General features: G+C 42.0%; 3 protein-coding genes and 1 long non-coding RNA gene across 12 annotated transcripts; 2 read left to right on the plus strand and 2 right to left on the minus strand.

Annotated features, from left to right (window-relative positions):
- Window positions 1-551: 551 nt before the first annotated feature.
- IDE (insulin degrading enzyme) lies at window positions 552-50,349 on the minus strand. 7 transcript variants are annotated; one of them, XM_081911624.1, is made up of 25 exons: window positions 49,955-50,349; window positions 37,009-37,193; window positions 35,808-36,015; window positions 34,505-34,674; window positions 30,466-30,588; window positions 29,632-29,744; window positions 29,102-29,264; window positions 28,103-28,195; window positions 26,611-26,702; window positions 25,952-26,032; window positions 24,818-24,921; window positions 22,485-22,587; window positions 21,232-21,354; window positions 20,473-20,555; window positions 16,990-17,134; window positions 14,333-14,443; window positions 13,479-13,599; window positions 10,503-10,594; window positions 8,410-8,521; window positions 7,520-7,687; window positions 6,753-7,025; window positions 6,037-6,098; window positions 2,411-2,483; window positions 2,034-2,101; window positions 552-1,432 (listed from the first exon to the last, which is right to left on the minus strand). In XM_081911624.1, exons 2-25 carry the CDS (start codon window positions 37,166-37,168, stop codon window positions 1,337-1,339), a joined length of 2,937 nt encoding a protein of 978 aa, XP_081767750.1. In that variant the 5' UTR covers window positions 37,169-37,193; window positions 49,955-50,349; the 3' UTR covers window positions 552-1,336. The 7 variants fall into 7 exon arrangements, with proteins under 7 accessions (XP_081767750.1, XP_081767751.1, XP_081767747.1 ...); XM_081911625.1 differs by lacking the exon at window positions 49,955-50,349 and adding an exon at window positions 49,795-49,897; XM_081911621.1 differs by lacking the exons at window positions 16,990-17,134; window positions 49,955-50,349 and adding exons at window positions 16,362-16,506; window positions 49,617-49,788.
- Window positions 50,350-59,803: 9,454 nt separating this feature from the next.
- On the plus strand, window positions 59,804-81,482 carry KIF11 (kinesin family member 11). Of its 3 annotated transcripts, none has more exons than XM_081913409.1 (22): window positions 59,804-59,947; window positions 62,786-62,918; window positions 64,478-64,575; window positions 64,656-64,734; window positions 65,398-65,583; window positions 65,671-65,795; window positions 67,259-67,349; window positions 68,160-68,402; window positions 69,227-69,322; window positions 69,489-69,577; window positions 70,582-70,669; window positions 71,228-71,416; window positions 72,218-72,425; window positions 72,586-72,758; window positions 73,469-73,591; window positions 73,872-74,030; window positions 74,991-75,118; window positions 76,523-76,802; window positions 78,286-78,508; window positions 78,627-78,757; window positions 79,134-79,250; window positions 81,161-81,482. In XM_081913409.1, the coding sequence occupies exons 2-22, from the start codon at window positions 62,916-62,918 to the stop codon at window positions 81,284-81,286; spliced, it is 2,955 nt and encodes a 984-aa protein (XP_081769535.1). In that variant the 5' UTR covers window positions 59,804-59,947; window positions 62,786-62,915; the 3' UTR covers window positions 81,287-81,482. The 3 variants fall into 3 exon arrangements, with proteins under 3 accessions (XP_081769535.1, XP_081769534.1, XP_081769533.1); XM_081913408.1 differs by lacking the exon at window positions 59,804-59,947 and adding an exon at window positions 60,068-60,432 and having other exon boundaries at window positions 78,627-78,769; window positions 79,149-79,250; XM_081913407.1 differs by lacking the exon at window positions 59,804-59,947 and adding an exon at window positions 60,068-60,432.
- A 14,649-nt stretch (window positions 81,483-96,131) lies between these two features.
- On the plus strand, window positions 96,132-111,035 carry HHEX (hematopoietically expressed homeobox). Its single transcript, XM_081913282.1, has 4 exons — window positions 96,132-96,555; window positions 106,231-106,409; window positions 107,290-107,340; window positions 110,016-111,035. Exons 1-4 carry the CDS (start codon window positions 96,180-96,182, stop codon window positions 110,247-110,249), a joined length of 840 nt encoding a protein of 279 aa, XP_081769408.1. The 5' UTR covers window positions 96,132-96,179; the 3' UTR covers window positions 110,250-111,035.
- LOC309370316 lies at window positions 101,947-104,140 on the minus strand. Its single transcript, XR_014168514.1, has 2 exons — window positions 103,444-104,140; window positions 101,947-103,154 (listed from the first exon to the last, which is right to left on the minus strand). It is a non-coding gene; the product is annotated as an uncharacterized lncRNA (long non-coding RNA).
- Window positions 111,036-135,926: the final 24,891 nt, after the last annotated feature.

Here is a 135,926-nt window from a genome sequence, read left to right on the forward strand (position 1 = left end):
TGCTATTATTGCATTGCAAATGCCTCAAGTGTCAAATAAAAATGATCCAGGATAAGCATTTAAACTGTGTTTAAAATACTGGCTGCAAGCTTTTAAGCACAGGGAAGTTTGCCTTGGTCAGGCTCAATGTGATGTTGCCCTATTGAGCTGACGTTTAATTGCTGGCATGCCTAAGCAAATGCTAACCTTTCATTTGTTCTGGGATTTCTTCTTCCCTGTCACTTTAAAATATCTAAGCCTGATAAAAGCCTGCATCAAGAGCTGCAAAAACAGTGGTAGGTCAGATTAAGGTATTGTTGTATCAGTGCCTTGAAGGGCCACCCTGTTCCGGACATTCAAATGGTGAATTTGTGGAATCAGGCACACGCTGTGCTGTGTCTTTGTGACAAAGACTAAGATTTCCATTCTATGCCTTTTCACAGAAGTCTGCCCCATGTCCACTGCTTAAACACCTATTAAGGGTCACTGATAGCCTTTTCGACAAGTCACATACCCAACAAGAGAGGGCAAGTTTGATGAGATATCTAAAAACAATACATGAACAACTGGAAGAAAAAGCGCCAAAACAATTTTATTTATGCAAATGAAACATTTTCCAAGTAACCCTGAGAAAACACAGGGGTTACAAGCAGAAGGTAACACTCTGGGCAAGAAAAGGGTGGCTACCCAGGTGTTTCCAGCATTTTACTAGTCTGAATATTAAAAAAATGTCTTCAAATGTGTATAAAGATTAAAACTATGTCAATATGCCTGGTAACTCATCTGAAATATATCTGTTGACGTTTCCCCCTCATTTCCACTGATTTATATAGTACCTAAATGGTTGGCTGCTCTGAGGATCAATATGCTTAAGGTGTAATTCCATAGTCTTTTCTTTAAAAATATCAGTATGTGCATTTTAATAATGTTTCGTTCCTCCACATCCAATAAATTGCTTAATCTTAATGACTTTTAATAAGAAAAGGAAGGGCCTTTAAAATAACACCAGTTTGTTCAGTAAGCTTCTTCATATTCCATTATGCAAACAAAACCTTTAAAGGGGCCTCACTATTGTAAAATATACCATTACCTACACAGACCTTTGAATATACCACTTGATTTTGGTTTCCAAGAGTGGCTCTACAATAAACATGACGCATGACTACAGCCTATTTGCCTAATTTGCTGTAACCCTATCACACCAGAAATGCCGAATGAACCTAGAAGGAATCAGGAACCCTCATAATGGACAGGATTGTTTGTCCTAACAACAGCTTAAGATGTTGGTTCATTATGAAAATCCACTGAAGTCATACAAGACTCTTCCACTTCCAGTTCTTCACCCAACAAAGGGTCTTCACAGTTTTGCAGCCATGAAATTGATATGTGGCTTCACCAGAGGAAAGAGTGGCAGGCTGCGTTTGAACTCTGTCATATTCTGAATCACGTCTGGCTGCAAAGAAACATTTTAGAAAAAGAAACTTTGAGAATCAAGCACATAGCCTATATGTATTCACTGAAGCAAAATTCATTTTTTAAATCATCAGCCAAAGGGTGACCAAGTCCTTAAGTCTCTGTTAAAAAGCCAATAGCAAAAAATATATAACTAAGATCCAAACCTTGTTTACATAAGAACTTCCTTCAGTCGCAAAATTTACAAGATAAGATTGCCTAAAAAGTGGATTCTTACAAAACTATATATCCAATATGTTATGATGACAATCTTAAGACAGGAACATCTCTTTGTGCTTGACAGGTAGGTATGGTTTGCTTCAAATGGCCAAATACAGAAGCCTAATTGGGCCTAATTAGCTCCATGTACCAGAAGTGCCACACCCCAAATCTATACTATTCACGACACTCACAATTTTTCTAAAGGCTTGTTCACACAGTGGTTAAGCTGTCCCAAGCATAGCAGCCAGATAGGTTCCATGAGTAATGCATTTCCTGGTGGTGGTTACTTCTAAACATGATAAGGCTGAGCGAGTAATAACAGTGTTGGAGCGTATATTGGGAACTCTCATTTTTTCATAAATGATTAAAAAACATCTTACCTGTGGCAGTGGTGGAGCTGGTGCCAGGTTTACATCATTTTGAGATGGAAATTCTCCCACAACAGGGCCTGTTTAAAGCAACAACAACAACAGTTCATAAACCTCTAGGAAAACATCTACTTTTATAGACAGATATTAAGCAGACCATTAAAAGCAAAGGGTTGTACTGCTTTTTGTACTGCTTGAAAATCTGCACACTTGCAAACTTTTCTCACATTTGTTATTCTCCAGGACTCCCGAGAGTGAATATACTCCCACCAATCCACTAGAGGTCATAACCATCCTTTGCAAAAGATTCTGTTTGTTCTACCAAGTGTTTTTCTGTGCAAACTTGAGCGAAGATTATTTGGAAACAAAGAAAGGCACTCAGTACTTACAGGAATCCATTTCCCGTGCTAGTACATGCACGGATACTTTGTGCCTTCTTTGAGCATCAACTGACAACATCTCCTACAGAAAGACAGAGGAAAGAGAGATGACAATCAGTTATTCCAACAAAAGCACAGGAACATCTGCACTGCAGACCAAAGTGTGCAAGAAAGTCTGCCAGCCCGGAGCAGACGTGCCTGACCCAAGCAGGACACTTTATCCAACTAGGGTGGAATGTCCAAAAAGGAAGAGAAATATGTAGCCTATGCACACTGTGATATGCAGCCAACTGCTGCTTCTTATGCTGTCTTATACAATCTCAAGTCACTCTTTTGCAAACATGAAAACACCTGTTCAGTGTTAAACAAAACTGACCTACTGGGCCCCTCCCTGATTCTGAGCAGGGCTGGCTTGTCAATATTTCAGTTATGCCAGTGAGTCCACCCCATTAACTCACCCTGGCTGTTACATAGTGCTTGCGGCCTGCCCAAGAAAACCTCAAATTCTGCTGAAATCTCTTCCACATACTGTGGAAGGCAAATAAAATTAATGATGAAATAGGTGCACTTACTAGAGATGAGAGCCATTTTTGAATAATCTAGAAACGCCAGCAATGCTTAAGAGCAATATTAAAATGTATGGCAAGAGTAAGCAATTCAAAGTTGATCTAGCTGTCAGTTGCTCAAATCTTTTAAAAGCTTCATTAACAGAATTAGCTGGGGAGTAAATCAATTGCCTTCCACAACTGTAATCAAATAATTTAACTACAATGCACTTATATCAATAATTAACATTTTCTTAATTGGCCATAATGACAAGTCTACTGAAAACCATGATGCAATGCACAGTCAAGCTCTATTAGCACTGACTTGAACACAATGAGCATTCATAATTAAAAGTAACTAAAGTGGTTCTAGAAAAAGCATCTCCATTCCAAAGTTGCGGGGGGGGGGCAGTTAATGGCAAGCTCCTTACACAATTATTTTTTAAAGAGAGGCTTCAGTTCCAAAATATTTTTTAATTTCCTTTTTGGCAGAAAGAAGTTTGCCTCACTTCAAAGAAGCTGCCTTATAATCTGTTCAACAGAAATGCTGCACAGTATTTCATTCCCTTTCTTGCATCCCTTCTTGCAGTGTGCGTGTGTATGCATGCAAAAGCTGGACAGATGCAGTGATGGGGGGAATGAATGGACTGGGGGTGTGGATGGAGGAATATGGTGTTGGGGGTGTGTGCATAAGGGGTAGATTGATAGGAGGAGCATGGCTATCATCTTGGATATCCTCATGACTGCTCCTGGTGTGGAGACACTGAAAGCACATCTTCTACCTCTTGATTACATAGTCTGCAACTATGCATTTTAACTGCACACCAAGCAGCTGTGTTTGACATACAGGGCATGCAGGATAGGGATTCAGAGCTCTCTCCTAATCCACTCTGCTGTTTGAAAACAGGGACCCAAAGGGATGTGCACTGCCCTTATATGCTGCCTCTTTCAGCTGCATGCGCATTTGGCTTCCCCCAGTGCTTCATGCTCTGCAACCATTGGGGCACAAAAGGAAATACCATTTTGTATGGTTTCTAGCCTGGGGTGGGGGGGGGGGAGGGTTAATTAGTGGGGCTTCTACTGCTGAAGAGTCATGTGCTTCCTTGTCCACCTCCACCATGTTCTGTTGTACTACTCCCAAAACCAATACTGGCATATATGTTGCATGTATTCTGTTTAGGATATTCAAACCAAAGATCCAAAAAGCATGCATGAATTTATCTGAGTCACTTCAAAACTGTAATGACCATGCCCTTTTTAATAAGCATCAGCTATTAAAGGGGGGAAATTAGTTCGTCTGAACTTGAACCAACAGCCCTGGAATATGTTTAACATGTTCATTTTTACCTGCCTTGCAAGCTGCACACATTGCACCCTTGCTTGTTACTGCCACCTGGTCGTATTGCTTTCTTCCACTGGCAGTTTGGAGGAGATAAGCAAAATGTTTTGCATGTGCGCTACTGCTTTAGCGCTGTGCCTTTTGGCATTGTTTAGCTTTCTGTGTTTCTTGCAAGTTGTGGGCATTGTGACCTGATGGTTGCACACCTCTCTTAGCATGCACAGATTGCCTCTCTCTGTGTCCATGCAGCATGTGAGTGTTGTTACAGTCTTGCCCCTGATTTGGGGTGGTTATTCCAGGGACATTGGGAGCATGACTGCTGTTAATATTGTAAGAGCGGCCCTATTGGATCAGACCAAAGGCCTAGCTTGTGTAGCATTCTGCTCTCACAATGGCCAAGCCAATGGATATGGGAAGCCCACAAGGAGGACAGGAAAACAATAACACTATTATCTTTTGTATTGTTCCTGCTGGTTTTTTTCTCCTCGTCTCTTCCAAGCTGGGCTTGAGTTAGACCAGAGGTTTTCAACCTTTTTGGGTCCATGGCTCCCATGACCAACAATATTTTTTCTGTGGCACTCCATGGGCCTCTTGAGCCCAGCTATGTCACCCCCTGCCTGCAGAGCTAGCAGCCCCTCACCCCTTTTCAAACACCCTCCCTTGTGGAGTGTTCCGTTAGCCTCCTCTTTTCTCCCCTCTCTTTGGGAATCCTCTGGGTAGCTGCTGCCCCTGGTCTCTGAGCTGCCCTTCCCCCCCCCCCCAAAGAGAGGTGCCTCCTCCCACTGCCCCACAGGGGCCTGGGAAGCATCCCCTGGCCAACCCCAGGGCTTGGGGAGCTCATTGCCAGGGCTGCTGCAACAAACAGCTGTGCAAGCCTTTGGGAGGCAGAGATGCAAGAGGATATCAGAGGAGAGAGGGAAGGAAAGAAGGAGAGACAGAGGCCAGTGTTGTCCATGACACCCGTGACCATCATTCAAGCCACCCCAGGGTGCCACGGCCCACTGGTTGAGAACCACCAAGTTGGACTATAGGACTCCTCTGCTACGTACTTGTATTGCAATAAGCAGCTAATCAATAAGGCAATATTATTAATTTTGCAAAATCACCAATTACTGTTATACATACAGAGCTGATTGCAAGGTTCAAACAACCCTATAACTTCCTTAAATACAGCATACAAACAGTTCAGGTGCTATACGTAACAATGACAATAGTAGCTGCAGAGATGTCCCCAAGGACAACGTGTGCTTTGTAGAATCTGGCTAAAGAACAACAACAAAAATAGTTGTTCTTCCCCACCCCCCATCTACTTTAAAAAGCTTTTAGAACATAGTGTCACAATTTTAACCCACACCAGATATATATAATTGTTCCTGTAAAGAGCTTTGGCTTGTCCAGGCAATAAAGAGAGAAAAACTATCATTTACATGTTTGAATTATGCTGACAGTATGCACAGAATTAAGTTAGCAAGCATTCTGATGAGTGACTAGGGAATAATTGGGGAGCAACATTTTTACTTTGGTAAAAAGAATCTGGAATAAAATAAAAAAACAGAAGAATGTACTCACAGGCCCTATTGTCATGTTCATAGCACACAGCAACATTTTAACATCTGGTATATGTAGACTCCATTTAGATAAAAGTTGTGATGCTTATCAAGTTCTCAAACTGTTATTAATATATTCCCTTAAATTTTACACAATTTTACAATCAGAAGCTAAACTAATCAGAAATATTATGATCAGCTTACCTTATAAAAGTGCATAATATCATCCTTAGTAAGAGTTTTGAGATATGCCACTTCAATGTTATCTGGACGACAAAGTTTATAATTAATACAATTATGCAATTTACACTTCCTTCAAATCACAACACATCAACATATTGTAATTATAATTATTATTTATTGAATTTATATACCACCCTATACCCGGGATATGCCTGTCACTGAAAATATTGCTATCCTGAAGAATCAGGACATTTTCTGAAGCCTGTGCACATGTGACATTCCATGTCCTTAGCTATGATTAATGGATCAGGAGTATCTGCATCAAGCATCATATGTTCTTAGACTGATGCAAAGGAAGGGATAAGGCAGCACTGGAATTCCTAGAATGCAAATCCCTCATCACATAATCGGTTATAAGAATACATGCCAGGCAGGTTTCAAAAATGGAATGTGATCTAGATGGGGCAAAGAAATAGGTAATACCACAGAAATAGCTAATAATAATTAAATTTTAAAAAATTATTATTTGTACCCCACCCATCTGACCAGGTCGCCCCGGCTATGTGCAGCATCACAGCATTGTGACTTTGATACTAATTAATCTTCTAAGTGTATTCCAGAACTAAATATTATTATTTTATCATGCATGGTGGGTACACTTTAGATGCTCTGAATTGTTACTTTTGTTAAGCTTTCATAAAAAAAAATTACATTTCCAGCTTGGGAGTGCTTCTTACCTCTGTCAAAGTTATATTGCTGGGAAATAATTTCGCCCCAGTATTTTGCACACTCAGCAGACAGTTTCTTTGGTTTGTCAAGGCGACGAATTGCTAAAGCCTGGATGTGCTTCTGGAAGGCTTCATCGGACATGTCCTCTATACTCTTCTCCATGGTTTTTAAAAAAGCTTCAACCCTGCTCTCCAAGTAGTGTGGAGGTTTTTCTGACTGGATGATAAATCGTAGTCCTTGGATACCATTTGCCCGCCGTGGACCACTGAACACAATGTAACCTTGAAAAAACCAAATAATTCATTCTATTAGACTCACTAAATAAATAATTAAAAAAGACAGAAGGGGTTTGTATTTCTGCCCTTGAATTCTGGCCAAATTCTAACATGACCATTAGTGCCTTAAATGGCCTTACATCAAGTGAATAGATGTTATAACTATCGTAACTAATCTCAGGTTTTAGCTTTCGTGCAAGCTAATGGAGGGATCTCACTTTATGCATTTTGACCATGAAGAAAACAGCATATATATTAAAATTGTATAAATCACTTTCATGATTCCCCTATATCTCTTTGAAACAGTGATTTCATTGATTTGTCACTGAGCATAAAGGGCCCCAAACCAGCAATAAGATTCCATAGCCAACACATGGACAGCACATTACATTGAACTATAGTGATTGTATATAGATTGTATTGTAGAAGAATACAATCCAAATTCTACTCACTGAAACAATATTTAGGTGATCTATGGAGAGAGGCAATCTATTATTTACCTAACTGTTCTTTAGTGCGCAGGGTATTGAAGCAAGGCTCTGAGATGATTTGACAGAAGAGCTCCAAAAACATATTCTCTGAGGTGCTTTGCATATCTGTTTGATAATATATTTCAATGCCACAATTGTTATGAACCTCGTTCCTCTGTTGATAGACGAACCAACCTCCTAAAAAAACATGAAAATGATGCAAAGGGTCATTTTGAAAGATGGTCAAGCAGGGAACCATCCATCGTCAACAGAATTTGAATGGAAGGGGAAATACTCTCTATGCGATGTACACTAATTTAGAGAAGAAAATATAAGTACTCTATATAAATGCAATCTGGAGGCCCAGGACTGAATTACTTTTTCTAGTCATGGTTTCTTTGTTCCATGAGCAAAGAACTTCAGCTTATATTATAATCAGATGCATAATTACCCCAAACAATGCCAGTGAGTGGTTTGGTAAACAGTAGTTCCCGTTTCCACATTAGCAACTAGCCCCAAAATGGTGTATGATCTGCCCATGATGAACCTCTACACATTGCTATCCATTTTACTACTCTGCAGTGCTTAATTCTTTGCACACTGTGAATAAATTCAGGATATATATTTGAAAGTCAAATACTGGGACTTGAGTGATTTCATTTGTATAGTAATTCTGCACTCTATTCGGTGAGGAAGACCTTTTCCTCCAAAACTAAGACAGAGATTCACAACACAGACCTAGATTATTGTTGCCAAAAAAATTATCATTTTGGCATTGATTCTGAAATATTTGCCATGCAGTACTGAAAGCAAGTCACTTTCTAAAAACAAATCAAGAAATTTCATCCTTATTGCAAATGTAAGCACCATGAACCTCAGCTTTATATGTTTTATAGCTTATGTCCAAATGGACAACTTACTGTCAGGCAGTTGTACTTCTCTATACCTTACAAGCTGGCTCGGAAGCAGAGGTTTTGTATGAGCATGTTCAATGAGAGTGTCTTCAATCATTTGCATAATTCCTAATGCAGCCTGGAAGAGAAGAAATTCATTGGAGATTTTATTCATCTCCTGGCAATTGTCCATGTGGTAGCACACAGAAGGATAACAGGTATTACAGAAAATGGCGAAATTAGAAAGGAAAAGGAGATGACTAATTGCAGCAGATGCAAGCATTAGGAATGCAAAGTCGAGTTAGTACATGTGACAGCTATGAAGCACACAAAACTGAAAGGCCGAATCTCTGTTTCTACATTATGTTTTAAACACTTTTAGAAAACAAGATCAACTTTTTCAAAAATAAGTAAATACACATTTTATATGCAATGCCTGTGCCCTACATCTTAGCACACAAGGCTGAATTGTTTTTCCCTCCCTGCCACCCCTCTTCATTTACAGAAAATATGCCAACTCATTGCTACTTTGATGAGCAATACAGCTGCACAAACAGCAAAAACGCCTTTGACAAGCCAATGTTATAAAACCCTTTGACCATCTCCAGAGAGGAGTCTTACTTTGTGGAGTTATATCAAAATCACTATACATTAAAGTACCAAAGAAAACCTTACGATAATGAGTAAGAAATCTACAAAAAAGCCTGAAGTCACTCTAGGGAAAGCCTTTATAGAGGAAGCTAACTCATCAAGATGTACTGAAATTAAATCCAAAATAATAAAGGCTGTTAAAAGCTAACTGTGCTTATAGAGATGCAAAACTCCAAAGCCTTTTTGAAAGATACAGTCATATTCAGATATGCAACTTCAAAATGAAAACTACAAGGCTGGGTCAACTGATCTGAACTCAAGAAAATCTCATTTAAAATGTGCTTTAAAATTAAAATTCAGTAAGCCAAAACCTATTGGATTCTAACATCGCAGAAAGTAACCTTGCATAGAAAAGCCAACATTTAAAAATGCTAAACCAGGGTGTGGTTTGATTAAACAAATAGGAAAGCCACTTCCTCTTCCATGAAACCAAATATCCAGGTATGGTAGATGTCATTGTTCACTGCGCAGTTCACTATCTGGGGAGACTCAAATAGTTTTTACTAGTCCTTAATGGCTCATGCATGAGGACTTTGAGACCTTAACCTTTTGGTTTGCCTTAAGTCAAATTATTTTACCATTACTATGGCATTAAGGGTTATTTTAAGATGCTCAGAAATAAGTGAGCTGGACATGCTCATTCACTGTTGCCTCTTATCATAAAATATATACAGTTTCTACAGATACAGTATCTTAAAGTTTTTTCTACAATCATGGCTGTTGGTACCTTCCTTTTACTTATTTTATCCAACCAATATACGCAATACAGAGCTGTCATACTTAGCGCAAATATGTAAGACCCTAGTTTCATTTTACAGGTAGGTATGGAAGCAAACTAGCTCTATAATTTCATCAAAAGTACCATTAACATTGCTGCATTGAACTCCTTTGCTAAGATAATATTCAAACATCTCACAAAGCTGTACCAGGCAATCTTATACTATAACATTAAAGTCACAATGTCTATTATTTCCAGCTCACAGACTGCCATTTAACATTAGCTACTGACTTCATTCTCAGCTATTTTAAATACATGCTCTTGGTTCAAATTATATGCCTGTTCGAGAACTTAAGTGTGTGGATCTAGCATTCAATTTTACAGCCTTATTTCATCACTGAAGCAGACTGCACAGATACCATGAAGTATAAACTGCCTGAAAGCTCATTCCAATACATGTTGGAATGCAAGTCCCACAGAACCTAAGTCTGGGATACAGCATTGTGCAGATTTCATTTCAAATAGATTTAATAGCCTTTCTGTGTTATTTTATACTCTTTTCTCTAGTTAAAGACACCCACAGAACAATATTGGACAAGCAAACCTGTAAGAGAGATTCAGTGACAGAAAAGCTTATGAAGATTTAAAAAGCAAGCATGGATCAAAAGATAGAGAAACTTAAGTAAACCCTTGATTTTATGTACAATTATCAGTATAAATCTGCTGCTGGTGAAAAACGTATCAAACCAACCTGTTTTGTTATATTGCCATGGAGAAGTGCTTCAATGTGTAACCGTGACAACAGCTGAGAAATAAAGGCCTTGAGACGGGGAAGGGTGACATCTACAATAGATATTTAGATGTTTAAAATCAATCACATTTTCCATTTCGAAAAACAAGGCCTATATCATCCTAAAATGCAATACATGTCTTAGAAGATGACAAAGAAAATTATAATAATCAACAAAAGTCAGTGGGAGTTTTCTTCACAGATATTCAGGTTTGGGAAAGTTTCCAGGACAAAATTGCAGTGCTCACTGTGTAGTTTGCCTTGCTTAGAATTCACATGTTATTTGACCCAGATTCCAACACAGAAAAGAAAAGAGAAAGGCAGACAGACAGACTATGCTGCACTGCAGTTAGGCTAAACAGACATCCAGCCTCAAAAATAGTAACAGTCATTCAGGTGGTGGCTGAAGATAAAGCTTAAGCTGTTAACTACATAAAAGAACATGTAGTTTATCATTCCCCATCATCTTGACGCAATTATTTCTGAATGGCAGTTTCAGAGATTGGTGGTTATTTTGAAATTAATTAAACTTTTAATAGATATGTATGGTAGGATTAATGCCTTTAGCTACAGCCACATCCAAACACCCACTGAAACACATGTTTAAGTGCCACCAGAGTGGATTATGGCAATCAATCTTAGAAACTAAACAATCAGCATAACCTAGATTTCACACCTCCACTCCCTTGTAGAAGTGTATGATGGGAAAGATGGGAAACTTACATAGGGGTCAGGGGGTGAGGAGAGAATGTTGGAAAGAAATTTCTTCCTCCTGCCTGTCTACAGCCAGGCATATGGATCACTAGTAAATAGATGCTATGTAAATAAGATCTCTGATATCACTGATGGTAAGGTAGAGAACATAGGAATGCTGTATTTGGGGTTGTTCTTGAGGCTGCAGCTACCGCAGAATGATTATGCTAGCTGTTACACAGGGAGGCAAGAAGGGATCATATTGCAACAAATTCTGCATTGACTGATGGTTATCTGCCTAGCCCAATTCAACGTATTAGTACTGGTGTACGAGACCTCTTCAACCTGGGATCCAAGTATTTAAAGGAGCACCTCCCCTGATAACTCCCAGCCCAGTCTATGCTCCAAGACCTGTGGAGGAAGTCCTGCTTGGGTGCTGCTGGAGGGTGAGGCCCATGGGGTGGTGAAGTGGAGCAGGGCCTTCTCAGTGATGGACTTCCACTTATGGAACCCCCTCTCAACTGAGATTATATTGACCAGACGGTGCTGTTTCAGTGTCGCTTAAAGACAGTGCTGCATGCAATGAAGTTGTCCCATTACTGCAAGGACAACAGAGGGGGACAGCAGAGGAGGGCTCTTGTCTTCATGTCCTGCTTGGAAGCATCTCCAATAGCATATAGATGGCCACTGCTGCAAACAGAATGCTAAACTAGAAAGATGTTTGATTTCATCCATAAGACCATTTAGTCTACATCTGGCCCTGAAGATGGGAATGGGGACTAGGTTGGATTGGATAGTGATTTTCCCTTTGCTTCATTCTCTGTTGCTGTCATTAGAATCACTCATGAGTTTGTGTTGGCCCAGTTCATTTGTCTGATAACAGACATAGGCTTCTAAGTGGAGCAGCGTGAGCCCTGAGTGACCTATGTGGCTGCAAACTGGAGTGAGTGAATTGAATATCTGCTGCTTTCTTCCCGAGACCTATATCCTGCCCTGCCCCATGCAATGTTCCTGAACAAAGTAGAGCAAATTGTACGAGTCTGGCTGAGAGCATAAAACAAATATTACTGTGCTTGCCTTTGTCTTGAAAGAGACTGAGTGTTTACAGAGTTCACAGACTTAATATGATGGAGGTTGAGCTTGCCAACCTGGAAAAGCACTCATCTGGTGATCAGATGTGTGGCAGTGCCTGTACCTTTCTCCAATGTTCTGATTTTCCCTAGACTCAAAGAAAATTGATGAGCTAGAACAGCTGCATCTCTGGACTTTTAAAAGGTAATAGGGAAACAGGACTTGAAAGTGGAAGAAAGGAATGGCATTCAGCATGCTGGGGTTCTGAAAAGTATTTGGAAATCTCATCTGAAAACAGAAATATTTAATGTACTGACCTCTAGGTGTTTTGTACTACAATTCACACCACTCCTGAACACTGACTATATTGGCTGGGGCTAATAGGACTATCAAACAGAATTTTAGAATTGCACAACTGCAACTGTAAAAAATAAGAGGCAAATTATATATCCATGGGTCATACTGCATAACCACTTCTTCCACAGGAATATGGATTTAATTTCTTAAAGTGTTTTTATGCTGTCGAGATCCCAGAATTTAAAAGGCACTCTTTAAGGGCAGATTGTTTGAACTAAATGAAGCCCCAGTAAGGGGGATTAAGCTCTTGAAATCTGTCTGCACCAAAACTGTGGGACTTTTCTGTGAGGAACTTCAAACTTCACGTCTGAGCATGCTTTTGGAAGCTTACGATCTTCTTGGATTGACTAGTTATTGCTGGTGGATAATTTTAAACTAGATATATTTTAGAGAAAGATATTTTGATGATTATGCTAAGCTTCTTCACAATGGACCTATTTTAAATGCTTAAAGCTTTGTTATTTTAATATTCCCTCTGTAACAAATATGGTTTTGGTTATCATTAAGGATTATTTAAATTCTAAATTTAGATCTTAAAAACCTAGAACATGACAATAAGGTTTTAAACGGTTTTCTCACCACCACTAAGTCAATCTAAATTACTAAAAATCTCCATATCCTCCATAGAACAGTAGTATGAATGCAGATACTATTTAAGACTGAGATGAAATTAAAATACTTTGCTCAAAGTTCAGTTGAGATAAAAAATGCTTGACTAATAAACAACAATTTTAAAATCAAAACAAGTAAAAATACACATTAGATAGAAAATATGTAATTAAAATGCGCAAAATATATAAACTGGCAGCAGCTCACCGTCTAAAGCTTCTTTTAATTCATCTTTGGTCCAGGCAACTTCTGTCATCAGTAGTCGGAGGTAATACATGGCATGCTGGTGTGGTTGTTCAGCTCGGAAGTTATTAAGCGATCGCATGTACTAACAAGGTTAAAATAAAATAATGGTTAAGAAATGAAGATTTGCGATGAACGTTGCCTGATTTTTTGGTGTTCTATATTCAAATTATATGGTCAGATACAATAAATAAATGCCCTTCAAGATGGACAGGGCTCCCTCTTAACTGAGATCTCATATCATAGTTTGAAGCTGGATGGCAAATCATTATTCATCCATGATTAAAAGGTTACCCTGAGTAGCATTCGTCAACCAATACTGGGGCCAATAAAACACATCAGGAATTTGCCTGTAATTGATGAGCAGCTGGCAGGTGGAGGAGAAGAAGCATGGGATCCTGTGGTCTGTTCCTAATCTCTGAACCAGCACTAAGGAATGGGAAATAGTATATATGTGCTGGCTAGAGGAAGAGAACTACAGAAAGACAGAGTCATAGCTGAAAAAGCCCTCACTAAATTTAATTGACTTAAATCTTATGGATGACTACTCTGAAGCCACATTATTTTCAAATGGAGCTTACTCTCAGGCAAGTGTGCAAATGACGACAGTCCAAGTGTGTCCAATCATTGCCCCCAGCAGTCTTATACCTTTCTGCAGGCATATGTACATTCCCTACACATTGTTCATAACTTGTTTGAACTTTTAGGCTCCTGTATACCCCCTCCTGCCTTCAAGGAATGAAATATTGCATGTATGGGGTCTTCCCCTGCTAGATATCTGATTTATAAGGATCAAAGTCAAGTTCAAGATGGCTTACCGCCTCCTTGATAATTTCAAATCTTTTTTCATCAATCTCAAAAGTAGCCATTTTCTCAACAATCTTCTTGAGCAGGATATGCTGCTTGTCATTGTAACCTTTTACGGAAAGCTATAGGAAAAGGATATATAAGCTGTTATGTGTTTGAAATATTCTGTTTTCTAGAATTCTAGATTGTCCATCAAAGCAGCAAACAGCAACTTCTTAACACTGGGAAGCATTCTCCCTTATTTCACCGGAAATACTAAGGTTTGCATGGAAGTCTATGTGTGATATTATTACTGCTTTACTTTTTCCAAGGGCTTAACATCTTCTATTACAATTACAAAGCAAAATTATAGTGGAAAACAAATATTGTTCCATGCTGCAAAGCAATGCTTCAAACGTCAGGTAATAGAAAACGGAATGAAATGTTGTTGCTCTTTCCCAGGATTAAAATCAGAAAAGCAATATGCTAATTGGAATGAAAAGAGTAGTTTATCATTCTTCTTCCAAATGAAGAATAAAAGTATCCTAGGAACCCAAATCTAGAAAAGAATATAGGAAAGAAAAACTTCTGTTCCACAGTTAATAAAGCAGAAGAGTCCATTATATACTGATTTTTAAGAAGTAGGGAGTTACAAATGTTTAAGACATCAAGATGACAGGTTCATAAAATCATTGCATAACTCGGTTGACCACCATACACACAAGGCTGTATCGAATGCAGTGCCAACTGGGTGCTGCTTGTGCAATGTGACTTCAGTTTCCTCTCCCTTTCCTGCCCTCCCCCCAAACATGCTGCACAGGCTTCTCCACCCTTCTGGAGCTTACTCTGAAGGTGTATAGGGAGCTAGAGGGACAGGAGAAGAAGAAAAAAGAGGATTTGCAGGTACTGATAACTAGCAGCATCTGCAAAGCTCCTTGCGCATATAAAGGATAAAACCTTTGTTTTAGCAACACATTGCTGCCTGCAAGATGCACCTACTCACCTGTCATTTGTGATGTCTGGTGACTGGTATGTGGGAGGCTCTGCCAACCTTGCAAACTAAGCCATTGAGGCAGATCCTAATAAGGATCTGGCCTATGAAGTCAAAAGGGCTCCCCAACCCCTGTGCTACATGGTGAAAGAAATTAGAATGGACTTGACTCATATTGACTAGATCCCAGGTTGCAGTCTGAAAACATAACACCTTGGCAACCTTGCTGATGCTAAATAGGTCTGATCAGATGAGAGGCTGCTGAACAACACTTTGTAAACCACACCGAGTTCCATGATGGAAAAAATGGCAAGCTACAAATGTAAATAAGCAAAAATACTATAAAACTGTGCTGTTTTCCCCCAGCCAATTTTAGCACCGAAACCAGTACATTAAAAAGCATGCTTTTTAGCAGCCCCATGTTTCGTCAGATAAAGAAAATATATGACCTACACAGAGATTACTGGAGTCTTAAAGGTAAGTGCAAAGTTTTGGGAAAGTTTAGGAAGGAAATAGTCATGTACTAGAGATCACTTTTTAATGTACTCATTTGTTATATAAGGACCCTGTTTCACAAGTCATCTTGATTCTGAAATGCAGTCTTCTCATACCAATAATGCAGTTAGTAATATTTTGTAAATTGCATGTCTGATGAAGGTGGTTCTGGCACACAAAAGCTCATGCTGCAATAAATGTATTAGTCTTCAAGATGCCCTGCAGTACTTTGGTGGTGGCTGGGTTTTTTATTTTTTAAGTATATATTAGGATCTAAATGACTGAAAGCCAGCAGAACTCCATGTTTAACTAAAAACATAGCAACTCTTTCAAGGTTACTAGACTATACAAATGAGTAAGAAATGCAGATCAGTAATGCATCAGCACACTTCTCAGTCATAAAAAAACCATTCCAATCATGGCCACACCATTCAATAAATGGTTATAAAACTGCACAAGTCTCACACCCTTATGATAGGGATGCAAATGAGGTCAAAACCAGTAGCCATTTTTTCAAGCAGCACTCAACTCTCACGCCATCTAATTTTTGCTTGTCCCCCCCCCATCTTACTTACAAGTATTGCATTCATTCCTGATGCAATGGCATAGACCAAACCTGAGAGGCGTGCTGCATATGTATACTCTTTTAAATCATCCTTCAATAACCTGATTAACAGGTATGTCATGTTGCAATGGAGAGGATCAGCATAAAGGTAGCGACTAACAAAAAAGAAAAACAAAACAAAAGGATGCTTTGATACTTCAAGGAGTGATACGGTAATGGATGAAGAAACATGACTGAAGAGTATGTATATGCAGCCTCATAACTAATATTCTCGGGAATGAAACACTGGGAATTTGATTTCTCATTCAGAACTCTAGTGGAATGGAGCAGTATCTCAACTCCAATTCGGACTGTAAATTTGAGTTTTAAGTCAAAAAAAAAATCTTGCAAATATTCTGGTGAATGACGTAAAATGAAGTGCAAAAATTGCTGAATGCGAATGGAAATGTTGAAGACTCCAGAAATTTCAAATTATGAGAAAGTATAGCTAGAAATCAAGGTTGAAAAAGAAACTGAAAAAAACAGGTTCTCAATTGGAAAAGCCATTGAAAAATTGCTTCCAGCAAATCAATTTTTTTCCTTCTGATTAGTGGAAGTAAATTTAAGGCTTTTAAGATTCTCCTTGATTTGGTACTTACATACATCCCATAGATGGTATTTTGGAGATCATAGTTCAAGCCAGCTAGCTCTGCTGCATATGCATACTCGTTGAGGGAGTCTTTGAGTAGCTCAAGGTACAAATAGGCCATGTTACAATGCAAGGGATCCACGTAAGCAAATGGGCTGGAAGAAAATGTTGAAAGTAAAATATCTGCTGCAATTACTTCCCAGTTCTCCTAGATCCTCCATACTGGATCTCAAGGACACAGTAAAAAAGAAAATCCTGCTTCCTGTTATGAGAATATTAAGACAGTATGTGAACACAAACACACAGCTAAAGGGGGAAAGATTGATTAAACAATTCCATACTGAGACACACACACACACACACACACACACACACACACATATTATATCTATGTTAAATCTACTGCGTAAGATTACACAAAACCGTTTTTAGCTCACATTATTCTGAATTTGCTACAAAGACAAATGCTTACAAACAAGTACTAAACATATGTAAAACACTTAAAATATACAATGAGTTAAAAATCGCCACAGTGGATAAATCTAAAAGCTTGCCAAGTAGGACAGTCTCACACTTAACTTGCTTGTCATCAGGATTAAACCTCACTGAACACAGCTGCTGGTTTCACAAAATCAGGAAATAGCGCAGTTATAGGTTTGCTACCAAACCACTGGCATTTTCTATATTAGGCACAAAAATATCAAAGTTTTGTATTTAGCTATAGCACATAACACTACCCTGATATATTTTTGCAATATCCCAAGGAGGAAGAGTACGCTGCACAGACTTCCAAAGGTAAAGACAACTCAAAGACTCAAGTCATGTTTCAACAATACTGCTTCGCACCAACATATTAAGAGTGACAAACCAGATTAAGAGCAGAAGTAATTTGTGTACAGTATGGTCTAATATCTATTATGGATATATACATATAGCAGTTAAAAATATGAAATCATCAACATCGCCCAAGTAAATTGTTCACAAAGCAACATTTCTTACTGAAGAATGCTATCATAAGTAAAATAAAAAGTACAACAATATTCAGCATGTTAAAGCAAAATAATAATTATGGGGCAGAATAATGATTCAAAGAACAAAACATTTAATTAAAACCATGCATCTCTTTTTGAAGAAAAATCAGAATGTTCTTTTAATAATGTGAAACAAGTGACCCTTTGCACGATGATTTCTGCCATGCAAACCAACACTATTTATTCAGAAGTTAAGTTTCACTGGGCTCAATCAGACTTCCTCCTAGAAATGTATGCGGCCTCAATATATGTTAAAACTCACTGGACAATGTTGCATTTTCATATACATCTTATCTCAAGGCCATTATTGTAGACACCCATCACAAGCAGAAACAACATAATCAGAAAAGGCTGAGACCTCATTTTTAAAACCTTTTCAATACAAAACTCATCAGAAGATAAAGAAGTTTGGGGGGGATGACTGCATTTTACTTAATATAGGAATTATCATTTCAAGATACATAACCACCCAAGTTTCTATCTATAAACTCCCCTACCAAACTAAGCAGTACTGCAGTTCACATGCTTCCTCAAAAATCAAAATGGGACCATGAAATTAGCTAACAATTATATTAAGTGTAAGAACCTAACTTACTTGGTTTTATCTTAAATTTCATTTTCAGTGCTGTAAAATGTTAAGTATGCTTCAACTTTAACAGGAAATTTGACTTCAGAACCAAGCAATTTCACCAAAGTAAGTTTTTAACTGGTCTATACAAATATCCCCAGCTCATAATGCTCAGCCTTCCTTATGAATTGAGCAGCATTACACTGAGAAATTATCAGGCTTATGAGCATATTTAGCTCATAAGAAGCTCTGGAACATATATTTTCTGTTTGAACGTTCAGCTGCTTTGGGAAAGCTACACACCACATTCCAGACACGACAGAAAACGGAGGTTTTGTAGAAAGGCACCCTGGTTGTTGCTAACATTACAAGTAAGTTTATACTATAGGGATGGTGAGTTGAGGCTCACACATTAGAAAGGTGTGCTTGGGCCCTCTTGAGATCCCAGTGACATTGAATCAAGAGTGCAACAGAGTTTCCAAATTGGGGTATGTGAGAGCTATTATCTGATGGGGGGAATATTATCAGCAATATTAGCAAATCCCAATTTCAAATTGAGTAATTCATAATCACTAGATACAAAGGGAGACCTCTGCGGGTGATCAGTTGTACTGCACTGGAAATGATTTAATGATTCAAGCACAGCCAATGCAGAGATGCAACAGTATTATCTGGCCCAGAGGTCTGGTGGGAAGGAGGCAAGACCTGAAGCGTAGTTTATGCAGAACCACAATGGTGATTATGGGTTCACAGGAATGCTAAATATATTTATTTTATTACTTGTTGCATATTAACTGTTCTCAAAGCTCCCAAGATGAGACAGACCAAAACAAAGAGGAATTATTTTGTGTGCTAAAGAATGTTTTTAAAATCAAAAGCATTAAAGTGCAGTTCTAAAATTGTTCTGGACATTTGAAGGGAGAGGAGAATGAAGCCCTGTTCATTTATTTCTCTCCATATGACTGTACTGGCCTCATTGATATTCCCCAACACGCGGAGACAGCAGGGGATAAAACAATGGTGGAAGGCTAGAGCAGGGTGTCCCAAACTTGGGTCTCCAGCTGTTTTTGGACTACAATTCCCACTTTTGCTTTTTTAGGATGCAGCTTGAAGTGATGCAAAGGCTCAAGAAGTGATTCTTCCACAGAATATGGTAGGACACAAAATGCATGTGTACAGTAAGGGAATTATGGCTCTACAATACTAATTCCTGCTATCATACCAGTTTCTGATAAATACAACAGTCCTACATTCTACTTCTTGGACAAATCGTACTTTTAAAAAAACCTTCCTCCAAAATCAGATGCTCCTAGCACACACAAAAATAACTTTAGGGGTAAAATAAGGATAGTAGAATGGTACCAAAGTTGTATAAAAGTGGACTTGTCCAGATCAAACAAGGCACTCATCGGGATCATAAAGCTGAGGAATGAATTAAACAAACAAACAAACACCCATGGCTTGGATATAGCCATACATGTGTGGAAGCATGTTTCTGTGCATATATTCTCTGTGCTGTGAAGCTCTATCACCAGAGGTATGTTTGGTGTAGGAGTGTGGTGAAGGAGGAGAGTCATTAACAGCTCTTGGATTATGTTTAAAACACTCTTGTGGCACTTTAACAGTAACAAATTAAGATGCTAAAAGACTTTGTTGCTTGTGCTGCAACAGATTAACATGGTTGCTCCTCTGGAACGTGGACAATACTTTTCAGCTAGCACAAAACCTGTGCACACTGTTGCACATCCATAATGCTGGATTGCAGCAATAAGTGGGAACCGACAAGCTCAGTTATTCCACTGTAGCAGCCCCAAGCATGTCTAGAATGATAAAATGTTTTCTTGAATGACTCTGCTTAGAATGATAAATTTTAAAGAAAAGAATGTGTGCATACCTGAAAAATTCAAAGTTGAGACAAGCTTTGGGTAGGAAAAATTTGTCATCTTGCTTGAACCATAGCTTGCACATAGCAGTGTCCTGAGTTTAAGAAAACATACATTTTCTATTATTATTATTAAATTACAAACTGTATTTTTATCATTTTTATCTATTTATATTCTTTAAACATACAGAGCCAGGCCATCTGAGTTTGGGTGAAGTCCCACAGGGTTTAACAGAGCCCAAATTTCTCAACCCCACCCCAATTAAGCACACAGTGATGCAGACCTATTCCCTACGATGTTCCCTTGTGCTGTCTAAACACATGCTTATATGCTAACATTTCTGAGATGGAAGGAGGACCTCTAAGCCCTGTGGGACTTTTGCCGGTATGAACACTAAATCCATACGCCGTTTGATTGCACCACTGCCAGGTATGTCTGGAAAGAAGAGACAGCTATGGCAGGGTCTGGGCTTACCTGATATTGGGATGACCCATTAGGAGTTCATCTTCTAACTCCGCAATTTGAACTCACTTCCACCACTATGTGAAGGTTTATATACTTTGAATATGGGGCAAAAAGCCAACTGGATAGGAGCTAGTCACCTCTTAAAATAAAGATCCAATTTTCATTCATTTTTACAATCTATTCTTACAATACTGTTCATATTATAAGCAGCCTACTCAATGACCTTAATCTTTCAAAAGCAATTCAGGAAAGAATGGTACATATTCCCGAAATTCCACCCACAACTATTAAATACATATGCTTACCTTGATAAGAGTAGGGTACTGTGGTGCATCCTTCTCTAAAGGTACAATTTCAAAGTTAGTAGGGATAAATTCATTCTTCATTGGCAGCTTGAATTTCCCATTGAGGTCAGCATTTTGCCATTTCTACATTCAATGTGCAAACAAGAGGATAGTTTTGTTATTATCCAGTGGGTGGGTTAAAACAAATTGTGCTGCAATTCTGCTGCTCTATGAAGGATTATCGACCTCTGATGAATCATGCTTCTTCAAAATTCATGACACAATTAATTATTACTAATGTTTCAAATTATTTAATCTGTATGATTCCTTGCAGTTCACATAATACCATTTAAGTTTGCTTTTAACTATGTTCCATAAGCACTTAGAACATAGCGCTGACTGAGGGCTAGAGTGCATGCTCTAACCACTGTGTAGAACTACTAAGAAATGCTTTCTGCAATATGTATCACCATGTGAGCAGCTGGTTTTCACTCTTAGCAATATGTGAAAATATTACACAAATCCTCCAAACACAGCTGCGTGTGTGATCATAGCTGTATGTTCAGCTAGGTGCTCTGCACACAGTTTCTCTCTCGCTAAAGCTTATTAATCAGGAATTTTTTTTGGGGGGGGGGAGAAGGTGTTTTAAGGGTCCAACATGTACAGTATTGGCTGCACCACAAAGAGATGTTCAAGGATTTGGTTCACATTTTGAAGTGAAATCTATTTCCCCCCATAACACCAGTTGAAATTAACTGACACCAATGTGACACACTTATACAAGCAACAGTATTAGTTGCTTTTGTAAACAACACAAAATAAACTTTATTGTAAGCAGTGGCAGAGCAAGCCGATCGGGCGCCTGGAGCAGCACACGTGCCCTGTGCCCAGGAACGAGGCCAGCCGCCCGTGGGGGCGGGCGAGCCACCCACAGGGGTGGGGCGACCCAGGGCAGGACGCTCCGCGGGGCCTCCGAGGAGTCTGCCTGCTTTCTCCCACTCAGCCGCCCTACAGCTGAGGGGAAGGTGGCGGGCGGACCATTTGGGGCAGTGCGGAGCCTGCGGGCACTCAAGCCACCGCATCACTCCCAGGAGAGACGCCTGCCTTGGGTGTGCTGCAGGCCCCGCAGTGAGTGCCGCCCAGCATTTTGTCACCCCCTTCAATGGCGACACCCTGGGTGGACCGCCCCCCCGCCCCCCTTCCTCCACCCTGATTGTAAGAAGTGTGAAAATACTGGTTACGTATTCAGTTTACCACCAACTTTCTCACCACACCTTAATGACTTCATCAGAAATTGCCTCTTGCTTGTACTGGGTTCCATACCATTTTTCTGTTCTATCAGTTTTTCCTTCAAAAGACTTAGAAACTATTGCAACCCTAAAAAATAAAACCAAAACATAGTACGTAAGCAAGCATATTACCTTCCCCTCCCCCCAAAATACTATTCAAATAATTCTGCTTGGTCACTAAGTTCAAAGATTCTGTTATTAATACTGTAAATTCTATATGTCCTATTCTATTTTTCCATGTAATCGTCCTGTCAGTAAAACAAAAAGCAACATTTATCCATATCAAAATGGCTATGTTAAACGACCCCTTGTCATAAAAGAGATTATATATATATATATATATATATATACACACACACACACACACACACACACACACACACACACAGAGAGAGAGAGAGAGAGAGAGAGAGAGATATTATACACTGAACTTGCGTATAAGAGGATGTATTTTACAGGATTTAATATATTAAGCTCAGTTTGCTTTTTGCAGCTATGCAAAATTTCACTAAAATAAAAGATTTCTAGCTCTCATGACAAGTATTTTTAAAAAGACGTTAACAGAATATTTGAAAAAATTCCCAGCAATTAAGAGCATATATAACACACCCAAGGTGCTCCTAAATTCATTTTCTACCATTTCTAAACAGAAATTTGAAGCAAAGGAAAAGACCATGCAAATGTCATCAATGGGTAAAACTACAACATACTTTTGTGATCATGCTCTCTGCAACATTTTAACAACTGTTTCCAATTAGTTTTAACAGTTTTCCAGGCTTCAAATGGTCTAGAATTTTAAAGAAATGCTTTTGGGGGGGGGTAAGTAAGGAGAAATAATGCAGAATAGCAAGAGTAATTATCATCTCTCTGGCCAATTATATGTGAGAGAAAACATTTACTATCAATCCTGTTCTAGCACCTAAGAGCCAACTTGAGACTATAGGACAGTTGGATATATGGAACACTTGATCAGTCTGAACATTTAGTACAAACATAACCTTAAAAACAAAGGATAGGGCTGAATCAGAGACAGAAATAACTAGCAATTTTTCATTTTAACCTTGTCCTTGGCTGCCAAATAATATCTCAAGATGGAAGATTCTGTGCTGTAAATGAAGCACCCCACTCAGCCTCCTTTCACACTATGTATGACTACAAGGCACAATACAATAGTATGAGGGAAGCTTTATTTCCCTTTGAAATTAGTTACTATGGTAACAATTCTGTCACTGGCAATGAGAGAACACTGCTTATCTCAGTGTTTCTAGCATACACTGGCAGAGAACCATGGCTTCAGCAAAAAAATAAGTCAATTACGTACACCAAGTATGAAAGTCTATCGTATTGAAAACAGCAGGAAGAGGTTACCTGCCACTAATAAAAACCACTCTGTTGCCAGTGGACAACTGTGTTTCCACTCCACTGCAACAATCTTGTTTTACAAATCATATGACAAATACAGAGCAAGTCAATACATTACTATGAATTAAGCAGCAGTCAGGGGTGTCTGCTGACATGGACCCTGTATGTGGGCCAAGTGCAAATTTGGGGTGAGCATACAATCACAGGTAAAAACCACGATGAACCACTGTGATTCTCAAGAAGAGCTGCACAAAGAAGAGTGTGTTTTCCTTAAGTAGAAGCATTGGGCTCAGTCCAGTTAATCCTACAAGCACAAGTTCCCTCTCAGTCCCTATTCTGCAGCAACTATCATCTTTACAGTTTCCCAAATAATCAATTTGTGTCATCTATGCCCCTCAACCTGCCACAACTAGAATCAGATACCTAATTCGAATCTCATTTTCAGATTCTGATTTCAAGGGCAAGCACTGACCAGTTTGCCAATGTGGCAAACTATAGTTACAATAAATATAAAACAGAAAGAAAAGCATCACGCTAGAGGGGAAGAGCATGCCTGCTGTTCCTTTCATTTCTTCACCTATGGGTTGGAGGATTGTTTCAATTGAGCCCTAGTGTGAAAGCATCCAGAAGAGTCAGTGACATGGGTGTGAAGTTTCAATGAAGTCTATCAACATCGTATGTTAATTCAAAAGAACTACACATTAGTTACGTAAATATGACAAAGGGTTCTATCAGTTCTTAAAATTATTATGCAGTGTTCTTCCCTCCTTCCATGCTATGCTAAATATTTTTCTTTGTATAGATTAGGAAAACTTAAATATTTAATTCAAGGAGTTTTGCACGTGTAAAGCTCTTTTGGATTTAAAAGTATGATCTACAATCCATTAGCAGTTTTAACCTGCAAAATATTTCCATCTCAATCTGTACAAAATATTGGATGTGGCAATATAGCTTACCGGACATTTTCAGGTCTTAATTTATCCAATACCATTTCTATTAAATCAGGCCTAAATTCTTCAAGTAAATATTCTGCAGCAAGAACTTCTTCTATAGGATAGTACTACAATAAAAATGTGATATTTTTAGTTTAAACCGAAGACATTATGCATAATACTAAAGTGATAAAATATAGTTACTAAGATAGTTGGCTATCACTCTAAGTAACACTTAGAGTAGACTCACTGAAATCAATAGATCTTCTCAGAGTTATGACTAATGTTAGATGTCACCCATAGTACAGAAAGAATCACTGTCATTTAGGTACACAGCTAATAAAAAAAAAGCTACCTGTACTAAATTGTTGATATTATAAGGGATAAAAAGAAGCAAATGCTGACCCCTGGAGGATGTTTTCAAAGTGAATGGAAGCAACATAAACATGTTCATGTAGCAGTATCTAAAAAAAACCCTACTTTCAGAAATTCTAACAGAAAGCTATCTTCTCCCCCCCCCCCAGCAAAAAGCAAATAATTCAGTACTTATGAATTCATTCTGGAAATAAAAAAGAGTGTAGAAGCAAAGATGTCTCCAAGGTTGTTTTGCAAACTGGAACCTTTGGTGAGTCTGCCTTCAATCTAAGTCACCAAGGCTCTTTAGATGTGAAGACACTAAAACCTAACAGGTCTACAGATAAATAAGACAATACCATATGTTTAGGACCAGGCCCTAAGAATGCCTGGAACAGGAAAGGTCATTTAACCAGTAAGCATGCTTGTGCATTGTAAAAGTCATACTGATTAATCAATATACAGATAATCAGTTCAGTTATGCTTGGAAGGAAACAGTGCAAATTATTCAGCTATATCCAGCACCAGTCAGGGTCCCAGTCCACACTTGGTAACTAGTCTTTCCATGGAGTTATTAAGTGAGGAGACAATTAGCTGTCACTACCACTTTATAGTGTAATTGTGTACCATATCAACATCTTTTGGCCTGCAATACTCATCTTGGACAAAGTAATTTATCACTATACATGCATAATTTTTTTGTGCTTTACCCCAACCTAATGACATTGATGCCCAACTTTTGACACATTTCAGAAATGTTGAGAAATATTTCAGCATTAAATTCAGTCCAATTTCGCAACTTACGTGAAGAATCCCTGCAACTTTTGATGTATAACCCCGGGGTCTTTCCTTATCTTTAAACCTGAAGGCTACAGCATTTAAATCCTAAAACAAGAAATAAAATTAAGCTATTCTGCAATGCCACTCTTCATATTGTAAACGATGGGTAAGAATGGTATTTTTAAACGATAATGGGAAATGAAGCTTGGACATAAATTTTATTTGTTTTTTGAAGTTAGCAATCAATTGAATAAATGCACTGTGGTTTAATGAATGCAGGCAAACATAAGAGAATAAGTGAAAACCGTTTTAAGTTGTTACAAAGCATTTAGGGCAAAGTAAACAATGTATGTAATAAACTGCATTCAAAAGCATTAGAAACTAATTGATTGCATTCAAGAACATTAGGAACTTAACTAAGCAGATTTAAAGAAAATGGAAGTTATAATGATTTTAATCTTCTATAAGATGAATTTATGTTTATAAAGTTATGGATTATTAAATATAGCATCATTTTAGGTAGGTCATGTGTTTGTTCATAAGTTCATAAATTAATTTTAACAACAAGAAAATTTAACAGATGCAATCTATTTCTAATTAAGGTATCTAAAATAAGAGAAGATCCGGTGTGAATCTCTAAAACTACTTGAAAGAAAACCTCAAATATGTTGCAATTATCATACCTTACATTCTTGGAAAACCCACTCTTGAGGTCCTTCTGTACGTAGTTTTTGTATATACTGAAACATGTGCAAGATAATATCCTCCACGTGTACTTTCAAGAAAAAGATAAAATATTGCATTCATAAGCAATTTCTCAGGGAAACACAAAGTGAACATTTTTAGTTTTCTTAGGGCCAAGACTAGACATGACACAAGAGATCTGCAATTAGAATCTCCTGTGTGCATGTACAAGGCTTTTAAAAAACGAATCAGCAGCCCCATGCATGCACTTTGAAGACAGGGATGTTTGAAACCCTTTTCTCCGATGCCCTTCCCTGATCTATTTGCTCCAGTGGGTGAGCCATTTAGGGCTGCTATTCTATCCCCACGTAACTAAGAGTAAGCCCCATTGAATTCAGCAGGACTTACTGCTGAGCAGATATGGTTGGGACTGCATTGCCAACCATCAATCTTCCAGTTCAGCCCTTATACTTAAAACTAGCAGCTCAGTCTGACAGAGGCTAAACTAATACAAAGTTGTACAAACCGAATGTATGCAGTATTCACACATCTATTTGACTAATGTAAAAGTATATAGAGTATCAAGCAAACAACATGCATATGATACCTTTAGATATACAAATAATTTCCAGAGAGATAAACTTGCTGATCAGTTATGATCTTAACAGAGGCCCAATTTGCACGTAACACAAAACCAAACCATGGCTCATTGTGAGCAACCAAAGATAGAAGAGTGTGGCCACTTTGCTCCTCCTCTGATCCTGCTGCTGCTATGCTGCTGTGACCTTAGCATTATGTCCAAACATAATGGCTGAGCTTTATGTCTGAATCCAGGTTCATGTTTTATTTTCCCTGCACAAACTACGAGTGGCAAAACCATAGAACAAACCTTGCCCCCAGCTCATGGATTGTTTTGAGCAAAATAAAGCATAAGCCCAGGATCAGATGTAATGCTAAGGCAAACCATGTAGTAGGAGTAGCACTAGAGGTAAAGAAAACAGCCACTATCTTATCTCTGAGAACCCACATTTGCTTCCTTGTGGTAAGCCATAATTTGGCTTAGTTTTATATACAATTAGGAATCCTCCAACTAGCTTCCTGATAATTTCAACAGAATTAGATGGGCTAAGAACTTTCCTCATATTTGGGCGAACACTAGCAGTATTCAGATGCAGGAAAACAATTTTCAAATCTGTAGAATTAAGAATGAGCACATAGATCATTTGTTCAACCCTCTAAAAAAACCCACCTACAATCTTAAAATTACAAATGTTTGGCAGTGAGGTTGTTCTTATCTCTACATTTTTGCATGTGATGGGGAAGTTAGTTTGAAGCCAATTCATTTGTCCCTGACCTAGCTATTATAGTATGGATTTCCATCAGATTATTTCTCACTCTGGGAGAAGTAAAAAAAGTCTACTTAGAGTAGCCCACTTAGATCAATGTGCTCCAAATCCAAACTCCACAAAATAAAAGAAGGGATCCACTTACAAAGTCCTTCTTCGGTGAGGTCAACATTTATGATGAAAAACATGAAACCTCTAGCACCTTCTTTTTGTCCTCCAACCAGGGTATTTACCCAGCCTGTGAAATAGAATATATTTAAAACTCACACACAATAGTTTATTTTTTCTTAGTTATGTTGTTCATGTACACAAACAAAATTAGAAGGTACAGTGGTACCTTGGGTTAAGAACTTAACTCGTTTCGGAGGTCCGTTCTTAACCTGAAATCATTCTTAACCTAATGTACCACTTTAGCTAATGGGACCTCCTGCTGCCGCTGCACTGCCACCGTGCGATTTCTGTTCACATCCTGAAGCAAAGGTACTATTTCTGGGTTAGCGGAGTCTGTAACCTGAAGCATATGTAACCCGAGGTACCACTGTATATGTCTTTGGTTAACATCTATGAAATTAAATACTATGAAAGAAATACTATGAAAGAACCAAATGACAGAAAGACATTGCATGGCAGACAAAATCTAAGTGCATTGGGGGCAATCCTTTGTAAAGATCTTCTGCAATGAGCAGTTTAGAATTCAGCAGATTCCCAATGCAGCTAGGCTATGTCAGTCCAAGTCTCCATCCCCAGCTCAGTTGGCAATATGCCTGTGCCCCCTTGCCACTCCTGGTGGAGCTGGAGTTGAAGCTGGTGCAGGCCCCCAAACGGGGCATTTTGAGAGCAAGGGGGACATATGCTACACATTGGTAAACATGTCCTGAGCATCACAAACAGTCATCCTGTTGATGGAATACTGGCGAGAGGGAATATACTGCATACAAATGAGATCCCTTATTATCTTTCATATAAGAAGTATTGAGCCATTGATAGGAAAAACCAAAAAGAGCATCAGTAATATAATGCGGGATTGTTTGAAATATTACAACTGCAACTTGGATTTTGTTTACTTCGCTCCTACTTTTCAGGGGCTGAGCTGTAGGGAAGCAATTTCCCCAAGGTTTCAATATCAACTCACTGCACACCTTACCTTTAGCTTTGAGTTCTGATAGAAGACTTCCTGGACCTTCATGACCAATAAGATGGCCAAGATAATGGCCAGGGTTTGATTTATAGTACTTCTGAAGATCTGGTATTGGAAACGTGACGTAAAGATTTCTAATGTCTTTGATAGGTACCACTTGGTAAAGTTGCTGTGAAACAAAAAAGCAAAATAAATCAGATTTAAACTGAACCCAGTATTTTGCCTTTACAAGGCTACTTTTCTTCTCAAATCCACCACCCACAGTTCATTACACATATGCCCATTTCATGCTTAGGCCATAACATAAAATTAATATTGCTCAACTGCATTTTCTAGCAGAACAATTAGTGAAGTTTCAGGAAGGGACCGATTACACCTACACCCACACCTTTTCCAGCCAACATACATTTGTCTTGCTGTACAAGTAATTCTGATGTGCTATGGCACTACTCAACTTATCACAGTAGTTTTCTGGACTTGCTTAAAAACACAACATAAAACTTATTTTAAAAGAAGTCACAATGCAATAAACCCACCCTGAGATGTTCTTCCTGGAAAGGATGTTCAGGGAATTCTGGTAATGGAACGTTTTTGTTCTCTACTTCAGAGAATAGCTTCACTACCAGACCTGTTAGCTCATCTAAAGATTCTGTATGCATATATTTGGGAGGAAAAGAAAGTTACACATGGTCAAAAGTTTCACAGATGTTATCCTTGATTGCTCCTTTTAGAGAAAGCCTTGATAAGCACAGTCTTAAGAAAAGTCAGTATCTAAAATCTGAATGCATTTTACACATTCTTCAATATAAAAATTCTGTGCCCAGAATAAAACCTGTCTATGTACTGTTGATGCAGCACAATGCATTCTGTGTACAGTAAGTATCTTCCTAAGGAATTAAAACTATGGAGTCTAGACTGGGAGGCAGAAAGCAGTGAGACTAAGAAAGATACGGAGATTGGAGCATGCTAGGAAATGCATGTCACTGAAGCCTGCCCTCCATGTTCTGAGTTCTGGAACATCACTGCATGTTTATATTTTAAGATTCATCTATAAGAAAATACTAGGGCTAGAAACATATACATTATATAAAAACAGACATTTTCATTGCAGCAGACACACAATCTTTTACTTCTACTACAAATCTGTAGAGTACATACATCCCTTCCTATATTTTTTTTAAGTCATCCTACAAATTAATAAGTGTAGATATTAGAAATGCTACAGATTTAAGGTAGACCTGTGGTTTAGGATTTGGAGAGTAGTTGCATTCTTTACACACCCACACCCACAAAGAGTTAAGTTCCAGTGCTAATCCATTGTAAATTGATTATATATTAAAAGTAGCTCCCAAAAAGTTTGGCATTCTTACCTCGTCCTAGAACACAAACAGCCATTAAATTTGATGAATAATAAGTGGAGTGAAACTTCAATAACTCTTGTCTTACATCTATTCCTTCTTGGTTTGGTCTAGTTTCCAAAGTGAATTTGCTTCCTACAGTACATAAATAAAAAGAAGGATGTGTTACAATAAGAGCCATGACTGGGTAAATGTGCTCAGTTCTGTAAAAACTGTTAATCCCTGCAATCACAAGAGGCGATACTGCACATATCCCTCAAACAGATTACAGCATCTGGATTGTTTTATATTACTACTACATTTATACTCTTCATTTCCTCCAATGAGCTCTGGTGGCATACATGGTTCTCCGCACCCCCTCACTTTATTCTCATAACAACAAATGATGGGCATTGTGCATGCAGATTTATATTTCTATCACATGATGGTACTTCTATTGAGTGCAAGATGTTTATCGGATTTCCTGCTTTCATGATTTCAGCAAGACCATTTGTGGCTCAGCTTGAATAGCTTGGAGTTAGGAGAATTGAAATCTGGAATTGTGTTCTCAAGGGATTGCTTCTACAAATCCTTTTTCTAAACTTTTATTTACGCAATTTTAACAGCTTTTATACACACATTGTACAGTATCCATCACTTATCTCTTTTCCTAAAACTTCCCAATCCATCTCTCTGTGACATTGTAGGGAAATCTTGATCTACTGCATATCCTGATATTTCACCATTATCATTTCAAGTCTTCCTGTTTTGATGTTATCTGCTGCTCATATGTCAACTCCTACTTGTAGATTAAATTGTATATTTTACCCTCTAAAATAATCTCCAAAACACCTCCACTCTTATCTTTATCTCATCCTTATTCCTTAGTTTCACAGTCATGGTTACTAATGCTATGTATTCTATCAATCTATTTTGCCAAATTTCCATCGTGGGTATCTCTTCTTCTTTCCGTTTTTTCGCATATACTGTTCTAGCTGCAGCGGTTGTGTACAGAAAAATACTGAGTGCCTTTTTTGGAATTGGAATATCATCACCTATTATCCCTAATAGAAAGGCCCCTGGCCTTTTGAGAAACGTGAGTTTTAGAATCTTATTTAATTCTGTGTGGATCATTTCCCAATACTCTCCAGCATATTTACATGACCACCACATATGGATCAGGGTTCCCTCCATCTTGGGGCACCTCCAGAATAAATTAGACCCATTTTTATACATTTTCACTAATTTGCTGGGTTTTGCTTAATAAGATAACAGGCAAAACCTATTCTGATATCCATAATATAAAGGTTGTGTAGAGCAGAAATACAGGTATGTTAATCATACAATTAGTGTTGTGCCTAACAACAAATGCAGTGTATATCCTCATAGTTCATGGACGTGTTCAGGCCAGCGTCAGATAGAGTGTTCTTGAGTCAACAAAGCATGGTTTGTTGGAGTAGAAATGAGCAGTTAGCTCAAGCGCTTCCTCCTCCCACCCTTGGCCTTAGATAAGACTTTCGGGATAATTAAAATAGTTTCCCCATGATACCCGACTTAGGAAACTGTGGTTAAAGTCAGGGTGGATGTCAGTCACTTGACATCATGTGACAACTTCAAATGGGCTGCCTGCCAGTGTCTATCTCCCAGTTTTTATTAATCAATAATTATTTTCTAAATTACTTCACTTTTTTCAGGCAGTGAAAAAGGAAAATCAAAAGTAGAGTTTCTAATTTCCAGTTAGCTGACTCTAACTTTGCTGCTATGCAAAATAAAGCTAAAACACAGCATTCTGGGTTGACAAAATGTAGTTATGAAAACAAGCTTAATGCAAGAAATCGTAAAATAAGTGAGGTGAAGATAATGTTCTAAAAATAACGAGAACAGGGATTTAAAGAATGATCAGCTCAATTCACAAATAGTAGTAATGAATATAGACAAGCACAAATAAGAAAAACCATTCAAGATACATAAACAAATGGTCTTATTCAATTTATGATGAATGCACAGTAGTTCAGGTCTCCGCACACTTTCATTGTGAATTACCACCCTTACAGAATAATTCAACATTGCACTTTCCTGTTTGCTTGCCAGACAGAATGATCCCCCCTCTCTTCTCCTCCCCATGCCCTGTTATCCTGACCGTCCAGAGCAGATTTGGGGGTTGTGGAGGGGGAGGAAAGCCCTGTTGCACTAATTGGAGTCCTTGCACTGGCTTCCGCTAGCACACTAGGTTAGTGGAATCTGACTTAACATCTGCACTTCACATAGCAGAGTATCTGGTGCTGCTATACTTCTTTAGGCTTCTGTTTTCTTTCTTTTTATTTTAAAGACTGCAACTACATTTGAAAATAAGAGTTTTTGAAATCATGTTTAAGACAAAAAGTGACCATTATCAGAAAGGGATCTTGCTGCCACCATTTTAAACCTAATACGTTCACCAGAGGTAATACCGATGTAATAAAAACGGACGGAATAAAACCTTAGGAGTGAGAGCTTGCATGCTGCTCTCACTTAACCAGACTTAAACCTTCTGCTATCACAGATTCAAAGCACATTTCAATCAGAAGGGTGGATGATCTATGCTGAAAAAGAGACAAGGGAAGTGAAACACACTGATTCATCTGAACTTTACTGTGGCATCAACCACAATATCTTTCTAGAAAATTTCTCAGGAATTGCTTTGTTTTCTGGTTTAGGAAGCAGTGCTGAGAGAGGTTTCTTCCACCGGTACAGCTATATAATACTTTTTCCACACTTATAAAGAAGTATTTATTCTAGTGTGGCAGCACTCACACTTTGAAACTCTCTACCCAAGTACTCTTTTATGATCTGCTTAAAACATTTTTGTTTACGCAAGCCCATCCATGTAGATGTTGACATGCTTTAATCTCTCTTCAGTCTACTGTTAATTTTAATTATCTTTTAAATGTTTTTAATTGCAGTATTTATTCTTAAACTGCTTTTTATTGGTAATTTTAATACTTCTTGTAAACCACTTATAGGCTTTGTAATTATCAACTGGTATATAAATTCTGTTAAATAAATGTGACACATTCTCAGTTGCTTTTAAAGGTGAATCAAATGCAGTAAACCACCATGTGTAAAGGCTACATCATCAAATAATTTCCATACAACATATTTTTATTTTAACACATTCTTAAAAAAAATAAATTAGATTTTCCATCATACAATTTAAGAGAAAAAGAGAAAAAAATACATAACAGAAAAGAAACATTAAATCATTATACATTAAATCATTATACAATATCCAAAAAAGAAGAAAAAGAACAAACAAAATAAAATGAACCCACCACCCTGTTTAACTTCCCTCCACCACTACTCGTCTTCTCTAGAATCAATTTTACCCTTATCATTGCATTCTGGTTGTTTTTATTTTCTCTATATACATACATATGTCACTGATAATTTATTGTTTTGATGCATTTACATTCTTAGTCTAAGCATATTAGCATGTCTTTTCTGGAGCAGTATTTTGCCATATAGTCATCAAAGCATTGCCATTCATTTTTCAGTTTTTGATTTGACTGCTGTCGTATGGATGCTGTTAGTTTAGCCAATTTTAAATATTCATTTAATTTGAAAATCCATTCCTCCTTGGTAGGTAATTCTTTAGCTTTCCATTTAGGTGCTATTACTATTCTAGCTGTGGTGGTTGCGTATAAGAAAATTATTTTTTTCGATTTCAGTATTTCTTTCCCTAATAGGCCCAGTAGGTAAGCCTCTGGTTTTTTCATTAGTGGGATTTTAAGCATTTTTTTCAACTCCTCATGTATTTCTCCCCAGAAGTACTTAATTGGGGTGCAGCTCTGACTTTAATCTTCTCATATGCAAGGTAGGCGTGCTATCTATACCTGTTGTTAAAGCCCTCCAGGTCTAATAAATCTGCTTTTTCCAAAGTGATCCATTCTTCCAGCCATACAAGGCATTCTGCTTCATAATATATTTTTTTCCAATATAAAATAATGCCTTGGAGCCTCACAGCACAGCACAGTTTAAAGGGACTCCCCAATCAAAAGCAGATCATGTGCAAATGTAATGGAAGATTAAATACCTGTTCCAAATTTACTGAAGGGGTGATTGGGATTTCCAGTAGCCTTTTCCAGCTGAAATAGTCTCCAAGCATCATTCATTAAATTCTTCTCATGCTCAGAATCAACAGCATTCACTTCTCTGTCTTTGCAGCTTTCATCAAACAGAGGGCACAAGAAAAACTGAGCAAACCTGCAAGAAAAAAAGTCAGATTTCCCAAATCAATGTTTCGACAATTACATTGTTGATAGTTTAACATATGAAATTCATGTTCAGTGTGGAGAAGCACACAATTTATTATCAGTACAGGATAGGATTTGCCCACAATTTAATTAAAACTTTTGTTCACCTGGAGCCACTCTGTTGCTAAGTAGTCTCATCACCAAGTGGGTGTTCTAATCTAGTGCAATTTACTATAATGACCTTTTTAGCAGACAGGACACAATCTATGAGCAAGACACCATCAGCTGCCTTTTTGCTACCTCAGATCTGCTTCTTCTTGCTGTTGTCTTATGAACTAGCCACTGAAAGTTTCCTTAGCAGAGGTCTGCTGTGTGTCTATGAAAATAGAGCTTTGGGACCTGATCTACACAGATCCAAAATCACCAAAGCGAACGTTACTATGCCTCTCCTTGGCCCTCAACATGAACCAAATAACTTTTTTAAAAAAAAAAAAAGTAAAAGGACACAGACCATGACATGAGTGAGGGCTGTGCAACTTGTTAATTATTTTGTCTTTGGGAAAAAAACATGCTAAATTACCTGGGAGTAAGCCCCACCAAATTCAACTTACTTCTGAGTAGACATACCTGTGAAGTAAAATCAAATATACAGCGTGCAGCAGTAGCTTGAATATCCCTATTTTCACCAAATATAAAATTCCACAAAGAGCCTTTGAGAGTCAGCTGATAAATATGCAACATATGCTGAGAGTGTAAGCAGAATATATTTATAGAACAAACATATGTGAGGTTCCTATGCAACACTTTCATGGCTATGTAAAGTAACAGCAAAATGCTAAACCATATGAAGTTTTTAAGACACTCGCCATACTGTTGATGAGTCTCTCCTCACTAAAAACCTATTTTGATATACTACCGCAAGGGCTCATTCCATATGTTTTCTTTTATCGCTGTTATTCCCAAGATGTTTAAAGTATTTCAGTAATTTAGTCTTTACAATTGTATTAAAGTCATTATTATGAAAAAGTAGAAGTAATAAATACACTAAATAATGTTATCATCTGGTAGGACTCCCATGTTAATTGTGCTTGCTGGAAAGACAAAACCAAACCAATATATTTAATCATTAATAGATATGCTCACCTGTCCAGGGCACCTTCCAAGTGTTCATGTGATACATCAAAATAAAAGTTGGTGTGTTCTCCACTGGTAAAAGCATTTGAACTTCCTGCGTGTTCACTGAGAAATTGGCTGTACTCATTTTCTTTTGGGTATTTCTCAGTTCCCAAAAAAAGCATATGTTCACAAAAATGGCTTAACCCAGCAATGTTAGGGGGATCAGATAATGACCCTATGAATAGGAGAAATGGGCAGAAATAGAGTCTTACTTTAAAAGCTGATACACAAATTCAGTATAAAGCAATCAAATCATCCAGAACAATCAACATTTTAACACTTTTCTCTGGGTCAGAGAAATCATCTTACTGATTATGATTGCAAATATTTAGGAAATTATATAGCTCCATTTCCCTTTGCAGAAAAGCTAGGCTGGAATGCATCTGCTAGTATACAGCTGCTTCATACTAACTTTAGAGAAGCTATAGGAAAGGTGTTAGCTGGAAATCAGAGGCAAGTGGTTTATGTGAGCACCCCAAGCACTTCAAACTACAAAGAAAAGATATTTGATAAAGCAGGACATACATATGTAACCATTTTGGTTTTTGGTTTTTAATCAGAACATCTAGTAACAACCATGTTCTAATTTCATGTTTGCTTAACATGCAAATACATTATTTTTAGGCCTACTATCTGACTTCTCAAACATATTACACAAGGAATAATTTTCATATGACATGCCATATGCCATTAATTTGACATGCCATATGCCATATGCAGACACACTGGGAGCTTAAGCGCAGAAGGATATGGAGCATATAAATTGAGTTCTTCCATCATTCATCCTTGAAAAACTTAAACCTGCTTTAGAACAAGTAATTTATACAGCCAGTTTTATGACAAACCTAACTTCTGAGGCTAATCTGGCTAAGGCTACAATCCTACTTCCATTTACCTGGGAGAAAGCTGCACTGAATTCAACAGGACTTACTTCTGAATAGAAATGGATAGCCAGCACTGTAAGACTGCTAACCTATACACATCTTCCTGGGAGTTCAATGGAGTTTTGTGCACTTCCAAATAATGTCAACTTCCAAGTAAGCAAAACTAGGATTGGAGCCTCAGTGTAGAATGTAGAAGGTTGTAAACCATTCTTTTTAAAGTTATCGCATTTGAATTAGATTACAGTGCAAAACCAAGTTACAATATATTATAGATGATCATATACCTATGTGTACATCAAGTGCAGCTGAAGACTTGTCTGTAGTGGGGTCACTGATAAGCATTGCCTTGATGCCATTTGCCAGTTCTAGCCCACGATACTCTCTTTTATCTTCAGGTGATTTGATAATATCATTTGCTATTCTTTTAATAGCAAGATGACTCATTTTGTTGTGTGTTGCTTGCTGAAGCCTAAAAAAAAAGCAGTAGAAGTTAAAGCGATATCTCAGTTCAAATAGCCTAAGAAAGAAAAGGGGGAGACGCATCTGCAACTCAAGAACACTCAACTCTAGAAGGTCCAGATCAAAAACTTATTGTCCACAGTCCAACACTGTAAGGCGTACTTAAGTTCACTGAAATCAATAGACTACAGCTATATTACTTCCTTCAAATGTAGAACAGCTCTGAGTGCATGCAATAACAAGTTGGCCTAATAATGGTCACAGTGAATCCAGTTTATTAATATCTATTTTATAATATTTCAAAGCCTGTACTTTATTTCCTTTTTATCTGTAACAATATAGTTGCTGTCAGCCTTCACTAACTGATAATATTGGCTATATATTGAAAAAAGGTGCAATGTAAAATCAACATATGCTTGTCTAAATAAAAGCATTCTTTCAGTTATGATGCAGTAAAGCCTAGTTTATAACATCATTTTCATCTGCCAAGAGTAGATTTAATGAGTAGCTCTTTAAATCCATGATGAATTGCTTTACAGTGAATATAGAATGCTAGAGAGCCAAAATGAACTGACCAAGCAGGTTCAAAATGTCACAACCACACTCCCAATGACAAGCCAAAAACAGTTTACTTCAATGTCTGTGATTCTGTGAATTAATTCAAGCCCACATGAAAGGTGAAGTCATTCATGCTGGGCTATTTACCTGACTACACCCTTATTCGGAACTGAATAAATATAATTGCATTTCCTGTATTTGTTCATGCTACATACACCCTATTCCTGACCTGTCATTGATCTAGCTAGAAAATAGGAATAAAAGAAAAGAAGAAGCATAGAAAAATAATAAAACCATCCCTGCACATATTCCAGGTACCAGGCATCATTGCAAGAGCTTCTTGTTCTGTCATGCCTTTGCATACAGTCTCCTGTTTCTTGGCTTTCATGTAAAGCATATAAATATATATTTAAAATATATGCCTAAAAGGAACAGCATGCCTTCTGCAACCTGCCAAATAAAAATGCATTTGTGCTGCAATTCTATCCACACTTACCCAAGAGCAAGCCAAACTGAAAACTATGAGACTTATTTCTTAGTAGAAAGACACAAGATCAGCCTGTTAACAAGGTCCCTTTTCAGTTCCTAGATCATTCTCGCCTCTTTCACCCAAGTATCTTGTACTCTGCAAACTAAAGTGCTGAATGATTTGTTCCCAGTGTCTCCTGGCAATTACACCACCAGGCTGAAACACTGAAGACAAATACAAAGTGTATTAGCTATTTGGAGCAGAACAGCATCACATTACGATTGTTCTAAATAATTCATTTGATAAAACTACAAAGCTATTCCATCATTACTGTTACTGCCACAAAAGTAAAGAAACTTCAAAAGGAAAAATAACAGCATAGAATTTTGGGAACAGTGCTATTTACTTTTTTAAAAAAAAAGTAACAGAAGAATGTGAAAAATTAAGGCTTAGAGGAAGGCGAAATAAGTACTAGAGAATAGTGTGTTTAAGGAATATTACATATCTAGGCCAAAATCAGACCACATATTTAAAGACTACGTTCAGCCATCACAATCGCACACCCCAAATAGTTAGCAAGGTCTACAAAAAGCATTTTGGGTTCCACACAGTCAATTCTCATGCAACTGTGCAGAGGACATCCATCCATATGGAATAGTGGATATTTTTAAACATTTTAATAGAGAAACATAAATAAAAATAAACTTACTTGCATAAATATTTTTATGTTCTCCAATCAATCTCATACTGACCATGGGTTAAACCACATAGTAAAATTCCACTGTCTACTGACACTATCAAAGTCCATAGCCCTCACTTATATACTAAACATTTTACATTGATGTTTTATGCAAACCAGTTTGATCTCAGCTACAGCACACTGCATTTCTAAAATCAAGGTGTTCATCTTGCTCTGTATAGACTTCCTCATCCCTCATTGAGAACTGTGCTAACCTATGAAACAGCAGATGTCAACAAGACAAGCCAAAGAAAAAATAGTCAAAAGATACCATGCCAAAGAGCAGAGGTTGCAGACAGGCACAATTAAGAATCAAACCGAGGGATCAGGCAGCTGTAGAAGTGAAAGCCTGTAATAGCAACAACTGCTCCAGTAACAGAGGAGTAGGATAAATTAATAAGAAATAATAGTTAAAAAGTAGGGGTTTAGTGGGGTTTAAAAGAACAGAAGGAAATAGAGCCAATATGATACACGGATGTCATATTTGAGAGTTGAATAGGTATTCAGTTCAGACAGAAGTCGGACTCTATGGAGCTTATGTTGGGATTCAGGTTCAAGTTCGGAGTTCAACAGTGCACCAGCTGCCCAGCTGATTTCCTAGCTAAGATTGTGGACATGAGCTGAGACCTAGTATTGGAGTGACCAGTGGAGCATAAAAGGAACTAACTTGTGTTCCACAAGCCTCACTCTGCCACTAATGCTTTTTAACATCTATATGAAACCGTTGGTACATACCATCCAGGACTTTGAGGTGAGACATCATTCATATATTGATACCACCCAGTCCAGGAATCGCTTAGTTCTGAACCAGTGACTAGAATGTCACAGCCAGTAATTCGGAGGACCAATTGAGGAGCCACCAAGGGAAGAAGGCTCAGAGCCCAAAGAATGGTAGTGGGACAACGATGAGTAGTCAGAGGGAGAAGACTGGGAAGTTGAGATGTTGGAAGCTGAAGGGATAACAGGGCTCAGTGAGTTGGGAGAGTGTGGCAGAAAGAAGTCAAGAATCAGAGGCTGAAGCTGGAGAGTAGAAGAAGGGAGGTCAAAAGGCAGAGATGAGTCAGGCTGGTGAAGAGTCATGGGTGTCTCCCTCTCCTGCTACAAGTTCCCCCTCCCAACTCACAGAACCAAGAGAGGGATAAAATGGGCAAAGCAGACAGACTGCACACAGGCAAAGTCTCCAATTGCTTGCATGAAGCCCTGGAGAGGAGGAGACTTAAGACAAGGAGTACTCAGCTAAATCTGTGAAGACTGAGAGTTAACTTCAGCTGTGTGATTTGCTGCCTGGCTTGCTCTGTGACATAGAAGGTGTGGATGTGGTCAGCCAAACTAATTGTATCCAGACAAGTCAGAAGAGATGTGAGTAAATAACCCTAAAGCATTGGAGGAAGGTTATGCACATAATCATCTAATGTTTGGAGCCTAGGCATAGTCTTGGACAGACTCTGCAACTATTTAAATCAATGAGATCTCACCCCACTGACCCATGTTTTTATCACCTTGAAAATCAAGTAATGCAATGTGTACTACGTTCAGCTGCCCTCATAAATGACTCATGAGCTACAGCTAGTACAGAATATCACTGCTTACTTCCTGATGAACATGGGGAGGTGATTAACATCTAATCAATTTTGCAGGAACTGTACTAGTTTCCTGAGAACTTCTGAGCCTAATTCAGTATCATGGTGCTTCCCTTTAAACCAGAGAAAGCTAACCTGTGACCCTATAGTTGTTTCTGGACTACAACTTCCATCATCCCCGACTATGGGGATGGGTCATGTTGACCACAAGCTCCCTATCCCTGCTTTAAATCATGCACAGCCTGGACCCAGCATTCATCAATAGGGACCACCTGTCTCTGTATTATGGTGTAACGATAAAAGATCAAGTCCTGCTCTGTATTTCCTCAGGAAGTGAAATGAGCAGCTAAAAGCCAGCCTTTCATTTGTTATCACTCCGAGATTCTGGAATAACTTCCTAAATGGATTTTTTTAAATAAAAAAAGTCTGTCTTGATGGCATTCTGGAGGGATTTGCAAAGTATTTTACATGAAGTAGACAGAAGATAAATAGGATGCTTTGGAGTGGTATGACTTTTATTATTAGGTTGTGGTTTTTTGTGCTTTTATGTTCTATCAGATTTTAAGTACTGCTTTTCATTTTAATGCAAAGTGCACTGAGCTTAGTAAAAGTAGCATACAAATGTTTTGAGGCACAGACACTGGACTGGAAGTAAGAGGAAAGGGTCCACAGAATGCGTCCAAGTCATGTTTTTCACTCAGATAGCAACCAGAAGAGTGCATTTTGCATTTAAGCTGTGGGCCTTTCCCAATTTATACTCGAGCTAAGAAGCTGTATATAAAGTACTGCTTTGGCTGATTGGCCTCAATGCTGACATTATGGAACAGTTAACAACATTTACCTTTTGATCCACAGTTAAGGATGAGTCCTAAATTAGAGTAATAAAGCCTGTAATGAACAATATGTTGCAAAATATAGCACAAGGTAGAGCAGAAGGATTCAAATGGCTACAATGTCAGAAATTCCCACAACCGACAAATTCAGGCATGACACCCACAGAAGCCAATGTTTTCATTAAATAAAATTCACCAGCTGCACAAGTCCTGCCAAATGGCAATCAGGTTAATGTAACTTCTCACCTCTTCTATAACGAAGACAGCATTCAGAGCTTTGGAGGAATTCATTAAAACTCACTACTATCATATACAAATAAAAAATAACCAAGTCCATTCCCTAACATAGTTTTTAGCCTAGTCCTCCTTATACACATTCCTTGTTGACCTTAAAAAAACTCTTAAAGACAGGGAGTGAAGATGAGGGGGCTGATATTGTGACATATTTCCTAAAGTAATAGTGACATTTAAAGGCACATCAGCCAATAACAAGCTTTTTTTTTTTTACATATTACTCTCAGTAATGAAAAAGAGGCATTTTTATCAATGTACAGATCTATTTAAATACATTACAGTTCAGTAGTTTTAAGTCACACTTTTTATATTGTTCAATGTGATACAACACAAAAAAGATCTAGCAGTGTCACCCCCATTATCTCCACAGTCAGACTTCAACCACATCTGCATCATCACTCATGTCCCAAGCAAGTGGTGTGGTGAAGTACCATCACTCACCTGACCTCTGGTCAGTTGTTGCTCTAACCAGGAGGTGAAGCCATGTTGGTACAGTGCTCTTACTGGTGTGTTTGTACCATGCTGCCCTTGCTACTGCCTTTTCCCTCCCAATAGTCCTCCAGCTAAGCAGCAGCAACATGAGGGCACTACATGTTGGTGGTGACACTACACCACCTGCTACTTACCCCAAGTAATTTAAAAATCTCTGTAACTACTAAGTTCACTGTTTGGAAGTCACTGGCTATATCTAGTAATCAAGGAAGTGAGATAGATCATAGAATTGTAAGCTTGGAAGGGACCTCAAGGATCATCTAGTCCAACTCCCCTGCTATGCAGAAATCACTAGTGACTCATGTTAAGTTTGTGGTCTACTTAGACCCCTAAAGCCTTTTCACATGTACTACTGTCAAGCGAAGTGTCCCCCATCTTATATTTGTGCAGCTGGTTATTGCTGCCTATGTGCAGAACCTTAGATTTGTCCCTATTGAAATTCATTTTGTTAGTTTGGCCCATTTCTCCAGTCTGTTGAAGTCATCTTGAATGCCAATTGTGTCTTCTGCAGCATCACCTACCCCTCCCAGTTAGGTGTCATCTGCAAATTTGATGAGCATCCCCTCAATTCCTTCATCGAAGTCATTAAACAGACGTTAAACAACAGGCCAGACTTGTCACTTTTTTCCAGGATTAAACGCTTTAAGAATTATGATGTTTTAAAGACTTTTACATACATAGTGTTGACAAACTCAGCTACAAATATCTCTACTCTACCTAATTCATAAATCTAAGTCAAAAGTACCTCCAGAAATGTATAAATGGCATCTCCCTGAATCCCGCTTTTGTCATGACGTTTTTAAATTGATAACTGTCTGCTTTATTTTAGAATCCCGAGTTTAGTTCTTGTTCAAATGCTACATAGAAGCAGAAAAGAAAATGAATCCTAGAGTTGATAGATCTCACTATAGGTAAGAATCTGTTTCCTTCTGCATGTTACAGCAAAAGCATGACTCATCCCTACTTGCGCTTCCTATGCATCTAATTTAACACACACCTTGGCTTTCACAGTTCCTACTTTTTTGTCCTGGCAAGGGCTCTGTGTCTTTATTAGGCCTCTGACATGTAACAAATTTGCCAAGCAATGGTACATAGTCTTCAGAAAGCTACATCTGTTGAAATTCTACCTGTTATGCAGCTGTTAGAGGCACAAAAAACTCATCATAATTATGAATATACTTTCAACAGAAGCTAAATGCACTTGCTAAGGTGGTACCTAATAATACTTCTGGGAACAAGTATTGAACTAGCATGTGACAGTCTGAGTAATCTATATTTATAGCAGCTTAAACACTGACCTGGAATAACCCAGATAATGAGATCAATTAATTTCCAGTTCAATTAAAAACAGGACTTTTCCTATGGAGATACAGTTTGGATGTATAGCGGCTTATTCTTCCCTCTCTCTCTGCCTCCTGGATATTTTTATAGAGAAACGCATTACTTACATGCCATATATTAGTGACACTTCTCACAACCTCAACAGGGAAATGACTTTCATCAAATTAGTTCCTAAGCTTGTGCAAGGCAAACCAGAGCTCATTAACAATAAGCATTCTTCTAAACAAGAATATGATCACCCCCCCCCAATTCACCACTTGTATATCTTTTTGCTTTATATATCTAGATATATAAAGCGTATCTTTATACTTCCTGGGGATTCTCAATAATAACCAGTTCTGAAATAGTTAATACTGTACTATTAAAGAGGAGATGTTGTACGATGGCACACATCACGGATGCAAAGTTTGAGTTGCTTTCAACAGAACATTTTTATGATGAAAGTGGCTTGCAACTGAGATCTAAACAATTGCGTGGGAAGGAGTTACAGAAAGGATACACACAAAAACACATACGACTCCCAAGCTGTTTATAAAGGCTTTTAGAATGATTTAGAGCAGTGTTTCCCAACCTTGGGCCTCCAGCTGTTTTTGAACTACAATTCCCATCATCCCTGATCACTGGTCTTACTAGCTAAGGATGATGGGAGTTGTAGTCCAAAAACAGCTGGAGGCCCAAGGTTGGGAAACACTGATTTAGAGGAATGCTTCTGTCATAAGCATTTATTTTCAGTAATGATAAACTATGTTTATAATTTCTAGAAATAAAGAGGACCCATAGTGTTATACAACACAATAAACTAAAATTAAATTATGAACATAATGACATTAATTGAAATAAGAACCCTCACAAGTGCTGTACAAAGTTCTGGCATTTCAGGTGCTGTCATTAAAGGGTAGCCACACAGGAAGTGGCTCAAATGGAATAACAGGAAGGATAAATGCTGTTATTCTTGTATTGAGCAAGGGGTTGGGCTTAATGGCTTACAAGCCCCCCCCCAATTCAATCATCATATACAAAATTATTTGGTGGCAATAACAGGCATTAACATGCTTAGAAGAGGAAACAGAGAAGTTTCACCGAAGTGAGAATAAGACAGAGGAAAAAATACACAACAGTCCATTTCGAAAAGATGTTTTTTCATACCATGCACAGTGCAGCAACACAGAAGCAGATGCTCACAAAGCCTGATGTTCTCTGGCAATAACTTAATGGGAAAATATCAGTGAGGTGCACAGGGGTCTGCAAGAGCTGAACTGAAAGGTTAATTTACTGCAGCACGTAGGACTTTCTTTGCACAATGAAGAGAAAGATTGCTATCTCATATCAAAACAAGTAGGAAGCCCAAAATGATCCAGCTACATCCCTAGCTGACTATCTTGCATCACTCAAAGGTCACTGTTTTTCTACAGAATTGTGAACTCCATCCAGCAGATATAATAACCAGATCTATTCACCTGATACCTCTCTTTCCTCACAAAATAAAGGGTCAAGAGCTCCTGATCTTACTGATTGTCAATGCCTTCAACCTTTGATATATCTGAAGTATAATTTTTTATCCCAGAAAACCAGATAAGACTCCCTGCCCTTGCTCTGGTCTGCATAATTATCTCTTCTTTTTAATCTCTGTAGAACTCATTTTATTATGATTATCCCCCCCCCACACACACACCTTAGGAAAATAATGAAACTAGCTTTTTATCTTGCTTCCCCTTTTCCTTCATTTCCCTTGTAGTTTAAGATCACATTTCTTTCGGCCTTCCAACAGTATTCCTCTCTAATTGGCTGGTTTCCCACTGTCCCTTCCATTTTCACAAGGGCCCACACAATCTAATGTTTCAGTGACAAAGGATGGAGACAGACTACTAATCATGGGAACACTACTTAGAATTGATCCCAATGGTAGTTTAAGTGTGTGATGAGCTGGTTGCTGGGAGGGTTCTACTCACTTACTTCATAGGGTACTTATAAATAGGAACCATGTGACAAACTGGTATCTGTTTCTATCTGGGAAATATGTCAACCAATATTTTAAATATTAAGCCACCCTGTATACTACAAAAAAAAACTAGTTAAAAAACTGGACTGCACTCTCGCCAGCTGCTTTAACCAAAAAAAGTAACACAATTTTTTCCTAACCACTTTTGTTGTTTCCTGTAATCGATTCTTATCTAGTAGGTACCTTAGAAATATAAAAGAAAGCCAACCTATACCCTCTCTTTGTTATTTGCTGCTGTATGATCACCTTATAACAGGGATGGCTAACCTCAGTTCAGGTCTGATCTGACCCCTTAAGCAAATTTTTCTAGCCCTCCCAGAACTCTGATTTTTGCTGCAGAAGCAAAAAAGAAAGAAAATGAAACAGACACAGTGCTGGAGTGGGAAGAGCCCAGTGCCCCAAAGGGAATTCGAATCACTCTCCAGTGTCATGAGATTGATCATCTGAGCAGAGAGGGAATGATAATCACCCTCAGCGATGGATCAGCTGGGGTGGGGAGGCTGTCTGCCTGTGGATATTGTGTGTAAGAGTGTCTGCACGCATGCAACATGCAAGTACATTAATGAGTGTGTGGCAGCCACACCTACTACTGGAATGGGGCCCCTAAGTGAATCCCTCAAGTCAAAGAAAGTTACCCTGCCTTACAGAGAGAAGACTCAATTAACATGCTACACAAATTTTCTATCAAGATACTAACCTTTTATGAAATCAGCAACCTAGGGCCTGATCTGTCAAGAAAAATGGCACTCTTGCTTTAAGCCTCTGTGAGAAACAGTTATATATCAGTAATTGGGATGAGTTCATCAGTTTGAAGCACCTGCGTTATCTCACCTTCCTGTGTCTCAAGGTCAGCGACTGGGCCTGCTAATCGAGAATTGGCTTTAGCTGTGAGAATGCACATATGCCCAAGTTCAGGAAGCTTCTAAGCGTTTTGATTGGCCCAGGGGACTCACCCCAGTTGCTATACATTTTTACTATAAAGTTAGCCATTGCCTTCACCCCTTTGTCTCTTCTTTCCTGTTGCTTGTACCTGTTTCTTTGTAACGCCTGTAAGATCCTATTTTCTGTGCTAGGGAAGCTTTTGGGTCACTGTTTTAAAAAGTTAGTTTCATGATTCCATTCATAATTGTCAATTGTATTTAAGATCTGCACTTTTTATGGGACTTTCACATGCTTCCCCCTTTTCTTTTGAATAACTATCTCATTTAAGATGGGTGTCTGTCTTTTGGGATAAAGCCTTGGTACTGAATCCAGTTCCTAAGTGCCCTGCTTTTAACTTCTCCTTCTCTGATATCCTAGAAGTAAGGGTCTCTCAGCCCAGGCTGGTTGAACTTAAGGAGTGGTGGTAGTATACTATATTGCAGGGTTGGTTTTATACCCTGCTCAGTAGACAAGATCTGAAACATCAAGAACTGTGCCCAGGGATTTGAGGTAGAAGTTCTTGACATCAATGTAGCCCACAACTGTGACACACATTTCAGATTCAATGATACACTGGTACTATAAATCTAATGGGATCAAGAGAAAGTAAGAGAACATAATTTCATACTCTGACATTGAAATGGAGATACTCTGTTAGCAAACAGGAGCCACAGCCCAAAAAAATTGGGGGGGGGGGAGAGAAGTTAAAAAACCTTTTTCTGGAGATGATAGAATTTCTTGTGAATAAGAAAAAATAACAAACAAAGTGAACAAAAGGCGTAACAGTGTAGGATGGGAGCCTGGATGGATTATCTCATTGTATTAGAATTGGCCATGTCCAAACATTCATAGGGTGGATAGAAAATCCAACTACTGTCTATTGCTCCAGCAAAACGAAGCTATCTTCTGTTGTGCGATTCAGCAACTATTTGATCAATGAATTAAACATTGTGCCCAACTGGAAAGGTATCCTCAATTTACCTTTTAAAAAAATCAGTATTGATAATGTATTAAAAAGTTCAAAGAACATTTTAGAAGTACCATTTCCTCCAGGAAGACACAGGAGGGCTGAGATATCTAATCATCTGAAGAACTTTTAATGTGCAAATATATGCAGAGCAACTAAAAATTAAGATTTCTTTAAATGGGAGATAGCCCTACTTCTGATGTTGTGTACAGTACATGCATGTGGTACACATACGGGCAGGAAAGAATAATTAAAGCATGAAATAATCTGAAGTGTTGCCAACTCATTTTATGGATTGTGTTGTTGAAACCTTTGTCTCACTTCTTTAAAAAATTTACTGATGCAGTTATGTGGGCCTAATTCCAACAGAATCAAGGGGTGCATTTATTTCCAACATATATCAGAGTATTAAGTTACCTTTGGTGAAAGCTTCTCAGTCATCCTTTCTTAATATGTTAGCAACAGATTTATATTTAATAAATAGATCAAATAATTTTTTATAATAGTTCTTAAGTTCAAAAATCTTGCTACTACATGACACATTCACTGGAAACCTGTACAACCTGATCTTATTTATGTATGTTTAGTGGTAGGCAACTCCCACCAAGTTCAATGGAGCTTAATTCCAAGAGCACTTTGTTGCACCTCATCTTACTACATTAACCTAAGCCTATACATTTTCAAAGCTTTGCATGCTTTTGTTCAGCACTGTGGTTGTTCTTCCTCATACAGACCAATCTGTCAGAAAACAGATGCCCTATATACCTGCTGTACATTGTACTTAAAACTACTGTATTTAAACTAACTGTTGCCTCATTTGTATTTAAGTATGTTTTCTGAGTACAAGCCAAATCCTACTCTGTTCAATTATGGCATACCTTTTGAATTCAAAATGATTTATGGTGCAATTGTACAGCTGTCTACTAAGAAGTCTTATTTAGTTCAGTGGGGGCTTACTCCCAAGTAAGTGTGTTTAGCATTGCTGCATGTGTTCTATAAAGTAAAACAGTTGTTAAACAGTGTCAAAACGACAGTTTTGAATGGGTGGGGAGAGAAGCTTCCTTCCTGCGGAACAACTTATAAAGGTGTCTAATGCATTCCTAACTTACATAATGTTGGGCTAACATGGTTCCCGATTCTTGCTCTAAACAAAGTTGTCTGCACTGTGTTTTTAAGTCCACATGAAAGCCATGAAAGCATTAAAAGCTAATCCTCTTCAAAGACAACGGAGATCTGATAAACCTGTTACGTACACACTTGCAGGGAAGTACTTTCCACCAGCCCTGTAGGTAAACAACTAATATTGCCAACTCATGCAAAACAGTCGCACTTGAACAGCAACACGATATTGCAAAACCCTCGCCTGCATGCATGTATTTTGTGCTCTCGTTTCTGACATCCACACACACTAAGAGAAAAGCATTCGTGTACCCGACGGCGACACAGTATTTAAAGACGATCGCAGTTTGCGAAGAAAAAAAACTCGATTTCCCAGATTTTTTCTGCGAAAAAAACATTCTTTCGCTCGAACTTCAGCGATCGTTCGCCGCTTGCTAAGTTCTCCCCTTAGTAAACCGGTTACGACCAATGTGACGTTGAATTCCTCCCATTAAAAACATGACTCCCAGCAAAAAATACAAGGGGTGGGCGGAGGGGCAGGGAAAAGAAAACAACCACTAAGCGTTGTTTGCGCCAGCTGTTTACGACTTGCTTACTCCTACTTGCACCACTACACCCGACACAATCGCTTGGGGGCTATTTCGCAGCCGCATACGACCCCCTTTCTTGCCTACCAGAGTCACTTCGCAGAGTCGGAGAAAGAGGCCGCTACGCCGCCCCTTCCCCTCAAAGCCAAGCCTCCCTCCTTAAACAGCTCAGTGCCAGAGTCCACCTTCCCTTCCCCCACGGCCTCGCATTAGCGCTGATTCACCCGCTCCCAGGTAGAGTTCCCCCTCCAAAAAAATCACACACATTTAACCGCCTGTTATACAACCAGGGCAGAAACCCAGGTGGGGGGGGTGGAGAGACACATCCCACCCCACCCTCCTCCTCGCGCCTCCTCAACGGCTTACACAACGGAAAGAGGGAGCGGGGGGGGGCGCGCGCACACACCACACACCCCTCTTCCCCCCCCCCGTTAATACTACTACTACTACTACTACTACACTGGCACACAACACCCCCATTTTGGGGCAACGGCGCGCCGCGTGGCGGAGGAGGTGGGGAAGGAGACACGATACCCGGAGACGAAGAGCCGCTGTCGCAGCGAAAGCAGGCGAGGCGGAGCGAGAGGCCGGGCGAAGCAGCAGCCCCAGGAGAGCAGCACAGTCCTGCTGAGGAGAGGAATAAGCCGGGGAAACCACTGCCGCATTATATCCCGGCCCTGCCTGTTGTCGCCGGTGCTCAAGCCCGGCCTACCTCTCCGCCGCTCCTCCCTCAGCTGAAGCCGCTTCTGGCCGGCGGAGGCGCCATTTTCTCTGCCCTCGTTTACCCGGCGGAGTGTCGCTGCTGCCCTCGCCCACCTCCTCCTCCCTTCAAGCCCCGCGCCGAGGCCTGGAAGCACTTCTGCTGCTCCTACCTGGGGCCGAGGGGAACCAAGTCGCCTTCCTGCGGAGGGACCGCTAAGAGAGAGACCGAGGGCGGCGGCGGCGGTTGCAGAAGCGACGCGGCGGGAAAGCGCCTGTTGCTGCTGCTGCTGCGGTATAAAAGGAGCAAAAGGCCGCCGAGCTGTCTGCTGCTCTCCTCGATCGCGGGGTGGAGGGATTCCCGTTATGGAGAATGATGACAGCCTGGTTTCTAAGACACTCGCCCTTTGCACGCTTTGCTTCGATAGTCGACCCCGTTTAAACTTCCGAGTTAAAAGCATGCACGTGCGAAAGGAACTAGCACGTGGGTGGAACGCCCCAGCGCGCGCGCTCTCATTCTGCTTCTCCGGGAGACCCTCCTAACTATATACACTTACCTAGGGGGGGAGCGAGTCTTTTGCTTGCGATTAAAATGGGTTAGGAGACATCACCGCTCGAGCCCGGGATCCTTCCGATTCCGGAAGAACAACGCGATATGCGGCAGGGGCTGTTGCCGGCGGATGGCTTGCTCGGCACGAGCGTCGGCAGACAACAGCCTACTTACTAGACGATTGTACGTATGCGAAATCGGCTGCCCCAGTAATGAAGCAGTTGGAAGGCAGCATCACCTGTCTCCTGTGTGGGATCCTTTTTTAAACAGCCAGATCCGATGCAGCTAGGCGCGCCTATGCCTTTTGATTTCGATGGGCTATGCGCTAAGCTGCGTAGAATCGGTGTAAGGACAAAAAGGGCTTCAGAAATACCGGTAATCTGTGAAATGGCAACCGTAAAATCAAGCTAAATGATCAAGGCACACCTGTATTTGGCACAGAGGCAAAAACTAGCCTTGGGCAAAACTTCAGCATCCTAAGAGTTTCTGTTTATTATTAAAGGAAAGTTCTAGCCCTCTAGTCTGAAATATAGGTTCCTTCCTACATTCATGTTTGCCTCTCCCTGAGATTAAAAGCAAAACAAATTATGCAAATAAGTACAAATACCTTGTTTTGAATTTACATATTCATATAACTAGTTTTGTGTGGATGAGACCAAATGTCCATCTAGGAGTCTAGTGTTACATTTCCAGCTATGACTAGCAAGCTACTTGTTGAAAACTTAAAAGTGTACCATGAAGACAACAGCCTCTTCCTGTTCTTTGTCTCCAGCACCTGATCATAAAATTCATCCTTTTTTCACAGAATTCTATTGATCTTGGTGTAAAATTCTGGTGTTAGTGGGTTGTTGTTGTTTTTCCCTTTTAAAGCACAAATTATATGCAGGCTGGTATTTAGGCAAACTTCATAAGACGCGCCTGCTGAATCAGGCCAATACCCCTTTCCTGGTCCATCATCCTGAAGTATAATGGGGGTAGATCGTGAAGATCTCAGGGTATTTCTGCAAGGCAGGAATCTTTGGAAGAATTATACAGGCCTATAAAATCAGTACAAAAGTTCCCATTAACTTTAATTGCCGCTTTCAAGCTTGTTCTGTTTAGCTGATGATGTATAATTTTAAAAAAGACTGTTAATTTCTTCTTCCAAAGTTGTTGTACAGACGACATTTGACATATTTTAATTAGAGTAACATAATTCAGACTTCCAGGAACATTAAACACATGTGGAATCAGAGAATTGTATAAGGAAGGATCCCGAGGGTCATCTAATCCAACCCCCTGAAATTGAGGAATCTCAACTAAAGCATTCATGACAGATGGCCATCCAGCCTCTGCTTAAAAAACCTCCAAGGAAGGAGAGTCCACAACTGCCTGAGGGAGTCTGCACACATTCCACCTCTGCACACATTCCAGTTTGCCAATATCCTCCTCAAATTGTGGCACCCAGAACTGGACAGAGCATTGGTGCCAAGGTCTGTGACATGGACGGGGGGTGCTTGTTGTGTGCGCATGATGTCACATGTTTGACATATGCATAACATCACACATATCAGGAGGAGACCGCAAGGCCCAGGGAGGTCTGCTGCCACCACAGTTAAGCCTGATAAGGCCTTCCGCCACCACAGGGAAGCAGCTCATTGCCTGACATGCATTCTGGGTCTTATTAACCCTATAAACAATAATGGCTCCCAGTGGGTTTTTAATGATGGGCAACTAGGCCAGTCAGGCCTCCTGAAGCAACAGCTGTGATGGAAAAGTTTGTTTTGCTTGGCAGGTTGGGTCAACAAGTGATTTTCTTTTTCCCTGCCAGCAAATGGTTAGCGAACGGCAGCTTATTATTGACTGGGGGTTCCATGAGGGGGAGTTGAAAAGGAGAGGATTTGGAGAGACAGTTTTTAGTTTGAGATAGAGTAGGTTGGGAGAATAGGTAGGGAGACAGGGAGTGAGAGAAGAGAGTTTGTTCTGGGTAGAAACACCCACTCTAAGGAATATATCACAAGCTAGAGAAAGGAGTCTCAGAGCTTATTGTGAAGGACAGTGTCTAGTGTCCTGTAAGAGTTCCGGTAATTAGGCCAGGAATTAACTGGAAGGCTGAGTCAGGAGAAGTAGAAGCTGTGAGAATACAGTCTGCTTAGGTCTCATTCCAGTCAGGAGGGGAGAGATTCTTCTACGAAAAGAGAAGACTCCCAAACCAGTTAAGAGGGGTATGGAGATCCCTTGAGTGTTACTTGGAGTACCTCAGGAGTAGGGTTGTCTAAGTGGTGTGTAACTGACAGGAAGTACCACCTTGTTTTAAGAACCGAGATATTTAGCAGCAACAGCTGTGCAACAACAGAGAGCACTGAAGTGAAATATTACAATCTGAAGTATCCTATGTTTTACCCACTTGTGTCATAAACTTCCTTTTTTAAATAAAATATTTATTTGATCAAATCCTGCCTGAGACTCCAAATTATTAAGTTTTCCCTCACACAAGTCCCCCACAAGATAATCTGGGGTAGTTTGTGGGAATTCGTGGAACTGGTGTTCTGTGAGGTGGGTGCACTATATTTAAGTGAGGGCGGGCCCAATGGCGCCAGGGGGAAAAGAGCCTTCACGCCATCGCAAATTACCGGTAATTGGTGGCAGCGCCGTGATACAAAGTTAAAACCCACACAGAAATGTACCCAGAGATACAGAACAACCAGTTTAATAAAGTACCGAGGATATTTTATTAAAAGAAGAAAAATTTTCTGTCAGAAAATGACCAGCAAGCACCAAGCAAAAGAAACTCGGGATGACCCCGTGCAGGGAGCTGCTGCATTTGAGGAGAATCCTAATACTGAATTAGATAGAAATGATGAGGCTAAGATTAGAACTGGCTAAAGTTGAAGCAGAGAAAGAAAAACAAAGTTGAAGTAGAAAGAGAAAAGGCCAGAATCGCAGCTGACATTCAGTTAGCACAGATACAGGCGCTGAGAGAGCTGGCAGAGAGAGCAGATTAGCTCACGAGGAAAAAAGAGAAAGAAAGAGATGCCAGATTAGCTCAAGAATACAGAGAAAGGGAGGCTAAGATGGCCCATGAAAAAGACATGTTTCTTTTAAAAATGGAGGAAATTAAGCTGAGAGCAGAACTGCCACAACCATTGTTGCGGGGTGAAGATTTTACCTCAACTAATATAAAGAGATTTCTTGTTTAGTTTTGAATGGACCTGTAAAGATTTACATATTACTGAGGAAAACTGGATGCTGTACTTACACCCACAGATATGTGGAATTTTGAGTGAAATATTAATTTTGTGATTTTTGAGAGAAGATGAAACCTCACATTTAAAGAAAGAGTGAAGGTGCTTGGTGTTCTGTGAGGTGGGTGCACATATATATTTAAGTGAGGGCGGGCTCAACGTCACAACAGCTGAACATAACTGAGGACAGTTGCACAAAAACTGTTTCGTATGTTGATGGAAGTACTTATGTTCTGCCCTTTCAATAATATCCCCCACCAGTTGCTGAAAAACCAACATTCTTGCAAAGTCCTGCTGGTTTTGAGGTTGGGGTGCTTGCTTGTTCTTTTGACATCCACTTGCCAGTAGGAACAAGGGAACTCTGGGGCTTGTCACAGAAAGAGCTACAATCTATGGAATACAAATCTTAGAACTTCAGTACACAGATGTGTGCTCTCTTAATCTCTTTCTTCCTTCTTTTAACAGGAGTGGCAGAAGGTGGAGTAGGTTCTGGTGGTAAACCTCTGAGGAAACTGAAGAAGTTTGACAAGGAGCACTCAGTTGTTTTAGCAGCAATAAAAAGACTCACCCCATCACATGCTACTGAAATGAAGTTGAGAGATAGGGAGTGTAACCAGAATGGGTTACCAGAAGTAGCTTTTTGAGTCAGCTCATTTAAGTTATGGTATTCAAAATGAATTACTGGGCTCCAAATTCTTTTATTCTAAATGTGCCTCTTTTGCACATAACTCCACCTGAGTCTATCTTGAGGTTGTAATTAAAACAAACTTTTTCAGCAGGGGGCTGGTTCACTGTCCCTCAGACCTTGGGGGACGGATGAACTATATTTTGAAGGGTGGGGGAATGAACAAATTCCTATGCCCCACAAATAACCCAGAGATGCATTTTAAATAAAAGGACACATTCTTCTCATGTAAAAACACACGGATTCCATTTAGAAGACGATTGGGCTGGATCCGGCCCCCGGGCCTTAGTTTGCCTACCCATGAAATAGATCTTGCGAGCCTGCAGGCTGCCCATATCTGTTCTACACCAACAGCCTAATGTTCAATGTGTTCCCTGTTGTTGTACCAGACCTGCTCAGTGATTCCAACAAGTTTCGCAACATATTACAGGACTGGGACACCCTGAAAGAATACAACTTTTGTAAACATCCTCATCCGAGGCTAGTTCCTGCTTTGCTTGTTTAGAATCTGTAAACATCTCCCTCTTTCCTTGACCTCCCTAGTCCTTCAGCCGAAGGGGTGGGGGAACCTTTCCTGGCTAGTGATCCAGATTCTTATCTTTCCACCTCTGCTGAACCAAGTTTGACAGGTGGGTGGGACTGTCCTCCTGTCAGTCACCTGATGTCACTGATGTGAGGTGATATGGTGTTTTGAAGCCCCACTTGTTGACCCTCCAAGACCAGGGTAAGTTCCCACCACTCATCAGCTGTAGGGCAGGGGAAAAACCCCCCATGCACATTTGTGTACACACACACAGGTTGGCAGTCCCAATGGTAATCCTCTAGAAGGTTCACCTGGGGCAAAAAACCTGACTAGGCGCCCCTTCCCCATAGCTATGGCTCTGCTATAGGAGCTCACTTTAAGCTGCTGGTTGAATGCCTTGGCCTCAACCCCTAGTTGAAAAAAGGCTTCATACTTTCCCCATTTTAAAGTACAAGTATCCTGGAAGTGTGCTCAAAGCATGTAGTGTACATATTTTTGCCTTTTGTTTTTCAGATCCTTTTAGACATACTCAGTTCCCTGTGAGATATAGTCAAGGTGAAAAGTAATTAGTAAGAATGTGATTATGTCATGCCAATTATATACACACCCTCCTTTCATTAAGCCTTATACGTAATGACATATATGAGGAAATACCTAATTGCAATCATGTCAATTACAGCACGGTGCACAAGCTTCTTGTGCTGTACACTGTTCTTTGACCAATGGATGAATTCCTCTTAAACTGAAGTGCTACTTATTAATTTAATTCATATCCCACCCTTTTGAGGAGCTCATGGTGGTGTACATGATTCTCCCCCTTTCTCATTTAATACCCTCAACAACCCTGTGAGGTAGGCTAGGGTGAAAGGCAGTGATTGGCCCAAGGTCACCCAGTGAGTTTCATGGCCGAGTGGGGAACAGAACCCTGGCTCCAGGTCCTAGCCTGACACGCTAACCACTACACCACATTGGCAACTCAAACACACCCTGATAGAAAATCAAATACCAATCCCGAAAGGCCAGCAGTAATACAGACCCTCTGAGTGAGAGCCTGTAGCATTTTGGGGAGCTCACTCACTAAATACCCAAGACTCCCTGTGTCTGCTTTTAAATTATTGTAAGGCACCAAGAGGCCTGGATTTAAGTTTGCTACAAAAATAAATGATTGCAAACCTTGCCAGAGGTTTGGAAGGGATCCCAAATTTGGGGTTTCATAGTTAATAACCCTCTACCCACTCGTTTGAGAGAAAGCCTCACTAAAACGCAGTGAAGTCACCTGTGCAGAGATAGGCAATAATTTTAAACCACACAATCTTACCTGTCTCCAGTTGTAGTTCAAGTAGGTGGAACTGTCTGTGACCTGGCAGATCCTTGCTGCAATATCTTTGTTCACTAGTTATTACTGCTTGCTGCTGTTGGTCATCCACCCATGTCCAAACAAATCTGAGGTGTTTGCATAAACCCAGCAAACCAAAGTAATAATAATAATAATTTTTATTTATACCCCGCCCTCCCCAGCCAAGGCCGGGCTCAGGGCGGCTTACAAGCAATAATAAAAACAAGTTGAATGATTACAACTTTAAGTTTAAAACAACTTTAAAACAAAATTAAAATACAACATTAAAATATTAAAATGTAGCCTCATTGCAGGAGGAGAAGGAAAATAAAAAAGAAAGAGGGTGGAAATCAAATTGGCTCCAAGCCAAAGGCCAGGCGGAACAACTCTGTCTTACAGGCCCTGCGGAAAGAAATCAGATCCTGCAGGGCCCTGGTCTCATGAGGCAGAGCGTTCCACCAGGCCGGAGCCAGAGTTGAAAAGGCCCTGGCTCTGGTTGAAGCCAATCTAACTTCCTTAGGAAGCGGGACCACTAGAGTGTTGCTATTTATGGGCCTTGAGGCTCTCTGTGGGGCATACCAGGAGAGGCGGTCCCGTAGGTACGAGGGTCCTAGGCCGTGAAGGGCTTTAAAGGTAAAAAGCAGCACCTTAAATCTGACCCTGTACTCCACCAGGAGCCAGTGCAGCTTGAAAAGCACTGAGTGAATATGCTCCCCGTGAGGAGCCTCGCTACAGCATTCTGCACCCGCTGGAGTTTCTGGGACAGCTTCAAGGGCAGCCCCGCGTAGATCGAATTATAGTAGTCAAGCCTGGAGGTGACCGTCACATGGATCACTGTGGCCAGGTCGGGGCGGGAAAGGTAAGGGACCAACTGCTTGATGCGGCGAAGGTGGAAAAATGTCGCCTTGGCTATTGCTGTATAACCTGCGCCTCCATGGAGAGGGAGATGTCAAGGATTACACCCAAACTCTTAACGGAAGGCAATGGCACTAATTGGGCCCCCGCAAGAGAAGGGAGTTGGTCCCTCATCCCCATGCCATCCCGACCCAGCCATAGGACCTCTGCCTTCGAAGGATTTAGTTTCAATCGGCTCCCACGAAACCATCCAGCCACAGCTTCCAAGCATCTGGTCAGTGTGTTTGGGGCCGAGTCGGTGTGGCCATCCATCAGCAGATAGAGCTGAGTGTCATCAGCATATTGGTGACAGCCCAGCCCAAAGCTCCGGATAATCTGGGCAAGGGGGCGCATAAAGATGTTAAAAAGCATCAGGGAGAGGATTGCGCCCTGCGGCACTCCACACACCAAGGAGTGGCGCGACGACATTTCCCTCCCTAGTGCCACCCTCTGTCCCTGACCAGAGATAAAAGAACACAGCCAGTTACTGGCTATGCCTTGTATCCCCACGTCTGTAGAACAATGAATCTGCATTAACTAGCTGTTAAATATATTCAGAAGGCAGGGCAACAGTTAATTTAAATTTGACCCCGCCATAAAGTCTTGGAATGCCCTGTCTTCTGTGCTCTGCATCTTGCAGAAGATGTTCAAGCAGGAACATAAGAGGCCAAATAAGTTCTGATGAGTATACACAAGACAGTGATGCAGCTCCATTCACAGCTGAAATAATATTTTTGTTTCAGATTCTTGGGAGGGAGGGTGCCTTGCCAAAGGCAAGGGTGCTCTTTCTCGGGATTCAGAAGCAAGACAAGGCACAGTTGGGGAAGAAAGCCTTAAGATTTATTAAAAAGCAGGCAGATTATACATAAGAGTATACTACACCAAGTAAGCAACACCTCCGTTCAGTTGCTGGGAGCTCCACAGGGACAGCAACGGAGAGGACCCCACAGGTAGTCGCCAAATGACACAGCACGGCAGGTCTGCACTGACGCTCTCCCTGTGTCTGAATCACAGGGGCCTTCCTAAATTTGGCTGCATGATTGGCACTGCAGCTTCCAAAAATAAGCCTAATGCTGCTTCAAGGGATCCTCCCCCAATCACAGCTGTTCTCTTACAGGTATTTAAGCTGTGATCGTCCTCAGATGGTATGGCTGTATGCTATCTCTTCTAAATGTTTAAGCTGGGAAGCAGACAAGTAACACATTTTAGCCTAGGAGAGTGAAGGTCACTGGCATGAAGGAGCAATTGTGACAGGCCACTACACCACCTTGATGTACAATATATCTTCTGGTGCATTTCCCATACAGGGTGTAGCTACTTCTTTTACTTCTTGACTTCATGACACGCCCCCCCCCCCAATCTCGGCTTCTCTTCATGCCCACAGACAGCATGGTAAAATCATGGTCTTAACACCATCTGCTCTGGAAAAACAAAAAAAGTATAAGATGCAAGGAACAAGCCCTCATGATTTTACATGCAGGTATCACAGTTCCACCGTACAATAACAGGCCACATCCATGCCACATAAATCCACAGTGGTGCTGCAAAGTTCTGGATCCAACGGTTTCACAGCACAGTCACGGAGTGTAAACTGAGACTAAATCACAAATTTCTGTTGAACTCTAAAAGCCTTTTAAAATTTTGTTTAGTAAGGTTTAGATAGCACTAAGAACAACTAGGTGGTTTAGGTAAAATAGTACAAAATATTAATTAAAATAGTGACAAAACAGCCTTTAAAATTTCATAATACAATTTTCAAAATTTAAATAAAAACAAGTTTTAAAAAACAAATATGCATGATAAAATTACATGTCTGTGTAGTCTTTCATAAACAGAAAAGCTTACAGCAGGCATGGAAAACAATATAATTATGGTGCTTGCCTAGTAATTATATTATTGCCTACTATTGCCTAACCTGGCTCATAATTTTGTTATGCTTTGATTGGTCCTCGTGAACTGTCATTAGGTTGTTAAAAATTCTGTGTGTCACTCCCAAGGATACTTAAGAAATGCCTTTTTATGGGCCCCAAAGGTGGTCCTTTCTCACCACAGAGGACAAATGGTTGCTTCCAGCAAATGAATCGCCCTAGGTGAGTCTCCTCCCTCTGCCGTTTTCCTTTGCTCACAGCAAGGAGGCAGGGAATGGGAACAGTTCAGGTGACTGACTGGACACGTCATATGTAAATAACTACGCGCTCTCTCCCTTTCTCTCTCTACTTTCCACCATAAGGAATATTGCATAGCAACCGAGCTCAGGTTGCACCGCTTGAGAGCTATGTGATAGGCAAGCCGAAAAGGGCAGTGGAAACCACAACTCCCAGCATGCCCTGTTGTCATTAAACTGACGGTGCTTTTACAAATCCCTAAGCATAGAGATAAACTATAGAGCAACAGCCAGTAGTTTCCCTATTTGGGAATTTCTATTTTACTCCGCGAGATGGCTGAAACAGAATAGTGTCTGTCTGCAGAAGTAATGCTGCGCAGCTTCCGCACAGGACCACCGAATAGCCGAGCGTTTGCTTGGGATCAAGTGTCCACACGTGCTAGTCCTGGTGTCATACACGAATATTTCTAGCAGAGATGCGTCTCCCGATTCTTTTTTCCTCTGAAATGTGAGAAATGGTCTTCTTACCGCGGGTCAGTTCCAGAGGCTGGAATGCGTTTCCCATACATACATACATTTTTTTTCATTCAGTGTAAAGACCTGTGCACAAACTCCTGCCTTTGCTCTAAACACTTTGCCACCAAATCTCAGCCTGACATTTTATTTTGTTTTAAATCTTCCCACAGGCTTTTGCCGGGCGTGGGAGGACGAGATATCTGTATTACACTAATGAGGATTGCGTCAGAAGTAGCCCAGAAGTCCTTTCTACAAAACGGGAACGGGCTGCTCTTACATTAGTGGTCTATGTTTCATTTTGATCCTTGCGTCGGCTGATCACGCAGTCAAAAACGTAAGTCCGCTTCCTGGGAGGAAATAATAAACGAAAGGGGGGCAAAAAAGTCCCGTGTTGCCCTGCGCGCCTCCTCCCTTCGCGCTGATTGGCCGAGGCGCGAAGAAGCGACTCGTTCAAAGTAGGCGAGTGTGGAGGCGGAGGCGCTTTGGGCGCGCGTCCCGTTTCAGGCGGTTCTTCTTGACATTCGCCGGTCCGAAGCGCTTCTTTTTCCTCCGGGAGCCGGCGGCTCTTTTTCTCCTCTCCGTCTCTCGCGGGCGTTTCGGCCAGCCGGTGGAGCTCGCAAGTGCGGGGACCCCCCTCCCGCAGCCGTTAAAGACGAAACGGGACTCGAGCGGCCGCCTCCCTTCCCTTCCCTTCCCTTCCCTTCCTCCGCTCCGCCCGTGTCGGAGTCTTGCCTGCGGCGGCCTGAACATGAGTTCAGCGGGTGGCGGGGGCAAGAAGGACGAGAAGGGCAAAAACATCCAAGTGGTGGTCAGATGCAGGTGAGCGCGGGGGGCGGGCGGTCCTGCAAAATAAAAACGGAAATAAATATGGAGGATTTGCTGCGGAAGCCAAATTAGGTGCCCTTCTCGATCTTGTGCATGTAAGCCTCGCTAACTTCTCACTAGGCTTGATCCCCCCGCGATGGTGTTGTTGTGGATGCTTCGGGTACCGAAGAGATCCTTTTTCTAGGCGTTGTCGGCGATGGTGAAATTCAAAGAGGTTGGGTGCTAAAGGCTGCGGTCCTGGGCTTGCTGGCTTGGCAGCGCAGTGGGACATCTGAATATGCATACAGGGTTCTGCTGTTTTCGAAGAAACCTCCTCCCCCCGTGTCTTGTAGGTTTGGTCAGAAGGTTGGTGGTGGTCCTCGGGCTGGTAGCTGGTCATCTTCCCCGTGGTTGGTCCAGGTCCATCTCCTGTTGATTGCTGGCATTTTTGCGGAGAATGTTCAGCCTCGGTCTGATCCAGCAGTCGGCTTACTTACAAATCTGTATATTCAGGATCAGTTATATTTTAGAAATTACTGGATATCTTGTGGGGAGAAAGCAAGATCCTTGATCTTGCAGACAGAACCTACACATTTACAGTTTTTATGCATTAAGTTGCGTTGGGATTTGTAGATCCTGTGTCTTCCTTGATGCATATCAATCATAATGTTGGAATAAGTCCCCAGCTCTTTTTGCTTTGTAAATTTAATATGTCACACCTAGCGATGTCTGATGTGTGGCCAACACATGCTCCTCCGGATGTTATTAGATTCCAGCTCCTATCAGCTAGCATAGCAGCCAACGGGTCTTCAGCCCCCAATAAAATATTTGATAGGCCAGCCCCCTGCCCCCAAGACATTGCCATTCAAATGCTGTATGCGCCGCGACATGTGATTGCTTATGCTGGGTGCAGCTTACCTGTTCCCTCCCCCAATATTTTATTAAAGTTGGCACCACTGCCAGCTAGCAGGGTCAGTGGACAAGAATAATGGGAGCTGAAATTAAACAGCCTGCTGTAGACAGTGGTGATGACTGTCTTGCATCATCTGCTTAAAAAAGAAAAAAAAGCATTGTGCCTCTTTTGTTATGCCATCTTTTATTCCCTCTTTCCTCTTCCCAAGAGGTTTAAGTAGTGCATGTCAATAGAAAAGCTATCAGTTCATTAAGAACAAAGTGAAAGAGATGAGATGAGTCATTTTTTTCTAGCTTGGCATAGAAAATAAGATTCTTAAGGTGGAGACAATCTTCAGCAATTCAGTTTCCACTATCTGATTGCTTGGGACAATTTAATTTTAAGTATAGTGTAAATATGCTTACTTATAACATTTAAATCAAATTGTATCCTTGATATTTTCTTAGTCATTTATTTCAGTCATAATACTTCTGTTGGGGGGCAGGATGAGATACTGATTCATCACCTAAATGCATAGCATACTTTTTAGTTATCCTCTCTAAATAACCCTAGCAAACATGCTGTATTGAATCTCAATGGATTTAGGGCATTGGAAAACTTTCCACAATTCCAGATTCTCCAAGAATCCCACATCACTGTATGTGATTAAGTCCAACATTTTCCCATTTTTATTGTGTACACTTGACATTTCTTAAACTTGTCAAAACTAGTTCATCAAAACCAAATTTCAGCATAAAACCTGCATATATTGCGTTCATAATTCAGTATTCAAGGTTTTAATGCTGAAGGCTGCTCCCTACAAGGCCCGTTCTATCTGTCCTAGGTGGAAAGGGCCCTGGCTCACCTTGCCCTATTTTAGGGACTCCTGGGAGACTGGAGGGTCACTGCCCTGTTGTGAAATAGTTTTTTAATTTATCTTGTTTTAAATTTTGGTTTTATGGTCTACTTTTTGCTCTGTTGGGGGTGGGATTAATGTTTTGTTGGGCCTGGGAATTAGTTTAATTTTTAGTATAACTGAATTGTTTTTTGTTTTTGTTTTTAAATTAGTTTCTATTTTATATAGTTTGTATCCTGTTCTTAAGCGGGGAGGGTCAGGGTTACATAACACCGGTCCTGAAAGACCTACATTGGCTCCCAGTACATTTCTGAGCACAATTCAGAGTGTTGGTACTGACCTTTAAAGCCCTAAACAGCCTCTGTCCAGTATACCAGAAGGATCATCTCCACCCCCATTCAGCCCGGATACTGAGGTCTGTCTCCAGAGGGTCTTCTCAGTAGTGGCACCCACCCTGTGGGATGCCCTCCCATCAGATATCAAGGAGATAAAAAACAACACAACTTTTAGACATCTGAAAGTAGCATATCCACTGTTTACAATCTTGTCAGCCTTGTGTTTGCTTGGAGCTAGACTAGTGCATATGCAATTTGAGATCAACTCTTTTACCATTTTTAAAGGCCCTTCAATGCAGCTGAGCGCAAATCTAACTCATATTCTGTGGTGGAGTGTGAAAATGGAAGGAAAGAAATTTCAGTTCGCACTGGAGGGGTGGTGGATAAAACAACAAAGAAAACGTACACATTTGATATGGTAAGTATCACTATTTGGTTGGCTTCCTAACATGTCTTAGCTGTCATATCAGTTTTGAGAATTTAGGGCAGAAATCATAGCTCAGAACAGAGCATATTCTTGGTATGCAGAAGAGTCCAGGTTTGATCCCTGACATTGGGAGAAGGTACAACTGGTTAGACAGTCCTTTGCCTTAAGAACCTAAGGATTCATTTCCAATCTGATACTAGACAAGATAATACTAGGACCAGATGGACATATCTGATTTGAACATAATGTAACAATTTGATTTAGTGTTGCCTACCTTGGCCCTTGTGTGTCTCCCATCTGTTCTACTCTACTAGTATGGCTGTGAAAAGGAGATCAGAAGCTTTTGTTCCATTTTTAAACTATGAAACTGAAGTTAGTCTTGATGGTGGTATAGGGAACCAAGTCATAACCATAAACTTTATGGTTTGAAGTTGGCTACTTTCTCTAAACTATAGTTAAGACTCATGACTTATTTGGGTTCAGGCATGATCATAAACCACACTTAGTGAAAAATGGAGGCAACAGTTTCAAGCACAATTGCACCAGAGGAAGAAAATGTGAGAAGCATATGAGGCTGATGCTCATTCACAGAACACTGAGCCCTAAGTGAGCGTCACGTCTGAATGAGCATACTTCTTGAGCTAGTATGCAGCACTTTCTATTGTGGAATAATATAAATTGAACTAGCTTTACAAATTATTTGCAAATACTATATGGATAGGAAGTGGTTTGTTTTTTTAAAAAGTCTTTTACGCTGGGAAGAATTAAGAGGTAGGTGGGAGTGGCAAGTCTCTTGTCATGTAACAGGTAACCAACCTGATCAGCCTTATTTAAGTTGCCTGTAGAACATGAAGTGTCCATAGAAAATGGGTATTTATTTCAGATACGTGGGGGAGAGAATGGCTTCCTAGCACAACCTTGTAAGCAAGCCCAGAAAGTGCTTAGCCTACCTGGACTGCAGGAAGAAGGATGACTCACTCTATCTCCCCTCTACCAGCATGCTTATTGAACAAAAGTATTTCCTCCCACTCCCTTCCCCCATGCCTACCATAGAAAGCAAGAGGACAGATGAGTGATCTGTTCCCCCTTCACCATCTTGCTCACATGTCTGCATGGAATTACTGGTAGACAGTGCCTAAAAATTAAAGGTTAAATACAGAATCTCAGCTTTATCAAGTTCCTTTTATTACTTTTCTTTCACATCTTTCCTTCAGGTAACTCAAGGTTGTGACTGGCCTAATGTCACCCAGTGGGTTTTATGGCTGAGGGGATTTTAATCCTGGTCTCCCAGGTGCTAGTAGGTACTACACCACCACACTGACTGTGCTACACCACAAAAATTTCCCTTGACTGGAAAACAATGGGAACTTCTACTACTCTTTCTGGGGGGAAGAAGGTGCAAGTGGCATGAGATGACAGGCTGGGAGATGAGAACCTGTAGCTAAATCAGAATATAATTCTGACACTGGTGAAATTATGTGGCAAGTTGGAGAGTTCCTGTTTTATAACTGAAAAACATGTAGCAATCATGCCTTGTATGAACTCTGCAGGTCTTTGGAGCTCAGGCTAAACAAATTGATGTGTACCGGAGTGTTGTGTGCCCGATTTTGAATGAAGTTCTTTTGGGTTACAACTGTACAGTGTTTGCGTGAGTATCATATTTATTTTTCTTCTAACTCCATCTATATCTATGTTCCTGAAGTTAACATTCCAAATTCCTTTGTACAGCTATGGTCAAACAGGAACAGGAAAGACCTTCACTATGGAAGGGGAGAGATCACCTAATGAAGAATACACATGGGAAGAGGTAAAATATGAGGAATGAACAAAACAGCAGAATCCTATGCATGTTTATTTGGAAGGAAGTCTTCCTGGAAAATACGCACATACCCCTGTCCGAGTGGTGCAAGATTCTAGGCATTTATGTTTTCTTTTGGAATGAGGCATGGTGGAGACTGGTGGTATATGGTTTATTTACACATACAGGAACCTGAGGGGGTTCCTAGCATTACCATCCAAATAAAGTCTTGCTTCTCTCACAGCCACAGTTTTGGATTCTAACAAAAAATCAAACATTGCTCCGACTCTCTTGCTTTAGGTCTAGGTCATATCACTGCAATTCAACTCTAAACTCAGGCCTTTTGTCTTTCTAATTAACCAGGGAAGGAGGCACACACATTTGCCCTCTGACACAGCCACTCCCTTTGTTCCCTTAACAGCTCATACTTAGCAGGCCATTACCAGGCTGGCCGGAATTGGATGTGGGGCTCAGGAATATAGCCTAACCACCTCAAACTCATAACATTATTTGCACTATCTCCAGCATACAACCATATATAATGGGTTGTATTGGACACACTTGCATTTTAAAGGTGTATGCTCATGCTAGCATTCTTGTGTTAGATTCCTAAACTCCAAAAAGAAAACCGGTTAATGCTAGTATGCTATGTTTCCTTACTTTTAATTATAGGATCCATTAGCTGGTATTATTCCCCGTACACTGCATCAAATATTTGAAAAGCTTGCTGAAAGTGGCACAGAATTTTCTGTGAAAGTATCTCTGTTGGAAATCTACAACGAGGAGCTCTTTGATCTATTGAATCCCTCTCCAGATGTTGGGGAAAAGCTGCAAATGTTTGATGACCCACGTAACAAGGTAAAAACAAAACAAAACCTGGTTTGGCTTCTCCTGAAGGCTGTGGGATTTTAAATTGCTTGCTAACCTAGCATTTTGTTGTGACAGAGAGGTGTCATAATCAAGGGTTTGGAAGAGATAACGGTACATAACAAGGATGAAGTTTATCAGATTTTAGAAAGGGGAGCAGCAAAAAGAACCACTGCAGCTACTTTAATGAACCAGTATTCCAGGTAAGAAACATGTCTTTCTCTCTCCATGAGAAGCATCTTATTCGTTCATGGTATTGGTAAAGAAAAAAAGAAAAACACCTAGCTAGCTCAGTTGGTTAGAGCATGGTTCTGATAATGCCAGGTTTGATCTTGTAATGGGACAGCTGCATATTCCTGGACTAGGTGATCCTCAGGTCCCTTCCAAATCTACAAATCTACAATTCTACGATTCTAATATGTAAGAATAGTTCCCTGAGGCAAGCCCCCTCCCCATGTTTTGGATTATGAGGTCCTTGTCTGCTGCAGGCTTCATTAAACTATAAGGTTTACCATAAGCACCCAGGGCAGGTTACAACAATATAACATACAATTGTTTATTTTATTCCTCCCTCCCCCCCCCCGTATGTTTATGTACTCCCTTGCCATCCAAGTAAAAAGATATTTGATTTTGAATTCTGTGGAATGCAAATTATAACACAATAAAATTCCACATAAGAAATAAAAGAAGCAATAAAAATACAGTTAAAAATCACAGGGCATTTAGTACAGTGCATTGCAGTTGCTACAGCAGGTGGAACAACCAAGTACTCCACTACTTAGTGTTACATCTGTCTTATTTGGTTGAGTTTTTGTAGAAAATATTATAAGAAGTTGCGTTATGTAGAATCAGACCACTGGTCCATCTAGCTCAGGGCAAGGAAGCAGTTCTGTGGGGTTTTTAGATAGGCTGTATCGAGGATTGAACCTGGGAGCGTTTGCATTAAGAATGTACTATACTATTGAGCTTACAGTCCTTCATTTTCATGGCAGTTTGCTTGTCCTGTTTCTTTGTGTTTTATCACAAGGAAGCATAAGAACGCTTTCTGAACTCTCTTCTTTGAAAATTGCATTTGAATGAGGCCACAACACAAGCTCATGTCACCCTCACAAATCCAGTGTGGATCAGTGGGAGTCAGCTACTAGCCACCCAGGTTTTGGCTAGTGGGGAAAGAAGGCTCAAGCTGCCTTTCGATGCAGTTTTTCCCATGACCCATAAGCCTTCTCCCTTTCTAGGTTCTATGCCCCCAGAAGGGTCCCATCTAACAGTTTGAATCAGGCCTTGAACTTTCTGCCCACTTATATGGAAGAATGCATTGGAGGCAGGAAGCCAGCAGGTGGCGCCAGAGCCACCAAGACAGAATACTTCCTGCAGTCCTACTTGCAATAAGAAACAAAAGACTTTATTAATGAAGCTTTGTGAAAGAGAAGGTGCTGTACTGTAGCTGGGAGATTTGCAGAGCTTGGAAAATGCAGTGGTAGAACAGTTCTGTCCTGCTGTTTGTGGCAGCACAAATTCTAAAGTGAAGAAAATCTGTAAAATGAGCCAATTTAGCTTCTACTTTGAGTTGACTTGATGTGAGTGAATGCTGGGCCTGTGTGTGTGTGTGTGTGTGTTTTAAATGTCCACTGGAATATTTATCTGAAATGCTTCACTCCATTTGCAGTCGCTCCCATTCGGTGTTCTCTGTCACGCTACACATGAAAGAAACGACAACAGATGGTGAAGAGCTTGTTAAAATTGGGAAGCTAAACTTGGTAGGTGCCCATCCTTGGGATTAACCCAAGAATAGATTATATATAGGAGCAACAAAAAATGAGGGGTGGGGAAACAGTACTGCTTTGAATAGGTGCTAAGGCAATACACCAGACTTGTCCAAGGCCTGGATCCAGAGCCAAATGGAGCATATTAAGAGGGCCTCCGATAAGTTGGGCACAAAAACCACTGATGGCTGCGAGTTTGGTTGGATGGGCCCCGAATGATCTGTGGGTGTCAAGGAATGGGCAGGACATCAGGCAGAAAGGAGAGGCAAGCAAGGTGGAAAAACCATGGGGAAAGAGCCAAGACTTCTCTGGTCAGTGGCTGCATCTTCATGGGAGAAGGTAGACTGAATGCTGCAGCTCTCCTTCTGCCTGACACCCCTCAGGATCCATGCCACACAGCTGTTGAGCAGCGGCATCAATCTTGTGGCATGTGGATGCCACACAGAATTGGATGGGCCAGCTAGTAAGCAGAAGGTGTTCTCTTGTGTGTTGCCATTGCATCCCCTGGCTCTAGTTTGAAACCTATTTTAAATTTGTGTGAAAATTGGGTCTTAAAACCACTAGTCCTGCCCCTGGAATTGTTTTGGGGGCAGATCCAGGGTGGGTGACCCCCAGGGCAGCAGAAGGCAGATCAGGGATCTGCATACACTCCTAGCAGATAGGCATGTAGCACAGGAGAGTTTGGCTCATTGCAAAAAATAGGTCACACTTTACCTACTTGTGTTGGCTTATTAGGCAATTTGAAAGTAAGGTCTCACCTATGACTGTCACAGCTTATTAACCTAGCCATGGTATTGCTTCCAGGTTGATTTGGCAGGAAGTGAGAATATTGGTCGTTCTGGAGCAGTTGACAAAAGAGCTCGTGAAGCCGGAACTATCAACCAGTCCCTATTGACTCTGGGAAGAGTCATTACCGCACTTGTAGAAAGAACCCCTCATGTTCCATACAGAGAATCTAAGCTCACTAGAATCCTGCAGGACTCCCTTGGAGGGCGCACAAAAACTTCCATAATTGCTACCGTTTCTCCAGCATCGAGCAATCTGGAGGTAAGGTTCTTGCCTTCAAACCGAAAAGTACCTTGTTTCAAAGATAACTTGTGTGATTGGGTGGCCTCCCAAGACTTCATCACTGGACTCCTAACCTATTCTAGGGTATGCTGCAGGGTCTGGGTTAGGGCATGCTATCTAAGCCTTCCTACAACATTGTAAAACTGGCTCAGAACGTATAGATTGCTGTGGATGATAGGAGATAGGATGCTGGTAAAGCTACAGTGTTTGGTTGATTAAGGAGCTACATTAACTTGAAAATTCTAAAATAATTAAGGTTCCATCTCCATAGAGCAGGAGGCTTAAAAAAATTAATACAAAAAACATTAACTATCACAAAATTGTATCACTATTAGAAAATGATAATAATGATTTCTACCACCTTCTCTCTGACACAAGCAGGGATGCCTCCTCCAGGAGGATTTCGAGAAAGTTAGCCTATTAAAGCAAAAACAACAGAGTCACATGGCACCATAAAGGCTAACAAATTTCATAATAAAATTTGTATTTTTTTTAATGGTGCCACAACTCTCCTTTTTCTTCGGAGTTGGTGGTTGCTGTGACATGTGTATCATCTGTATACCAGTTTTCTTTAAAATGCATGTTATTTAGACATACACAAATGTGCAGATTTTGTCAACTTGAAAACTCAAATGATTAGTCAACCATGATTTATTTTAAATGGAGTTACAGCCCTAGAGCCTGATGTAAATTCAACTTTCCCCATTGGGATTGACTAGTGGAGATTGATTATATGTTTATAGGAAGACTCTTGCTGAAACAGAAAACACTTATCTGTCACTTTTATATCTTTTGTACAACAGGAAACTCTGAGTACTCTTGAATATGCCCACAGGGCTAAAAATATCATGAATAAGCCTGAAGTGAACCAGAAACTCACGAAACGGGCACTCATTAAGGTTCAGTATCATTTCATTATTTATAAGTTCTCTTCAGATCTTAGCTACTGCCTTGAAGGGCAGATCTAGTTCAATTAGTTGCAATGTGAGATCTGTTGAGATTGGGGTTTGCAAAGGCCAGTCAGCTTGGAGGATACGTAACAACACTGTACTGATGTTTCAACAGGAATATACAGAAGAGATTGAACGTTTGAAACGAGATCTTACTTCTGCACGAGAGAAAAACGGTGTTTACATTTCTGTGGAAAACTATGAGTGAGTACTTTGAAAACAGCAAAGCTTGGCCGCTGTGGGTCAGCATGGCATCTTCATTTCTTCCTCTAATCATGAACTCAGGTGGTTAGTGATAATAGGATTGGTGCCAAAAGCCAAGAGGGAGGCTTCAACATGAGAGGATTTTATACTAATCCAATCTATTTTTTAAAAAAAATTAAGAGTACCCCCCCCCCAATAGCCCAGTGAGAACAGGCCATGCTCTGTAGCTAATGGATATTGAGCGATGGTTAGAAAAGAAGAAATAGGAACACGTGGGAAGGAATGAAATGGAATATTATTGAGGAGGGCACAGCTAACTAGAACCGTGAGTAAGGAGCACTAATGGTAGAAGGTGAATGTACACTGAGATGTTTTGTTTCGGGTCTTGCTTATATCCTCTAGTAATGAACTCAGGTTACTGAGTGCCAACAGGGTTGGAGCTGCAACAGTGCCATTGAGGCATCCGCACGCTCTGGTGAAACCCAAGGTATGCAGAAGAGTAAAACGCTTCTTTAAAAATTCCCCAAAATGACAGTAACACAATGATGACCAAACATGTTCCATGGCCTTTGACAGCCACAGATTGCTGAGTGTCAGTTGGAAAAGGAAAGGAAGGAGTGTGAAGGTGATACACTTACAACGTTTTGTTGCAGGTTCTGCTTGTCTAATATGCTGCCTAGGCAACATTCCTGTACATAATTATTTTGTTTTAAGTACCACACTCCTATCTATATATTAGAATGCCTAAAGTACAGTATAAGTTACACGCCACCTGCACTTGTTTAATCTCAGAGACTTCATTGTAAATGAGCTGCTCCTATATCATAAGAAATCTGTATCAATAATTAGTGATAGAAGAAATTTAAAATCATAATAGCGTTTAAACAGGGAATTTCCAGATATGTCTTTCTTTCCTTGCTCTTACAAATATTTAATTGTCTTGCGGAAGCAGAGTCAACTTGTTCAGTGTTCACCATACGTAATTTTTTTTTTTTTAATTTTAGTGCTCTTAATGGGAAATTGACAGTTCAAGAGGAACAAATTGCAGAATATATTGATAAAATTGGTGCAATGGAGGAAGAATTGAAAAGAGTAAGTTGGTAGACTGTTATTAGTCTATGTGGCTCCTTTTGGGAGGAGTAAGGAGGGGTAATATGTTTACATTCTGAAAAAGCTTTAGAATAGCTAGATGAAAATAAAGCATCTTCACATTGACATGTCCCCACCTAACCAGTGGGAACGAGTGTTCAGCATGTCCAGGAATGAACAATGTTGGTAAGAAAAAGGAGACAATAATGTACTTTACTCACTTGATTCAATATATTTAAAGCATTGTCAACTTTTGTTCACGTGAAAGCTTTTCTGTGAGATGCAAATTAAATTTGTTGAAGCTAGTATAACGAAGCAGACTGACAATAGCTCCATTCAGATGCAACAACAAACCATAGCTTGCTGTTCTGATGATCATTAGCAGCAAGCTTTTCCTTCCCTGGGTCCCTTCCTTCAGGTTGTCCCGCCCACCTGACAAAGTTCACCCTAGGGGGAGAGAAATAAAGAGTTGGGCCAAAGATGTCCCCCACCCCTGCTCTAACAGCTCATAGTATTTCTTTCAAGTGTTTTTTAACTGTTTTGGATTACTTTCAATTTCAGGTCACTGAGTTATTCACAGTTCATAAAAGTGAAATGGAGAAGTGCAAGACAAACCTGCAGGTTAGGGAAAAAGAGCTGGAAGACACACAGAAGCACTTGGAAACAACCAAGGTTCTTCTTGAGGAAGAAGTGTATATAGCATCAGCTTTGGAGAACACAGAAGAAAAACTTCATGGCACTGCAATTAAGGTTAACAAAATTCACTCTCCCAGTTTCCTCCCCACTAGCACTTGAATGGGCAATACGCTTATAACGTCATGAATATAACTTACGCTGTCGGTGCTGCATAGGTTTTCAGGCTGCTTTCAAAATCTTGAAGTGCATCCCAGACCATAATAATGATTTGTTAATGATTTGGGATAAAAATGGAAGAGAATGGTCTACTTCTCTCATGAAGGGAATCCAGAGGGGCAGTGGCATGCACTGTTCATGTGTTCAGGCAAGGCTTGTAGAGCCTTTTAGCTGCTCAAGAGTTACCCTCTCGGCTTTGCATTTTCCTCACTGAAGTAGCTTGAACCTTGGGCATAGAAACTAGTCATAGACATAGTGACTGAAGCTTCAACACCCCACCCCTTCCATCTTTTATTTTATTTGGAAGGTATTTTTTGTTTGCTGCTGTTTATGCACCAAGTGTGTTTTAGCACCATGCCCTGCAGCAAAAGGCGCAGGGTTGCCTTGGAATGAAGCTTTGAAGTTGCTAGGAAATAGTGTGTTCCCCAGCAGGCTATCTGAACTCAATAGCTCTTTTCAACTTTCACTTTTGGACCCCAGCAATTCCATGCAGTTTGGGCCACCTCTAGTTACAGCACTAATACTATCTTCTACAATTTGGAATAATTGCTTGTTTGATTTGAAGGTGGCTTAACGTTTGCGACTGGACTTAACTGTCAGGGGTCCTTTACCTTTACCTTTTTAACATCACCTAATCTGTACTGATTTTGTAATCAGTGTGATGCGAAACTGAAAACTGTCAAAACCTTTCTGCCTTAGCTGCTTAGTGCTGTTAAAGAAACAACCACAGATGTTTCGGGTCTGCATGCAAAATTGGATCGTAAAAAAGCAGTCGAACAGCATAATGAGGAAGTCCAAAAGACATTTGCAGAACACATGAATGCCTTCTTCTGCGATATGAAGAACTCCATCAATGAGAACTGTTGGAAACACCAACAAATGCTGGACTCTTACACTTCTTCGGTTGGTAAGTGCCTCAATTCATCTTTCTGTGCAGTAGTCATTCAGAAGACCTCCCTTCCCCTGAAACTGAATTTGGAGTCAGACTTGTTCCTGAAATCATGGGGAAGACTGTCCTGTTGAGAAGTGACTCACTTAAACTGTGGCGCCCATCTCTCTCTCGGTAGGTGATCTTCTGTCTGCCAATTCTTCAGCTTTTGGAGTTACTGCATCAGCTATAATTTCAGCGTTCGGCTCTCTGCAGGAGATGGTTTCCACTGAAGTTTCTCTAGCTTCTGAAAAGATACTGAATCAGGAGTCTCTGACATCTCAAAATAAAAATGATCTCCGGAAACTCTTAGTAAGTATAAGTGCCGTGGGCAGTAACACTTCTAAATAATTATTGAATTGTTTCTGTAAAATATCCTGATTGCTTGAAATGGACAGCTGTGTGGAAATGTAACTGCTAATGGCTCTCTAAACCAGGGAAGGAGAAGCTCTGCAGTCAGCAAAAGAAATGATGTGTAGAAGCCAATTACTGATGTTTTGAATGGTTCTTGTTCAGCCTCATTAACTGTCTCCCCAGCCATTCCCTGTTCCTTGGCAGAGTGGCATCAGGGAAGAAGCTAGGAAAGAATACAGCCAGCTGCTGTAGGGAAAAAGCTTCTCAGTTACAACAGAAAACAAATAATATAGTCATCCAGCAAATCATCTGCTGCAAATGACCTATCTACCTCATTGTGACAGGTGAGGTACTTGGTCATTGGGCATCTTGGGAGTTGCCTTAGCTCTCAAGCAAAGTTTTGCTCAGTCAGCTGCCACCCTTCTGTACATCCTTGACCATTCTACCAGACTGTGGTATAGTTATAGTAGCCATTTTCTGGAGCCAGGTTACAGCTGCCCTCGCCTTAATTTTTGAGCCAACATGGCTTTTGAACAAGAAGCCATAGGTGGTTTTGAGCTGTAACATTTCCTTTCCCACTTTCCACAACAATCAGTTTTCTTACTGAACTCAAAATGCTTTAAAGTAGAAGAACTGTCTTATACCCCACAATCTACTTTCGGTTCTAGGAAGAGCACACATCAGGATTGGACCAAGCCTTGAGGAGTCTGTCACCTGTGTTGAAATTTGTTCTGAATCTGAACTCTCAAGTTCATGATAATTTGCATAAATATTCATCCTTGGCTGAAAAGGTAATTTTTGAACAGCTTCTGCCATATCCTGAACTATTGTACTCAAGTGTGTGCAAAAGTTTCTTTGATATAAAATATATATAACAGCAACATCAATAATATTTTAAGAAAGTATCTAAGCAAGGTAGTGAAACGTCCCATGCTTTGGTGTTGTGAATTGATGGTGCATTGTGTGGATGTGTACAGAGATTGTGTGGCTGGAGTAATTTTTAAAAACCCTACTACAAGTCCTAACATTGGTGTATTTCTGAACCTTGATCTATCATTTTCTTGTTTATAGATGACAGGTTATAGAGAAGAAATGACTATATTCTTCCAAGACCATTCTCTTGCTTTGAGTAAACTACAGGAGGACATTTCCCAGAAGTTGGCTCAACTTCAACATGATTGTGAGAGCTTACAGGAAGAGGTGGTGTTGTCTAAGGTGGCCCTTAAAAAGGTATCTCTGCTTTTTGTGGCACAATAAGGAATAGGCCAAGTTAGTCTCTGCAGGTCCTCAATGGAATCAGACAGAGGCAGGCAGAACCGTGACCATGGTTGATAGGCAAACTGGACTGGTGAGGGTTGTTGGTTCTGGTGCCCTTCACCTTATGTTTCAAGTTGTACATTTGCCATCCTGTAGAGGTGGGGAAAGTCAAGTTGCAGCTCTCAACTTCAGGTTCCATTTAAATGCCGCAATATGCAGGAGAAGGGCATTTGGCCCTTTTTTGTGTTGAGCAATCCATACAAGCCACATCTTTTTGTATGGGAACTGGAAGTTTATCTGTTATTTCATAGGGTTCATTGAAGAAATCAACACTCATTTGTGCGCCCTGAAGCTGGGGTGTGTGTGTTTCTGTGCACTTCACTTTTGTGTGCTGTGTTCCCTCAGCACCACTGCCCTGCCCCCCTCCCCCCAATTTGTAACAGGGTTAGTGTGTTGTGCAATAAGGCCTAGCTGCTGCTGTGTCATGAATTCAACATGCTGCCATTGATACCTTCCTGCACAGCAGTGTGCAGTGAAACCATGTGAGAGCCAGCTGGCTGCACCCTATTTAGGTAGATGAAGGAGTTGAGTGTTGCGCTCCTGAATGTGCATCTGAGACAGAAACAATGAGGTGTTAGCGTGCCTAAGAGCAAATAGTGCTGGAGAACAGTGTACTTAAATATAGGTTCCAGTATCTGTAGGAACAGATGTTATTTTTGAATATGCTTGTCGGCCTAATGTACAACTTGTGTGGTGCAGCAGGTAACTGTCCCCGTTCCTAATTCACAAGCTCCTGTCGAGGGCCTGAAGTTCCATGCAGCAGAATATTTTAAATGTTTCCCCATGTTCATCAAAAAGTACACTGGCTTTCTTTTTATGCTGTGGCTCTAAAAAACAGTAGAATTGTGTTTTAATTCTCTGCATTTGTTCTAGGCCTCTTCCCAGCTTCTTACTTCTCTGGGCCTGCTAGAGCAAGAAACCCAGCAGAATCTAAGTGAAGTGCTGGAGAAAGGTGAAATGGTGAAGAAGAGTATTGGTGCTGCCCAAGAAAGCATAACCTTGTAAGGAAGCTCTTCAACTTGCTTATCGCTTAAATGTCTTTTAAAGGTTACACACGTTCCTTAGGCTTACCCTGCAATAATTTTGCAGGTAGGCTATGTAAGAGTTCAGATGTGTGAGCCTTCTAAATGTAGAAGTCTGGTTCTAAAAATCTCAAAACCTAAGCATGCTTGAATGCAGCACCTAGTAATAACTGACTGACTTATTGTACATTTTTTGGGACTTGCATTAATTAGTTGTGACTGCTATGAACTTAGTAATGAGTAACTGTGGGAGTTGAATGAATAAAACCTAAGTTTAGGACTGCTTCCAAACTATTATCAAATGGTCTAAATTAGTTTCTGAACAATGTGGGTGCCTGACCTATTTTTGTGGTTAGTTGTCCAAAGGTTATATATTTAATAAAACATAAAATCAGAGAGCTGTTGGTAGTTGTAAACTGTGGTGCGCCTGCTGGATGAATGAAATAAAACTTCGTGTAACAGAGTTGCCGAAGGTTGTTTCTTTTGCTACATTCTTCAGCCTACCCTTAAGGATACTCATTGATGCTGTCACAATGAAACATTGTATTTATGATTAGGCTTTCTCCTACAGAGGTCCCCCAAAATTACTAGTTACTGTATCAAGAAAGGACTGCAGCTCAGTGCTTTTGAACACACGTAAAGGTAAAGGTACCCCTGCCCGTATGGGCCAGTCGTGTCCGACTCTAGGGTTGTGCGCCCATCTCACTTAAGAGGCCAGGAGCCAGCGCTGTCCGGAGACACTTCCGGGTCACGTGGCCAGCATGACGAAGCTGCTCTGGCGAGCCAGCACCAGCGCAGCACACGGAAACGCCATTTACCTTCCCTCTATAAAGCAGTACCTATTTATCTACTTGCACTTAGGGGTGCTTTCGAACTGCTAGGTGGGCAGGAGCTGGGACCGAAAGACGGGAGCTCACCCCGCTGCGGGGATTCGAACTGCCGACCATGCGATCGGCAAGCCCTAGGAGCTGAGGTTTTACCCACAGTGCCACCCGCGTTGAGCACGCATACACTATATAAATGCAGGAAAGTATCCACAGTAATAATGTGACCTGTTCAACACATAGGAAGTGATAGCCAACGCAATATGCCTGCTGTGTGCCATTAAAAGCAAGTACAGTCGTACCTTAGAAGTCAAACAAAATCCGTTCCGGAAGTACCTTCAAAAATCGAAGCATGACTTCTGATTGGCTGCAGGAGGAACTGCAGAAGCCCTGTCGGACGTTTGGCTTCCCAAAGAACGTTTGAAAACCAGAACATTCACTTAGGGGTGTGCGGTGTTTGGGAGCCAAAACGTTTGAGAACTAAGCTGTTTGAAAGCCGATGTACGACTGTACTTGGATCAAAAGTTTTAATAATCTATTACTAAATCTGTTAATACAGGCAAACTACTGGCCTTGTCAACTCTACAACTTGGCAGCACAGCAGATTAACGCTGCCTCTGAATGATTTTTCACAAGAGATCAGGCAATCCAACGAAGAAAATGTTCAGATATTGCTGGAATCAGCCAGCCACTGCAGGGACCTGGACAGGCTCCTGAAAGACATGTGCCTGGAAACAAATAAGTGGAGTGAAATTGCGGCTACAAAGATGGACTGCATTGTTGATCAACAGGCAGCCTTCCTCAGCACCAGAAAGGAACACCTACAAAGAATATACAAGGTTACTTAGCATCTTACAGCCTAATGACAGACTTCCTAAAAGTACTGTACCACTTTAGGCCATGGGTGGAGAATCTCTTGGGGGTAATGTGTTGGGTGGTCGGGGCAGTGGTGTTCTGGGCCTCCTGTTTTTTCTTGTTGTTGTTGTTGTTGTTGTGTACCTTCCTGTTTCTCCACCCCTTGCCACCCACAAAATAGGCCAAATACTGTAGGTTGCCCACTCTAGCTTTAGATAGACAAGACCAGTCTGTGGCTAGCATATATAAAACATCTTGGATTGGATAAAATTTGGGTGTGGAAATTACTTGATTCTCAGTCGAGAACAGTTGGAAAAGCTGGGCCTATTCAACATTCAGTATTTGGCCAAGGTTGGGGAGAGTTGCCCATCTTTACATGGAAGAATTCAAACACATTTTGGCCCCCTCTGCACTATACATTTAAAGCAGCACCCTACCATTTTAAACAGCCATGCCTTCTCCCAATGAATCTGGGAAATGTTAGCTAGTTAAGGGTACTGGGCCCTGTACTCCACTCACAGAGCTATAATTCTCAGAGTGGTTTAACAGTTAATCCCTCTTCTCTGGGAATTGTAGCTCTGTGGGAAAAATAGAGGTCTCCTAACAACTCTCAGCACCCTTAGCAAACAACAGTCTTTGGGGGAAACCATGGCTGTTAAAGTGGTATAATGCTGCTTTAACTGTACAGCGCAGATGAGGCCTTCTGAGAGTTTGATCACAAGTGGCAGCGCTATCAGATTTGGCCACCTGATATTGGTGAAGGCAAATGAAGTTGCAGTACCCTTGCTTTGAGCTCCAGTTGTGCCAGGATGTACAATCTGTATGCAGTGTGATGTGCTTTCAAGCGCAATATAGCGCTTTTAGAAAATGTTCGCCCTCTGGCCTGATTCTGGACCAACTTTTTCTAGTCAACCTTCCTGCCGAAGCAACAGGACCCTGGTTCATATGATACATTAAAGCATAGTTAAAGCAAACTAGGTGGTTCAGGATGAGCATGCAGCATGCTGGGGCACATTGCTGAAATTGGAGTGCTTCATTCCTTCCCCACACCTGCTGCTGCTTATAATTTGACAAAGAAGCCAGGAGACGTCTGGGCAGTGCCACTAGTGGTTTTCCAGAGTTTTAGAAGCCTTTGTAGAGGAGAACTGGCAAAGAAGAAAGCTTTAAATATTTTTGCTACCTGGAAGCTAACTTGGTTTTCTGCGAACATGGACCTTTGTATGTATAAAACCAAGCTTAAGCCCTTTTTGTCCAGCATTATATTTATTAATTCCACATTTTGTAAAGAAACTTCCTAGTATTAAGCTCATCTAGGAGTTTTCGTGAATTAATTAGGAAAAAAATAGCTCTGTATGCGTGGTGTTTAGATTTCTTACAGTGGTTAGTAGGAACCATATGATTAAAAATGAAAATGTTTACCAGCTGCTTCAACTCTGGAGTGTTTTAAGACTTGCATTTTGCTTTCAGGATTTAGATGAGAATTGCAGCTCATCAGTTGCTAAGGTCACAGACCATATTACAGGACAAAAAGATACTGAAGCAGAAGCCCTGAAGAGGCTCCTTGACAGGATGAGGAATGATATGAATGTGCTCCTGAAGCAGAAAGAGATACTCCTTGAAGAAACCGAGGATGGGTCAACTCGCATTAATGGCTTCCTGAAGGAGGAACTTAAAGTGGATGTCCCGACAGGTATTTGGAGGGAAACGATGAGTCATGGAGAAATCCAAAAGTGTGTGGAATTTAGCAGCTTTTCTGTGCCAAAAGACGGCGGTTTTGGGTGTCACTTAAACTTACTTTTCTCTTGAAGGAGCCACCCCAAAAAGGAGAGGATACCAGTACCCAGTGACAGTTGTGAAAACAGAACCTCGCGATGTCCTGCTGGAAAGATTAAGGCAAAAGCAGACAGAAGTCGCAGCTACGCCCAAAGCTCCTGAAAAGGTATTTGCGGAAGTTAGAAGGGGGGAGGAAAGATGCTTCTTCAAATGTGTAATTCTTAATGGCAGGGACACAGAAGTACATAAATAGAAGTGAGATATCTATCTCTCTAATCTATCATACCGCCCTATACCCGCAGGTCTAGGGTTGGTAAGTAGCTGTAGAGCAAGGGTGCAAACCTTTTTTAAGGGCCACATACCAGTGGTGGGCAGGGCTGGAGGCAAAAGTGCACACAGCAAGGAATGAAAGGTTTTCATTTGTCGTGTACTCATGAAACTAGCCTGTTACACAAGCACCTCCTGCCGGCTATGCATTTAACTTTATGAAGGGGCTTCTATCTGTATTCACTGATATAGCAGGCTTACTGTTGTGTTCCCAGGATGGTTTCGAGGAGGAGGATGAGGAGGATATAATAGAGACCAACGGGAGCCCGCTAAGTGAAAAATCCTTCTTGGAGACAAGTGTGTGTATCAGTGGAGGAGTTCCTTTCTTCCAGGTAACGGTTGTATTTTCTGTAGAACAAGAAAACTACAAGGTTGTAACAATCTACAAGTCTGTCGGGACTAATCAGAGCTAGGAGATAGGCATAGTTCAGTATAACAGGCACACTGGAAATGTAGAAGATTAGGGATATAGTCCTTGAACTCACTGGAACTGACTTCTGAGTAGACAAGCCAAGGGCTGTGCTGTAGAAAGTCTGGCTTCTCACGAAGAGGTAAAGTGAACTTGAATGTGTACTGGCAGTTGTCCAAAACGAAGGTGGTGCAACCCTTGTACCTTTGAAGCATCACACTTTCAAACCAAAGCAAGAATCTCTGCAGAATTTCTAGCAAAAATCCTTAGGCGGCATAAGCTTGTAGAAGATTTTAGATAGAATTGAATGAAGTATGGAATTTGGTACTGGGAAGAGAGTTAATCTTGAAAAGTAGCTTTCATTTTTAAAAACAAGAATCTTACCCTTATTGGCTGCAAATAAAACTTGGATAGCTGCTAAAATCAGGCAGTGGGGCTTCAGTGCTGTGTATCTCCTTGTCCCGCCCCATGACTAGCAGATGGAGAATAAATACAGGTAATGTTGCAAAACTTACAGGACTTGGATGAATTTGGAGCAGGTTACATCCAGCTGTATGTTAGGTGACCAACCCAATAAATACAGTTGTCTTGAAACAAAAAACCATTGGTGTGTCCTTGGCTACTAATTTAAAGCTTTTCTAATATCTATTTGTTTTTGTAACTTCAAATGCAAACAGCTTTTAATCTACTGTCTGGTAAAGAATATAATTACAAGTTTCTTTTTCTGGGTGGTGTTGGTGTGGTTCTCTCATAGATCACTGCTAAGACTTGATAATCCACCTTAAATGGCTATGCCACAGAACAGAACTTTTTTGCTGGTATTGCTGGCACCTACAGTTGTCTCAGTGGGGCACGGGTGGCACTGTGGGTTAAACCACAGAGCCTAGGACTTGCCGATCAGAAGGTTGGCAGTTCGAATCCCCGCAACGGGGTGAGCTCCCGTTGCTCGGTCCCTGCTCCTGCCCACCTAGCAGTTCGAAAGCACGTCAAAGTGCAAGTAGATAAATAGGTACCGCTCCAGCGGGAAGGTAAACAGCATTTCCGTGCACTGCTCTGGTTCTCCAGAAGCAGCTTAGTCATGCTGGCCACATGACCTGGAAGCTGTACGCCAGCTCCCTCAGCCAATAAAGCGAGATGAGCACTGCAACCCCAGAGTCGGTCACAACTGGATCTAATGGTCAGGGGTCCCTTTACCCTTTACCTTTTACAGTTGTCTCAGAATGCAGATGACTCTCTGTAAGGATGAGAAACTAAATTAAGTATTCCACCTTGACTGCAGCTTATAGTAGAGGTATCTGGCTTTTCCAGTGTTCTCATACAGATGGAAAATTAAATCTTGCAGAACGCATTAGAAAAAAATGGTTAGTGGAACCCTGTTTTCCATATATTAAGGCATGGTTTGCCCAACAAGCCGAAAGAGATGGTAAGGTAGACTCCAGATGAGGAATGCTATTTTTAAAAAATGCTCCCCTATATTTCAAAGCTCCTTGCTGGTAAAAAATCAGCATGACAGGCCCAGACGTGGACTTGAACATTTTTACATTGTGCTAGTTTTTTGTTCACTGGAATTTCTCCCCCTTTAAGGGGTATTGTCCACCTGTAGGACAATCTCTTCTATCACTTCATTTTGCATTTGTTGACCCAGCTTTAAATCATCACTAAGTTGCTAGGCCAGTCTAAAATTGTGATAATTCTACCTTTCAAAAGAGCCAAATTTCCAGTGTCATCTTCTGTGTGGTTTTGCCAGTCAGTGAACTGTGTACCGTAGTGCGTACCGTAAATGTTAAAACATAAAGTGGAATAAATGATCAGCTGAGCTCTTTAACCCTACAGCATAAAAGGAGTATCAAAAAGGATAAAGAGAACAGATCTGCATTGATCCTGGAAAAGACCAGGGAGGAAGATAAAGGAGACCCAACTTTTTCAAAGTCAAGATATCCATTTAGAGTACAGAACTAAGGATGTACAGCATTTGTCTTTGTTTCTTCAATGTTTCACGGCTTATTAGTTTGAGTTCTGTATGTAGTACTATAATGTTGGTGTCCCAAATTAGCTGTGAAGAGAGTTTGAAAATACCAGTCTCTTAATAAATGCTTTAACTCACTATTTTTGAATTTTTTTAACACCTTATTTTCTAATAAATACATAAAATGTCCAGCATCGTTAAGCTTATTTTTCTACAAGAGGAATCAACACATATTGCTGGGTGGGAAACAGGCCTTTTGAACATATCAAACATGTGTGCCTTATTTGTAAATTGAATTAACCTGGGTTTCTCTAACAAATGACCAAAAGCACTTTTAGTATCAAGCCTTCCTCCCCAGATTGGCCTCTGCTCTGATGGGCTTTCTCAGTCTCAGGGATACAATCCTCATACACATAATGCATTGACTCATTAAGTGAAGATATATGGGGATGAACTCAACAGATCCTCCATCTCAGAAGAAAGCCCGAGAAGATGTTCGACTAACCCTATTGTATCTTAAGGATCCTAGATTCCTTGGCAGCAGTGTATAGAGTCATCAAACCCTGGAGCTCTGTCTCCTGAGGCTTACTCTGCATAGCACAAGAAGGCAAGTCTTCTCCACAACTGAGACCCGAAGCTAAGCCAGGACATTTGCCCCCTACAGCAGAGCACGTGTGTGGATCTTACAGAGTTCCTATGCTCCTGCTGTCAGGCAAACACTCTCCAATGGTATTAACCTATTTAGAACATTTAAGAACAATTAAAAACATCTAAAAGTATGTATGCTGCCTGTCTTTAGTATCAAGCTCCGATCACTTTTAAATTCACTCTTTCATCACCCATATTTAATCTGTTGGAATGTTCAGGGAGGCAGGAGAGGATATATTGTTTATTAATATTCCTCCTAACTTGCGCTAGCAAGTTCCTTTACTTAGTAGAGTTTCACATTCCACTTTTAAACGCACAGCGGATAAGTGGTTGCAGGCTTCTTTAAGCTTCTAACTATTAGGTTCCTGGTAAGTTCCCTTATATCCCTCTTAAAAGAGTAAACACACCACAATATTGTGTAAAGTATATAAAAGTAGTTTACTTACATTCAGTTCACAGTTGGTTCCCTGAAGGCAGACTTAGTTACAAAGTATATACAAGTGGAGCTATCCCATATGGGGAGAATTCCAGTGTCCTCTGTTGGCTGGAAGCCAACAGCATCTCTAGCTAAAAACTGCTCTAACAAGGGAGGAAGTCAAAAAGAGAGTGCTGCGTGCCTTGTCCTTTTGTTACCTGGACAGGTAAGGTCACACCCACCTCTAGTCACATGCAAAGGAAGTATGTCCCAGCCAGAAGGAAACAGGAAGTTTTTGACTGGCTGGACCAAAACAAGGAACGTTGTACTTGACTGTTACTTATGTATCACATCCCACACAATCAAATCTCATTGGTGTTTCAACCGATCTTTCTGCAACTATGCACTGACCGTGCGTTGGAGGGTGCTACATGTGCCCTTTCAGTTCATTATTTCTTTCTTGGGTCCAGGGTCACCAATAGTTTCCAAACGTAGCACCGATTCAGTAATCTGTAACAACAAATATTCAGCATTTGCTCAGATATTCGTTTATATTAGGTTCTATCTATAATGTAACTCAATCCAGCAAGCTAGCACCTGAATAGGTGGCCTGAAAGCAGGCAAGGAAATTTTATTACATCTGTTAATGCGGAAGCCAGTCTTGTTCATCCCAGGTTTACAGAAGGTCATTTTATTAGCTGTTATCCATAGCTTATGTTGACAATTGATTTTCATTGTTGAACAGCGAAATTTATTATCTGCCATTTGATAAAGATAATTAAATTGGCTTTATATTGAGTTGCTATTGTAAATGTTATGCCTGCGAAATGCTCGCGTAAAACTGCTGTAAGAGTGGAAATGTGGAAAGTGAAAGCTGCTTTCATTACATTTAATGGCCTCTGAGCTTTTCTGCCCTGACTCTGATTTCACAGGTTATTACAGTGCCTATTAAAACTTGTTTTTGAGACATGGTTGTCCCTCTTGTTCTTCTTCAGGGACTGTCATTGTTTTTTAAATGTGTCTTGCCATTTTACACCACTGCAAAATTGTACAAAGGAAAGAAACGATTCAGCTGTCCAGGTTGGAGTGATGTGTGTTGCTTTCTGGCTAGTTTTTCTACCCAATATATTTTTGTAGGATCTAAGTATACACTTCGGACTACTAGTGGCTCTAATAAAACTGTTCAGGCTTGGTTTACTGGGCTGGTGAACTCTTCCGAGATGTCATTGGCTCAACTTTCCATCTCCTTGCTTGTTAAACACAGATTGTACTTGCAGATCATGAAATCGCTCTTATGGATCATTTTGTACAGAGCAGAAAAGATTGCAAACGGTTCTTTTTTCTGGAAACTTTACCAAGTAAAAAAAAAACGCTGGCTGATTTTAACAGCTGATGAGCTGGAACTTAAAGGCTTCTAACGCTGACCTTCCTTTGGCTGTGTTACAGCATATCATATTTTTCGCTCTATAAGACGCACCAGACCACAAGACTCACCTAGTTTTTGAAGGAGGAAAACAATAAAAAAATATTCTTAATCTCAGAAGCCAGAACAGCAAGAGGGATCGCTGCGCAGTGAAAGCAGCAATCCCTCTTGCTGTTCTGGCTTCTGGGATAGCTGCACAGCCTGCATTCGCTCCATAAGACGCACAAACATTTCCCCTTACTTTTTAGGAGGGAAAAAGTGAGTCTTATAGAGCAAAAAATACGGTAACTACTGGAGGGCAGACAGGATGCATTTGCATCAGGACCCGCATAGATGGATCACAACGTTGGACAGTGGCAATATATAATGGGGGCCTATAATGGAAAGCTTTGAGCCAAGCAGGGAACCTGTAGCCCTCCAGAAGTCATTCAACTCCAACTCCCATCAGCCTCAGCCAGCATGACCAGTAGTCAGGCATTATGAATGTTATAGTTAGCAGGTTCCCCACCTCTGACTTGAAGGACACACCTGTTCGTAGGCTGGGCAAAAGATTGAAATGTAGGAAGCCTGAAGAATGCTGTGAGGTAAAGGAAGATGGACCCAGGGTGGCAGGAAGCATTGTTTAGCTGTGATGGGCACTGGAGACAGCACTGCTCATTTTCAAAAGTCAGAGTTGTGGAGCACAGTCCAGAATTGTTGAGCTAGCAAATCTTCTCAGCAGTCCACTAAGCAGCAGTAGAGATTATTGTTTTTCTGCTGCTTGTAAAGGAAAGGTTGTTTGGTAAGAGGAACAGCAAGCTGATAGGAAGTAAATTGAAGTATGGGAGACATAGGCAGTATATTTTGGGATAGGTGTAAAGTTGAACAGATAATTATCAGGGGAAATCAGGCTGCTGTTTAAATGACACCAAGTTCTGCTTGCACATCAGTGATTTCACTATTAGCTACATATCATTTTAAGGAGAAATCAAATATTTGAGCATGTATTTCGCTTGCAATCTCTCTGCATCATGGATTTTGTAGTCTCAAATTTAGTACAGCACACATGTTTTGCTCACCAAAAGGATTGGCATCAGAAGGTCATATATAATGATATTGTAGGTGGCTGCTATACCGCAATATAAGTCTCTCTCCTAAGTATGAAGATGGTAAGCATACATAAAAAAGATGTACTGCAAGGATACAAATGGTTTGGTAGAAAGTCTGTAATATTGCAAGAATGCAGCTATGGAGAGAATATGTACCACTCATTCATGCACATCTGACTTGCAAGCAGAATTTGTTTGTGCCCTAGTATTTTTTTTAACTGCCTTGTACTCCCAGGCTAACCTGCCCCATAACTGGATTGTCAGTTATCCTCCTTGTAATGGTCTCTAATTGCTCAGATGCCATTTTGTACTCTCTTCAAGGGAACAGCCAGGATCCTGTTCAAAGACAGTGTTTCCCTGCCTCCTCCCTCTGCTTCTCTTATGTTGCAGGGTCCAGATAACAGGAAGAGACAGACAGATAACAGCCCCTCCTACAGATTTCAACGCTGCTTTTAGCCAGAGAAAAAGACGCCAGACAAAACCGAATCAATTAATTTGAATGATCTACTGATTGTCTATGTTAGTTATTCTCTCATTATCTTGCCCAGAGTTTAGTTCAGGCTCTTTAACCTCTGTCACCTAGGAAAAAGTTGGTGCTGTTGTAGGGCATATTCTTATACATGTGATGTAGTGAAATAACACCTGCGTGGAATATATATATAACCCAGTGTGTGCTAGCTGTAGATATAACTTAAGGGTTTGTTTTTAAAGGCCTCCAGGTTCACCATTAGTGGGAAGGACAAATATCATATACACAGCAAAGTTGTCTATCCCAGGACTGGGAGTCCTCATTTCAAGTGCCCATTTGACCATAAAGCTTGGTGAGTGGCCAGTCACTAGCCTACCACAGGCATGTCCAACAGGTAGATCGTGGGGTATTCCTGGTAGATCCTGGTAGATCTTTGGCACCTCAGTAATCTCTCCCCCCCCCAAAAAAGGGGGGACAACAACTGTGCCTTCCCAAAAAAAAAAAAGCTCAACAACTTTGGTTCATCAACAGCAATGGGTAGATCACTGCCATAATACTGTGAGTAGATCACAGTCTATTGGGAGTTGGACGTCCATGGCCTACCACACAAGTTTGTTGTGAGAAGAAGAAAAAGGTGGAAGAATCATGAGCTTCTTGGATAAAGGGCAGGATATAAATTTAATGACCAGTGTTGCTATTCCAGAATGGCGAATGCCCTTGCTTACAATGGTAGGTGTGCCTTTGGTGGAATTTGTGGGATGTAACATAAGCAGTCAAGTACAACACTTCCTCTTTGCCCAGAGTGGACATGCAGGGAGGGTGTTACTCCGGCCAGGAGGACTTCTAGTCTGGAGCTTCCTCCCCCTGCATGTGACCAGGTCGAAGGGCATGACCCTGCGAGACCCCATCAAAAGGCAGCCATCTTCCCTTGTTCTTCTTCTTCTTTTGATGCTGAAACTGACGTATTTTGCTGTCTGCTGGCTTTCAGCCAGCAGCACATGGGCTCATTCCCATATGGGATGAACTCAAACTCTGTTCTGTAGCTACAAGCTTAAGCCTGCCTTCAGGGAACCAACTCTGAACTGAATGTGAGTAAACTTCTTATTACTCTTATAGAAGACTGTTGTGTCTTTATTCTTTTTAAGAGGGATAAAGGGGGGAAATTACCAGGAATAACTCAATCTGGACAAAGCCAGATTGGATTGCTTAAGTAAAGAGATTCAAACGAATCTACCAAATACACAAGGAGTAATTGATTATGAAACTGATCTCCCATTGCGGTATTATTCTGAATTTAAAGTGCCCTGGCATTGCCTGATATTTGCTAAAAATGGCACTCAAGGCGGACAAAACCCAGATTATTTCTAGTTGTTTCCAGGACACCAGATGATAAACGGAATGATGCATGTATGCCTGTAGCTCTGTCTATGTTTGGGCCCTATCCCCATTTAATGCTTGTTGGCTTTGGTGTGATAATTCAACCCACCACAAGAGGTCACCCAATCGCCCCCGGGAGGCAAAGGCAAAGCTTTATAAGGGAGCCTCTGCAAAGTGAAAGTAACTTTATTCTGGCCAAGGGGCAATTGACATTATCACAATCATGGGCAATCTCTGTCCTCTGAGGTTTCATAGGTTTCTGCTTGTTCTAGATCTATTGCTCAGTGCAACCCCTGATTTTTTTGAGACCATATTTTAACTTGATGGTAAAATAGGGTTAAAAAAACCTTTAGTCCTGCTTCCTGAATTGCTTCAGGGATGTATTCAGTATAGGGTGGATGCCCTCTGGGGTTGGCATAGGGTGAATCAACTTGATTTGGGAGGGCACAGGGTGGATGTGGGGGAATAATAATAATAATAATAATAATAATAATAATTGTTTATACATACCCCGCTCATCTGGCTGGGTATCTATGCATAGCTCTACCCATCAGCCCCCAGTCAGCTGTCAACTGTACTCCAAAACATATGGAGGGGGGACTTCCGGGTCGGCGCCATCGCCGAATGGCGGGCTCCCTCCGAGCTCCGGAGGGAGCCTGCTCGGCAGGGGCTGGGTCCTACCGCACCGGCAATGCGGGGACCCTTAAAAACCACGGCCACGGAGGCCGTGGACATGGAGACTCGGCTGGCACCGTCAGCGCCCTCTCGATTCGTGAAGGAGCCTTTTTAAAGGCTACGGATCGGGTGCCGGGGAGGAGCGTGGTGCTTTGAGTCCTCTGCTATCCCTGCCGAGCGCAGCCGCATGCCATCCGGCGGAGAGCGCTGACTTCTTCTATTGAAAATTTGGACCCAAAAGAAGAACCCGTGAGTAATTGGAATATGGACTAAAAAGAGGGATAAATTTTTAGAATTTGGAGCGAACGGGGGAGGTGGAAAAAAGGAAGTCAGCCCCCCCCCAAATTGTAGAAGAGCCAAAACAAAGGACTGGATAACTAAGATCGAGAGGAACCTTATCTTGCCGAACTAGCAACTTCGCGAGGGAAATTTATAAGATTGAGCTGGAGGAGAAAAGTGGAATTCGTATTAAAAAGCAACCCCCCCGGAATCCCTGGAGCGATTCGTGAAAATGCCTGGAGAAGAATAACGGAGGTTTTGACAGCTGTTAAAGAGCTGTCAAAACGGAAGAATGAAATTGAGATTTTGTTATGAGGACTTTGCCGGTTACATTTGTTATAAATTGGAGATAAATTGTTTCAAATAAGGATTTATAAGTTATTTGGACTGGCGGATGTGATCTGGAAGGGAACTTTGTTATTGTAATCCACCTAGAGGAGCTGAGGGACATTGCATGTGTTTTCGACGGGAAACTTGAACAGTTGGATAGAACTTTTAATCTCCTGGGAAACTGCAGAAATGGAACATTATTTTGTCTACAGAGGCCTACACTTTATTGGAAACAATGGATTAATCTGTTGAAAAATGAAAGGAACATGATGTAATGTTTTGCTCCTGAATAACAAGCCTCTGTAGAGACACTAGAAGCCTTTGGGAAAAGAACATTTCTGTGAGGGAACAGGGAAGTAAAAAGGAGGAGAGTGATTGACAAGAACAAGGAAACAACAAGAACTGGACAGAACTGGAGTGGGAACATTTGGGATATCCAGATTTGACAAGCTTATGGATATAAAATTGGAGTTTATACTCCTGGATATAAAAATCTGGATAGAAGAAATGGGCCCCCTTTGATAGACTCCTTCTATGATTGGACATCTGTAATTTAAAAAAAAAAAGACCGGTAAAGAACCAGAGGGATGTGGGTTTAGTGAAATGTGGGTTCATCAGGAAGACATTAGAAGTGGAGGGATAGGAGGAACGCAACAGGGAAAGAGGGGAGGGAAATTTGGAATCCAAAGGTTGTAAAATTATTGTTTGTTTTTATTTTATCTTCATCTGTACTATATTTGAAAGGGGGGAACTCGTGGAAGGGAATAGGTCGACCTTAGGGGATGGAAATTTGGATAAATTGAGTTATTGATGATGAGTGTATTTTGGGAATAAGAATTTGTTGAATGTTATTGCTTTTTTGGAAGATTTGGAACACAAGAGGGGGTGGGGAGGGGAAGTCCTGGATATTGGAAAAAGTTTATGAATTGGATTTTATTTGTTTTAATTTGGAAAACCTTAATAAAAATTATTTTTTAAAAAACAAAACATATGGAGGGCACCAGGTTGGGAAAGACTGTCCTACAGTCGCTAATGTTTCCCCTCTGAACACATCTCACAAATACACATGGGATAAGGGCATGCTTGATACTAATATGCAGAAGCTGAAGAACAAACTCTAGTTCCTGTTATTTGGAATAGAAAGCAACTGGGAACACAAAGAAAATTCCTTTAGAAACTTGGGAGTGTGCAGGAGCTTACTATTACAAAGATGGCAGAAGGAAAATGGAATCCTATGTACATTTCAGAACTGGGACCTGTTCCATTGGGTGATACCTTCAAAAAAAAAATCCCCTGCTGAAAGAATGACCTGCTTATTCCAACAAAAGATGGCCAATGTCAACCTTCTATTATCTTGGCATGCACACTTGTGCCTTAGTTTATTTGTTGCTTTTAATTCCAGGCGGATTGGGTGCTTAAGGGGCAAAGCTGATAAACTGGCAATTACAGGAGAAAGTCAACAAGGTGAGATGGCACCACCCAGGCAGGTGAACTGTTTGCACTGGAGAGGAGGGGAGACAGTCTCTCTGGACAAGACAGGCCCCAAACAGCGGAGATAAGAGGTTTCCCTTTTGACTACAGCCCCTGCTGCAGCTAAAATGATCTGAGAAGATAAATGGACATTCCGCTCAATAAACCTGTGGAAATACACCAGCTTTCAACAATTGCTAATTGATTTGATTTTCATTTAGTCCACCTTCTTTCCAAAAGTTCATAGAGGGCCATTTGCCCCTCTATTGACATGCCGTTCTGGTCCCTTGGGGCATATAAATTCAATAAATCAATTTTTAAAAATGCTTTTAGATTTATAGCCTATTGTTTTATTAAATGGGCAGGCTGCAACCTTATCTCGCCTCTTCTATTTGTAATTACCTTTTACTTATTTTTAAATAGATAACTTTGCAAGATGCTGTACATTTAAATTAGCAACATGCAAAACCTTTGCCATTGAGTCGCAGGGTACAGGACATGGGTTTATTGTGGGGGTATTGTTAGGGAGTGGGCCTGGGGCACTGAGCGATGGTCTTTTGTAACAGGCCCCATTGGTCCCGCCTCTGCTTTGCAAAACTTTGCATGTAGGACAGCTGGGGGCACTGCAAGGCCACCTGCTGGGGAGACCCAGCCACTGGGCATCTTCATCTCCCAAAGCCACCCTATATGTGGCCAAGGTGTGTCACGGGTTGGAGTGCCAGATTTTTAAGTTTCCCAGCCCTGGTTTATCCAATACTCTCCTTTGTGACTTAAGTGATGAAGGAGGATGGACAAAGGAGAAGAAAAGAGGCGGGGCAATGGTGGGGAAGAGAGGGCTGCTAGGAGGGATGGTTTCATCATCAGAAGCTGCCTTAAGCACTTGGATCACACCATTAGTCCAGCTAGCTCACTAGCTGCCTACTTGACTGGAAGCAGGTATTTCCCATTCCCTCCTCCTCCTCCTCCTCAATAACTAATAATAATTTTATTATTTGCTACTGCTTTCTGGACTAGTCTTTCCCATATCTATTATTATCTATATTTATCATCATCATCATCATCATCATTATTATTATTATTAGTCTTTCCCATATCTATTATTATCAATATCTATCATCATCATCTGTCTTTCCCATATCTATTATTATTATCTGTATTATTGGCATACAAATTTAACAACAACAGTACAGGCTCACCCTGCTCTCCTGCCCACCTCCCACTATTTTACAGATCCCGACGTCTGTATAATGGCTACAAGCTCAGACCAGCAAGGGGAAGGGGAAAACCTGAAACCTATTTTATTCTAAAAGGAAGAGGTGGAGAAGAGTGTGAAATTCCTGTGCAGATTGTGTTGTGGTCTGCTTGAAAAACAAAATAACACCCCCCACCCCATCCCATGGGCTAGGCAGGGGGGCAGCTGGCCCCTAAATCAATACAAATCTGAGGTTATGCCCCCCCCCAATGTCTGCCCTCCCCCGCAAAAAAATCCTGGCCACGCCCATGCCCTACCCCATCCCTAGCACGATGCCTGGAAAAATCCACGGTGTTTCGAACATTCCTGTTTCCCCAATGGGTCCTTTTCATCTACCCATTCTGAAGCATTGAGTTTTACTCTGAGGAGTCCAGTCCCCTTCTGCTCAAGGAAACCAGCCTTCTCAGGGCCCGAGAGCCAAATTCTAGGTAATCAGTGGCTATTGCTTCTGATTGCAGACTGAGGCGATGGATGTCGATAACGAGGGGGCCGGGAGACTCTGCACTGGTTGGCTACCACGCGGGGGAGCGTCTGTGTTGCGTTTTCACTTGGGTTTAACCTCCCAAGGGTTAGAGACCCGCCTCGCGCGACGTTCGCTCTGCGCGCTGGGCTGCAGCATCTTTTCCTGCACCGCTCGGCAGCCGCCTGAGGAGGCGTTGCAGATTTCCTTCCCAACCACGACAGAACCAAACATATGTTCCCCCATGCTTTTTCTTTTCTTTTTTTGTTTAAAGGAGAGGGGAAGAGAGGGAGGGAGGAAGTTTTATTTTATCCAGAAAATAATTAAAATCTCCTGTATTTTTTATTGCTTCGAGTATCCAGCAGAGTGGAAATATTGAAACTTCAAGCCCTCTTGCATTAAAAAGTCACAACTGTTCCATTTTATGAGTTCTGAGTGTGTGAAAAGAACGGACGGGGACAGTTTTAGAGGGAGGAAGGGAGCCGGGTGGGGAGAGCAGGGTTTTTGGAGCCCCGAATGGCCGTAAAAACATAATACAATCGACTATAAAAACCTGCGAGGGTGATATTAAAAATTATGTAGCTCCATAAATGCGGCGTTTTGTGGAGAGTTGGGCTTAATCGCTTTCAGCCTCTAGAAAAAGGGCGCTGGGATCGCGAACGGAGATGGTGGTTGGGGTTTATTTGGGGGGGCACTAAAAATTAAGTGCCGATCCCCCCCCTAAACTCCTACTTCTCTTGCTAGAGCTTATGCAGCAGCCCAGGAATGCAATAACTCGGCTATTGAAACTTCCTTTTAACAAGGCCTATTGCCTGTATAAAAGTCAGCAAAGAATAATCTCCCCGCCCCCCTCCCCGCACTTCCCTCTTTATTTGCTTCCCACCACTAGGAGTACAACAAACCTGAGCTTGAATCTCTTTCAATCTTGAGGTCTCTCGCCTATTCAAAAATAAAAAACTGGGTGGCTTGTAAAAATATCGAGGGAGGGCTGAGGCTGGATTAGTTCCGATCATACCCGTCGTTTGTTTGTTTATCCCCAAAGGGCAGCGAGGTTGGGGGTGGGTGGCTGGGTGCTATTTTCCCCTTTTTCTTTGACTGCATGCATCTTAAGGAAACTAAACTTGAAATCCAACGCTTCCAGGTGAAAATGTTAGCCAGTTCTCTCGGGGTGGGCAAGAAGGCAAGACCTTGAGGGCGCGCTAAGGTAGGCAGAAAAAAAGTCATCAAAGAAAAGGATTCGGTTACCTATACCAGATTTTTATAAGGCCCTGGCAAACGCAATGGGGAGGGGAGGCTCTCGCGCGTGATGAAGCCTCGCTGGCTCCATAGAACTTAATGGGGCTTCTGTAAACGGAATGATTTCTGATCGTTCTGCATCTCGGTTTGGGGGCTCCTCGCTTGCTCTCTTGTGATGAGCCTCGTGGATTTCAGATAGGAGCCACGCGGAAGAACTGCAAACGGAGCGGCTGCCCTTGCTTGTCTTCTGATGAGGACTTACTCAGACAGACAGACAGACAGACAGACAGACAGACAGACAGACAGACAGAAAGAAAGATAAAGATGTTCATATATTCATGAATGAAGCCAAGGGAAGGAAATGCCCCTCCCCTCTCCCCATGATACTTCAAGTCTCGGCAGAATGGGGGCGGGGGCGGCAAGAAGAGAAACTATGGGTTTGGACGCTGCAATCCTAGCCCCACTTTCCTAGGAGCTTAAGCCTTAGCTGTCAACGTTTTCCTTTTTAAAAAAAGGGAAATTCCCTTATTCCGAATAGGATTCCTCGCAAAAAAAGGGAAAAGTTGACAGCTATGGCTTAAGCCCCATTGAATTCAGCGGGGCTTGCTTCTGAATAGCCCTGGTTGGGCTCGCGAGTTAAGCACACTCCATCGAACTCTATGGGCCCAGCGAGTCCCATTGATTGCAACGGGAATAAAGCAGGATTCATTTCGCCCCACATCCAGCCCTAAACGTTAATAGCCGAGAAAAGTCAGTTTCCCAACGATCAGCGGCGGGAAAAGACTTCTGAGTCAACGCAAAGGGCGTGTTTTCCTTCTCGGCTGGAGGAGGAAATTGGTTTACAAACCAGCAAAACCGTGGCGTGTTGGAGAGGGTGGGGAACAGGAGAAGGAGCCTTCCTTTCTCTGAATGAAGTTGGCCCAGCATGAAAGGCGACGTTTCTTTGCATTTCCTACCCCCCCCCCCCCGTAGACGAGATGCGCAAAGTGGAAACGAACCAGGCGACTTGACTGGCCGAGGTTTCGTCTGCCTGCAACTGACCAAAAGCAAGCCAGAATGGACTTGAGAAAGAAAGAATCCTTTCGCAGTCAGGACATTTTGCTATTTCAGGGCTATTTCACTTGAAAGCGAGGTCCCCCCAAATAAAGGGATTTTTAACTCCAAAAGAAGCCTGTGTGTGATCGGGCAGTTGACGCCCCTGACATCTGTAACATCTGTTTGGGATAGTGGCTTTTCTTAATGCAGGAGGGAGGACGGAGGACCTGGAGAATATTCCGGGGGTTAAAATAAAAAATAAACTTAGAACGAACACCTGGGGAGCAAAGGGAGGAAGGCAACTGCGTTTGATCCAACTTGTCTCGCGCCTGGTCCTATCCTGCTGCTAGTCAATACACCCCCGCGTGGATCTGATGGTGACGTCTGCGCTTGGCATAGCGGAGATCCCAGGTGTATGGATCCGTGTCTGACGCCCCCACCAGCCCCGGAAGGCCCGGGTGCAAGGAGGAGCAGGAGGTGAAAGGTCCTCGCGGCTCAGTTAGCGCCCAGCCAGGAGATAAGTGGGGAGGAACGAGCCTAGCTTAGCCTCAAGACATCCGCAGCTTCTTCCCAAATTGGAAGGAGGAGCCGGCAGTTTCAAACAATGATCTGTCGGATTAAAGGCAGGCGAGCGAACGGAAGAATTAATGGGCAGAGAAGAAGTTGCAGGAGAGCGAGAGAGGAAACGATCAGGGAGACAGCGAGAGCTGTTCGACAGTGGAACAGACTCCCACTAGAGGTGGTGGATTCTCCTTCCTTGGAGGTTTTTAAGCAGATATCGGGTGGCCACACCTGTCTTGGATGATCTAGCATTGCAGCTGGGCCGTGCTATGATTCTAAATTGTTCCTCCATATTGCACGAAGGATATACACATATGGTCAGAGTGTTAGCCTATGAGGTGTGGAGACCTGAGTTCAAATCCTCACACACTCATGAAGTGTCTTCCGGTCACCACCTATAGGCTTAATCTACCTCACTGGGTGCGTGTTTCTGGGGATAAGATTCGGGAGGGAGGAGACCACCCTGCGCTCCTTGGAGAAAACATGGGATGAAAAAATCCATAAGCAATCAACTCAAACGCTGTTTAGTGGGAGAGTATGAGAAACTGTTTTTAACAAACTCATCTGCAAGAAAGAGAGAACGAACAAGGACCCGTTGGAGAACGGAGTCTGATACTCGCCCAACCTGGGCTCAGCCCTGGAACCTGTTCTGCAATATTTGGAATGAGCTCTGAAAGAGCGGGAAGGCAAGCGTTCCCCTGCGCGACTGCAGAGTGCCTTTCCCGTGTTGCTACGGTAATCGGAGTAAACTGCCTTAGAGGATGAAGCGGCTTCCAAGGCAAGAAAATGTGTCTCGGACACATATTTCCCCTCCCCCCTCGAGGGTGTTACAGAAGAGGTGCAAAAGAAGGGAAACCCGCCCCCGGGGGGGGGGAGGTTTGGTTCCCAAACCGTCTGGCAAAATCCAACTGGAATTTTGTGCACCTTTACTTAGGAGTCCCATTGAACTCAGCTAGAATTACTCCCAGGTCAAAATGCATCCATTCTGACTGTTCAGGTGACAGGTGGCATTGAACCAACCACTATGAGCACACAGGATCCGGGCAAAGCTTGGCGATAGAAAGAAGGCAGAGGAGGCGGAGGGAAGCCCTTCAAAAAGGCTGCCGCGGGCAGGATCCAGCCAGCTAGATCATCCAAGCGGGGGAAGGGTTTTCATGGTGACTATGGTCCCAGTTGCCCTGAGATCATTGACAAGTTCCCCCTGTGTAGTTCTGGGCTGCTTCATCACCATTCTCATGATCACTGCAACTCCACAAGATGAGATCTTGTGGATCAGACCCAGGGAGTCTGACAGTTATTTTGTGTTTCTTCCATTTGCGAATTATTGCACCACCTGTTGTCACCTTCTCACCAGGCTGCCTGGCAATAGTCTTGTAGCCCAGGCCAGCCTTGGGCAGGTCTACAATCTTGTCCCTGACATCCTTGGACAGCTCTTGGCTCTTGGTCATGGTGGCTACTTTGCTGGATTGATTGCTTCTGTCGACAGGTGTCTTTTGTACAGGTACTGTAACGAACTGGGATGACAGGTAAGACCTCTCCCTTACAGCAGGTGCTTCTAATCTCAGCTCCTTACATACAGTGACGATACAGGTAGCCTGACATCTGCCTGGTTGATAGGGGATCAGACACTTCTTTCATTCATTATAATGCACATCAATCTCGTGACTTTTGACATCTGGGTTTCTGTGGGTTTTTCTGTTATTCTGTCTCTCACAGCTACAATAAACCTACCATTAAAATTATGGACTGGTCATTTCTTCATCAGAGGGCAAACGGGCAAATTTAGCAGGGGATCAAGTACTTTCCCCCTTCACTGTCCCTCTTGCTGTCAAGAGCCACTTAGGAGGCAGCTGGGGCCTCGCGCTGATCCTCTGGGCAACCCCCCCCCCGCCCCACTTTCCCTTGTGGATTCGCTCTGCGGCCGCACCATCGGCTGCTGTGGATTGGCACCGTGGGGTTGGAGAAGGGGTGGAGGCAGGATTGGCCACAGGCGGTGGGCGGGGCTTATCCGCTTGCCCAGCGCCCTCATTGGCTAGCCGGCGGCCTGACATGAGGCGGCCCCACCCCCTCCGATTGAAACCTGCTGCCCGGAGGGAAGACTCAGAGCAAACTTTCCAGCGCCTGGGGCAGCAGGGCTGGCAGGAGAGCGAGGTGCCAGGATCGCGACCATGCAGTACCAGCCGCCCGCCCTGTACGCGCCCACCCCGCTGCTGCAGCCCGTGCACCCCACGCCCTTCTACATCGAGGACATCCTGGGCAGGGGCGCCCCGACGGGGCTCCCCCACCCCGCGCAGCCGCCACCGCCGCCTCCTCCGCCCACGCTGCCGTCCCCCAACTCGTCCTTCACCAGCCTGGTGGCGGGGGCCTCCTACCGGACCCCGATCTACGAGCCCACCCCGATCCACCCGGCCTTCTCGCACCACCTGGCCGCTGCCGCCACCTATGGGGCGGGCCCCTACGGCGCGCCCGCCGGAGCCCCGCTCTACCCGTTCCCCCGCGCCGTCAGCGACTACGCGCACGCCCTGATCCGCCACGACCCCCTGGGTAAGCGGCGCAGGGAACCGGGGGGGGGGGAGTGCAGGGAGGGGGCGCTCGCAACCCCGGGGTAAGAAGCAGGGGCCTTTCCATATTGGTTGCGCTCCCAGATCCGTTGGCTCCTGGTCAAGAAGGATGGGATTGATAGACCAATTAAGGGGCGGGGGAGGGAGAGGATTGGGGAAGGTATGGGGTCCTCTCCCCAGCCCCTAACCTCTTGGTCCCCTTACCCCGCGGTCAGTTGACCCACTTACCACGCGCCTTAAGCCGGCGCTCCCAGAAATCCAGAGGAATGATTGAGATCGTGGTGAGGGCAGCGGGCTTCCGAGTTGGAAACTTTCTTGGTTGTCAAAGAAGGATCAAGCTAAGTTTTTTAAATATATATATTTAAATTACAATAACCGAGGAGCGAGCCAGTGACTATTGGACCCCAAACGTTTCTGAGTAGGTTGCGCAGTACAGAAGTTGCATTGAAGGGTGCAGATGATTCTGGAGGAAAAGGAAAAATCTGCTCCTCCTGGGCCTTAGGCCTCCGGAGAGGAATCGAGCGCCTCCGCTGCAAATGTGACAAGACTCGCTCGACTTCTTCCGCGGCCTTTGAAATCGGTGCGTGTGCTTGTGGACCCTTAAAGGACCCGGGTTTCTGCGGCACCAGCTTTCCTGGGCCGGAGAACCCAGGGAAGTGGACGAAACATGAAGGCCCAGCTGGCCTCTTGCTTTTGCACGAAGCCTGCAAGCCTGTGCACGTTGACTCATAGTCCCCGTGGCTTTCTGCTGGGGGCTCCGAGGACTTTGCAGCCTTGATCTCTAAGGGGTCACCGTCGTGCTAAACCTTTTGGGGTTTGTTTTTTGCTGCAACTGATTAACGAGGCTGCAAGGGAGAAACTATGGTTTGTAGCTCAGGCCCCCCGCCGCCGCAGCCGGGACTGAGTGGCGCTCAGCTGCCGCAGCAAGCCCCGCGCAGGGTGTGTCCGCGCTGTTCTCTTCCACGATCCGATCTGCAGTGCAGGAGGATTTGATGGGAATTAAGTACGTGCGTTTAAAAACGTCGGATCTTGTCACTCCTCCTTCGCCAAGGCGTGCTTACTCGGAAGCCAGCTCCGCGGCGTCGGATGGGCCTTAGGACGAGGGTGCGCGCAGGCCGAATGCTTCTTCTGTCTTTTGGGCACCGATTCGGCTCAAAAGCATTTCTCTAGGTATTAATTCGGATCGGAGGCTGGGGTGTGCGCGGGTAGTCCGCTGCGATCTCTCGCGCGCTGGTGGACTTGCTCGCTTCGGAGCCGCGGGATTCGACGTCCAGTTGCAACAGGCGCGGGATCCTCCGGGCTTTCGGTCTTGCTCCAGATTCATTTCTTGCTGAAATGAATGGAACTGACTTACCTTAATCATGGCTAATTTAAGTGCTATCGACTTCAAAAAAGCTTTCCTCCAAGCAGGGATCCAGCCTAACGGGTTGAAGTTCAGGTGGTTTGCAAAAGCGGAGTCACTCCGGAGGCGAAACGGATTTACGATTTCTCGATTATTTGTCTATATTTGTGCTTGTTTCTCTTTCGAACCGGAAGAGGGGAGGTTGTGCCCCATATGGTGTAAAACTGAAGCTTGCGAGGGCCCCGATTCTCTCTCCCTCCCCCCCTTCCCGCCCCCCAGTCACCGCAGGCCGCCAGCAGACCTTGCAACGATTTGCAGGATTGGCTCGAGTTCGTGCTGTCTGAGAGCGGGTTGGCTGACCCTTTCCGTTCATACAGGATATCTTGAGCTCTTGATAGGAGTAAATCTGGGTTCAGAAGCTGTTAAGTGTTTTCCTGGCCGCCCGGAGCAGGCTCTTCCCCGGGAGTCGTGCACACTGCTGATTATTTTATCGACATCCTCAATACAGACAAATTCAGGAAACACTCGGCTTCTGATAGCCCGGATCCGTTTTTCTGATATTGTTCATTTCCTCTGTGTGGGATGGGGCTTTATGACAGCTAAAATAACTCGTTGCTTCCTTAAAAAAAATCAGCACATGCAGAAAAAAGAAGCCTGTTTTCACCAGAATTACTAAGGCCTGACGCAGACGAAATCTTGAATAACAATGTTTTTTGCATTTTTCAAAGGCTTCGGCCAGACAGAAACACAAACACCGACCGACAGGGTGAAGGGATGTGGGGCCCTTTGAAACTCGGGCGCCCGCTCTCCTTATTGTGGCGTAGGATAAACTCCCGATGCGGGGCCTCTTTACTTGAAAGTAAGCCTTTTGTCTCCTAAGGGGGCTTTCTGCCAAGTGGATCGGCGTAGGAGGCGATCTTCTGAAGCGATGTGTTTCATGACCTTACTAGCCTGCGTACTTTTCAGCCACATAGATTCCCCTCCCAAATCCCGGGAACTTTAGTTTGTTTGCCCCCGAGCTACAATTCCCAGCACTCTTAAGCTACGGTTCCCAGGATTCTTTGGGGGAAAGTAATGTGCTTTAAGTGCGCTTTAGATGTACGTATATTGTGCGCACAGTCCAAAAGGTTATGGATAAACTTCCCACGTCCCGTTTCCACTGCAATCCTAAACTGCAATCCTAAACTTCACAGTAGCAATGGTAGATTACACTGATTTCCGTAAACGTCGTTAGGATCGCGTTAGACATGAATTATATATAAAAATATAAATATATTTAAGGGAAACCCCACCGGGTTAGTCAGTGTGAGCTCTGATTTCCGAGTGGATTATAGACATCCGAGTGGATTACAGGCATCCGAGTGGATTACAGACATAGAGCTTCTTTCCGAATGATCATGCATAGGATTGGTCTGTTATTGTTTCCTGGCTGCGATTTTATGCAGCCAATAAATCCCACAGAAGCCATGCACGGGAAACAGCACCGTAGTAATGGAACAAGCAGCCTACCTCGCAGGGTTACTTGAGGGTGGCCATAGATTGCAAGAGTACCCAACATGGTGCCCGCCAGATTTTTTAGGACTACAACTCCCATCGTTCTAGACCATGCTGGGTGGGGCTAATGGGAGTTGTAGTCCTTAACATCCGGGAGGATATCAGTTTGGCTGCCCTTGATGGACCGAAGCTGGTTATGGGGACGCTGGGGGCGAGCAACGAGCCAAGGCGAGATCCTGCTTCTCGGAAGCCTGACTGCTGCTGAGGACGGAACGGTTGTTCTATCTTATCGAGCAAAATTTATACACCGCTTAGTAGAACGAAAGACCTCTGCGCGGTGTACAAGTCTAAAATATACCTTTAAAATGCTAATTTAAAATGAAATGAAATGTTATATTTTTAAAAAAATACAAATCGGTATTTTTTTTAAAAAAAAAAACCTTATGCCTACTAAAATCACACGCCCGAGCAGGCTTGCTGGAACAACAACAAAAAAAAAGTTTTTAGCAGGCGCTGAAAACAGCGAAGGAGCCTGCCTGCTTTCAATCGGCAGGGAGTTCCACAGCTTACGCTCTGCCGATCGATAATTATGCGGCACTTGTAAAGGCCCCAGATCCGCAGGTCTAGGTGGAACTTTCTTTGGTCTGATTCAACAGGGCCAGTAGTGCGCTCTTAATTTAAGTCTTCTTGCGGCAACACTGGAATGGCGAGCCCACCTCAGAAAATAATGATTTCCCCTTATACAAACGGGGAAACTGCTGTTTTTGAAGACCCACACTTTCTCTCTTTTTATGCACACACACAAACTTTTTTTGTATTATTTGATATGATGCAGAACGTACCAACTAATTAAATGTAGCAATAAAATGCAGCAATTTTTATCCTGCTTCCCCCCTCCCTCGGCAGAGATATGATTCTCTCTATTTTATCCTTAACAACCCTGTAAAGTAGGTCAGGCTGAGAGACACGGGCAGGGTCACTCACCCGGTGAGCTTTATGCTAATTTGAACCCTGGTCACCAGGGTTCTAGTCCAGTGCTCTAACCACTGCACCACCCTACCATAGTAAAAAACAAACAAAACCGTTTGCGTGGAGACGAAAACAAATCCATGTGTTTCAACGTGGGTTTTGCCCCCAAGCTCTCTTGGCAGCAGACGCTAAACTAAAGGCTCTTCTCTGCTTCCTCTTACACAGTTCTTCTCCTCCACTTCCGTGAGGAAGCAGCCCTAAATCACGTGGAAGTCAATTCCATTGAATTAAACGAGACCAGGCTGCAGTCCTGCACACACTTCCTTGGGAGTAAGTCCCGTGAACTCCGAAGAACTTAATTTCTGAGTAGACCCTGTGCAGAATTGCACTGCCTAAAACCCCGGTTAAAAATAAACCCTTTAAGGGATGGGGTGTTGTTGTGCACCAGAATCGAAGTCACCTCGAATTTAATCCAGAAGAAACTGAACGGAGGTGCCTTCATTAAGATTTGGGGACAGGGCATGCCACGGACTCAGTGGGTGGAGTTCCGCGTGCTTCCACTTAAACTGGTTTACATCTCGTTCAACAAACCAAAGAACTTGGGTTTTTGCGTGATACCATATTTTTAATAATTCGTCTCACCTTCCCACTCCAACCAACCAACCAGTTAATGGAAGTCTATAGGTTCGTTGCACGGATGGCCTATATATAAAACCCAAGAGGGGGGCAGCGAGGGACAGCTGATCCCCCTAAATCAATAAAAATACATAGCTACTGAGGTTCTGCCACCCCAACAAAAGGGGCCTGCCGTCCCCTAGCAAAAACCTTGGCTACGCCCATGATAATACATACGACTTTGCACGTTGAAAACGTTGTATAATAGCTAGGAATTATTCTTCTTGTTATTTCGATCTCCACTGTTTGAAAAGGAATCCCGCTGGTTCTGTGTTTATCGCGTTATTTTTGCGGAACTTAAACCTGAAAATGAGATCCAGGTTAATGAGTTTAGGATCGGGAGGCAAATCTGCTCATTCAAGGCTTCAGCCTTGTAGCTCCTTTAGATGGAGGGAAAGCCCACCAGCTAAAATGAAATTTACATCTGACCAAGCGCGCCCGTCTAGCTTTGACGTGGTTGGGCATTTCCAGCGATTTCCAGAGAATCTGCCGTCGCGTCAGGTGCCTCGGGATCCCTTGACACCGAAAACGGCCTCTTCCTACCGCCGAGCTCGTGAGAACGCCGTTCAAGCGCGTGTTCATTCCTGCCTAGACGAATCGGGCTTGGTCGTTAAAGACCTGGGGCTCCGTTAAAACAATAAGGACTCCCCGTCCTTGCAGGGCAAACTTACGACGTGCTCTAGTGCTTAAGGCCTGTGGGGCCCGCTCCTCGGACTAAGCGCGTGCACATCAGGATTTGTGGCACCAAGTCTAAACGCAAGCAAGCGCGCTCCATGGATTCAAAGCATATTCCACTCTCCCTTTCCCTCCCAGTGTACAAACACCGCTTTAAAAATGATCTTATTACTTATATTGAATTTATTTAGGAGTCGCACACACGTAAGGGCTCCAAGCTACTTAAAACCATTTTTATGAGCATCAGTTTTGTAAAATCTAGATACGGAGACAGATGATATAGATATAACGATTCCTTTAAAAATCCACAAAGCAATCCACAATGAAAGCAGCAAAATGCTTTGAACAAACAGCTAGAATGTTGACTTCTCCCTCCCCCCAAAAAACCCACCCACATTTAAGTGTCCGGCTTAAACAACGTTTGCACTGGCAGTGCAATTCTCTAACACGTTTATGCAACGCCAGTTGAGGCTTATTCCCACATTCGCGTGCAGTGGATTGCAGCTTTGCCTGTTTAGTAAGCGCCCAGGATTGTGCTGTTGATCTGGAATACCTACGGGACCGTCCTTCAGTCCTCTTGTGGGCGAAAACTGGGACGAATGAATTATTATTATACACTACATTTGTTAATTAGGCTTCTCCATCTGCCCTGGTATCTGTGCTACCTATTGCTGTTCCTTGCGAATGGTTCCCAGACCCCCCACTAGGGTGTTGATACGATTATGTGCCGAGCACATGATCACCAAATCTGTTTCTGTAAAACAGGCATGGCCAAACTTGGCCCTCCAGATGTTTTCGGACTACAACTCCCATCACCCCTAGCTAACAGGACCAGTGGTCAAGAATGATGCGAATTGTAGTCCCAAAACATCTGGGGGGCCAAGTTTGGCCATGCCTGCTGTAAAAGATGTTTGAATATACAGTACATTCAAGCTGTGATTGTCACGGACTGTAATGTTCGCATCTCATTGCCATTCAGCTCCCACCTTACAATTTTTCCCTTTATGTAGCTGACTGCATGCATCTGAGAAAGTGGGTTTAAATCCACGGATAACGATAATAAAATCGTTATTCTTCAAGTTGCTTCAGGAACCTTTTTTTAAAAAAAAATGCAATCGATGAAAGAGTAGGATAAAGCAGTAGCTTGTTAATAAAATAAAATAATAAAATAAAATAAACACCGAGAAAAAGACCATCACGATGATGCCAATTTTCTAAGCGTGTGAACAGAATTTTTTCTTCATGTATAGAACTCGTGAGTTGTAGCCAGCAATATCCGGAGCGCGAAAGGTTCCCTTCACTTGGATTAAGAACTGCGGAAACAAAGTGCGCACGAGGTATAATTAAGTGTCCGAAATGTCACAAGAAGTGCAGATCGTTTCAGATGACTTTCGAAGGGGTTTAGATGCGCCCATCCTAGCTGCGATCTACAATAAAATTAAAAAGCCAATATGGTGTAGTAGTGGTTAGAGCGTTGCACTAGGACCTTGGGAGACCAGCGGGCCAATCCATACTCAGCCACTGTAGCTCATTGGGTAACCTTGGGCCACCCACATCCTCTCAGCCTAACCTACCCCACAGGGTTGTTGTGAGGATCAGAACGGGGGTGGGGCAAACAGAACGTGTGCACCGCCTTGAGTCCCTGGGAAGAAAGGCGCGCGCGCCCGTGTAATAATGACACATCGAATTAATCAACTAAAAATGGTGTTTACTAACCAATGGCGGACAGCTATTAGACGCGGTCGCTAAGTGGAAACTTCGCGTTCGGAAGTCTCCGAGACCTCTCTGCTGGGGACGGAGCAGTGAGGAAAGCCCCGGGGGATTCAAGGCTTCCAGGCTGGCTGGCGAGGGGTGGGCGCGCCGCCTCCGGGTCTGCGCTGCGCTGGCCGCGCTCAGCTTGCGGGGAGCCTTGATTTGCCTTGGGAGGCGGCTTCCTCGGGCGCGAGAGAGCAGAGAGGAAGCCTTGGGTGTTTCTTCTTCTTCTGAGCAAGAGAGACCAACAGGAAACACATTGGCGGAAATGTTGCCATCAGCCCATTGCGGAGAGCGGCTTAAACTGCCCTCTGGCTGATGTGACAAATCGGGGGAGGCTCGAGCGGAAAGTGAAGCCGCGAGGAACCCCAGGCGGCTCCGGGCGCAGCACCGACCTCACAACCGCGGATTAGCCGCCCCGGGTTAGTGACTCCGGTTTGGAATCTTGTGACTCACTTTGCCCGCCCTCAGCTTTCAGTTAAGGACCCACGTCAACCTCGGAGGGCTATTGGAATCCCAAAAGGCATGGCAAGCGATTTCAGGATACTTTTGTTGTGAGTGTATGTAGGAGCTATATACCTTTAAAGCACATGCAAACACATAAATTCACTCCGACCGGAATTTTGGGAAGCGAAGGGTGCTAGGAATTGTAGCTGGGGTGGGTACTACAGTTCCCGTGATTCTTTTTTGGGGGTGCTGGTAATGTGATTTGAATGCATTTTACAGGTACAGTGTATAGGAAGCCTGCGTTTGTATGTGCGTACACATATATGTATGTACAAACACATACTGTACAAGTGTATGAGTGTGTGCATATGAAGCGATGTACAGGTGTATATTTTTCATTCCCTCCTACAGTAACACCTGAATCAATCTAGAAAATGTTGGTCCAGGTATGTCACCGTAACAGGGAATGAAACACAGAAGGTGTTTTCTTCTTCTTCTGAGAATAAGTGATGACTTTTGTTTCTTAACATGTCAGCTGTTTTGAACTTCCTTCAATGTCTCCAAAAGGTACTGTATTGCGGTATCGTCTCCTAGACCGGCAATTTATTAATTGCTGATGGAAAATATTTTCATTCAGCAGGAATTCCGAATGAACTCAGTGGTGGCTCATTCCCCTTTTAAGTGTCTTAATTAATTGATCAATTAGATTATTTAATTGACGATGCGATCCTGAACATTTTCACTCAGCAGAAAGTCCGGCTGTACTCCATGGGGCTGACTCGGATTTAAGTTTGTTTTTGGATAGTGGCAGCACCGCAAAAGTATTTCATCGTTAGGGAGTCAACTGCGAAATAAAGGCAGGTCCTAATCATAGGATGGAGGATTATTTTGGGGTAATTCATGCCAGATTGATTAGGCTGGGTGCAGGAAAAGAGGTGTTTGAGCTGGCCCAATCGGAAAACGCCGCCCTTTCCTCGATATGTCCCGGGCTTCAGTTGAAGTGACCGGGACCATGGATCTAGAAACCGGGAAGAAACTACCCAGGCAAGGCAGGATCCCTTTTTATTTTATCTGGGTCGCCATCGCTGGAAGGGAATACAGTCCTTTGAACAGGAACGAGTCGGCCGGGTCTCCAGCGGCTTCACCTTGCGTCGGCCTGCGCTGCTCGTGTAAACGCCGGGCGAGCGGACCCAGAAATCGGAGTGGCGCCTGAAAGAAGTGAGCGGTTAAAGTATGGGAACGTGGCTCTCTCTTTAAGCAAAAGTGCACGAAGGAAAAGGAAGGACGAAAAGTGGGACCCGTTTGCTAATAAAGGTGTATTTATTAGCCTTTGCGAAGAAATGATCCATTCTGCACCTGCTGGGAACTCGGCCCCATTGAGCTCAACGGAGTTCAATAGGCATTGCAGCATCAGACCCCTCAAGCGCCTTTTTACGGATCTTGCTCATTCATTCATTTCAACGGTTGATAGACCGCCTCACACCGTAGTGTCGAAGAGGCGCACGGCTGAAGTTACAAAAAAAGAAAGGCTAAAAAGTTGTGGCATGTGTTGTCTTCGGGCACCTTCTTGGGAGAATTCATTCGATGTATGCCGTTTGCACGGATTTCCAAAATAATAAAACAGAATAAGAGTGAATAAAAGGTGGTTAAAGTTTTTCGCACTTTCCCTTCACCTGCCTATGCATCAAATAGGCATTTCAGTACAAGTTAGCTCCATGGGAATTTATTTCTTAGTATTTTCAGATTCTGGTTTTATGGGGTACCCCTCCCGGCTCAACTCTCTGTCTCTGTATCTCTCTGTCTCTTTGGTGGGCAATGCACATTACTTGTCAAAATATGGTGAGCTAGCCCTGCTGCGCATTCTGCTGAACCCGCCTCTGGACTTCTGTTCCAAAGTCCTGAGCAGTATGGTTTTGCGGGCGGCGGTGGTGGGAGAGAGCTGGAAATTAAATATCAGATCAAATATCCCAGGAGTTGAACCAACTGAGCGTTCTATGGAGTGAAGTGAACGTTCCATCCGGTGAACTGAACGTTCTATGGGGTAAACTGAACGTTCCATGGGCTTGAATCAAGTAGAGGTAAATTCGGATTAAATCAGACTTCGCCACCGACGGCGCCCTCCAGATGTCGCGGACTACAGGTAGGAATTGTAGCTGGAGGGCATCAATTTCGGCGAAGGGAGAGTTGCGATCTTGGCACAAATGGGGATGTGGAAAGCTTTGCCCCTGGACGCTCCACGGGCGCCGAGGTGCCTCCCCTTGCAATGCAGTATTAACAGCGCCACTGTCTCTCCGTCTCCCGCAGGCAAGCCGCTGCTGTGGAGCCCCTTCATGCAGAGGCCGCTGCACAAGCGGAAAGGGGGCCAGGTGCGCTTCTCCAACGACCAGACCATCGAGCTGGAGAAGAAGTTCGAGACGCAGAAGTACCTCTCTCCGCCCGAGAGGAAGCGCCTGGCCAAGATGCTGCAGCTGAGCGAGAGGCAGGTGAGGCGACGCGAGGGAGGAAGTTGAGGGTGACCCTTCCAAGACGGATTCCGACTAAATTTCAGTAACTTTCCCTTCACCTCCTTAGTGATCGTGCCCGAACGGTGCAATCACCCGGGTTTGGTTGATTTATAGTATACAGTATTTATATTATATTATATTATATTATATTATATTATATTATATTATATTATATTATATTATATTATATTATATTATATTATATTATATTATATTATATTATATTATACTATTATATTATATTATACTATTATATTATATTATTATATTATATTATTAATTATATTATATGACATACCTTAGTTTTTAGGAACATGTTTTTTTTTAAAAAAAACACCTGCCCACCTTACATTGGCAGCTAACGATTAACTGGTTCGAATTAGGCTAATTTCCAATAAATGTCTCCCCCCCTTTTTTTAAACCTGATATCACAATAAAGGAAGATCCGGAGCAATTTCTTGAAGTAGGGGGTAGAATTTACGCCCAATATGCAGTCTGGCATCTCCGAATTTCTCTCGGAAGCAAGAGTACAAACATATACCTACTTGGAAACAATATTCAATGATTTCAGCGGGGCTTACTCCCATGCAAGTGTGCATAGGTTTCTTATTATGCTCTTCCTCCCAACAGGAGCCCATGGCACAGGACTGCAGTCTCAAGTCCCACTGTGAAGGGGTGGAATTAAAGCTGTAATCCTGTATAAACTTTATTGGAAATAAGCTCTCTAGTCAACTCAGTGGGTCCCACTTCTTGAGTATGGTTGCCATTGCACTGTGGGTGTATTGAGGACTGTAGTCTTTTCATCGGTCTCTCTTTAATGTCCCCTTTTCTCTCTTTTTGCTGTTGTTGGATTGCTTAGGTTAAAACTTGGTTTCAGAATCGTCGGGCTAAATGGCGGCGTCTAAAGCAGGTAAGAGAGATGCTCCTATTCCAATAATAATAATAATAATAATAATAATAATAATAATTAATAATAATAATAATTTTATTTATATCCCGCCCTCCGAAACCGGGCTCAGGGCGGCTAACAGCAATAAAATAGTACAACATTCTAAAATCATTTCATTCTAAAATTAATTCAAATCAAGCCACTGGCAACCATTGGGCCAGAGCTCCGCGAAGATTGCCAAGGGAGGGAGTCAGGCTGTGTCCTGGCCAAAGGCCTGGTGGAACAGCTCTGTCTTGCAGGCCCTGCGGAAAGATGTCAAGTCCCGCAGGGCCCTAGTCACTTGTGACAGAGCGTTCCACCAGATTGGAGCCACAGCCTAAAAAGCCCTGGCTCTAGTTGAGGCCAGCCTAACCTCTCTGTGGCCTGGGACCTTCAAGATGTTTTTATTTGAATACCGTAAGTTCCTCTGTGGGACATACCAGGAGAGGCGGTCCCGTAGGTACGAGGGTCCTAGGCCGTATAGGGCTTTAAAGGTTAAAACCAGCACCTTAAACCTGATCCTGTACTCCAGGATCCTCATTTTACACACACACAGAGTGCTGAAGAGGCTGTTTACCCTCTTCAGCTATTATTATTATTATTATTATTGTTGTTGTTGTTGTTGTTGTTGTTGTTGTTTTGTTGTTGTTGTTGTTTTGTTGTTGTTATAGTTATTATTATATTATATTTTATTTATTTGTACCCCACCCATCTAACTGGGTTGCCCCAGCCACTCTGGGTGACTACTCTTAAGACGATGAACAGTCCCGTTGGGATCTCTGAGTTGCTGTTTAGCATGAACCTTATTCCTCCCCCTGCCGCACCCCAAAATTGGCTCTGCTTTCTGTCTTTGCAATGGGTGCCAATTATGTTACTTATTTTGGGAGCCCTAGAAAAAGACATGGCCACATTAAAAGGAAAAGGAGCCGCTCTGAGTCATCAGAAGAGCCCTACTGGATCAGGCCAGTGGTCCCCCTATTCCAGTATCCTCTTCTCATATGGAAAGCACACAAGTAGGATCTGAGTGCAACAGCTCTCTGGAGATTGAGAGGGATACAGAACTTAGTCCTGTCTTGTCCCTGACTAACTGTTCATCTGGCTTGACCCATGAAATGAACATGTTAGGAAAACGATTGTGATCCTCCAGTCATTTATTTCTGAGCACCCCCAGTGAAACAGGCAGAACTCCTTCACCATCATAACCGGCTTTAGGATCACACCAGTGATGCAGCCCAAGTCAATGGGCTCATTGCTTTCTTGGGGTTCAGTATGCATAAGCATCATTTCCCACTGACAAACCCAACAGTACTCTGATTCAGATGACAAAGTGGCCCTTAGAAGTGCTAAGATATCACCATAGAGTTGGAAGGGACCCTGAGGGTCATCTGGTTCAACGCCCTGCAATGCTGGTAATAGAACATGCTCCCTGGAGCTGTGAACATAGGTTATATGCAAAAATGGCAGGCTGCATTCTTTGCTTTAAGGAAAGAGTAACAAAACACCCAACATCCTCTGAACAAACTCCACAATCTGTTAATGAAAATCAAAAACAATCTCTAATGCAGTTCCAAGAAGTTTTGGGCATGGCCAGCCACAATCCAAAGCAGACACTATGCAGCCCAATCCTATGCATGTTTACTCAGAAGTAAGCCCCATTGAGATGGATGGAACTTGCTTCCTAGTAAGCAAGTACAGTGGCACCTTGGGTTACAGATGCTTCAGGGTACAGACTCCACCCACCCAGAAATAGTACCTTGGGTTAAGAATTTTGCTTCAGGATGACAACAGAAATCGTGGCGCGACGGCAGCGGGAGGCCCCATTAGCTAAAGTGGTGCTTCAGGTTAAGAACAGTTTCAGGTTAAGAATGGACCTCCAGAACGAATTAAGTTCTTAATCCGAGGTACCACTGTATTCTATAGAATTGAAGCCTAATCCTGTAACTCTTCTGTTCATCATGGTTTTAGATGTAAATTCCACCATGTTCCATGGGGCTTGCGACCAAGTAAGTGGTCCTAGGGTTTTTACCTAATCTTTTTTTTTAATTATTTTTTTAAAATAATTTTTATTCATTTTCCAAACACATAATAAAAAACAAACAAAACACAAAACATACAAAACAAAAACATACAAAACAAAAACATACAAAACATTTAAACATGTATAATTTCATAATCTTATTTTCGTGCACCTTCTTTCCCCTGACTTCCCCATACCTCCCTTTCACTGCATCCTTATTTTACAATTCTTTAGCAACTCCTCTAGTCAATTATCTATTTGATTCCCTTTCATTAAATTTTCTTTAATTTGTTAGTTACAGCTGTAATTCTCTGCTTCTTACCCCTTGACATCTTAACACTCCTCAACTTTACAACAATTTTTAAGATATATTTTAAATTTCTTCCAGTCCTCTTCCACTGTCTCTTTCCCCTGGTCACGGTTTTTACCTAATCACCCACCCACCCCAGTACTTGTGAGAAGGAAAATAGTTGTGATTTTAATTGGTTGGTATCTCTGTGAGATAGTGGAAGGGTTAAAAATGTTTTTTTTTTAATAAATAAACACCTCCACCCTTGCCTCCCTTCCCTCCTACTTGACCTCCCCAGTGTTTCCTTCACCTGGGATCCTCCATTGTAAATTTTCTCCCTGGCTTTTTCAGGAGAACCCTCAAGCTAGCAAAAAAGAGGAAACCGAAAGTGGGGACAATCACCAGGATCCAAGACAAGAGGACTGTCTGAGTCCTGACCATGATAAGGAGACTTCTCCAGGGAGACCACTGTACACCCCATCACCAGCCTCCCAGGAAGAGCTGGATACTGACATCTCTGATGATTCAGACCAAGAGGTGGACATTGAAGGTGACAAGGGCTATTTCAATGGTCCTCATCAGTAGTGGTCCCCTTGAGGACGGACTTTCCCTCTGCTTGCACTTTAAGAGGAGTTGGCTTGACAAAAATGAGGAGGGGAAATATAACTCTAAGTCAGTGTTTTTGTTGAGACAATCACCTGAAAAATGGGGCAGATCTTTTTACTTTGAAATGACAGGAAAGAGCCTGTGCTTGTTGATAGATTTGTACAGTGATCAGTTTTTATATCCCCCTGGGAATATAACTACTACTACATCTTCTTTGAAGATCTTTAACTGGCTGAGAGAAAAAAACCACACCAAACAAACTGGATGAAAAGGGCCCTTTTGATTCCCCAAGGAGAATTTCACTTCTGGGATGGAAACTTTGCAAAAAGACCTTTTGAATGTTGCAGGACTGAAACAAAATGTTTAGAATTTTGGGCCCAGGGGTCCAAAAAGTGGGGAGAGAGTGTAGCAGATACCATCAACATAACCTTACTTTCATCTCCTGAAAACACTGGCTCAGTTAGGTAATTTCAAATGCTGGGCTTGTGGGACTTTCTCCTTAGATCGTATCGTGTATTATTTCACTTAACACTTAATTCCAGTGGTCTTATGGGGATGCTCTTCGGATGGGAATATGTATCACTTCAAAAGGTGGTAAACCAGCCTTAATGCATTTGAGGGGCCTCTGGCTCATTCAGTGGGGTCACCTTGACCTCTGCCCCAAAGTCCTGCCCCACTGACTGAAAACAATGTATAACCAATTTGGGCATCATGATTTTTTTAAAAAAATGTTTTTATTAAAGATTCTCTTGGGTTACAAAAGCACAGACATTGTCTCTATTTTCAGTTCATAAAGTCCTTTCTACATATCAGCTATATTCATTGTGAGACATTAATGCTGTATAAGGTTGGGGAAGAAGAAATGTGGGGAGAGAGAGCAGGGGGAGGGGGTAGTAAACTTTCATTCTTTTACATGGTGTATGTGCAAGTTTTTGTGTTGGCGTAATGTGGGTAGGTTCTCTTTCTATTCATTTATTAGTTATTGGCAGAGAGAGACCAGGGCATGGTTGTTTGCCTTCAGTATACTGCAGTAAATTTTGTTTGCGTGTGTTTTGTGTGTGGGTGGGGGGGATGTTATTGGGTGAAGTTAGCTATATTGATTTGTAAGCTGTTGGTCAGATCAATGTGGGCATTATGTGCAGTGAGTTCTTAAATGATTGGAATATGAGTGCGGGAAGGAACAATGGCATGGGCAGGAAGAGAACTCCCTTATCTTTAAGAAGAATGTTGACAAGCTGGAACATCCGCAGCGGAGGGAAACGAAGAAGATCAAGGGTCTGGAAACCAAGCCTTATGAGGAACAGTTGAAGGAGCTAGGTATGTTTAGCCTGGAAAAGAGGAGACTGAGAGAAGATATGTTAGCCATCTTCAAATATCTCAAGGGCTCTCACATGGAAAAGGGAACAAGCTTGTTTTCTCCTGCTCTGGGGGGTAGGTCTCAAATCAATGTTTCAAGTTACAAGAAAGGAGATTCTGACTAAACATCAGGAAGAACTTTCTGACAGTAAGAGCTGTTTGACAGTAAAACAGACTTCCACGAAAGGTGCTGAACTTCCCTTTCTTGAAGGTTTATAAGCAGAGGTTGGGTGGCTATCTGTTAAGGAGGATCTAGCTGAGATTCCTGCATTGCGGGGGGCTGGATTGTCCAACTCTACCATTCTATTATTCTAAATTATTCTTCCCTATTGTAGGATATACACAGGTGTATTGTGGGGGCTTGTGGTCAGTGTGTTAGCCTAGGAGTGGCGAGACCTCTGTTCAAACCTCACTCACTCATGAAGCGCATGCCACCACCTAATTTATCTTGTGGGTATAAGATTCACAAGGAAGGAGACCATATATGCTGCCCTGAGCTCCTTGGAGAGGAGATGGGGCAAAAAACATAAGCAAAGAACAACTCAAACCCTGTTTAATGGGAGAGTGGGGTAAACTGTTTAAAACAAATAAACTCATCCTCTAGGAGGTAGCTTTATTTATTTCATTTCATAAAAATTATACACCATTTGATTGTAACTTCCCCTCCTCCCCAAAGATTTGAGATCCAGTTGCTATGGACACATCCCTGTACTTATTCTAAAGGCCAAAAGAGATTACTTTCATGCCCTTGTACCTTGGGTTAAGTACTTAATTCGTTCTGGAGGTCTGTTCTTAACCTGAAACTGTTCTTAACCTGAAGCACCACTTTAGCTAATGGGGCATCCTGCTGCCGCCGCGCAATTTCTGTTCTCATCCTGAAGCAAAGTTCTTAACCCGAGGTACTATTTCTGGGTTAGTGGAGTCTGTAACCTGAAGCATATGTAACCTGAAGCGTATGTAACCCAAGGTACCACTGTACATCGAAAGACACACACACATTTTTTGCAAAGAACTTACGTATTAATTAATATTAAGTGGGCAGCCTGTCTGATATTCTCAACTGCTGAAGGTTGGATGATCCCAAGGAGGCACAAGTCAGCTAAAGGAAAGCCATTGGTGATCTGTCTTGTTCCTGATCAAGAATTAGTGGGAGTCCCCCATACCAAGACTTGCACAGTGCAATCAATCCTAGACACATCTACTCAGAAGCAAGCCCTTTTGAATAATCTAATTCCGTGCACTTAAGATGCGCTACTGAACTCAGTGGGACTTATGTCCAAGGAGCCATATCAAGGCTCAAACTGAATTCCCCCCACCACTTTGCCATCTAAAATGAATCAGATATGTTATAAAGTCTAGCACAGTGGTAAATTCCCCCTGACCCCTTGCTTCATGATGAACTGTTTGCAGTGCACGGAATGACTTCCAGACAAGGCAGCTATTTGTAGGCCTATGTGAGTTTCCGCCAGTTCCCGGGAAGGTGATCCTGGAGAGGAAGCAAGCCTGATCTTTTGGAAAACCCCTCAGTTTGCTTTGAGTTTGCAAACAGGATGACAGGTTGTGTTAACAGGCTAGGAAATGACGATCAGGACTGATCCTGAGCATGATTACTGGAAAGTAAGTTCTACTCGTTGGGCACCTGTGTGTCCAACGGGGAGGGACAGGGAATGGGAGATTGAAAGGAATAGCTGGAATTCTGAACAGACTTTCAGCACTGTAGCAATAGTTGCAATCTCCACTACTGTTTGCAAGTGTGGAAACAAGTTACAACAATACTGTAGCACCAGACCATCTGTTGTGTATTCCCTTTCATGCAGTCTCTTATTCATCTCACCGACCCCAAGATCTGTACGTTGGTGTGTTGTTCTCCACCTTTCTGGACCATTCTCTGGTTGACAGTTGGCTATTTTGGTTGAATTGGCATGGGTGATCTTTACGGCATGGCTCCCATTTTGTTCTGGAGCTCATTTTATCAGGAGATTCAACTTGAAAACGGTTATCATTTAGCAGGAGAACAAACACGGGGAGCGCATTTTTGCAAGCAAAACGTTAATGATTGGAAGAATTGCACCAATTTCAGCATGGCAGTGTGTGATTAATCTTCTGGGTCAGGTACTTATATTTTTAGCCATTAGGTTCGTTGGCCTTTGATAGTCAGAACTCTTTCTAGCCTAATAGGATATTGATTTTGCTGGATAGTGTACTTTGACTCCTTAAACAACACCCACTTTTGAAGACTGTCAACAGTGTCTAACAGTTCAGCTGGACCAAAGTGCCTGGCACAGATTTTGGAGGGGGGGTGGAGGGAGGGAGAACAGAGTGGTTTTCATTGAGGCAAGTGGCTGGCATGTGGAAAGGTGCATGATTTCTCAACAGGCCTGGCAGTGTTTAAAGTACAAGCATTTTCATCAAAAGGGAGTTTTGAATCAAAACAGCTCTTCACATGAGAGTACAAGTGTTCTCTTTATAACCCCAAACCAGGTTCTGTTATCAGTGCAGTAGTTTGGCTCTTCACAGATACTCAGGTTATCCTGTCAATAGCATAAGAAGAGCCTGATGGATCAGGCCAATGGCCCATCTAGCCTAGCATCACAGTGGCCAACCACTCTTAATAAGGAAGAGTGGGAGGAGGAAGTGTTGGAAGCTGAAGAGGTAATAGGGTTTAGTGAGCAGGAAGAGCCTATGGCAGAGAGCAGTCTAGAAGCAGAAGCAGGCAAGGAGGGAGGCCAAGAGGCAGAGATGAGTCAGGTTGGTGAAGGAGGAGGGTGTCGCCACCTCTACTGTGATGACATTGCTGGTCTCCTAGGACTAGAAGAGGTATGAAGAGAGAGGAGCATTGGTGTAGGAAGGACCCAGGTGGTGAGCAGGAGATTTAGGCAGATGTGGGAAGGCAGGGACCTTCAACCTCCACAGCTACTTCATAGGGGAAAGACCTATGATGAGCTGGTGTCCTCATTAGGCCTGGCACACCTGAGCAGGCCTGTTTGCTGAAAGAACTTTGGCTGGTAGCCAACAAAACCATACTCAGAGTAGTCCCACTAAAAGCTACTTTTAAGTCTACTGACTTCAATATGCCTTCTCTGAGTGTGGCTAACACTTGATAGTACCCTTTATTTTTATTCTGCAGTGTTTCACAAATTCTGTACAGATGACCTTATCAGCAAGAACAGATCTATCTCAATTCGTCATCAAACCTTTCATCAGGAGATAAGGACAAAACAAAAAAGTAGTTCTAGTTTAGTTTATTGATTAATCCATTAATGATTTTGTCAATTTATGGAGATTGTCTTCAGCTACCAGGCTTGGTTGCTAACCACATGATTAAATAGATGCAACCTTGACTTCTGTTGCGAGTATCTGCCACATTGCAGGCTCTGGAAAAAAACACCCCACACTACAGCTTCAAGGATTAAAATGAATAGTCAATTGCGCCAGGAAGTGTGTGATTAACAGTTAATCAACCCCTTAACCGTCTTGCAAATTGGGGTCCAATTTTTCCTTAGCTGCTTATGGAATCCACATTCCATTATTTGCAAATTACAACAGATTAATTGAACAAATGCTTTCAAAATGGACCAGAGTGCTGGTTTAGAAGCACAGAGGAAGTGGTTTCTTAGACAACGGTTTCCCACAAATAGATTTGATAACAGGTACGTGGCTGTGGTGAGATGGTGATATTGAAGTACAGAACGGTTGATTGTTTTACTGAAGATAGAGTCTCCTTTTTAGTATTATTAAAGCCTTTTGCTAGTCAATTACCTACTCTCTTTAAGTCCTTAAAACTCACTAACATACAATCCTGGTTGAAGCAGCTGTGCCTTGTCACTATATTTTTCTAGCACATTAGGATAATTATCTGGCTAATGGTGAATAGCAAGTGCAAACATGGGAGAACAGCTTTTCTCATTAAGGACGTGTGATATTTTCAAGGATCACAAGTTGGCAGAGGAAAGGAGGTAAGAAGTCACTGGATTATGTTGTTCTCCCTTTTAACCTATAATATTAGGCCTCGGTTATATTCATAATTAATTATTGTTTTGCAAAAAATGACTAACAGTGAAATTCTATTCATGCCTACCCAGAAGTAAGCCCCACAGTGGGGCCTGGTTTCAGATAAACAGGCAGTTGTGTGGGGTGGCTACCTTAAGTATCAGATATGGGGATCTTTCAAGGTGATGGAGGTATGGATCTGAATTCTTGACGTATAAACCCTAAGGAAGAACCTTGAGTTCACTTGTTGTTTTTTCCAATTAATAAATAAAAGTTCCCCTGCTCAATCCCTGATTGAAATAATCAAGAACTTTGCAGAAGGTGACTTCCCAGGTTTCCAAATTCTTCCATGAAGTCCTAGGGTTGGCCCAACCATTGGACAATTGGAACGAGGTAGTAGATGCTGGCAGGTGGGGTGCATCAGTGAGGTGTTACGGGACAGAGCTGTGTTCCATATGCCCCCTAAACTAGCCTGCTGCCCTCAGATGTGATGGAGGATGCTGTCCAGCCACTGTTGCTGAAATATGATTCAGTTGCCAATGAGGTTGGATGTTGGAGATGGAACAGCAGGAGCAGGTCCTTGCCCTTGGTCTTAGGTAGCAAGGAACTGCCACTCCTTATCTTCCGTGGCTGTAGGCTTCCTTTTTCCCTGAACACTGATGCACAATTGCATCCTGTACTCACTATAGGTTTAAAAGAAAAGAATCTGTCTGGAAACATTATGGGCTCAGACACCACAACTGGGCTTCTACTCTACAACTGTAAAAACTGAATAAACCAGCAGCAGGCTTATGGAAACAACTTGATCATCAGAGATGACTTTTCACCACCACCTTAAAAAAAAAGCAGTGTATGGTCACAGCCACACAATGCACTTAAAGCACATTAAATTCCCCCCAAGGTATTCTGAGAACCATAGTTTACCCCACACAGCTATAAGCCCCAGTACCTTCAACAAACTATAGTTCCTGGCATTCTTGGGAGTAAATCATGCACTTTAAATGTATTGGAGAATGTCAATACTAGCTCTTACATTAGGCAGAGTGAGGGAGCCACCATAGGCAGCCACCATGGAGAGTTTTGGTATCATGGAAGAACATTTGTTAGTCTTTAATTAATTATAATTCTATTTTTATTTCCAATAAGAGTCACTTATGGGATTTTCTACCTCAGATGCCAGAATATCTTGTCAAGTCCTGGGTGTATCATGCAGCTTGACTTGGGAGAGGTGGACGTCACTGAGTTCCAAGGAATGGCTGCTGAAATCAGGACAATTCTGCTCATTCCCCAGATTCATTTCTTGGCTCTTGAAGCAGATCCAAACATAGGAGGGGGACCTTGTATGCAAGAATGCCCACCCTGAGGCCCTATGTTGTTGAACGCTGATTCCCATCAGCCTTAGGTGGCAAGGCCAGTGGTTGGGGATGATTGGAGATGTGGTCCAGCAACATCTGTAAGACCACAAGCTCTCCATCCGTGTCCTGAGATATACTAGTCCTAGATTGTTTAAGCAGCAGAGGAACCAGCATTTTGAAAAGCACATGGCAGCTACATGGAAACCACTGCAGTGGGTTTTTTTAGGTATGGGAGTGAAACCAGCTTCCACTCTGGAAGGCCTTCAAGAAGTTCACCGCAGTATTTTAAACAGGAGCTCAACAGAGGTACATGCATAGCAGATCTGGTTGGCACACGGCCCTTTGTTGTCTGCTCTGAAGGTTGCATTTTAAGAAAAATGATCTGTGGGAGGGAAAGTTGAACAAATAGAAGTATTATTAATAATATAAAGAATATTATTTATACCCTGTCCACCCAGCTGGGTCGCCCCAGACACCCTGGGTGGCTTCCGACACACATAGAAACATAATAAAACATCACACATTAAAAACTTTCCAATACCGGGCTGCTTTGAGATGTCTTCTAAAACTGGAACTAACAATGTCAGAAATGAATCCCACCCCCATTCAGAATTTCATGAGCCAGCTACAGCCACCTTTCAAATTTTGGGGTGCAATGGCTCCGCACTAGCCGTTTCCATCTGCTTCCCTCCTCTCCACTGTATCTCCATGAAAATATAATCAAGGGTGCAGGGGTAGACAAGGTGGAGCCTTGCAGATGTTGTGGACTACAATTCCCATCAGCCCCAGCCACCATAACCAACGGTCTGGGATAACGGTAGATGTAGTCCAAAATATCTGGAGCACACCCTGTTGGCTACCTTCATTATAGTGTACACAAGCAGGTAGGTAGATCAAGTATAGCTGTTCTTAGTTCTGGCAAGTATTTTTGCTAAAATGTTATTGACCACATCCACACTCCTCTTTAGATACATATCACTCATCTCCCTTTATATTCCTCTTAAACCGGCTTTCTTCTTTAAAATTTCCTCTACTAGTAAAGGTTATTCAGAACCATATTGGATGATGCTGATATAATTGCTCTGCCAATACTGCCTGCAAATGTAGCAGCAGATCACCTTTTAACTCCTAATGAGCCTAAAATTAAATTAGCAGCAGTGTGTTCTTGGCAGTGCTTATCTCCAGATCTAGATGACTGTTTATCTTAGCAATCAGAGGACTCAACTGCATACAGCTCAGGCAAGTGTCTGCAAATAGCCTCACTTATGCCATATTAGCACCCTTTGCAAATGGAGAAATAGGAATTAATCATACAGGCCTAGTTTGGTTCCTCTTTCTGCATGTTTGCCAATACATTTGTAATGTTATTAGAAAATGAGTCAATGTTCAGCATTAATTAGATGTGGGAAATGGAGCAGAAAAACCACATTTTAGCTGTTTTAATCAAGAGGAAATGTTCTAATGCTGGATACGGATTTAATGCAAAACTAAATATTTGACTCAAGATGGCTTATGCTAGTCAATTAGCCAGTGTTTGTCATCGTTTTCAAGATTAGTCGTTTAATGCTTCATTTGATATGGCTTTGCCACTCCTGGACAGAGAGCTGATTAATGACCCATTTTTTGCTATTATAGTGATTTCTGTGTCTATGCATTGTTAGACTGAAGGATCACACACTGTTTAACCATATACTTTATTTCTTTTTAGTCCATTGTATATCGCACGTAACCTGTGCAGAATACCACTAGGTGAAATACATTTTTACATCTGATGTTTTTTATTGTTTGATGTTTTTATTGGAATGCTGTGGTTTTCAGTCTGTATTCTGCTTTGTGATATTTTATGTAAAAATGCAGTAAGTAAGTAAGTAAAAGTGTAGAAAATATATCCACAAATGACTCCCCCTCCTTCCTTCCACAACCAACCAATAACAGTTAGAAGGCTTCTGGGAAGCTCAAAAGCTTGCTCACTTCTCTATGGTATTTAAAATGGTCTGACCATTAGACAGCTTTATGTATTTTTTTTCAAGGTAGAAAAAGTTACCTACCCTCCATCTCATGACTAAGGGGGTAGGGAGGCTTTGTGGGTGCCATGGAAAGAAATCTGCAGTTGTCTATTTTAAGGAAAATATTAAATTGTTGTCATAGCTGAAGGAGCGTCTCCACCCCCATGGTTCAGCCAGGACACTGAGGTCCAGCTCCAAGGGCCTTCTGGTGGTTCCTTCACTGCAAGAAGCAAAGCTACAGGGAACCAGGCAGAGGGCCTTCTCGGTAGTGGCACCCGCCCTGTAGAACGCCCTCCCATCAGATGTCAAGGAAATAAACAACTATCTGACTTTTAGAAGACATCTGAAGGCAGCCCTGTTTAGGGAAGTTTTTAATGTTTTATGTTTTATTGTATTTTTAATATTTTGTTGGAATCTGCCCAGAGTGGCTGGGGAAACCCAGTCAGATGAGTGGGGTATAAATATATTATTATTATTACACACACTGATATTTCAGGAGACTGTTGAAAAATGAATAGCTTAATGATTCATATCTTAAACTGAGGATATCTTTATCACTCCATTACAGAAGTCGGGGTGTTAGTATTCTATCATTTTAAACATAGATTCCACCCAAATTTAGTGTCAAGGAAAGCTGAATTTCACAACCCGTATACATAATGCAAATGACTCCTATATGCATACAGTGGTACCTCGGGTTACATACGCTTCAGGTTACATACGCTTCAGGTTACAGACTCCGCTAACCCAGAAATAGTACCTCAGGTTAAGAACTTTGCTTCAGGATGAGAACAGAAATCGTGCTCTGGCAGCGTGGCAGCAGCAGGAGGCCCCATTAGCTAAAGTGGTGCTTCAGGTTAAGAACAGTTTCAGGTTAAGAACGGACCTCTGGAATTAAGTACTTAACCCGAGGTACCACTGTATAGGCTAAATGGTAAGCAGAAGCAGATGGTCAAATATCCTCAAAACGACTCACAACAACTGTGAAAAAGGATGACAAAATAATCAAAGCATATACAGTGGTACCTCTGGTTACGTACTTAATTCGTTCCAGAGGTCCGTTCTTAACCTGAAACTGTTCTTAACCTGAAGCACCACTTTAGCTAATGGGGACTCCTGCTGCCACTGCGCTGCCACTGCACAATTTCTGTTCTCATCCTAAAGCAAAGTTCTTAACCTGAGGTAATATTTCTGGGTTAGCGGAGTCTGTAACCTGAAGTGTATGTAACCTGAAGCGTATGTAATCCAAGGTACCACTGTATATTGAAGCAAAAGGCAACATAACTATCCCCACAACCGATATAGGGAAAGAAGCAGTAGACTCGAGATTAAGGCCAAATCAACAGTGACCGGTGGTTGAGTCCCAAAGCCCTGCAAAACAAAGTGCTGTTTATTACATTTGTATTTTTTATTTATTTATTACATCTGTATACCACCCATCCAGTCAAGATCTTTGGGTGGCTTCCATAAATTGTAAAATAAAAAACTAGAGTGCATGCTTGCAACAAAAACCAAGATGAAAGAAACTATTACAGTAAAAAAACCAAAACTGTTTTATGATTGGAAAATGAAAAATACAAAACAGCCACCCATAACTGAGTTGCAGGCATGAAAAAGGATCAGTAAACACAAGTAACTGGAGGAGGATGAATGATTTACCACAGAATTTGTCTTCACCTGGCAGGCTTGCTATGTGCTGGATAATCAATGAGTCCATTGCGTGATACTAGAGAAAACAGTCAGGGGTAGAAGCTTGGCTAGAAATACCAAATATGTGTACATTGAGACAGTCTAGGACATTTTTACAGTTTATCTAATCAGAATGAATTGCAATCATTCAAGCCAAACCTGAACTTTAGCCTCTTTGGAAATGCAAGGACAGTTAGCTTACCTCTTTGCTTTTACACAGTGATTTCCCCTGAAATCAATTACATTCCTCTCAAATGTGTAAAAGGGGACTTTATTTTACTGTTTCAACTATTGTGTAAGGCAGGCATCCCCAACCTTTGGCCCGCCAGATGTTATGGACTACGATTCCCATCATCCCTGACCACTGGTCCTGTTAGCTAGGGATCATGGGAGTTGTAGGCCTGGTATAAGATGCCTGGTATAAGATGTAAATACATCCATTTATATATATCACAAGAAGAGAGAAAATTTGGGAAGATCTCATGAAAAAGGGAGTCTGTTGAAATTGGATTTGTACTTAGTGTCTTAGCTTGAATCTGATCCCCATTGCTTTCCTAACACTAGCCAAAGAACCTAACTTTAACTTCAGCTCATTTGTACTGAATGAGTGTGACTGACCCAAGGGGGAGATACATGGGGTCAGTGAAGAAGGGTGGTCCTTAGAACAGTGTTTCCCAACCTTGTGCCTCCAGCTGTTTTTGAACTACAACTCCCATCATCCCTGACTAGCAAGACCAGTGGCAAGGGATGATGGGAATTGTAGTCCAAAAACAGCTGGAGGCACAAGGTTGGGAAACACTGCCTTAGAAGACCTGGGACTGAGAAGCAGGAGTTCACAGGAGAGGGTGTTTCTTGTTCAGCCATTTCAATAGCAGGGGCAGTTTGGTGTGGTCCTGAGGGTCCCTCAAGTTCTTCGCCTGATCACAAAAGGCACCACAACTCCCTTATGGATAATACCATTATATTTCTTGGGTTTTCAAACCTTGGGACATTTGCAGAAGCAACGTTGTGAGAGCAGAACAAGCAGCACGTGTCTCAGTTGCCTGCTGGCCCAGGAGGACTGTTCCAGAAAAGTGAAGAGAGTCCAAGTCTGGCAGCCACTCGCAATAGGAGTGGTCCTTCTAAACCTCTTCTTGACTAGCCGGATGTGTGTGTGCCTATGTCCATTAAAATAAACACCTTTAGGGTTGAGGGAACACCCTCGCTGGTCCCTGCAGGTATCCATGTTGAGTGGTGTTTAGATTGCCTTGGATGGGGTTGGACTTTAGGAGGCTAAAGGAATCCTTGTTGGGAGTGGTTTTAAATCCAGCAGGGCCACTTGTGGCTCAGGTAGCCTTTGTATCACATAGAAGACATTTTATCAGCTTCAGCTGACCTACCAGCAATGGGCTGATCTAGGCAGAGATAGCCTGGCAACAGTTATTAAGCTCAAAGCAAAGTACTGGTTGTATCCTATAAAGTCCTAAATAGTACTCAGGACAGAGGTTACCTGAAAGACTGCCTTCTGTCGTATGTACCCGCTGGACCTTGAGATCTTCATCATAAGCCTTTCTCCAAGTTCCCTCACCTAACCAAGTAAGGTAGTTGGTTACAAGGGACAGGGCCTTTGTGGTGGTGGTGACAAGTTTCTAGAATGTTCTATCCAGAGAAGCTCTCCTGGTGGGTTATGGGCATTTATTCTCCTAGGCCTTTTAACTTACAGCAGCTCCATATATTTTTGTAGTTTTTTGTGGGTGCTTGTGCTTATACAGTGGTACCTCGGGTTAAGAACTGAATTCGTTCCGGAGGTCCGTTCTTAACCTGAAACTGTTCTTAACCTGAGGTACCACTTTAGCTAATGGGGCCTCCCACTGCCGCCGTGCCACCGGAGCACGATTTATGTTCTCATCCTGAAGCAAAGTTCTTAACCAGAGGTACTATTTCTGGGTTAGTGGAGTCTGTAACCTGAAGCGTCTGTAACCCGAGGTACCACTGTACTGACTTTTAGCTTGCTTTGGGGGGCTGATTTGTAATGTATGTAATTGATTTATCCTGCTTTTTTAAAGTTTATAAACCACTTGGAGGACTTAGTGCTGAGTGATGTAGAAAAATAACAAACAAATATAGAAGAAGAAGAAGAAGAGTTTGGATTTGATATCCCGCCTTTCACTCCCCTTCAGGAGTCTCAAAGCGGCTAACATTCTCCTTTCCCTTCCTCCCCCACAACAAACACTCTGTGAGGTGAGTGGGGCTGAGAGACTTCAGAGAAGTGTGACTGGCCCAAGGTCACCCAGCAGCTGCATGTGGAGGAGCGGAGACGCGAACCCGGTTCCCCAGATTATACATATAATAACCTTGATACTCCTTGATGCAGGACATCCAGTAGTGTTCAGATGCCAAGTAAAAACTTTTATTTTCTTTATCCTATGCCGGTGATGGGGAACTTGTAACTTTCCAGATGATGCTCTTTCCTTCCTGGAGGAGAAAAATGCACACAACTGCATGCAACATGTAGTTTGGCCCTTGATGCCTGCCATCCAAATGGAGTCAACATTAGAGTCAACTAGATCCTATCAACCCCCCTCCCAAATATTGTATAGTGAAGGGACTGGGGGAATCTGTGGCCCTCTAGATCAGGAGTTGCCAGTGTGACACTCCTGGATGCATAGACCCCACAAAGGCCTTTCCTGTCTATCATAGGGTCCACTCCCTCCACCTTTTCTCCTTGTGAAAATCTGTTGTAGCCAATAGATTAGGTTGTGATGCATTCTTGGAGGTGGTGTGTGTGCGCGCATTGCAGTTTCTCCCAAAAGTTTGACAATCTTTAGATGTTATTGGATTCCAGCTCCCGTCAGCCCCAGCCAGCATGGCCAATGGTCCAGAATGATGGGATCTGGGGAATAACAGCAGTTGGCAGGTGACGTCATAGGTTCCCCATCCCTAGCTTAAGGGATGACCAATTATAGAAGATCCCCCCTTTTTTTGCAAACTGTTTTAGCTGCTGCATTTGTCTATTACTTTTCTTTTAAACTATGCTGTTTAAAACTTTTGATGTTGGCCGCTGTTTATTTTACCCATTGATGGGATGGAAAAGTACTGTAAAAATATTGAATAAGCTGGTGGAGGAAGCAAGTAAGTAAGTAAGTTGTGGCTATAGCTGCCCTTAAGAGAGCATGGAGTAGGAAAATGTGTACTGGAGAACTATCAGCATTCGGAACAACTTGGCAATGGGAGTTGTTTTCAACATTGCAGTGTTTGTTCACTCTGAAGGCTACGTGCTGACTAATCCTGCTACTCTCATTTCTGTCCGATTGAGGTTTGTTCCCCCTCCTGCCCAGGTTCTCAAATCTACTCTGTTTGCCACTAGATTTTAGATGATAGGAAGTTCCTATGACAGTGGCAAGATAACCTTTTTGGAGCTCACAGAATACCACACAGGGCCACAGAGAGGTAACCTGGGGCAGAACATAACCTTGAGGGCCTTCCTCTTGCACCCCCTCCCCAAATGCTGTCAGTAGGCAATGTAGCACATGGAATATCAGCTTAACTTGCAGGTATTGAATGGTGAAAAATTCATTCGTAACCATGCATTATCAATGCACTAGATAGGCAAATTGTTTGCTTACCTAGTGAATTAGCGTTCGCAGCTATTAATTAATTCATGGCTATTAACAAATATATTCTGCTTTACAAAACGAATACCTTGCAATCTCAGGAAATTACAAATCATCTTTGTATTCCAAACGTTTAGAATTGCCGAAAAGCAAGAGCAAAATTGATAGAACGTTCACATAATTAATAAAACGGTAATTCGTGAATCGCCTGCTGCTTAAACCTACTTGTATGACTTCTTTCTCTTGTCTTCATTTTGGCAAATCTATCATTTAAAAGGTCAAAAGAGATTTGCCAAGCAAGTTTATTTTCTGCTCTGCGGTAGATCTTGTCCTGTGGTCCTCAGCAACTAGGTGAGCACTTACCATTGGGATATGGAGTCCCTGACCTGTGGAGCAGATCAACGCCACGGCTAATTTCTACCAAGCTCATGTTATCCGAAAGGAAAAGGAAATGCAAGAAAGCAAAGTGGCTGTCCAAGGAGGCCTAACAAATAGCGGGGGAGAGAAGGCAAGCAAAATGCGAGGGAGATAGTGAAAGATACAGGAAATTGAATGCAGATTTCCAAAAAATAGCAAGGAGAGACAAGAAGGCCTTCTTAAACAAGCAATGCAAAGAAATAGAGGAAAACAATAGAATGGGAAAAACCAGAGATCTGTTCAAGAAAATTGGAGATATGAAAGGAACATTTTGTACAAAGATTACCATAATAAAAGACAAAAGTGGAAAGGACCTAACAGAAGCAGAAGACATCAAGAAGAGGTGGCAAGAATACATAGAGGAACTATACCAGAAAGGAATGGATGTCTCGTATACCCCAGGTAGTGTGGTTGCTGACCTTGAGCCAGACATCCTGGAGAGTGAAGTCAAATGGGCCTTAGAAAGCATTGCTAATAACAAGGCCGGTGGAAGTGATGATATTCCAGCTGAACTATTTAAAATTTTAAAAGATGATGCTGTTAAGGTGCTACACTCAATATGCCAGCAAATTTGGAAAACTCAGCAGTGGCCAGAGGATTGGAGAAGATCAGTCTACATCCCAATCCCAAAGAAGGGCAGTGCCAAAGAATGCTCCAACTACCGCACAATTGCACTCATTTCACATGCTAGCAAGGTTATGCTTAAAATTCTACAAGGCAGGCTTAAGCAGTATGTGGACCGAGAACTCCCAGAAGTGCAAGCTGGATTTCAAAGGGGCAGAGGAATTTAAAAGGTCAAAAGAGATTTGCCAAGCAAGTTTATTTTCTGCTCTGCGGTACTTCTTGTCCTGTGGTTGATCGACTAAGTGAGCACACTTACCATTGGGATATGGAGTCCCTGACCTTTGGGGCAGATCAACCCCATGGCTAATTTCTACCAAGCTCAGTCATCCAATACATGCTGCTGTCCCATTCACTTGGAGCCAGCAGGCACAGAGAGCAGAGGAAGGCAACCTGCCTCACTCTGCTACTCCTCTTCTGCTCTGGGTTGGAGTGGGGTAGTGGATGTCCTTCATTTGGTCTCTGCCTTCCCTGTGTTTAGATCAGAGGAAGCCGACTTATACTGAGTCAGCCTGTTTGGTTCAGTTTTGTCAATGCTGACTGGTGGTGGCTCTCCGTTATTTCATGTAGGAGTCCCTTCCAGTTCTATTTGGATATGCCAGGAACCAAACCAGGATCCTTCTACATAGAAAGTCCCACATTTATGGCAGAACAGACACAGGATTGTTTTGCAGTAAGTTGGCTTTTTAGAATTGACAAGCAGAGCAAGTCTGTAAATATGAGAAGCTTGAGCAGTTACTTGCTAGTTTTACTTTTTTATAGTTTTGTGCAAATACAAAGAAGACTTGACATATCAAACAAATCTGCAGAAAACAAAGAAACAAAGCAAAAAACAAAAATAACAAGAGAAAAAAGAAAAAGGAAAAACAAAATCATGAACAAAAATGAAGTGAAATTAACTATACAATACTTTCCCAAAATATCAATTCTCAAACAAAATACTTTCCCTTTTGGAATGGATCTCTTTTGTTATTCTATTTATTTTCAGCTTCCATCTACCTCACCACAATTCATTCTATCTATCTGATACGATTCCCCCCCCACCCCCCACCCCGTATTTCAATTCATATCCTCATCTTGGTATAAGGAAACATTTTTTCTATTTACGGATTTATTCTACGCACAACCAAATTTTGCTTGTTGAACCTTGTCTCGTTAGATAAGTGTTAAAGCATTCCCACTCCTTTTGGACTACATTGATTGGTTTATTCCTTAATGATTCGGTCATTTTTGTGAGTTCCAAGTACTTGTTTAACTTTAATTCCCATTCTTATCTAGTAGGGATATGTTCACTTTTCCAGTACTTGGCTACTAGTACCCTAGCTGCCGTAGCTGCGTATAGAAATAATTTTGTTCTTTATTTTGGGATATCATTGGTTAAAATCCCAAGAAGGAATGCTAGTTTTACTTTTGGTCCAACATACACAAGATGGTACTCTGCAACTTAAAGTAAAGCCAAGAGCGAGGCTGACAGAATTAAAGGTTTTGGATTTTAAAAGCATGCATCTTATTAAACATTGATGTAACACTGAACCAAGTTTCAAAGTTTTCCAAACCTGCAGGAGATTACTAACTTTTCCAGTAAGCAAAATGAGGTGGATGATGCATGCACCTTAAAATTTTCAGTATTGCCTTGCTCAGTGATTCGGGGGGCTAATGATTCAGTCAAGACCAAACCTATGTGTCTGTAGAGTTAAAATTGAATTGGGATTAAGAACTGCTAACAATGGATAAGGCTGATGGATTTTGCAATTGTTCTAATCTCAGACAGATGTTACCCATGACTCCTAAATTGCCAAAGGTTGTCCCTATGCACCAATATTCTGGAAATAATTGTACTTGAAAGGATCCAATCCGATGTTACAAACATCTTCCCCTTAAGCTTTTGTTTGTAATGCCATTCTGCCAAGAGCTAGTTAAAACTGACTCCAGACACTGGATTTGCAAAACAACTCCTGGGCAGAGATAACGTTTTTTTAACCGTAAAGTAAGCCCATTAGTATGTCTGTGAGCAACCATTAATGATGGTCAATTGCACTGTGGAGGGGCTACCGTGCTGTTGACCAAGCTAATGCAGTGTTCAAGAAGAGTGACAGATTTATTTAAGTTCTCTTCTGGATATTAGAGAATCGGGGAAGCCAAGGATAATACAAGACAAATGATAGACATTCCTTTATAAAGCACCTGATGTCTGCCTCAATGATCTCTAAGTGCTACTTTGTATGCTTAATGTGCAGAACGTCCCAATATGGGTCAACAGAGAAGATCAACAGAAGTTACATTTGAGACACCATGAACAAATTTCACGAGTTTTGTGTATGTGTGTGCCTGAGCGCTGGATGATGGTTCTGCTTTTAAAAGGATATACGAGTCAATTGTGGGCTCCATTATTAGTTTCGCTCCATTTCGCAGGCAAGAATTGTGTAATACGAGGCTATGGGGCCTTCAGGGGGAAACAGAAAAGTTTGGAAAGAGTAATAAGAAGGCCTTTGCTCTTCCATGTACAATTGTACTATCTCTTTGTATGCAGTCATCAGTGCAATGGATTTTCTTTTCCTTGTTCTCCTTTAGAAACTCCTGTGTTTGTTGTGGGATCATTCTCAGAAATATTGGGCAGCATTATATATGTGTGCATTGTTATTATTATTGAGCTGGCCCTAACATTAGGCAGAGTAAGGTGGCAGATGTTGGAGGGTAGTGGTCGTTTTCCCTGTCCATTTCTGCTAAGCTGCCATTCCATTCCTTCTGAGCCAGCACTCCAGTGGCAGTGAAGCTTCCTTTTTGCCTACCTGTCTCGATGCCTGCCATCTCCAGTGCCGAAGTAAAATTCAGCTGTCAGTTTGGTCCACTACGGTAGGTGGAATGGCGTTTTGTCTGCACCATCTTGTCCTTAGCTGCCGATAGCCAAATATCTTCAGCTGCCCCTGCATGACATTTCCCTGTGGCACATGGTTTGACAGGATGAAGTTCCATTTCCCACCGAGGTGGTAAAACCCATAAAAGAATTGTCTGCCTGCTCTAGACATAAGCACCCACTTGCAAATAACTTCCAGTTGCTTACTGACCATTATCAAAGCAGTTACAGAACTAGAACCTGAGATTTGTTCACAATCACACATGCATGTTCAGTCCAAGTGATGACTTGCATTATGTGAATGAACCACCACAGGGCAGACACTGTACGCAGAACTGTCACATCATCTCATTATACCAGGAATAGGGGACCTGTGACCCTCCTGATGCTGACATCCGTCATCTCTGATCATCGGCCAGGGTTGATGGAGGCCCCACATCTAGATATACACAGTTTCCCCATTTCTCCACTAATTATGATATGATATAAATAATATAATGTAAATTATAATATAATGCTGGCTCCTTTCAGCTGCCAGGCATCAAGGACCAGACCACATGTTGTGTATCTGCTCCCACTCTGGGCTTTTCTTATCTTATCGGAAAATATCTTCCAGTGGCTTTGAGCTTCAATGGGAGAATGAAACATATTGCCTACGTTGGGATGACAAGCATCTTGCAGCAGTGTGATTTTGAGCAGGAAATGGCAGCAAGAGGAAGGGTCAAGCAGCCTCTTTAACCTCTCCCACCTTATTCCTCAGCAGAAACGGTTTGAGAACCTTCTCCTTGGCTTGGTTATCTCTGCCTTCTCCTCCCTGCACAAGCCCCAGGTGAAGGAAGAAGGAAGTGGCGATTGCAATCTTGGTATGTCCCCACCCAGGATGTCACTGGGCAGGTGTAAATACACCCCTATTGCCACCTACATCTGTTTTCAAATGGATACACTGTGGGGTGATGCAGAAACAAACTGCAACGAGCTTTTATTTTCAGAAGGAAACCAGTTTCTCAGGGACAGAATATAATATGCAATAGCTTAGAGAAAACAAGTGTCCGAATCGATTCTAGAATTAAATGTTCTGTGTAGGCAGATTCAGTTCGCAAGAAAAGCTTTTGTAACCATACAAGGTGCCACAAGACTCTCTCTCTCTTTTTTTTTAACCTGACATCCTTCAACCGGAGATGTTACAGATAGTACCTGGGGCATTCTGCATGCAAAGTATGTGGTTTACCACTGACCTATAGGTGACATAGCTGGCAACCTAAATGATCAGAAGCACGATGGGAGGACGAGAGGTCTTTTGTGCACTTCCTTCATCTAAAACCACAGCACCCTTATCTTCTACTGTAAAAAGAAAAGGCTCCTTCTGCAACTCTTATAGTCGTATTTTCTTAGGAGGGCCTCAGCATTAGATTTGCTCCCTTAAGCATCAAGTTCTGACGCAGACAGCACTTTGCTGTCCACAGTCTAGCATGGGATAAGGACTCTCCTTGGAGTTCTTAGAAAGTCTGCTAACCGGTGTTGTTTTTGCAGCTGAAGAAAGCAAAAAGTCATTCATGGTTAAGATAAAATGCTCAAAAACCCACTACAAGATTACTGCCACTGCCAAATCTTTCAATTGTATTCATGAATGCATTTGTTTCCTATCCTGTACTCTACTGTTTGCTTTTCACAACAGGCTGCTCCAGTAAGCCTCTCATCATTGGTTATCTGCTCTGGGTATTTACATGTAATGAAATTATGCTATTTGTTAAGTATATTTTACACATTGGAATCCATTCAACAGATGAGAAGCATGTTTATTTTAAAAATCACATTTCCTTCGCACTCTCTCCACTCTGTCTCTCTCCACTATTTTGCAATGCATTTAGTTTTAATCCAAGCGAGTAAGCACCATTGTATTGCCTGGGAAGACCTGGGAATTAACTCATCAACATTTCCTATGCCTGCAAAAACAAGCTTGGAATCTATTATCAATAAATCTAATGGCAATGATTTCTTTGCAAGCAAAACTACTTCACAGCTGAAGTAGTAAATGGATACATTGCTTTAAAGTTGTTGGTTTTGTTTATATCCTGTCATTTTGTATAAAATACACTCTAGGTGACTTAGAATAAATGAGATGGAAAATCCATAATAATATAAAGAAAACAAATGGGAAGAGGATCTTTTCAGGGGTGGCCCCCTGGTTTTGAAATGCCCTCCTCATCTTTTCCGGTACCTGGTGAAGCCGAATAATTTTTTTAATTTTCCAGACTTCTAAACTTTGTATTGATCTGTTTTATTTAGATGCTGATTTTATAGACTTGCTTATTTCTTTTTAGGTTTCTAAAAACGTATTACTTATCTAACGATGTTTTAAATGTCCTTACTCTCAGTTTTATTTACTTATTGAGTTTTTGTGTATGGCACCTTAATAAGGCACACATCATTTAAAAATAGCAAGTTTTTGCATTTATATTTTAAAATATAAATACATTGTTGAAGTTGCAGCAGATTAAAAAAATATATTTCAAGCAGGCTGTGATTTTGCGAGACCGCATCATGTCACAGATCTAGTGGGGCTCAGCTTAGAGGTGCAAAGGCTAAAATTAAACCTTGGTGTTTTGTCTTGTTTTGTGCACTCTAATCTCCAGTACTTTGGGAGCAGGGTAATCTTAATCTTTCCCCACCCCTGGTAAACAGCACCCAATAGGACTGAACTGTCCGCTCATCAGCTGACGCACAGGGACTTCAGTCCTTCTCTCTGCAGGGGCTGCTTGGCCAGTGCTTTTCCCATAAGGAAAACACTGATAAATCTGGATCCAACTGATTGACTGCTGTGTGGGATTTGGGGGGAAATGGCCTTGTGGGCCAAACAAACTGGCCCATTTGCTGGAGGTTGCCCACCCTTTGAGATTTTCAAAACATGGGACAACTACATATTCCTGCAAGGGGTTGAACTAGATAATCCTCAGGTTCTCTTCTATGATTCTATGAGCACAACCTCACTTAGCTGTACTGAATTCTAGTTGAACGGAAAAGGACAGTAAGTGAGTAATTCATTGCACACCCTGAAATTAAGGGCTGCAACTCTGTACATGCAACACTTAACTGCAGCATGAATTCACATCCAGAACTAAAGCGGCTGCAGCAGAGGAAGAGATGAGACAAGACGTTCCGCTCTATCTGCAGGGAGACCAGCTCCATTTGACTCCTCTCTTCCTTCAGCAGTCGGCTATAGGCAGCCCTTCCATCTTCTAAGGTGACCGTGTGCCCTACTTTGCAGAGGGCAATCCTTATTTGAATGACTGACTGGTCCGAGTCCAGGTTAAAGATAAAGAACCCAAAGAACAGAGAGCTTTGCGGCCTTGATATTGCTCACCAGTAGTTAGCACCTGAACAGCCACATTCCACACCACTCCAGTGAGACTAATTGCATTTCTATTTACATTGTAGCAATTACTTGTAAACTTGCACCTGTGCACAGGTATCAACATATGCAAATTTTATGCAAATATGTGTCTTGTCTCCTCCTCTTCTTTGATGATGCAGTTCCTCTTTTTCGGGTGATGCCAAAGAAGCCAACCTAATTCAATGTGTCTCTAGGAGAGGGAGAGAGGGAGCAGGAGGGCCCACTCCATTGGCTCAGCAGAAAGACCAGTTGCCATTTGATTCCTCCTCAATTCTTTCCACTGATTCTAACCAGTCGTTATAAGAACAAACTGGTTGGCAAACTGGTACCTTGAATTTGTGTGTATTCCTCTTCTGTCCCAATCTGCTTTTCCATTTGCGTGCATCATGTTTCTTAGATTGTAAGCTTACGGGCAAGGGAGTATCTTGTTCGCTACTGTTTTTGTTGATCTGCTCTGGGAACTCCCCCTTTTATGCTGCAGAGATGGGCAAAAATGCATTAAATATATAGTGCATTTTAAATAAATATTCACACAACCACCCATGAGTGTTGCTGTGCAGTATGTTAAAGAATGGCTCTTACTTTTCTGACTGTAGGTAATTAGTGCTTTCTGGCTTTTGCAACAGCCGCGTGAAAAAAGAAAAGGTCATTTATTAAGAGCAGAATGAGTTCCCTTTTAGTTATGTGGCAATTTGTGTCTGTCTTCTCGTCCTCGTCGCCCCCCCCCCGGTCTCCCCCCTCCCAGCCTATGGAAAGTGTTATCTCAGGCTGTTTTGTGCAGGAAGTTCTCTTTATCACTTCCTCTCAGTTGCAGTTTGCCTAGGACTTAAATATGAGATCAGATTGCATCAAAATGTGGGCCTTTGTGTGCTTAACTCATCAAAGGAGCGGACCCTCTCTGGCCTCGATATCACTTCGCTGCATATGCGGCTATGTAGCAAAACAAATTATATCTCCACAGGACAGGGCTATTTCTGTTGGTTTGTACAGCAAAGGACAGGCCCAGAAAGTGGGGGCGGCTGGTTGGTAGGGCTTCAGGTATCTGTGCTGTTTCACTTCTTCTTTTTTTTATACATTCATAAGCCTTGTTTTTTCCCCTTTCAAAAAAGAAAAAAGAAAAAAAAGGAAAGAAATATGGTTCGGCTGATTTTACTATGTAAACCAAAATACTTAACTATTACTGTTTGCAAAGAAAGGAGCTTTCGCTCTGAATCGTTTTTGCTGCCACCTTTGCTTCTGCTGGAAAAATAAGCACTCTTCTTTTGACTTTGAATGAGGAGGAGTCTCACTGAGAGAACTTCTCTCAAACTCAGATCTACCTACTTCTGTGCTCAGCAGTGCAAAAATCGTGGCCCGTGTAGGAAGGTTTAGAAAGTTTCTGTTCTCCCCTTGTGGTTGCTGTTTCTATTTTCTTTTCCTTCTATTAGAGAAGTTCTCTCTTCCTATCGCAGGCTTGCATTACCAGATGCTAGCTTATATTGCCAGCCACAGGAAACCCATTCAATTGTGTAGTGGAGCAATACTTCTGCTTCAAGTGAGGGGGCCCATCTCCTCCTCTGCTGACTCTGGGGTTTTAATTTTCTTTTTCTGTGCATGTGGTGGCAGTGTTACCTCTGCACAGCCACTCTGAACTCTTCCTTGGAAAAGAAAAAAAAACCCACAGTGCTGTTACTCAAGAACCTTGCCAGCAGCTGGTCGGAGCTGTCTGAAGCCCTCATGGTGTAGCCGTGCTTGGCCGCTGTAAAAAAACAAGAACGATGAATGCTGGCTTGGTACTTCTTTTCCAGCTCTGAGTCTGCATGTTTTTGTCATGTGATCCTGTCAGTACGACTTTGGTCAAATGGCCTAATTGAACGATGCAATCTTTCCATGAAAATCTGCCACATCAGAATGTACTCAGGGGTTTGTGGTTTTGAAAGTGTCCTCGCATCAAAATCTACTTTCATGCAGGAAACTAACGTGTCTAGGAGAAAGTGAAATCTCCCCCCAGGACCACCAGTAGACCCAATTAGAGTCACATAACTCAAATCTACTTTTTTGCGGTATATATTTTGACAATCCCAAAGTTTGAGAGTCAGTGGGATGGATGCTGCAAAGTAAGTTGGCTGCTCTGCTGAAGAGCACTTAAATTCTTTCCCCATCTTGTCTCCAGAAAATGACATTGCAAGGAAGCTCTCCACTGATGAAACTGGATATGAATATGTTGCTTAAAAAATCAGGGAGGAAAAGGAATCCTAGAATTATATGATAGAGTTGGAAGGGACTCTGAGTATCATCTAGTCCAATCCCCTGCAATGCAGGAATCTTTTGCCCAACATGGGGCTCAAAAACTATAAGGCATAGGACATTTTTATTCACCCCAGTGACTTTGACAGGTGAGATAATCCAGGGCAGCCATTGTAATCAAAATCTGAGATGTATTTGTGTTTTTGTTTTTGTTTAATGCAGTGATCTGTTGTGGAACAACCCAATTGTAGAAGGTGACAGGGGTTACTAAGACCTCATTGCTGGTTGAGAAGGGCCCCTCATAAGTTTGAGCTTCAGGGCCCCCCAAGTGTAGGTCCACCGCTGCAGCAACCATATAGCAAGAGCCAGCATGCTGCATTGATTGGGACTGAGAGGGACTGGTCTGTTTTGGGTGATGGCATTTGGTGCATGATGCCATGTGCCAGCTGCCAACAGGTCAAAGGGTGTTGCCTCTGGCCAGAGATTTGTAAGGTGGGGTTGAGCTTGGCACCTGTCAGTGGAAACAGGCAAATATGTCACTAATCTAATCTAATCTTAAATTAATTGATCCACATTTCCATACCTGTTTGCATTTGGAAAAAAGCCCTCGTGAAAATTCACCAGTATTTTAGTGCAAATTTCTCCTGGTATACACAATTTCCCATATTTTATGCATTTTTGTATACTGGTCTTCACTCTGCAGTTATATGCACCACTTACCCTAGTATATGAAATTCAGAGAAGTTCATTTTGTGTGATGTCTTGTAAAATGTGTGCTACTCAAATTGTTATTTTAAAATTAACTCATTTGGTCAACTGAGTTCACTACTGCAGCAGATGGAATTGGCTTACTCCACCTTTCCAGCTGCTGCTCTACTGTGCTGAATTCAGCGAAGACAAGCAAGGCTGGGATATATGTGTGATAGGCAGAAAAACTGAAATGACAGCCTACAAAATTGCCTACCGAAGACTTTAGAGAAAAATTTTGTTTGGAGATTATGGTTTGTTGTTGAACACCCAAGTGTGATGCAAACCACACGGTTCTAAGGTCTATCCACAAAGTGCTTCCTTTCGCAGTTTGGTAAATGTGGCCTTCCTATCTACAAAAGTGATGAGGCATCTCATGTATGGCTGTCTTACGCAATTTAACACTTACGCTGGTGTTGTTCTTTATTGTGCCACAGATGACTGACAAGCCATAGAATCACTTCTCTATTGTGGGTTTAAGAACATCACCCCAGTAACTATTGTGTCGGTAGTCCCTCTTCTTAACCCTTCAGTGCCCTTTCTCTTCTTCACATACTAAGTCTGTTTAATATTTTTTTTCTAATGTTCGTCAGTTACTTCACCCTCAGGGGCATCTGGTGTGGGGTGGTGGTGTCGTGGAGCCTCCTCCTCAATATGAGCATGGCTGTCACCTTCTGGGATGAGGTGGGCGCAGAGCGGGGTTTTGTGTGACAAAGTCCTAGCTAAACCAATGCTTTCATGTACTAAGAACTTCTCTGTATTGTGAAGCTTAACTGTGCTATTTGCCATTGCGTTAAGAAGTCCCCCCACATTCCAAATTAACTTTGTTAATTCCATTAGGGATTGGTAATATCTCTTTCTCCAAGTATGCTCCTGACAAGTGGGTGTTTTATTTGGTCGGCGATGTCAAATATCACTTGCATGCTCTTATTGCTGCTGCTATTTGGTTGGTCCTATTAATTGGGTGAGGCTTTTTTCGAACAAGGAAACAAAGCAACATTCAGCCACAACAGGCAACCCTGCATTAGAAAGAACCAGCCAGGAAATAGAAAAGAAAATGTTTGTTTTTGTCTATCACTTCAGTGTTTAAAAAGTTTTAATCAATAGTGATCAGGCATGTCTTTGCCACTGTATAATTAAATAGCCAATCTGGTTCCACCTCACAACATCTTTCAACAAAGGATTGATGCTCCCCACTCTCTTCCCCGAAAGAAACTACCAGGTAACAAGACAAATCTGGCTTCTAATCCAGAAGGCTGTTTAACTAGTGATTCATTAGTGTGTGTAAAAATAGCTAACTTGACTTGAAAACTCTACCTGAACACAAAGAAAAGCCTTCCATTAACATAACTCATGTAAAGTGAAGATTAAACATTTTAACATAGACAGTGCCTTAATCCCACGAACCTTA

The sequence above is a fragment of the Podarcis melisellensis genome (genome assembly GCF_964234715.1).
Source record: "Podarcis melisellensis genome assembly, chromosome: 5".
NCBI lineage: Eukaryota > Metazoa > Chordata > Lepidosauria > Squamata > Lacertidae > Podarcis > Podarcis melisellensis.

Excerpts from the sequence above, each read along its gene's own strand:
- IDE (XM_081911621.1), bottom strand. The coding sequence starts at position 49,747 with ATGCGGCAGTGGTTTCCCCGGCTTATTCCTCTCCTCAGCAGGACTGTG. Across the intron at positions 8,522-10,502 it reads ATGGCAATATAACAAAACAG|GCTGCATTAGGAATTATGCA; the intron begins GTTGGTTTGATA and ends CTTCTCTTCCAG. Across the intron at positions 1,433-2,033 it reads CAGCTCCACCACTGCCACAG|CCAGACGTGATTCAGAATAT; the intron begins GTAAGATGTTTT and ends GTTTCTTTGCAG.
- KIF11 (XM_081913407.1), top strand. The coding sequence starts at position 60,362 with ATGAGTTCAGCGGGTGGCGGGGGCAAGAAGGACGAGAAGGGCAAAAAC. Across the intron at positions 67,350-68,159 it reads AAATTGGGAAGCTAAACTTG|GTTGATTTGGCAGGAAGTGA; the intron begins GTAGGTGCCCAT and ends TATTGCTTCCAG. Across the intron at positions 78,509-78,626 it reads TAAAGTGGATGTCCCGACAG|GAGCCACCCCAAAAAGGAGA; the intron begins GTATTTGGAGGG and ends TTTCTCTTGAAG.
- HHEX (XM_081913282.1), top strand. The coding sequence starts at position 96,180 with ATGCAGTACCAGCCGCCCGCCCTGTACGCGCCCACCCCGCTGCTGCAG. Across the intron at positions 96,556-106,230 it reads GATCCGCCACGACCCCCTGG|GCAAGCCGCTGCTGTGGAGC; the intron begins GTAAGCGGCGCA and ends CGTCTCCCGCAG. Across the intron at positions 107,341-110,015 it reads AATGGCGGCGTCTAAAGCAG|GAGAACCCTCAAGCTAGCAA; the intron begins GTAAGAGAGATG and ends TGGCTTTTTCAG.